General features: G+C 52.3%; 2 protein-coding genes across 4 annotated transcripts; one reads left to right on the top strand and one right to left on the bottom strand.

The window, feature by feature from the left end:
* Positions 1-69,018: 69,018 nt before the first annotated feature.
* On the top strand, positions 69,019-71,004 carry HES1 (hes family bHLH transcription factor 1). Of its 2 annotated transcripts, XM_073359006.2 has the most exons (4): positions 69,020-69,254; positions 69,424-69,519; positions 69,661-69,748; positions 70,293-71,004. In XM_073359006.2, the coding sequence occupies exons 1-4, from the start codon at positions 69,150-69,152 to the stop codon at positions 70,787-70,789; spliced, it is 786 nt and encodes a 261-aa protein (XP_073215107.1). In that variant the 5' UTR covers positions 69,020-69,149; the 3' UTR covers positions 70,790-71,004. The 2 variants fall into 2 exon arrangements, with proteins under 2 accessions (XP_073215108.1, XP_073215107.1); XM_073359007.2 differs by lacking the exon at positions 69,424-69,519 and having other exon boundaries at positions 69,019-69,254.
* Positions 71,005-83,535: 12,531 nt separating this feature from the next.
* Positions 83,536-136,228, bottom strand: LOC144930850 (uncharacterized). Of its 2 annotated transcripts, XM_078854310.1 has the most exons (5): positions 136,070-136,228; positions 121,439-121,528; positions 120,816-120,852; positions 94,911-95,068; positions 83,536-83,814 (listed from the first exon to the last, which is right to left on the bottom strand). In XM_078854310.1, the coding sequence occupies exons 2-5, from the start codon at positions 121,455-121,457 to the stop codon at positions 83,687-83,689; spliced, it is 342 nt and encodes a 113-aa protein (XP_078710436.1). In that variant the 5' UTR covers positions 121,458-121,528; positions 136,070-136,228; the 3' UTR covers positions 83,536-83,686. The 2 variants fall into 2 exon arrangements, with proteins under 2 accessions (XP_078710436.1, XP_078710437.1); XM_078854311.1 differs by lacking the exons at positions 120,816-120,852; positions 121,439-121,528; positions 136,070-136,228 and adding an exon at positions 95,772-95,910.
* Positions 136,229-141,891: the final 5,663 nt, after the last annotated feature.

Genomic DNA, 141,891 nt, shown 5'->3' with positions numbered 1-141,891 from the left:
GAGAGTGCAATCCACACCATCCTCCAGATCATTTATGAAGATATTGAACAAAACCGGCCCCAAAACCGGCCCCAGAATCTCTAAATGCTAAGCAGGAAAGGGGCAGCCTGTTTAATTTCAAAGCACTCCGTCTTGTGGGTATGAATGTCCAACTTGAACTCAAACTGAGGCTGGACTGTGAACACTGGAGCAGCAAGAAAACCCTTGAAGAAACCTCAGGGAGGAAATGCAACATAGAGAAGACAGGGTAAGAAATAAACAAAGGCCCTGATTTTGCTGTCTGTCCCATGTGTGAGCAGTCCCATGACAAGGTCGGGCCAATGCAGAGCCCGGGATAAGAGAGGCAGATAAGGAAAGAGATACTGTGTAGTCTTACCAAATACCATCCACCCAAGTGGACTTGCCTAGCTTGTGGCCTCTAGCAGAGGCCATGATCCGTTTAAGCACATGCATAACTTGAAGCACATTGGTTGTCCTATTGACTTCAGAATTGGGCTACTCGCACATGCTTAAAATTAAGCAAATAAGTACCTACGGCCATGCCTACATGAAAGTGGCACAGCTCCAGTGCACTGGAGTGTAGATCTTCCCCACATTGACAGAAAGGGTTTTCCCTTCCGTGCAGTTACTCCATTTCTCCCAGAGATGATAGCGAGGTGCCTAGGTCACTGGAAGAATCCTTCCCTCAACCTAGCTGCATCTCCAGCGGGGGTTAGGTCACCCTCGCTGCCTCGCACAGCCCTCAGTGATGTAGCGAGGTCGAGCCAATCTTTTTAGGTGTAGACCAGGCCTAAGTGCCTTCTGGGGCCAGGGCCATATAGCCCAAAGACGGGGGTCTTAGTAAACCTGCGGGAGGAAGGTATATAACTCAGGCTAGTTTACAAACCCTGTGAAATCCCCAAATTAGCTTGTGAGTTTTGCAAAACTTCCCAGCTGCAGGCCTTTCATCATCCATACATAAACCCCACCTAGCCTCGCAGGAGCTTTGAAATCAATGGGTTGCAAAATTCCAGTCAAAGTCCTGCCTAAAAGAACTGGGCAGTGCTTGAGGTGGCAGCTTGTGACAAGGAACTGTGACTTTTCCAGAAGGTTGTGTGCATGTTGCCAGTCATTATGAACTGATTGTTATTCTGGAGATAAGAATGTGTGTGTTAACAACACAATCCAGTTCCTGGGGGAAAATATCCAACCAATAGGATACTTCTCTCTTCACCCATTGGGCATCAAGAGGTGTTTGGAAGCTGTCTTCTGAAAAGACATTCCTGCTGCATTTGTCTGGTTTGTGGCTGTGCCTTGATGACCTAATACAGCTTCATATGTGTCCTTAATTGTCGGGACGAGTGGGTTCAGGGAATTGGAAAATTGGTCTCTGGGTGCAATTTTGGGTGAGCTTCCACTTCAGTGCCAAACCATAAGCGAGGCACCCCAAAATTGAGGCAGGTCCAACGCAATGTCACTTTGGAAAGTGCAGTTAAGATCTTGGATAAAAATAAGAACTGGCCTGTATCTTAAACCCAGCCCCAACCCAGAGCCTCTTCTGCAGTAAAAAGGGAAACTAACCACACTTTAGCTAATGTCTTTGTATTCACTTTTGTACCCTCATGAGACAGAGGATGCTCTCCCCCGGTCTTCAGGCCCTGGACTGGAACTCAGGAGATCTTGATTCAATTCCTGGCTCTTCTGCAGACTTCTTGTGTGACTTCAGGCAAGTCACATAAAGAATAGCAGGAAAAGGCTAGTCCCAGGGCAAATATGGGAAATCCATCAGGGAAGCCTGTTCCCCTGAGATTCTCAGACTGAACAAGCTCATAGTATGGTCTGAACTTTTTCTTACTGTACCCAGCCTGGCTCGCTCCTCCCCTAAGAAAGGGTTTGAAATGTGGCTCCCAGCTGTTCACATCATCAAAGGGATGTGCTGGAGCTGACAGCCCCCTGGCTTTGCTGGGAGGCAGCTGGCACCAGGGATCCTGGACTTTGGGATTCATTTCCAGTGATGGTTTGGCCCGAGCTTAGATCTGACAGCCTTCAGGACCTGCTGCAAGACTTGCCTGTGCTCCGAGGGTGCCCGTGTGGGGCTGGAGTGCAGAGAGGTTGGGGGAAGAGTTTGTCAGCTGTTATCTGATCCTTCGGCCTCGATCACCACCAGCTTTGCTCTGTGTCTGCGGCGGGGAGAAGCCTCCATCTCTAGAGGGTCTATTTGCTGGTTTTGCTTCATATTCAGGGGCTGTGTTTTGTGCCGAGCTGACCCTGCATCCGTAGAAGAATACGTCCCTTTAAATGACTGTCCACCACTGCCAGGGACACGGTGATTCTCTCTGATGCCCAGCAGGACTTAGGGAAGGTTTTGGGTGTTCCTTCCGAGGGAGCATATTGATGGGAAAGGGCCGCTGTCTGCGTGCCAGCAGACCCTGGACACCACGGGTAAAGTAACTAGTCGGAGAACAATGTCAGCCTAAAGAGCCACTTCTGTCCTGTCTCTCCTCACTTGAGGAGCTGTCCACACACTGATAAGGGGCTGCGGGCGGATGGCAGCAGCTCACACGCTGGCTGGCCTCTGGGGTATTTTTATGGCACGTCTGTCTTGCAAACTGCAGAGTGGTGGTGACAGACTGGGCTGTGCTAACCACTACTCTGCCCACGACTTCTGCTGTAAACACAGGAGGATCTGAAAACGCGACGGCCATTAAGCCCCTGGCAGCCCCTTTTATCTCTTAAGGCCGAGCGAGTGAGGGCACACCTGCCTCTCTTTCCTAAACAGGACAGTGTCTTCGGATCCAGAGGTCGCACCCACCGACACCAGGACTGCAGAAGAAGGCCCCTGAACTGACAGCATGCTTTAGCTGAGCGAAGCTGGGGTGACATCTGAAAACTGGGGGATGTTTAAAATACAGGGATCTTTAACCGTTCACTTCAGTGCAAGAGACTGAAATGGCCCTTGGTCTGGTCACCAGTGTGTGGGGTGTCTAACTTGACCTAGAAGCTCTCTAGAGCAATGCCTGCAGGTACATTTACACTGCAAAGAAAAACCCACCGCGCCGAGTCTCAGAGCCCAGGTCAATTGACTCAGGCTGCAGGGCTAAAAATACCAGTGTAGACGTTTGGGCATGGGCTGGAAGCCGTGCTCTGAATCCCCGGAAGGGGGGAGGCTCTCTGATCCCAGGCTCCAGCCCGAGTCTGAGTCTCTACACAGCTATTTTTAGCCCTGCAGCCCAAGCCCCCGAACCTGAGTCAACTGACCTGGGCTCTAAAACTGGGTGCTGCTGGTTTGTCTTTGCAGTGTAGACACACCCTGCACCTCCTTCGGGACTGTGCAGCGCTGCCCACACCATCACTGCTCTGCGAAAGAGGTGCCGCTAGGCTCCTGTTTCACGAGAACCCGCTCTCCGGGGCTGCGGAGGGCAAGAGATGCTGCATCTGTAATTCATCCGACGATGGTCAGTTGCTGTGTGTCCTCCACAGAAGCAGAACTGGGCTCCCAGCCTTGTGGTATCTGCCATCGTGTGTATGTTGCCCTCTCTATCAGCTACTAAGAGTCTAACCCCCCTCTTAAAGCTCCTCTCCTGGGACTGAAAATGCAGCAGGGGCACTTATTGAAATTATACATCTCCAGGAACCTTCAGCTCACACTTTCTTCTCTGCCGAATTCCAGTTCTACTGGGACGAATGAATGAACTTTAAGCGAGCTCTGCCTTCCATTCAGTAACAGTAACACCCTTCCCCCACTCCCGGCCTCCAGGCTGCGCAGCCGGGACACATGGGAACAGAATGCACACGTGCCTTGTGGTGCAATCAGACTGGGAGGCTTCAGGCTAGATCTTCTTTAAAAAGGGTTTTGCAAGCAATGTCCTGGAGTGGATTGAATTAGAGCCTAATAAACCAGTGGTAATTTGCAAACTGGAAATGCTCCAGAATGCCCAGCTCGAATTCATTCAACTCCTTCCCTTACCCTGGAGGTGTCTGGCTGCATTCAGCGGCCTAGATTTAGCTCGACTGGAGTGGGTGGGTTTCCTCCTTTACACTTCCTGTACTTTCTCTTGTTGTCACGTTTTCTATTTCGCACAGCTGTTTACTTGCCCAATCCTGCAACGTGCTCAACAGCACCAGAGCTGGGCACAAACTTTCTCTGAAACATTTTTTAGATGAAAAATGACCTTTTGATCCAAACAAAATTAATTAATGAGAAATGTTCATGCTGGGTGAAATCTTCTGGCAAAAGGTTCCAGGTTTTGGTAAAGTGTTTCGTTTTATGGTTCAGTTTTCAGTACACACAAGTTAGTTTTTCGATTTCGGAAAAACAATATTTTACTGAAAGTTTTCAAAACAAAAAAAAAAACAATTTTGATTTCATCAAAAAAATTTTAATGGACATTTTTTAAAAAATCAAAATTTCCTGCAAAAAATTATTGATATTTTTTTGGCCAGCTGCCCAGAGCACCTTCAACTCCCATTTATCCCCAGGGGAGCTGAGAGCTCGCCGCTCCTTGCACGATCAGGTCCTTATTACATGTGATTTTGTTATTTAAAATGCCAAGAGCCTGCTTGTTCCTAGTAAATTTATTAGAAGGCAAGGCCCTGCCCCAAATAACTTGCAGTCTCGCTCAAAAATAGATGCCAGACAAACTCTAAACACCAGGAGTGAAAAATTGCCCCTACTGAAATCGGTGGGCAAACTGCCAAGCCATTGACTTCCACAGAGCTGAGATTTCACCCCCAGATAGGGTGTGAAAACATCTGCTAGGAATCGTCCCAGAAATGCTTTGCAGAGGCTGGGAGCTTTGCACCAAGAAGGGGGAGATAGTTTTGGACAGGGAGTCATTTCCAAGCATGAAGAGCTGGTGTGGAAGAGACCACAAAGACAAGACTAGGAGAAGCTAGGCCGGCAAGGCATCTTCTGCAGGAAGTGCCATCCCTAATATGTCACAGACGGCCAAAGATGCAGGGTACGAGGACGCTCTGTAATACTGAGCAGCAGCCCTTCTTTTAGAACTGCCAGATCTCTGCTAGCTGCCCTGGTGCAAGGTTGCCCTCTCGTAGGAACTTTTCCCCAGAATGCCTTTCTGGGTCTGGCCCTGTACATTTGGCAGAGAGAGACACAGTGGCAGGCTTAGAGGGGCCATTTGGTAACTAGCTGCTGCTTGCTGCAGTTCTCCTGTCAGCTGGTGAGTATCCAGAGCTCCTGTTCTCCCTTTCAGGCTGTGCCTGAGTGCCTCGCACCGTCTTGCAAGCAGCCAGTGACACAGAGAGACACTCGGAGGCAAAGGACAAAGAGAAGGGAGATGTTATGAGCTGTGATTTGAAATGAGACGTGGTGAAAAGATGCAGGGGGGCTGTTCCAGGGGCAGGAGGAGAAGGCCCTTGCACAAACAGTGGTGTGTCTGGAGGAAGATACAGAAGGTCTTAGGGCAGAGAGAGACCCGAGAGCAGGAGGAGGAGATGGGGGGGAGGGCTTAAAACAATCATTTGTCTTGAGCAAGTGGTCAGTGTTTTAAAGTAGCAAAGGAACTGCAGGAACCGCTCACCTGTGTGCAAGAGGGCTCATCCCTGGGAGGTCCTAAGCACTTGGAGCCCCCATTGAAGCCAGGGGTAGCTGACGCAGCTTGTCACCTGCTTACAAAGCACTTTTCACCACAAAGATGTGAGCACAAAGGACTTGGGGCACCTGGCAGGATCAGACACTCTGTCCGTTTCCTTTCAGCGGGCTCAGCACCTGGCAGGATCTGGCCCTCACAGCTTGATTTTCAGCGATGCTGGACACCTGCAGCTTTCACTCACTGCAGCTGGAATCTGGGCGCCTGGGACCTCCGTGCCCGCTCCTTGCCTGAAAGGCAATTGGCCGCTTTCCGCTCTCTGGACTCGCTGATAGCTTCAATATGTCAGTTGCAGCCTTGGTTTAAGGCCTCTTAGTTGAGTTATTCAGTCAACTTGGTGTAGCAGGTGCCTTGAATTTGAGATGTGAGATGAGTCTGGTGTCCTCGGGTTTGGGTGGTTTTATCATCCCAACAATCTGCACCGCAAGCAGGGATCAGCAGCAAGGAGAAATACTATCCCATGTCGACCAACAAGGTATTAGCAGCTGATGTCAGGTCTAGTGCAGAGATCTCCCAGGGTGCTGTACAAAGCTGCAGGAGAGAGCAGCAGCCATGTACTGGAGTCCAATTCCACGTGTGATTCTCAGTCTGCCCGTCTCTTTAAATACCTCAGGTCTTGCTGCCAAGACTTCTCCCTCCCAGTTCATTTTCTTACCCTTCTATTTTAGGAACTTCCCTGAGATCTGCTCACTTCTAAGTTCAGCTGGGCTTTGAATGGACCCCTGCAGCTGAGGGACGGGGTTGCTCACATCAGGTTTGAAAGCTGGTAGCAGAAAGGGGCCACACAACTGGGCTCTAGATACAGATCTGTGCCTGGAATGCTCCCGAGCTCTGGGGTGTTTGGATCTGGAGTTATTGTCTGGCCACATCCTGGCTAGTACAACACGGCAGTCAGGGCTCCTGGGTTCTGTTCCAGACTCTGCTACAGACATGTGGTGTGGTCATGGGCAAGTCATTTAACATCACAGCTTCTCAAATACCGTAAAACAGAATTTGCAAACACTGATGTGGAGTTCAGTTCAAACATGTCTGTGCCCCCCGGGTATTTGTGTGAATGGCGTTTTGCTCACCCAAATGATTGAGAAATGGCTGCACTTCCCCGGTGAAATTCATGCTGGTGCAGAGGGGGCACAATGCCACACACCACTGAAACGGCACTTCAGACCTTCAAAGCACCTTTGTGCTGGCCCTCCACATGGGTGTCTCTGTTCCCACCACAACAAGGCTGTTTGTGTCTGATTGTGTGGGCTTGCTCTAGGCTGTTGTTCCTTTATTTGCTATTCTCCTGCTTCAAAAACTTCAATGAGCCAATCAGGGAGAAGAAACAATACCATGTGATTTAGACACACACACAATCACACACCATGAATGGTGAACAGTTAATAAGATACATTGAACAGTTCACACTCAAACCCATAGGCTGATAATGGTTTGTGCAAACCATGCAGGGAATAGTTAAGAATGATGAAAAATACATGGGAATCAGGACTGGTTTGTAAAAGGTTCCTGGGCAGAGAAAAGAACTAAGACATTTGCAATGAATAATTCCACCATTCTATGTAACTTAGCTGGGTCCCAGTTTGCATTTATGTAAATATGTATCATACACAATTTCTGACTTCCCAAGGGTTTTGGGGAGTTAGTTAATGTTTAGACAGAGCTCTGAGATCCTCTGATGACGAAATGCAAAGTGTAATCATTCATTCTGGAATAATGTGTCTAATTCATTCCTGTGCAGTGTCATTCACCTTAAGCAATCAAAAAATCAGGAATCAGGCCTCAGATCATGAGACTGGCTTGAGAAACATGAGATTTTTACAGCCCAATATACTTGGGTTCTTGTCCTCTGCCTCCTGGTTTCTCAGTCTTTAGGTCACATGCGGGTCACGTTTTCAAGCTTTTCTCTGCAAACATGAGGGCTGGAAAATTACCTTTTTTTTTTTTTTTAAGTGAAAGTTGAGATTCTCATGTAATGCCAAGTATCACAAGACTGTCAATAAAATCACAAGAGTTGGCAAACCTGCTTAGGACGTTTTGACAGTAGCTCTCATTACTGTATATTTTAATGGCTCTGCTAGGAACGTGGCTCCTAACAATTGATGTGCTTCTAAAAAGGAAAGTTAATTGATTGACTTAACGTGCAGTTGCACCCTGAAGAAACTAAAAATGCTTTGCAAATGTAACCACCCAGAATCTGTGTCATGTTGCCCATTGCTGCCGTGCAGCCAGCTCTGGGTTGCAACACACGGCAGCTTTGTATCAAGGCACAGCATTACTGCAAACAAGCTCATGATGGAAAGTGAAGAATACCATATTCATCTGAGACAGGGGAGAGCACTGGGTGAGGAAAGTGAATTTAGGACCCAGTCCTGCTCCTATTGGCATTGACAGTTGACTTGCTATTGGCATCCACAGAAGAAGGATCAGTGTCAGGACCTTAGGCAGACAAAATGCATCTTGCATCCAGAAGATCAGCGTTAGCCCCCTGCTCTTATGAAACATGCCACTGGATCATTACTGAACATACGTCCAGGACCCCGGCTTATTATTGCATCGAAAGGATGGTGACATCACAGAACCCATTCCTACGGCTCAATGGAGCGGTGCCCAACTACTTCCTGAGCATCCTCTCAGATCTTCCTTCCTCTGACAAACCAGCACTGATTTTGCTTAGCTGTAAAACCTGACCAGAGCAGGGGCCAGAGCGGCACGCGAAGATGAGGGGCTCTCTGAATGTGTACTGATGGCTTGCTGCCAGCACTGGTCAGCCCAGGGGACACAATCCAGTAATGTTTCAGTCAGATTAGCAGTTACATTTGCTCTCCTGCAGTCCCTGCGCACACTGTGTTAGACACAGTATTTCCGCCAGCGGATGCCGTTATTTACTGAATTCAGAAGGGCAGCCAGTGCCCCAAAGTGAAACTAATGTTCCTGGTCACGCAATACGCTTTGGCATCCAGAGGCCACTGTTAGCCAAGGAAGGCACGGTAACGTGGCTCCTACTTACAGACCACATCACCAGCTGTCACTGGCTTCAGAGGAGCTAGGCCAACTGACACCAGCAGGAACCTGGCCCCAGCAGTCCAGGTACCCACTAGAGATAAGACTAGTGGACAATGTTTGGGTCCATCTGCAAACTTCTCCAAAGCCTGCGGGTATGCAGAGGCGGAGCGCAGTTCAGAACCATCCCTAGGATGCCCATTAACTCTCCAGCTGTAGGAGTGTTCTGAAGGGCTATATAGGAAACAACAGGACTCCAGGGCTCTTATGCCTCATTGCTCAGTACAGAGACCAAGTGGAGGCAGCTTGTGCCTCCCGTATCCCAGGGCTGCCAGGAGTAGTATCCGGCCCCAGTGTAGGTTAGCGTAACCCTACATGCTACACTGGCTTGTGCCCTGGCTGCCCTGTCCCCGCTCAGTGCCCAGGCTTCACTTCTCAAAGCAAACCTTCCCAGTTTCTTCTGGCTTCATGCAGAACCTGCATACTTTGCTCAGCTGACACAAAGCCATAAACCACGTCTGCATTCACTTGACACTGGGCCCGGAGTCACTGGAAAGGCTTGGACAACCCTCAGCAAGCCTTTCACCTGACATGGTCGGGAAAGAGGACATGTAACAAAGCACGAAATTGGAAGAGGGCTCAGTGGGTTGACTTTATTATCATTATTAGTTATTAATTATGCTTGGTTTTGTTGTGAATAGAAATAGTTGATCCTGAGCCACCAAGTTCAGATCCATAATACCTGACCCTTCCCCAAGAGCCAAGCATTCATAGAATCATAGAATATCAGGGTTGGAAGGGACCTCAGGAGGTCATCTAGTCCCACCCTCTGCTCAAAGCAGGACCAATCCCCAATTAAATCATCCCAGCCAGGGCTTTGTCAAGCCTGACCTTAAAAACTTCTAAGGAAGGAGATTCTACCACCTCCCTAGGTAACGCATTCCAGTGTTTCACCACCCTCCTAGTGAAAAGGTTTTTCCTAATATCCAACCTAAACCTCCCCCACTGCAACTTGAGACCATTACTCCTTGTCCTGTCATCTTCTACCACTGAGAATAGTCTAGAACCATCCTCTCTGGAACCACCTCTCAGGTAGTTGAAAGCAGCTATCAAATCCCCTCTCATTCTTCTCTTCTGCAGACTAAACAATCCCAGTTACCTCAGCCTCTCCTCATAAGTCATGTGTTCCAGACCCCTAATCATTTTTGTTGCCCTTCGCTGGACTCTCTCCAATTTTTCCACATCCTTCTTGTAGTGTGGGGCCCAAAACTGGACACAGTACTCCAGATGAGGCCTCACCACTGTCGAATAGAGGGGAACGATCACGTCCCTCGATCTGCTGGCTATGCCCCTACTTATACATCCCAAAATGCCATTGGCCTTCTTGGCAACAAGGGCACACTGTTGACTCATATCCAGCTTCTCGTCCACTGTAACCCCTAGGTCTTTTTCAGCAGAACTTCTGCCTAGCCATTCGGTCCCTAGTCTGTAGCGGTGCATTGGGTTCTTCCGTCCTAAGTGCAGGACCCTGCACTTATCCTTATTGAACCTCATCAGATTTCTTTTGGCCCAATTCTCCAATTTGTCTAGGTCCCTCTGTATCCTATCCCTACCTGCCACCGTATCTACCACTCCTCCTAGTTTAGTATCATCTGCAAATTTGCTGAGAGTGCAATCCACACCATCCTCCAGATCATTTATGAAGATATTGAACAAAACCGGCCCCAGGACTGACCCTTGGGGCACTCCACTTGATACTGGCTGCCAACTAGACGTGGAGCCATTGATCACTACCTGTTGAGCCCGACAATCTAGCCAACTTCCTACCCACCTTATAGTGCATTCATCCAGCCCATACTTCTTTAACTTGCTGACAAGAATACTGTGGGAGACCGTGTCGAAAGCTTTGCTAAAGTCAAGAAACAATACATCCACTGCTTTCCCTTCATCCACAGAACCAGTAATCTCATCATAGAAGGCGATTAGATTAGTCAGGTATGACCTTCCCTTGGTGAATCCATGCTGACTGTTCCTGATCATTTCCCTCTCGTGTAAGTGCTTCAGGATAGATTCCTTGAGGACCTGCTCCATGATTTTTCCAGGGACTGAGGTGAGGCTGACTGGCCTGTAGTTCCCAGGATCCTCCTTCTTCCCTTTTTTAAAGATTGGCACTACATTAGCCTTTTTCCAGTCGTCCGGGACTTCCCCCGATCGCCATGAGTTTTCAAAGATAATGGCCAATGGCTCTGCAATCACAGCCGCCAACTCCTTTAGCACTCTCGGATGCAACGCATCCGGCCCCATGGACTTCTGCACATCCAGCTTTTCTAAATAGTCCCTAACCACCTCTTTCTCCACAGAGGGCTGGCCACCTACTCCCCATGCTGTGTTGCTCAGCGCAGCAGCCTGGGAGCTGACCTTGTTCGTGAAGACAGAGGCAAAGAAAGCATTGAGTACATTAGCTTTTTCCACATCCTCTGTCACTAGGTTGCCTCCCTCATTCAGTAAGGGGCCCACACTTTCCTTGGCTTTCTTCTTGTTCAGATCTGGGGCCTTGATCCATGCCCAATTTTAGCGGCCAATCTTCTGTACAGCTGTGGCCTTGTGGTGCTTTAAGGCACTGGATGTTCGCAGCGAAGAATCTGAGTGGCAAAATGCAGTTGTGAAGCAGAATCTCTGGCTTCTGGCCTAGATGAAGAGAGAGACTTTGATGACTGGCTTTCTAACTGACAATATTTACATCATCTTTGGATCTTCCCAGCAGTAAATCATTCAGCTGTTTGGAAACGTCAGGCTAAGCCCCGCTTACCTGCCAGTTAGCAGGATAGAAATGGAGCACGGGGAACCTTCCCAGAAAGGTGAGGCAGGTTTGTCAAGGAGTGTCGACTGTTTTGCTGCCCTGGGGTGACTTTTGAGTGCAACTTGGCCCTGGGCTAGTTTGTGGCTTGCACTGATTGCATCTGGCATTTTCACTTTGAGCTTCAGGTTCATCCAGATTCATTTCACAGTGAAACTCAGGGCGTGAGCCCCGATGAAGCAACACTGGATAAGAGGCTCCGTCTGACCCCCACAATCTGAGGCCTCAGCTTTTCACACCGCTCTGGTTCTGCTTGAACAGAGCCACATCACCTGAAGGCCAAAGGACATTTTATCTGGTGATGAGCCCAAGTCATGTCGTCCAGATCACTGGCCAAGTCAGAATTTCCCCCACGCGGGAGAAAGTTTGGATCCAAGGTTTGGTCAGCATTGGAGACGAAGGCCTTGAGTCTCCCCCTGTGCCATTATATATCCGGGGGGATGTCACTGACTTCAATGGAGTGGCTCCTGATCTGCACTGATGCAGGCAAGAGGAGAATCCAGCTACCTACAAAGTTTGGATCCAAATCCCAAATCTTGTTTTGGTTCTGGCCCATCTCCTGTATCTCCCGAACTAGCCTGTTCTTAATATTGTAACAGTGGGAGATTTCTTTCTTTCTTTCTTTTGTTAATTGTTTTAGGGTTTTTAGCTGATGGTTTTTAACTCCATTTCAGCCTGGCTCCAGGTTTGGGCAGCAGATAGGCAGTGCCAGGGATGTTTTCTCCACAAAGTAATGATTTCACTGCAGACGCTAACCCTTTCAGAAACCTAAAACCAGGGGAACAAAAGTTTATGAATGTTCTTAGCGCCTGTGAGACAGGAGGCATCTCTCCCCAGAGGCGTCTTAAATACCGAAGGATGCACCAGGGATAGAACCAAGTCAATCTGAGCTCCTGTTTCTCTGGCCACATGGATGAGCTGATGCAAGGCAGCTGCTCACAGGTCACAGACATTACACGTCTCTGCAAGCTGAGACTCCTTCGCCCAGCATTCTCTGGGAAAGTGAGACTTTCCCCCCTCTCGTGCACGCAACTTCTTTAAAGGGGCCTTGTCAATGGGCTTCAAAACCAACATTTCAGTTGTGTGACTAGATATGTGGAGCTCAGGGGGGTGACTCTTGTGGGTGAGAGCTGCAGGGCTGCTTCTTCACTGAATAACACACTCCGTATCCACATGCTCATACATGGAGCACTCCTGAAATGAGTCAAATCCTTCAGCTGTTACTAAGACAGCTATCGAATTTTATTTTTCATTGCACTTTAAAACTGCCGTTTCTGTTTTGTGGTTCTGCTGCATGGAAGTTATTTTGTTTGCGGGTGTCCTGCCCTGAAGTTATTCCACATCTTGGCAAAAGCCAGATAAAGACACTATCAGGCTGACTCTAATCTACGGCATTTTTAATGCACCCATCACCACAGTGTCTAGGCACCATCCAAACACACGGCATTTTAAAAGCATCTGCAAGGATTGTGCTCACTGAACTCTGAGGAGTTCTCTGCTGCTTTCCATGTTGGGGTGGGAGGGGGGTTGCTCTCACGCGCTGGCTTCCTTGGGAAAGCTTTGCCAGCGATTCTGCAGCCATTTCTATCACGGGAAAACCTTATGCAAACAAGTGAGGTTTTTGTGCTGGGTACTAAAGGTGGAAAGATTTGGGCTCATCTCCCCAGTCTCCCTCCCTGGGCTCCATCAGCTGTAGAGCCTCCAGTGATGGCAGCTGTCTAGGAGGCTCTTTTGGATACCTTTGATGACCACAGTGAGTTGAGGGCAGTGCGTGGGCCAGGCCTGGTATGAGGGTCAGTCGAGTGGGCCACCCGCCAGCAGGCACTGAGTGGGCTCCGAGAGTCACAACTATCCAAACTGGGTATAAGTGGCGCTGGGCTTTGGCCTGCACGGGGGTGAATTTCCCCCTGAGAGGACATCTCTGGAACACAAGTCCCAGATGTGTTTCCTGGGGGTGGACGAAAGACCCTCTGCATGTGACAGTTGTGTAATTGATTTGAGTGCTGTGGTTTCCGCTGTCCGAAGGGGTGGGAGGCTGGGGAACAATCTGGAGCAGGTGTAATGGGATAAGATTAAGGAATACCCCACATTGCTTCATTGCTTTGAATTCTCTGAGTTTGCCAGGCTTGTGGGTCCCAAGCAAACCGACTCTTGTCACAGGAACGGCGGGTTTAGATGAAGGAGGGAAAAGCAGAGGTAGAAATCATGGCTGGCCCTGGGAACCTGATCAGCTGAGACCTGGAAACTGAGGAGGAGGCAGTCCTCGTGGAGGGTGCAATGGAGGGTGCACAGGCCCACTCAGCTCCCTGCACAGAGCAGGAGGGAGGGAGCTTGAGAACCTGCTGGTTGTTACAGGAATGCCCAGAATGTGACCCCTGCCGAGTGCAGCTTGTATCCCCTTGGCCCCCAAGCCAGCTGCAACAATTCATCCTCTAGCAGAATGGGCTGGGCGGGTGCTTTGGAGGAGGAAGCGGGGGTGGGGCCTTCCCCCACTGGTTTTCATGCTTAGCCAGTTTGATTTGGCTTTTGAGTGAGGTTAGTGCTCGTGAGAGCTGCCTAATGAGCCCCTTGCCCACTGAACACCCTGACAGGCTTCCCCTGGCCCCTCTCCCTGCCCCAGAACGACTGGCCCAGCTAGGAGCCTGCCAGTGGGAACCAGAGGGAGATGCCCTCAGGTGTGAGCGGCACTCAGCGCCTGCTGACCGGGGGGCGCTGGACGTGCTCTACCCAAGGGGAATGGCTCCTTGCTGCACACCCAGCCGCCTGAGCCAGTGCCCCCAGGACACGCCCTGGCGCTGAGCACCAGCAGAAACTGGTGCGTTTTCTTGCTTGTACAGTGTATTGCCCTGGGTGGGGGGGGGGGTACGAGCATCTGTCAGCTCCTTGTGGCCCATTTTACCACCTTCAGGGGCCTTCATGGCTCACTGGGCTAAAGTCACCCCGGCTGCAGTGCCCCTGCAAGGAATCTGGCCCACTGCCTAGACTAGTACCGGGTGCTGCTCACACAGAAGGGGTGGCAGGTGGGCGGGTGCTTAAAAAACCCAGGGGCCCAGTTCTCCCCCTTACTAGACAGAGTAACTGACTCTTTGGGCTCAGTGACACCCGGAGAGCCAGAGCCTGGTCCAGGGAGGGAGGAGAGGTGCTGGCGGGAGCCTTGGAGCTGGCCTCCTGCCCCGGGTGACATGCTATGCCTTCGGGGAAGCTTTAGCATCTCACCTCCCCCCCACTCACCTCCATGCACTCCCAGCCAAGGGCAGTTGCAGCTGTAGCCCCCGTGCCTGGAGCAGACATCACCCACAGTGGGGTGGGGCTCCCATTGCATCTGCCTGTAAAGGCAGCTTTGCTGGGGCTGTCTGCACTGGGGGCCCTGCGTCAGCACCGTGCCCACGCACCCTCTCTCAGAGAAGCCTGCAAAGCTGCAGTTCTCCAGTGCAGCCGGAGTTGGGAGAGCTTCACCCCCACCCCCAGCCACCCTCCTCCCAGGCCACTGGCCCCCGCAGAGCCCAGTGCCACACAGACCTGCTGAATGGAGCCCATTGTTTGCAAAGCGCTTTGAAGATGAAGAGCCTTGTTACCAGGGCCAGGTGGTGTTGCCTGGGGCTGGCTTGTTTACTGTAGGGTAGCTCATGTAGGCAGGCAGTTGCTCCTTTTGTCAATAGGAGTTTCTCTCCCCCCCCCCTCATTGTTTCCCTTTTAAAAATGTAAAAATAAAGCTTGTCTTTAAAAGTCCCTCTTGTTACAATTGCCCCTCCCCCGACAGCCCCCTGGTCCTGCACAGGGCACGTGCGGGACCCCCGGGCCTGGGTCACTGGGGCAGCCTTTCAGAGCTTGCAGGGGCTGGCAGAAAAGCCACCCGGAAATGGCTGAGAGAAAATGTGGTAAAGCCAGGCTTCTCCGTCTCCCGTACACGGCCAGGCTGGGTCAAGGCAGCTGCTGGGAGTTCACCAGAGCAGCTCTTTCCCACAGTCTGGAGCTGGGACACACGGCTCACACACATTCCACAGCCGGCAGGCTCCGGCCGGCTTGGCCAGGAGTCAAGACAGCACAGAGAGCGGCTGCTGGGAGCTGCTGATTAGCAGGTTCCGACTTTGGCACCAGCCTGGACCTACGGCGGGGGAAGGAGCCAGAAGGGGCAGAGGAGAATTGGACTCTTTTTGGTGGTTTCTAAAAACTTCCTTAACCCTTTGACTGCCTGAAGGGAACGCAGTCTCCTTTCCTTTGCTTCTGCGTTTGTCAGCTGTGCATGTGTTTGCACGCCCGTGCCAGCCTGCACGCTCGGGTGTGTTTGCACAGACGCTGCGTTTACGGTCAGGTGCAGGCGTGCGTCTTTCTGGACAGAATTTGTACCTTTGGTTTGCGTGGACTGAGCCGTGACGCCTTGAGGGCCAGGTTGTGCAGCCCTTGCTCACACTGAGTAGTACCTACTCTGTCAAGAGCTCGGCTGATTTCAGCAAGGCTACTCGCGGAGTAAGGTACTACTCAGTGCGAGTAAGGAGGGCAAAGCCTGGCCCTTAGTGATTACAGCTAGGGCCACGAGGGGCGTCTCTCACGAACAGGCAATGGGCCTGATTCATCACTGTTCTACACCAGGGTCATGTCGGTGTAACTTCTCCTAAGCCATGGAGTTCCTCTCCTGGAAACCCGGAGTAACACAGTGGGTGATGGGCCCAGTTTGCCTGCCAGCGAATGCTCAGCTGCGGGGTCATGGAATGTTTAACGAGGCAAATTTGTCCCTTCCAAAGCCTCTGCACGGCCCCAGGGGAACTGCCACGTGACCGTGCTGGGTACTGCAGGGTGGAAGTTATTAGGAAGTGAAGCTTGTTCAGCACATCCTCCCCGGGCCAGGTTTGCACTGTGAATCCCGACGCCATTGTTTCTCCAAGAGAATAGCTTGCTTTTAACTGGCAAGCCTTCAAAGCAGGGGCTGAGACCAAACGGTAACTTGAGGTCATGTGAGCTTCCACTGACCCAAAATCCCATTGAGCTCCGTGGCCTCCAGGAAACTCAACAAGCTTCACTGTCTAGCAGCTGGCATCTGAGCTGCAACCTCGGAGAGGGAATACGAGGGAGCTGACTAGGGCGTCTCTGGGGGGAGGCACAGGTGGAAAACGCACAAGCAGCTCCTGTGAGGCGCTGACGGTTCTTGGCCCTGGCTGCTCTGGCCCTGCTTTTACCAATATATCCTTGGTATATTTCCCTCTATCCTCTGTATTGGTGCGTGGGCCTGTAGGGCGGTTGTGCCCATCTTCCTAGCTAGAGAATTGCTCCCACGCTGTCCCCTCCCTCCTGGGGCTTTCCTCTCTAGCCTGCAGAAAGGGGTGGACACAGGGTCCCAAGGGTAATACCACGGGAGAGCCCCTCAGGGGTTTGGCAACTCGGGTTGTTTCCGGCCCAGGCTGTGCTCGGAGAACTTCAAGGCAGGCGGGATGACACCTGTCGCTCACGTGCTGCTCGTGAAACCAAAACACACAGCGGGAGAATGTGCTAACCAACCTGAGTGCAGGGTTTGGTCAGATCTGGGGCAAAAGTTCTCATTTATCCAAGCTGGGGGCTTGCCCACGGCCAGGCCAGGTACTGGGGCCGGGGTGGGGCTGGGTGGGAGAGAGAGAGAGAGAGGAGGAGGGGGCAGGGACAGGAGTCGAAACTAGCAGATTTCGGACCAGCAGAGCACTAACAGCAGGTGCAGGGCAGGGCTCACTAGAGTGGCTGAGGCCTTTTTAAAATGATTATTGATTTGCCCTCATAACACCTAGGCCCCCCTGTTGTGGCCCAGACCCCCAGGGCGTTAGGCGCTGCACAGACACAGAACAGAAAGATGGTCCCTGCCCCGCAGACCTTACACTCTCAGTACGTGACAAGAGACAACAGCTGGATACAGACCGACGGGGGGCCACCAGGAAGCAACGAGACAATATTGGTCAGCATGAGAGGCTGCGGTCTCCCTGCACCAGCCACCTAACCGTTGTCGAGGTTTTTTGCCTCCCCCCACGGCTCCTGCTGCTGGAGTGTCCTCTGCCGGCTCCCATTCTGCGGAGTGTCGCTGTTCCCAGAGACAGGCTAAGGGCTTGTCTACACTGGCATGTTACAGCTGCAACTTTCTCGCTCGGGGTGTGAAAAAACAAAAAAACCCGCCCCCCTGAGCGCAGCCAGTTTCAGCACTGTACCATGCTCGTGTAGACAGCTCCGAGCGCTGGTGCACTAGTCCCCTTGTGGAGGTGGGTTTTTTATAGCGCTGGGAGAGCTCTCTCTCCCAGCGCTCTGCCGCGACCACACAAGCCACGTTAAAGTGCTGATGCTTTGCAACTCGACATCTTACTGGCCAAATTATGCGCTGGCTGATTCTCTGCAGGGCAGCTCGGGGAGGGAGCCAGGTCAGCATTTGGCCCTCTGTGTTGCTTCCAGAAATCTTCAGTGCCTTCTGCAATTACCTTGGTAGCCGAGGTGTGGGAGGCAGCAAACCCCTCGCTCTCTCATCGTGTGCACAGGGAAGGGGTAGCCAGGATTCCTCTAGCCAAACGTGGCAATGCATCTCCTCGCCCAGCCAGATTCCTCTTCAGCAGCCATTCTCTGCGTATTCATAATCACTCGGGCCGGGGGGTTCACAGGGCCCAGAAGCTCTGTTTGAATGAATGAAGACCCCAGAATCCTGGAGGTTCCCCTGACTCTCTCATGTCTGTGAAATGGGGCTGAGAACAGGTTCTCTGAGGGCGTTTCCTCACTTGTGGCCAGGCCAGGACTAGCAGGAGGTTCTGCCTCTTTCAGTGACCTTCAGCACAGCTGCTTCAGGTCCAGGCGTGGCCCAGGAAGGGCCAAGGCCATAGCAAGGGGGATGGAAGAGTGAAGCTGGGTTTTGGGTCCTGTCTTAGGTCTGGTTCTTGTTTCAGATGCTATTATTCCCTCTCTCCTTTACTGCCTCTTTGCACCTACCAGGGAGTGGCCTCTCTGCCCTGCTAAGGACCCACCTAACGGGGTGGGCCAGGATTTTCAAAAGGGATGTGGGATTTCGAGGGCCTCCATTTTTGGGTGCCCAATTTGAGCTCCCTTGAAGAGGCCTGATTCTCACAGGGCTGGTGCTGGGCAGTGTACTGTCTGAAATTCAGACTCCTCCAAGGGGCTCAGCTTGGGCCGCACAACCATGAGTCACTGGTCTTGGCTCTGTAGGACAGTTGTGCCCGTTTTCATAGTTACAGAATTGCTCCCACTCTGTCTCCTCCCTTCTGGGGATTTCCTGAAAGGGTGGAGAGGGTTGCTGGCGGTGGAGGGCCGAGGGCTGTGTGCTTGGCTATGTTTGGCCCTTGCTGGGTGTGTATCGTTATCCCCAGGGCCCAGCACACAGAAACCAAGTGGTCTGCTCCGGATCACGCAGGGAGCTGGGGCAGAGCCAGAACCTGGACCCAGATCTCATGAGTCCTAGGTCAGCTTTAACCACACGGCCATCTTATTGCTCATCTGAATCCGCCCCTCTGGCTGCCTCACAGACAAACTCACTCTCCCCAACCCTTAGGGTCGGTGGCAGTGTGGTCTAGTGGACAGGCCACTGGCCTGGGACTCAAGAGAATCTGGTTCTATTCCCAGCTCTGGTGCTGGGCGTCCTTGGGCTGGTCGCTCCCTGCCTCAGTTTCTCCTCCCACCTTTTGTCTTGTCTATTTAGATGGTAAGCTCTTTGGGGCAGGGACTGTCTCTGACAATCCGTCTCTGCAAATGGGGCACTGATCTCAGCTGATGGCTCCAGGTGCTACTGTAATGCCAAGAATCAATTGCAGGGAGTCACAAACAGCTGTGCTGAAAAGTTTTTCTATTTCTCAACACCTTCCTCCATCCCCACCTCCCCCCCCCAACTATGGGGTGTCCTTGACTTTTCCAAAAGTTGCAAAGAGCTGTTTGCCAAACAACTTCAGAAAGGGCCTGGGGCACTTGTGGGACATCAGACGATACATAAAGTTTCTTTGATCTTTCCCACAGGTTTCTGCCCCCGCCCTCCCTCCCCCGCACTACTCCAGGTTCCGCCACCTCTTTACGTCCCTCCCACTAGCCCTGGCCCAGAAGCTGATCACCCAACCCCCCTGCCCCATCCCATTAGTTCTTCCCACATGTTCTTAAAATTAAGTAAGTAATATTAGCCTGAAATATTAATGAAACTCAGCAATTTGGGGACCCAGGATGTGGGGGTCACAGAAGCAGGGGCTCAGAGCACCCTTTAAAGTGTGGGGGGCATAGATTTGCATCTCCCCCCCCCCACCTGACCATCCTCTTCCCCACTCAGGCACCCCTCCCCACCAGCAGTCTGACCATCCTGACCCACAACCCCCTACACCCTCCCGCTCCAAAGCTGAGTGGGTGGCGTTGTGATCTGATGCACGAAGTCTCGGCACCACTCAGGTTAGAAGCACCCTAAACTTTCGGCAGGACCTCCAAACCCAATGACTTTTCTCTGTCATGAGATTAGCTGGTTATCCAGTTCAGTTTCCTCCCGGAGCCTTGTTTCTTCCATGCATTGGCTCTCCACTGTTACTGCATCCCATGGAGGGGACCTGCAAAAACAAGAGAGAGAAAAAGGGGGCAAGAGGGTTTTGTGCCATTTTTAGCTTTTTTGCAAAGGGAAAAGGAGGCCTGGAAGCAGTGCCGGGTTTACAATGGCGCCAGTGGCTCCCGGGAGCCGGGCCCACGCTCAGAAGGGGCCCTGGCCTGCTCCGCTTGCCCTGCGCCCCAAGGCCCCGCTGGCTCCCCCCCACCCACCACTTACTCCCCTCGGCCTGCCTGCTGGTTGGCCGAGGGCTCCTCTCCACTAGCTGGCCTCACCCCCCTGCTCCTCTCTGGCCCCTGGCTGGACCCCAGCTCTGCTTCCCACCACCTGTGGGGCCCCACCTGTCTCCCCAGAGCTGAGCCACCTGGGACTGGGGCAGAAGCCTGGCCAGTCTCGGCCAGGTGGAGGGGGAGACAGCGTGCGGGACTTGGCTGGGCCCCTCCAGGCAAGGCGTCTTGAGGGACCCCGGCTGGGGCAGGTCCTGGCCGGGCTGATTGCGCCACTCCTGAGGGTGCGGAGCGATTCCCCGCCCTGGAATCAGCCCTGGCGGTGCTGCCGGCTCATCCTGGCAGACACAGTCGCCTCCCAGCGGGGCCGGTGAGTGCGGCTGGGAGGCAGGGCTTGGGGGAGTGGGTCTCTGGGAGGTCTGGGGGTGGTGTTGGGCAGTTGTGGTGGGGCTGTGGGCAGGGGGGCATTGGGCATGGGTGGTGTGCAAGGTGGTGGGCATTTGTGGGGGGGGGGAATCTGGGGGAGGCACTGGGCATAGTGGATCCAGGGGGGCTCTGGGCATAAGGAGTCAGAGGGTGTTGGGGGGGGGCTGTGTGGTGTGGCATGGGCTCACCCCAGAGGGGAAGGGGCATGTTGGCAGCACAGGGCCAGGTGGCTCACTGTGCCTCTGGCAACTGCCGGTTTGTGAATAATGCCCTTACACTGGGATGGGCAGAGCGGGCCTTCCCCTGCCATGCCATGCCCCATTGCCTCTGGCTGGCCCCTCACTCTGGGGACTGACCTCCCCGCGCCATGCGCCATTGCTCCCAAGGGGGCCCACTAATGTTTGACGCTGGGCCCACAAAACGTTCATGCCTGGAAGCGTTTTCTTCAATTTACCTTTTAGAAATATCAGGAGTGTCTAGTCGTGTGTCCCTGGCTTGCCTAAGGGACTCCTTGGGGGTCTCAGGCATGAGCTGTGACTGGCCTCAGCCCTTGAGCAGAAGGAGCCGGGGTGTTTACCTTTGGCAAGCCAGCTCCTCTCTTTAAAAATCATCTTTCAAAGACTCCCATTGACTTCACTAAGCTGTGGATTGGGCCCTTGATCAGGTTTCACTCGGATGCCCTCTCTGATCTGCAGCCATCCAGGAAAACCATGGCAGAAAGAGCCAGAATTTCTCATGTGAAAAAACAACACATTTTTCTGGCCTGTTCCATACATCATAAAGAAGAAAAACCGGGAATTGGAAACATTTTCATTGTTTTCCTTTTGCAAGTCACCAGATATTGTAGCTAACATGCCCAGTTAGCTGCATCTCTGTGACATAAGTTCTACGGATCCGGATCCAGTCCTTCCAGCATTTGTCACTTAAACTCTTATTTTTAGAAAATCCACCTCCAAAACCTATTGAATAGAAAGAGGAGGACTGGGCCCATTTGTAACTGTAGCCATTGCAAATTAGTACAAATTAGCAAGTAAGCAAAGAAATGCCATTAATGAAAAAGCAACCATAATGCCACCGTTAACATCCTGGGTTCATTTCTTTGTCTAGTGTAGTTAATTGTAAGTAGCCACTACAGGGATCACGAATGTAGGACACAAGACATGGGCAGCCAGGCTCCGGCGCTGCTAAGGACACACCTGAATGTTCTGTGCGTGACCCTCACCCCCTTGCTCTGTGCTGACCGCTCGTAAGTGGTCACTAGTATGTCTCCGTGGTCGTACCGGCACTGTGGTTATTAATGTTCTCAAAAACGAATCTTAGTGCCATAAAAACCACTCCTATTGACTCGTGGCTGGGACACCAGGGCCGGGAGGCAGCCACTGCTCTGTGCACAAGTGCTGGAGTGTGTGGATGGCAATAGTTCATTTCTACAGCAGAGCAGGACCGCCACCTGCTCGGAAAGAAAAGGGTCGGGAGCGCATGGGGGTCGCAGCTTGATTGTGGTTACACCAGTGTCAGTCTTACCAGGAACGACGTTCTTGTGGTTCGGGCACCGCACATGGACTCAGGAGAAGCAGATTCATTTCCTGGCTCTTCCACAGACTCGCTGTGTGACCTTGAGCAAGTCACTTAAGCTCCCAGCCTCGGTTTCCCCCTCTGGAAAATGTCAGTAACATGCCCCCGCCTTCCTCCCACGGTGCGTCTGGGTTGCCTATAACTACCTGTGTCAGTAAAGAGGTGCAACCACAATTACGCTGGTATAAAGCTGCTTATGCTGGTAGAGCTATTCCCGTAGGGGAAGGGGAATAAGCTGTACGGATGAAAGGCACCTTTATATCGCCACAGCCACATCTCTAACTCCGCCAGTAAAAAATAACCTGCCTCCCCAGCACGCTGGTACGGACAGTGTGTGTCTGCCCCATGCCTAGCCCAACTGGGCCTGGATCTTGCGTGAGGCTTAGGCACTACTGAAATGCAAAGAACCCTGGAATAAGCCCGCTAAAGTCTCTGCCCGGACTCCTGATTTACCCCGGTGTACCTGAGAGCAGCATCTGGCCTGCACTGCCCAAAGGTAGCCGGGTGGCTGATGTGTGGCGTTCTATGGCTGAGCGCTGTGGCATTTAATCACGGGTGTCTCGTTCCCTGTAGCTCCAAAGTGGCAATTAAGACCAGCCATCCAGTCAATAAACCTTTGTTTGGAAGCAGCCCCTGGGCTGCCAGACATGTCTTTTCACATTAAAAGTGGGGGAAACGTCTCCAAGGAGTGAAGGAGAAACAGCGTTGCCCTGATGCAGCGTGTGGCGGGATGTCAGTAGAGCGACCAGCCAAGCGCCACTGCGGCCCCCTTCTCAACACTGCCGCTTCCTGGCTAATTTATGAATTATTGAAGCTGCTCCAGTTCCCTGCCCCTGGCACTGCCTGAACAGAGACATTTAAAAACTAAATGCTGCAGCTGTGAGCGAGTTCTCTGCTGTGACAAGAGGCAGAGGTGGCTTGTTCAGGGGGCTGGGAAAGGACGGGTGAACCCTACCTTTCTCAGTGCAGCCGGTTTCTGACATGGGGAAATGGCACAGACAAGAATTGAGAGCTTGTGGCTGATTCCCCTGCCCTTGGCAGATGATCTGTGTGAATGCGCCATATTACGCAGGGTGGAAGAGGCAGATACCTTGAGAGCCGTAATAACCAAAGAGCAGTGATTTGCCGGCCTGCAGAGCAGACTCACTGCCCCACATTAGGGCTGCAGCCGTATGGCCCCTGGGTGCAACGGGAATGCAACTACTCAACAATAGCAGGGAATGAAAAGTTGGGCACACCAGGCCTTTAGCCTGAGCCCCCGACTCCAGCGCGGCCTGCCAGACACGCCGAGTGGTGCTGAGCTGATCACAGGTTTTCCAAATGATGCTGCCAGCTGGATTCCTGCAGCAGTTCCTTGCCCTGGGAATGCATCCCTTGCCCTCCGTGTGAGCAGGGCTGCAGTTAAGGACCATGTGAGGGAGCTAGGGCTGTAGGCTGACCCTGGGGTTCCTGGGAAAGGGGCCATATTGCCGGCCCTGGAGTCTGACCCTGCGATGCAGCTCCAGAACGGGGATGGCCTGGACAGTGACAGGGCACACGTCCCTACACCCCCCCTTGCTGGGGTGTCCCAGCCCTGTCGGGGAGGGTTCGCTTGTAGGGCGTGAGAGGGTGGGAGTCTCCATGGCCCACTCCGCCCTTAGCCCCTCTGGTGAGACTTCCAGCTGGAAGAGAGTGAGAGCTGGAGGGACAGTGCTGGGGGGGCGGGGGTCACTGGCAGCTGGGGGTGGCCCTCTCCTAGGGTGACCGGACAGCAAGTATGAAAAATCGGGACAGGGGTGGGGAGTAATAGGTACCTATATAACACACAGCCCCAAATATCGGGACTGTCCCTATAAAATCAGGACATCGGGTCACCCTACTCTCTGCTCACCTTCAAGAGTTATTTCGGCCCAGGGTGAGCGAACCCCTGGAGACTGTGCAGCGAGGATCCTGCACCAGGGGCTGCAAACTGGGACTTCTGCCTGGAAGCTGCCGTCTTGTGCTCCAGAATCTCTGCTCTCATTGCTAGCTCTCGCGGCTGCATAGAAATATTTAAAATTGCAAACCAAGGATACACACAAAGGGCAAACAGAAACCCTGCAGCACCAAGTGTCAGAGCCCAGGTCAACTGCTGCAGGCTTGCCGGGCTCATGCAATGGGGCTAAAACTAGCAGTGCGGCCATTCCCACTGGGGCAGGGACCCGGCTCTGAGACTCTCCCCTCCTTGCCAGGTTTCAGAGCCCAGGTCCCTGCCTGAGCAGGAAGGTCTGCACTGCTCTTTTCACCCCTGTAGCACAAGCACAAGCCAGTTAACCTGGGCTCTGAGACTCGTTGCCCCAGGGGTTTGTTTGGCTTGGCAGGGCAGACATACCCCCAGTGATGTCTGCCTGAGTCTGCAGCCAGCCTGAAACAATGGCTCTGAGAAGGGTGTGAAATTGCCCCTGTTCATTTCAGTGGGTGGGAACATTAATCTCACTGTCAATATTGATTATGTCACTGAGCAAATCACATAAGAAGGGAACAGGACACTCGGACTGTGGAGATCTCCTCCTTGTGGGATCTCATTTGGGCATCTCAAGCAGGTGGAGTTTGTTTTGGGGATGGTGTTTCAGAGCATACTGCTCAGTGCTTAATTTGTGCCAGGGCTTGCCAGGGCTGAGTCCCAGGACCTCTCGACTTGACAATACATAGCCCCGCCCCCCAGCACCTCTGGGCTTGCTGCATCAACTAGGAAAGTAAAAAAATTGCTTGAGCCCCGGCACCTCTTTCATTACAAATTAAGCTACTGGTACTGCTACTTTGTCCCCTTAATTCACCCCCTGCCCTCCGCTGGCCAGTGACCCGGGGTCCAAGTGACTGGTTCAACATCTCCTTTATAAAAACAAATTCTCCAAAATCATTTCCATTCCAAGTTAGAATTCCCAGGGGCCCAGTGTTGTCTAGTGGTAACAGAAGGCAGACTCGGGAGACCTGCCTTCTCTTCTTGCTTCTGCGACTGGCCTGCTGTGTGATCCTGAGCAGTGCACTAACTTTTCTGTGCCTGTCTGCCGCGCTGTGAAATGGGGGTGACAATACATCATCTGGCTTTGTGACATACCCAGAGAGCCTTGGACAAAAGGGCTCTTCAAGGTTCATGGTTTTCAGTGTGGTCATTTAACCTTTGAGCTGTGGCTTGTTGATTTTACAAATCTTATTGCAAGATTTAAAAATCGTTGTCCATTTATGTTTCATCAGCAACAAGCTAATTTAGTATGGTATGGTTCATAAGTGACGATTTCCCATGTGGTTCATATGCTGTGTCTGTACTGAGTAATCACACAGTGCACACATTATGTTTGTATGTCTTCTATCTAAACTTAATAAAAGTCCATTGTAAAGGGCGTGATTCAGTGGCAGGTCTGTGAGAACAGGACCTGAGAGCAGTGGTCCCTGACTCTAACCACTAGACATCATTCCTCCCAACTAACACAAGCAGTTGGGAATAGAATTCCTTACGTGACTCCCCGATCCATTTCTATAGTGAGGCTTGTGAGAAGTGGAATCTCTCAAAGCCTGGATTGACTGAAGTGATGCAGAGAATGACCGCAGATGCTAGTGCTACAGATGGGCAGTATTGAGGTATGCCAGAGCCACCCCTAAGCCAAATTTAGTGTGCACCTTTCCCCCACTGCCTCCTGTACCATGCCCGGGTAGGAGGGAGTCCAATTCCATTCTGGGGGTGGTGTGAGCAGTGGAGAAATCAGCCATGAGACCAGAGCTGACATGTCTGGCGAGACCGGAAGCTCAGGAACCAGTGGCTGTCCCCTTCCTGTGGAACACAATCTGAGGAGCTAGCTGGGAGGTGGCAGCCAAGGCTGCACACAAGGAGAAGGTGTCCTGCTTTCCCGGAGCATTCAAGTTACTCCTTGTAGAGCTCGAGCCAGCACAAAGCAGCTCATGCTCCATGTCACATGGGACTGGAGCAGCATTGGAACCTGCTTCCATGCCTTGGAGGCCCCATCTGGGAGCCGGTATGGCAGCATCGACTGACCGGACCTGGGTGTGTATAAAAGTCTGCAAGGGAACGCAGGCTATCCCACCTTGTGCTGATTAATCTTCTGGGCTCAGCCCGCATCTGTTTGAGCTGGTGTCAACGTAAAGCGGATGCAGCAAACACAGCTACAAGTGATCCTGTCCTGTAACCGCTGCACACACCCAGTAAGTAATGCACTCCCCTCGCGCTGGTGTGTTCCTCTAGGTGCTCAGTTTGTGACACCAAACAGGTCACTGAGCACCTGCCTGCCCCTGCATGGGGCCTCCACCGGGGCAGCTAAAGCTGAGGTACCCAAATCACTCGTCCGGTTTGAAAGCCTTGGCCACAGTGTTGTGGTGGCCACTCACACATTCCCAGAATACCAGCCATTTGGGTACTTCGGGGACCAGCGTGCACCCGCTCCCACGAGCATGACTTTGCACACACAGTGTGTGCAAGGTCCTGCTGGAGAGGGCAGAGCAGCACACTCCTGAAAATGGCATCCCTTGTCCTCCAATACCAGACAAAAACCATGCCTGGTTTTGGCCCAGCACCGGACGGGGGACAAACCTCCCCAAAAGAGTCTGTCCAGTTTAACACCAGATGAGTGGCCCCCCTCCACAGTGTTCAGCCCTAATGTACCCCAGTATCACCCTGCAACATCTCCATGTGTGCCCGGAGCTTGGCAGAGCAAACAGGAAGAGTTGGCATGGTGCCTGCCCTCACGGTCTAACCGGCCTTTGTGTGGTGGGTGAAAGGAGCCGCTGGCACAGAGGACAGGGTGAGGGAGGGTAAGGCTCACGGCATGCAGGCCTGCGGCTAACTCATGGAAAGTCAATCAGTGGCCCACTCCATGGACAGAATCCTCTGCTCCTCAGTATTCCAGGTGAGGCAATAGGGAGCAGCGCCCGAGGGCTTCGCGGTTGGGATTTATTATTTGAACTCTGATCTGGTTCCTGGCAGGTGGCCAGAGGAAGGAGCCACTTTGCTAAGTGCTATTTGTGGTCACTTGCTGTGTAATCTGAGTGTGAGGCTGGTCTCTCTACCAAACCTTCCAGGATACCCAGGCTCCCGAGGCCGCTGCCGTGACGCTGCCTTCGCCATGGCCCCGCAGCAGAGCCAATAGATTGTACAGGCCTGTACCGCAGCAAGCAAGGCCCAGCCGTGCTGTAACAGCTGCCGACTTGCAAGGGCGGGCCCGAGTCTTCCCGCGACTAGACTGTCTGCAGCAATCACGATGGTTTGAACAGTCCAGAGGGTTCAGTTCAGCTGCCATTACTGAAGTGCTGCGGGGGCTTTCGTTCTGAAACGAAATTTCATCCAAAGCGCCACGTTTCTCTGAGCGTTGGCTCATGGTGAAAAACAGCATTTTCTAAGGGACTGTTCTGATTAAAAGTTTCCGGCTTGCTCTTGTGAAGGGCCGGGCAGTAACACCAGTTGAAAAACCAACAAACCCTTCCAGCAATGGGTCCAAGCCACTGAGCTAAGGGGCCGTGGCTGGAACCAGCTCAGCCCCGTCTCGAATTAGTCACTGTCTGTCAATAATGTGGAAGTGACACAGGGCGAGTAAATGCTCAGAGCATTCGTGACAATTGTCATTTATTAGCCCAGCAGTGTGGCAGTAGCGGGCGTTATAGAGAAGCCTCAGCCAGGCTCCTTGTCTGTCCAGTGGCAGGATTAGCTCTCCTCGCTAACCGCGGGGCCAGAGTCAGGTCCAGGCAGTCAGTGGGGTTCCAGACAGCAGACAAGGCCCCTCCACACCTCAGCAAGGGGCAGGAAGGTGGGGAGGCCAGGGGCAGGGCAGAGCTGGAGAAGGAAGATTGCTGGGGCCCACTCTGTTGGCTGCAGGGAGGTCGCACCAGGACAAGGCCGGCTCTCCAGTGGGCACCACTGTGCCTAGCCCCAGCCCCACTTCCTGGAGGAGGAGGGGGACAGGGAGGATCTATCTGTCGGTAGCAGCAGCAGGAGGAAGGTGCTAGATGGGCCTGGAGGAAGTGCTCCCTTTGTTAGGCCCCCTGGGAGTCAAGCTCCAAAATGCCATCAGCAGTGCCCTTCAGAGTGGATTGCCCATGGCAACAAGAGGCCCTGCCTCCAGTTGTCCTCAGCATACACAGCCCCTGCCGCCCCAGACCCGGGCTCCCGTACCACCTGGGCACAGCACTCCCAGGCCAGGCTGGCGGTGGGAACCAAGTGTGATTAGCATGAGATGTGAGGGGCTGAAGTTCGGTTCCCAGACACGCACTGAAATCAGAGGGGTAAAAATAAAAATCCACTCAGAGCTGGTCCTGATGTAACAACAAATCTCTCAATAGGTGTTCATGTAACAATGCCTTGCAGATTACATGTAGGACCTGCCACTGGCATGCAGCCACCTCTGCGGTGGAATGAGGCAGCTGTTAAACAGCGACACTACACAGCAGCGCAGGACAGGGACCCAGCTAGGGGATGGATCTGCAGAAGGCAGCAATCCTACCAGGTCAAGGGGCTAGCTTAGTGAGTTACTCAGTACGCCATCTCCCAGCCGTGAGATTTAATGTCTGGCCGGCCAGCACTGAGAACTGCAGCCTCCTCTCTTGCCCCACAGACTGGTACAGCCCAGGCAGCATTGGCTCAAGCTTCCTCCACAGCAGCCTCTCCTGCCAGCCAGTCTCAGCCCAGCCTTAGATCCAGTGAGTGAGCCAGTCACTAAGGCCTGTGGCTTTCCTTCTGGGGAGAGGCTGACGGTGACCATAGTTTCTATGGCATGGCCACCCACCCACCAATAACTGCTCTGAGACACCGACTGAGTTCGCAAAGGCCACTGAGCCGCCATGGGGTGATCTCAACTTTCAGTCACCAGCAGCACAAGCCAGACTTGAGCTAACGCACTCAGTGCCCAAAGGCTTTGGAGCTAATGACCAATATCCTGAGCCACTCGTCGCTGCTTTAACCTCACCTGAGAGCTTCCTAGCTTTTATGGTTCTTTATGCTGCCCCTCACTGGCATTTGCACAGAGGCTTTGGTGGGTTTGGTGGCATCTTTTGTAGCGTCTCCGTTAAAGATGCATCTCATTTGCTACGGCCAAGTGCGTAAGCCAGGCAGTGTTTAGTCAGTAACTCCCGGCCAGGTCAGCTGCACTGAAGTGCTGTTCATGGGTCACGAACCAGCTGGGCTGGAGGATGGCAAGTGCAGATGCTACCTGTGGAGACCGGAGCTGGTAGGAACGTCCAGCGATGTTTATATCAGAAGTGGCTGTTTGTCAGAAAGCTCTGCTCTAGGAGTTACGTGGGGCAGGTCTCTGGTCTGTGCTCTGTGGGAGGTCAAACCAGATGATCACAATGGTCCCTGCTGGCCTGGGACTCTAAGAATCCAAATAGCCAGGTTGGGCATGTCTATTAGCCTATTTTGAAAAAAATGCAAATAACTGTTGTTAAAAAATGAAAACAAATAGCAAAAGCAATTATTCCCCATTATGCAGCAAATGTGGGGCCTGAGCCTGTTTCCTTGGATTTCACTAGAGCATATGGGGCCACTGACTCCAACTAAAACTGATGAAGGTAAAGATATGTTCACACAATATACAGTTAGCTTGTGGAACTCATTGCCCTGGGACAGCACTGAGACAAAGAGCATGGCAGGATCCCGGAACAAGACTACCCAGATTTACATGAGTAGGGATAAAAACCAACCAAACATAAAGCCGGAAAGTTCCACCTTCATGCCACAGGGTATGAGCTCACTGCTCACTAGCAAACGTTTCAGTTTTAGGAATGCTGTTTCCCCAAACACGGGAGCATTGGTGGTGGGCTGCTAAGCCGGCCTGTTGGAGGTTATGGGGCCAGGTCCTGCTCTCACATCGACATGAGTGAGGCGCCAGGGGAGTAACACAGAGGTAAACCCGGGTGAATGAGAGGAGCCTCAGGCTAATGGAGTTTACATGCAGCGTTTGGAACTGGGCTGGTAAATTGCTGCTAGAACAAGGCACCGGATGGAATGCCTTCTGCTGCGGCGATCACACCCCGCCTCACTCCTCGCCGTGCGTCACAGGCCTGCAGCCGTGCCGTACCCACGCCTACTAATTCGCTGACCCAGGTGCCTCCCGCTGCCCAGCACGGCTCTGCCAAGTGCGGAAGGTAGCCAGGGCGCAGCCTAAGCTGTGGGAAGTGTGTGGCTGTCTTTAAGACCACTTGTACACACCATTCCCTGAAAGCTGAGCCCTGCGCTATCCGGGGAGTGTGCGTGTGAGTGTGAGCGTGTGCGTGCGTACGTACCAGGGGAGGCCTGTTTGCATATGAAAGTGGCCGTGTGCTCTGGAGAGCTGGATCATTTATTGTATGATCTTATCTGGCGCGTGCCTCAGCGGCTCGTTCCCACACTCGGCATGCTCTGCTGCCAAGGCCTGGGGCTTAGCCTGTCAGCATTACCCGGCTCAGTGGGCAGGCAGGAATTCCCCGAAGAAAGAAAACATTTTAAGGTTTGACAAGTCCAGCATTTGCATGGCTGTTTTCAGAGCAATAACCATCTCAGCGGATTAAGCCCTTTTTTTTCCCATCCAGTCCAAAGTATGAAAACATTCTTGACATAGTTGCCTGAAAAAGGATTTCTATGGAGTAAAATACCGTGCGTCCCGTGTGAGTCCAGTGATTTGCTTTGAAAAGAAAGAAAGAAAGAAAGAAAGAAAGAAAGAAAGAAAGAAAGAAAGAAAGAAAGAAAGAAAGAAAGAAAGAAAGAAAGAAAGAAGAAAAGTGCCTCTCCAGTCAAATAGGTTGTTCGTTTTAAAGTGGAGAATGCATTAGCCAGCCCCTCCGAGCCCAGGGAATACACACATTGGGAGAGCGTTCCATTCCTCCCAGCGCCAGATCCCTTCCCGCGCACCTCATTGTCCTGGGGCTAGCGCCATGCAACACTCATCTGCCTCGCTCCCCATGGGGCTTGGGCCATGCTAGGTTCATGCTCCTGGAGCTTCCCTTTGAGCCATGGGCTGGGGAACGAATCCACAAGCTCAAAGGGAAGCTCAGTCACACCCACCCAGGTGCCTTTCATTTTTGCAGCCAGACTGCAAGATTTGCACGGTTGGGTGTGGCGCTTTCAAGGGACACCCAACTCATTATAGCGCAGGATGGGGGGTGGTGGATCCCACCAAAATGGTGATCAGGATGCTGTGGCTTGGGACTGTCTGGATAACAGGCTGGCTGGGAACATCCCGACATGCTGGGGGAGTTTGGGACCTCGTTCCCAGTGGCCGGTCTGGAACAAACACCCGCTGGCTCAGGAGCCAAACCTGCACGTCAGCTCCATAGCCCAGTTCACGCCGAAGGGCCATGAGCCTCAGCAAACCGTTCAGGAGCCCTGGGCCGAGCCTGGACTTGTCAGCAGGGCCCATAGTGCCCTGTAGCAGCGCACGGTACCGCGTCATGCTGCTGTGGGGGAGGACATTCTTCTGGTGTCGTTTCTGCTGCTGGAAACCTGCCTGTTCTCCTGCCAGCTCACCTGCCTTGTGGGCGACCACAGGGCTGGTTCCCAGGAAGCTCTGGCTCAAGCCAAGCCTCAAGACAGCCAGGCTCCCAGCTCCTTGGTCGCCCACCACATGGACAGCCTGAACGCCAGGAGCCGTGTCAGGTGTGGTTTGAAAAAGTCCAACTGGAATAGTGCTCTGCTTTTTCACAATGATAATTTTGGAACCACCCAGGCCACAGGGCATTTCCCAATGGTCAGTTTCCAGTCGGATGTGGAACTAAAGGGTTGGGGGCAGGGGTTAATTGCCACGGAAGAGGAGTGCCACGTTCTGGCCAGCCCGAGTCCCAACCCACCCACATACCATCCTTCCGTGCTGGATTTCCAGCTAAGCCCAGCCTGCGTAGGCAAGAAGGCTGAGCCAATGATAGGATGCCCTGGGACACAGGGTCCTCGGTTCAAAGCCCTGCTTGGCCATAAACAACATGTGTTACTGTAGCCTAAGCATACAGGCTCTCCGTGCCTCAGTTCCCCATCCCTACAACAGGGTGATACCACTGCCCTGCCGCACAGGGCCAGCATGAAGATCACTATGTTAAAGAGTGGCAGGTGCTGCTGAAACAGTGGTCGCAGCCATGGGCTTGCCATCTACACCCCCTCAGTTCTCTTCCTTCTGAACGCTTGCCTGGCCTGCACGCTGGATCCCCAGGTCTCCCCTCAGCAAGCTTTCCCCTCTCGTTTCTTGGCAAACGACCTGCCCCAAGCTTGCGGGCGTCTGAGCTTTGTCTGCTCCAGCTCCCTGCCTCGATTTTATGATCCCTGGTGAGGACTGCAGTATAATACCTAGCGAGGTCCATGTGTGGGGGAGGAGAGGAGGGCGCACCTGGGGTAGGGTGGACAGAAGGAGGAGCTCTAGTTGGGGAAAGGGAGCACACTTGGGAACTCCTGCATTTTGAGGGGTCCAGCCCACCTGGCCTTGTCTGACGCCACAAGGATGGGCTTGCGGTGACAGTCCATGCTGACAGCACTCTGTGGTGTAGCCTGCCTTCCCAGAGCCTCCTTTCAATGGGATAAACAAATATGTTTCAGTTTGTTAACTGTCAGTGAAAGAGTCTGGGAGCCAGGTCCCAAATGGGTTTGGGTTTCCTGCCGACGCAGTCAGCGATACCAGCTGAAAAAGAGCTATGGGACGTTTTTCTTCGCAGGCCTAGGCATGAAGGGTGGGCTTCATAAAGCTATTTAGGCACCTGATGCCCATTGATTTAATTGATTTCCCAAGTGCGTGGGTTAGTAGATACAGCGCTAGAACTTCGCCAGCTGCAAACCTCAGATGTCCAGATCAAGCGTCACGGGCACGTGGATAAAAGAGCCGTTATCAAACCAGTGCTCCGCAGGGCTGAGTTTTGAGCTGCTCTGTGCAAAGAAAGGGAGCTGGTTGGCTGGCACCATCCTGGCTCGAGCAATGGTAGGTTGGGTGCCTGGTTTGAGCAGTGCGTCCTGAATGCTGCAGTCAAACCACAGTGCTGCGCCTGCAGTCTGAACTTCACTTAACAGAGCTTTGGGGCCAGGCCTCAATATGGGTGGTTGGTTGCTTTTTCTCTACTAATAGTGAGGTGGTGCTAACTACTGGGTAGAAAAGGGAACTGGCACTTAACCACCTTGTGACTCGGCAAATTGTGTGGCCCTTTGTGCCTCAGTGTGCCCATCTGTGAAAAGGCTGCACTGCCTGTCTCATGTTAGAAGGCGTCATTCCACTAATAAAAGGAGCCTATGGAACTCACTGCCACAAGGTGTCATTAGCAGAATTCAAGAAGGGGCTGAACATTTCTCTGGAGAATGAGGGCATCTTGTGTTGTAACAGTAAACATTCCAAAACAGCCAAATTTGGCCAGGGCTATAAACCCTCCATTAACACCTGGGGTGGGGGCAGGCAGGAACTGCCACGGGAATAAGCCCAGCAGAATTCCTTGCCCCTTCTTCTAAAGAAGCTGGCGCTGGCCTGTGTCGGAGACAGGGGATAGGGCTGGTCTGACTCATTCTGGCAGAGCGGCTGGTGGCACACGAGCGTGGAGCCCTTCAGCTGACAGGTGTGAGCCCACGAGGCCACGACAGTATCATCCTTGCAGATAAAGCCTGCTCTCCCCCAGCAGCACCGCACAGCTCTGGTCCTTTGTGATGTGCTGCGATGTCCTCGCCACATGCTCCAGGCAGGTGTCCCTGGTGCTGTCTTGCGGAGTCGCCAGGCGGGACTCCGCCAGGCTCTGCTAGGAGTCCAGGGCCTACGCTGTGCTGGTCTTTACAGGGCCCGGGGCAGCAGCCTGCTGTAGCTGGTGGCAGAGCCGAGCCAGCGGCTGTGCGCAAGTTACTGGGGCGCTTTTTCCTTTCCTTTCCTTCCCACCCAGCCCCTCCCTGCCGCAGGTTTTCTTCACAGTTAAATGAGGCGCTAGTCTAGGGGCTAATGCGGCTTTAACGTGGAGAGGCTTAAAAAGAAAAAGTGAATCATTTCCCAGTTCTCCGGCCCGTAATCTGTCTCGGTAACATTAATTATGAGTTTGCGCAGAGTGCCCCAAGGCAAGTGCTACTTTCCCAGGACAATTAAAGTTGCTTAATTCTTCCACACTGCGTGTGCGGGTCTGTGGCGTTCCCAAGGCAGGCTGGCCGGCGTGCCGCACACGCCTTCTCAGAGCAGCGCCTGACCATTCTGTGGGAAAGTCTGCGCCTTTGTAAATCCTTCAGGGTAATCTCCGAAAGTCCCCCCCCTTCGCACCCGCAGGATGAATGAGTCAGTGGGCTGAGGACTCACTACATTCTGCCTCAGCTGGGGCAGCCGTTCCCGACAGGCCAGGATTCTGCATCTCGCTGTAGCAATGCTCAGGGCAACAAAGGAGCTGGGAAAAGGTCACAGTGTCTCTTGCAGGAAAATTCTTGCTCCAGCAGGTTCTCTTACTGCTGTGCCACGTGTTTTGCAGAGAAGGCACCTCCGAGCTGGCTCTATAAGCTCTGCCTCCTCTCTTCTGCCCCCGGCTCAGTATGTCCTTACTTGCTGCTCTAATGCCCCAGTGCCGGGTGCCGAAAGGGTCAGGCCCCGAGCATACAGCTCTGCTTGCCCGGCGGTTCTGCCTCCCTGTGTTCAACCCGTGCCAGCCCGCTCCGGGAGGGCGCGCGACCCTCCATGCTCGGGTTCAGTGGGGAAGGCAAGCCAGAGGGTGGCTTACACGTTTTCACATCATGTTCCAGCCTCTCTGCCTAGAAAGCTGACCCAGAGTGTGGGCTGGTGTTGGAGAAAACAGCACAAGCATGAACTGACTAAATGAGCCGTAACCGGGGTGATGTGCTGGGCTGTGGGACACTGCACGTAGTACGTTACGGACAGACCAGAGATGGGAGTGGCCGCACAGAAAGGATTCCCGTCCAGCCATTGAACCTGCAAGCAGGCCTCACTGACCCCAAGCCTTCCTGTGGTGCGGAGTTCCCCGCTGGGCCCTATTCCAGAGCTGCTGGCAAACCGGTGTCTGGAGCATTGGCATGGCTAGGCAGAGTCAGCCCGTCACACCTTCAACTAGCGCAGCAGGTCTCTGGGTTTCTGCTCATTGGTCCGGTTGTTCTTGAGGATGTTTTGGGGCTATTTCCCCACTGGATTCTTTGTTCTGAGGAGCCTCAGAAAGACGTAGGCCCCATTTTATTTTGTCTAGTGTCTTTTCCACCAATTAGCCTTCCCCCCACCCCACTTCTCCCCCATTGCAAGGCCTACCAATTCCTAGCTCATAGCTCTTAGCATGTGTGCGACAAGCACAGGGCATGTGTAGAATGGGCTCTGTTCACACATGAAGGTCTCCAGGTGCCGGGGCCTCACCAATGCCACCGGCTCACAGCTGCTCCAAGTCCTGCTTCTACTTGGCCCACGTCCCTTTGGGCACTACTCAAAGGTCATTTTGAAAGCGTTTTCAGCTGGAAGAGTTGCTGGCAATGCCCCCATCCATCCCATCCACCACAAAGCCGCCTCTAAAACCCAGTCCTGACGGACTTGCCGATCTGGGGGGGTGGGGGGGGGTGGGGAGGGCTGTTTCCTCTCTGGTGCCCCCATGCAATGCAATGCTAACCATGCTGGGGATGCTGTCAACAGCCCAGCTCTGCTCCCAGGGGAGTCGGTGATGAAACGCCCACTGACTCCAGTCGCATCAGAATTTAGGCCAGCCCTGAGCGTTTTCAAAACTCCCGCCTCTGCTGAGCAAAGGAAACATCCCGGTGCCCACTGATCTCCAATAACACATACCAGGGCTGAGCACAATGCGCCCAGGTGCCTTCACACAGTTCCTTACGAGCATATCATTCAGCATGGCTCTGGTGGGGTTGTTTCCCCCACAGGCAAGTTTGCCCACGAAAGGGAAAAGGATCTGCCCTGGCCGGGAGGTGCTGGGCACAGGAGATCACCGTGGGGCCAGGAGAGGCAGGTGCCCGGGGGCATGGCTATCTGCAGGCACAGAGCACAGGAGAGCGCTATGCATCCGTCCTTCGCCGTCCTCTGGCCCATGCTGGGTGGGTGACCCCGTCCATGCTTTGAATCTGGGAGCGAGACGATTACACGTGCACACACACACGCATACATCCAGCTCCCTTTGGTTCCATGAGCAAACTCCTTTCACGTCAGCTTCTGAGCACCTTCCTGGGCAGCGCTAGCTGGCCCCCTTCGTGGTAGTTTCAGCAGAAGGACTCAGGCTGGAGTGGGCCATGGAGACATGACGCTGCCCAAAGGTGGGGCCTGCAAACGAGTGGAGGGGCAATGTGGGGTCCAGGAGAGGGGGCTTGCCCTGATGCTGTCTGTGCTCTCTTCCTATCATGTGCATAGAGGACTTGGCTAGTTGATGCCTTTCACCAGCAAGAGCAGGTAGATTCTAGCAGGAAATCAAATAACAGGGCCTTGAACAAATGGATCAACCAATCCCACCCCTTCCCCTGCAAATGGCTCAGCCAGCCCCTGCAGTGCCTGCAAATGGATCATCCAAGCCCCACCAAACACATCATCCAGCTCCTCAACCCCTCCTAACGGCTCATCCAGCCCCCGCCCTCGACTTCCGCAAACCAATAAGTCAATCCTGCTGGAAATGGACGATCCACGTTCTTCTTCCCACTGCCCCTAAAAGGACCAAGAGTGAAAAGAACGTTTTTGTGCCCCGGCCGAGGTAAGCGGGGGCTGTGCTGCGGTCAGGCTGACGTCTAACAACAGGAGCCGTGCTACCCCTGGGCGGACCGGCCAGTGCTGCTACCTGGGGCTGTGACCCCAGTGAAGGGCCGCTGGGTGCCCCACCACTGCCGATTCCCCTGCACAGTGCGCGCGTAACGTCAAGAAGTACTAGCAATGACCCGACTGTTGCCAGATGTCTCAGAGGAGGCTGGCAGGGGAGGGGAGGACGCGAGGGTGACTCTTGGTCCATGCACCTTGTCGATTCTCCCACACAATAGCAGGTATTGCCTAGCTCCTAGCATGCACGGAGCCCAGGAGCTGCATGCAGCTGAACACTTAGGAGCTGAATTAGCTGCTTCCATGCGGAAGGAACCCAGGGGCTTGGCAAACGCTAACAGGCTGCAGGGCCACTCCACAGCTGACCAGGGGCCACTTCTGGGGTGCGCCCTGACAGCTGTTTCACAGGCACAGCAGCTCAGAACATGACATTTACAGCTGACGTTCAGTTTGGACAAGTTACCAGAGTTAACTTCGTACAGTCACAAGATTCCGGCTTCATGTAGAAAGTGGCCAGGGTGATGAATTCCTGGTTATAAACACGCAGTTTAAAACTGGTCCTGTTCGCGGGGTCTGAGTTCATTCACGAGTCATTACGGCTGCGAGTCTGTCACAGATTCCGTGACTTTCTGGGACCTCCGGGACTTCTGCAGCCGGCAGGTGCGACTGACCCCAGGGCCGCCCGAGCAGCCAGCCGCAGTGCCCCCGCCCCCCGCAGCGGCTGCGGTCCCAGGCCACCCCACCCCCCGGCCAGCAGCAGTGGGCACACCAGCAGGCACCCTGGAGCCCCCGCCCCTCCCAGTACCAGCGGGTGCCCCGGAGCCCCCAGTGCCAGCATGAGCCCCAGAGCCTCCCTTCCAGAGAGGCAGCTGTGTGCTGGAGCCCCCCCAGAGCACCCAAGATGTAGTCAGGGGGTATAAAGTACAAGTCATGGGCCCATGAATTTTTGTTTCTTGATCGTCACCTGTCCATGACTTTTACTAAACATACCCGCAACTAAAACGTAGCCTTAGCCATGAGCACGTGACACCAAGTTATTCAGCGGTGAATGGCAGAGCTGCTTTTAGGATTATGAGCTCTCTCAGGTGGAGGCGTCCTTGGACCCCTGGCTGATGATCAGGAAATGTTGCAGGGAAGCTTTCCAGGGGATTGCCCTGCTGTAAACCTGGGAGTGTGTTTCCTCACAGGGCTGTCCCATGAAATCGAGTTGGCAGGGTCTTGGATTTTCCAGACCAGCAATCTCAAAGCTGACATTCCCACATGTCAGGGTGATCTGCTCTCTGCTTCCCAGCCTAGGGCTGGCATCAAAGGCCCCCTACAGCGGTAGGCACTTGGCAGGAAACGCAGATCAGTCATCTTGGGTAGTCCCTTACCCTTACAAGTCATCCTATTGACTCCAATGGGGGGTAGGCAAGGAGGGAAGGTACTGCTCCATGTCAGGTAGCAGTGCAGGGAAGATATTGCTACATGACTCTGACCCTTTTTGCACTTCAGTAAGTTCTGCAAACAATTGCTGGCTCCAGACGCCACTGCTGCCAGTCACAGCGACATGTTTTCCATAGAGTATCCAAACAAAACCATTTATAAACAGAATCCTTTCACATTTGCACTAAAAAGCAAACTCTGGAGCAAAGCTGTTCTCTCTTAGGGATGCTGACATTTATTCCAGCATGTGGGCCCAAGCTAGAGCAGATTTTCCCCTTTCCTCAGAGGCTGGTCACTTTACAATCTAGCAACTTTAGGAAAAAATGAACCAGGAGCACAGAATTCCCTTCAGCAAAGCTTTGGTGGTGAAAAATCAGCTGGTCAATTGTCTGCTCCACCATGAAAGAAAAGAAAAGAAAAGAAAAGAAAAGAAAAGAAAAGAAAAGAAAAGAAAAGTGTCCCCCTTTTAAAGAGTTCTTCATCCCCGTACTCCATTCTTGTTGCTGAGAAAGGAATTTCACCCCTCTCCCTTTCTCTCTCTTGTGCAATTAGATAGTCCCCAATCTGCCTGGAGGTTAATTGAAACCATAAGCTGCTGTCACTGACAAGTGTTAGAGGCACAAGGACAATGAACAGTTTAGGTGTTTTGAAAAGGATGATGTAAGTAAGTTTTGTGATGAAAGCCTTGCTGACAGGAGATGCAAGCCGATACCATGAGAACAGCCACAGGTATGAGGTCATTCTCTTCAGCAGATACCACCAGCTTCTTTGGTTAATTAAGCCTGCCCATTTGATACGCTGTTTGTTATTTAATAGCCAGACGTGGGCGAACCTGCATGTTCCTGCTCCGGCACTACGAGGGGTCGGCCATCTTCGGCCCAGGCAGGGATTACTGAGAGCGAGCCCTTGGTAGACTGTAGACATCTGATGAGAGTAAAGAAAGAAATCCCGCCTGTGACTGGAGAAACGGGCTGTAGGTGATGGCAGAAAGGAGCAGGATTGGGATCATGTGCTGCCAGGGGGCTCAGCGCTACGGAGAGTTCCTGCCCCAGGAACAAAGGCCGGTAATGAGGCTGTGTAAGTACTTGGCTCTCTAGAAGAGAAACCACCCCTCACTGAAGCTACAACTACCCAGGGGCACCTGTAACCTGCGACGCCTGTGTCCCACGAAGAGCCTGCCGACGAGCCAGCCCAGGGAGGGCTAGATATGGCCTCCGAAGGATTGTTCCCTGCACTGTATTCCAAGGGTCTTGCCCAGTCCAGTTTTGAGCTATTTGAGCCATACACTTTGGGAAACAATCCCATGGGTCGAGGCCCCAGTCGCACAAAGACAATTACATGGGGAGGTCCCTGCACCCACAGTGAGCCCCTGTGAAGGGACAGGGCTGCCCTCACGGCTCGCATAGCAGGATCCCGGCCTATCACCCATCAGACCACACAGTTACGAAATTCCCCCTGCGCGCTCTCGTTACACTCGCTATTAGACTAGATCAGCAGCCACTGCCAGCAGAAGAATTTGATTTTCGTTCAGCTTTAAAAAAAAAAAACAACCAAAACCTCTTTTCATCATGATTAAATCCCAGAGTCAAATGGAATTGGCAGCTCCGCAACCTATAAGCAACAGAAAAAGAGCAGGTGACCATGTGAGCCAGGTTTTTCCTTTAAAAAAAAAAAAGGTCTAATCTCGTCTCAATAAAAGTGACTTCATGCCAGTGTAATGTGTGGGGGCAAAAGCGTTAATGTTGCTGGCAGTAGCTCAGCAAAGTTCAGGGGTCACCCTAGATTAATTAAATTCCCACGGGAAGGTAAATAGCAAGATCTCTCTCAGGTGTGCACCTGATGTCTGTCAGGTGTAACAAGGAGCACACAGGACTGATAACGTTTCCGTTGTGGGTTAGCTTTAATCTGGCGCATCACCGCCATGTTAATTCATTGCTACACCTTCCTCCCAGTCCCTCTGCAGCTCTGCCTCGCCCCTCCCATCCGCTGAGTGCTTTGCTCCATGCAGGACACTACGGCACTGCTGCACGGACTGACGGCACAGAGCACTCTCTGAGGTTGCTGGGGAATCTCTGAGGTTTCCCGCTGAACCCAACAGCCTGGCTGGACCAAGATCACTCTGCCAGGATGGAGACGGTTGAAATTTTTCAGAGCAAAATAGTTGGGGAGAATTCCATAAATGTTCCCCCCCATTCTTTTGACCAATTACAAAGCTGGTTTAAATGTTCTTCTAATTTTAACAACATTTTGATTTTCACCCAAAAAAGGAAAGCAAGAAAAACTATTTCTTTTTTAAAAACCCTCCTGTTTTTTACCCAGCTCCACTCCTGGAGTTGATCTAGGAATTGCAGAGTTGTCCATGTGTGGTCTGGTCTGTCCGTCTGTCCCCAGCCTCCAGGTCCATACACTCACAAAAAACAGACCTATCCCCCAAGTGACCCAAGCAAGAGGCTACATAACTGCATTTCTCCAAGCCCACAGCTTCCTTCCTTGCCCAATACAATGAAAACAGCTGCCTTGGAGGAGTAAGTGCTCATGGAGGCTGGTAATGAAGCCCTTCAGCTCTAGGTTGGTGGAATGAACGCAGCTTCGGCTGATAGTAGCTAAAAGTTTCTGCCACGTGACCACCCTGCTCACCTGGAGTTAGCTGGCGGCCACCTTTGGGGGCCATATCCGCCTTTGGTACTGGGCTCTGGGAATCGCATCTAATCATGAAAGAACAATTTTTTGTTCCTTGAGTTGTCACAGTGTCATTTAACAGATGCCATTGTTACCTCTCACACATCCCAGCGAAGTGAGAGAATAAACATTATTTTCTCATTTCACAGATGGAGAAACTGAGGCACAGAGATTAAAGCCAACATTTTCAAACCTGGGCACATGATGTTGAGCTCCTACATCCATACTGAGGCCCCTCAGTAAATGACCCACTTTGCAGAGGTGCTGGGCAGCCCTGGCACCTACTGAAGTCAATAGGAACAGTGGATACTCTCTCTTCAAATGCTCTCCTTAATTTGGGGCCCAAGTGACTCAAGATCAGAGGGAGTCAGTGTGGAAGCCAGGCTAAGACTTCAGTGAGCTCATTCCCCTCTCAGCCACACCAGGTTTATGCTGGGAGAACAAAAGAGAAATGGGTTCAGACCAGCCACGTGTGAAGGATTCTATGATCAGCACTCATTGCTAGTTTATACACAGTCCTGGGATGGGACTGTGTTTTCCAAGCCACAGAGTAAGGGCACATGTCTCCCTACAACGCAGTGTAAATCTCTGCTTCCCCAGCCAGTGAAGCTGTGTAAACTCCCAACATTTCCATGTTAGGTTTATATGATTATATTTACAATAAGTAAATTGACAGATTACATTGTGTACACAGATTATGTAAACTGATTCAAAAGCTTGATTTACATAGTGCTTGTTGAAGGAGTGTGATTTCTTAGTTAGGCCATGGGACTACGCATCAGGACTCCTGGGTTCTATTCTTGGCTCTGCTGATGACTCACTTTGAGCTCAGACAAGTCCCTTCCGGGAGCTCATCTTTTCCATCTGTAAAATGGATGCAAGTGATCATTCTTTTCCAGTTAAAAGGGGCTGTTGCCTGTCAGATAACCATCCAGTGATGTAGTCAGTACAGAGCCGAGGGATGCAGCCACACCAGCACCGTCAGCGTGGCACAAACCAACCCTAATGTAGGGCAGACTCTGACACCGGCTCTTTGCCCACAGGAATGTGGCCGTATGGGCAGCTTTCAGCTTCCCCACACAGTCCCTCCAATGCGCTTCACTGTTCACCTAAAGAGCTGGGTATATTGTTGGATCCCCAACAACAGCTTGCTCTCTGGTTGCTGTGCTGAGAGCGCCAAACAAAGGGCGACATATGAACACTCTGGCTTCTGGGAGGTGGATCTCTGTGCACCAGGAACTGAACTGAGACCAACAAATGGAGTTCAGGCAGCAGCTGGTAATGCCTCCAATCTGGGCTGGACTCGGGATGGTGACCTACGGGTGAGAGGCTGCACAGTACAGCCCTAGGACCAGAGCCACCTGGTCCTGCCAGGAGCTTTGGACGTAACACCCTGATGTCAATGAGGCTATGCCTGGGGCAGGAGGGCCTCTGTGATTTAAGACCTGAGAAGGTCAAAAGTTGTCTCAAGTCGCTATCAAGAAGTTGAGCACTCCACCCCCTGTATCTACCCCCACATTTATTGTCCATAAGCAAATACTTGTGTTTCATAAATTCCTCCAGAGTGACTCACCCTTCTCCTGCTTAAATCAACACAGACCACATCAAACACTATCACTCCATCGGGAATTAATCATTAATTTCAAGTATTTGATAATATTTTGCCAGCATTATTCCCCCCTCTGAATTAATAAAGGTTAAACCTTAAATCAGAACCTATGTGGAAAATTCAACACATCTTTTCGTCTTTAAAGCCTCTTGTCTGGGGGTTTGTAGGAAATATTCCAAAGAGGCCGCTGCTTTCCTTTCGCTCCCCTCCCCACACCTGTTATACAAACGTCTAGAGACGGGGTCAAAGCAGCACGCTGGATCCATGCTCCCAGACTTAGGCTAGGACCAGATCCAGATCCAGATCCAAACTCCATAGCCGCCCCTGTCTCTAAATGTGCCATCACGCACCCTGAACTCCAGGGGTCTGGATCCCAACGTTGCAGCTCAGACTCATCTCCACTAACTCGTCTCTCGGAACCGTGCTGGCAGCGAGCCGCTGAGCCACTGTGGAGTTAACTAGGAAACGTATCGAGCGATTCGTGCCTTGTGTCCTACACCCAGCAGGAGCGCACCAAGCAGAGGATGCAGAGCCTTGATGCTTCTGCAGTGACTGCTTCCTGCTCCTACGGAAGCTCAGAAATGCTACAGCTGGGCCTAGGAAATCACCAATGGGGAGACGGTCTCCAGGTGCATGTTCTTGTTGAATCCTTTGGGAACAAATTGCAAAACCAAGTCAAACGCTGATCTCAGATGCATGCAGGGGGCTCCTAGGCATTCCAGCAGCACTCAGCCTTTTAATGTCACACTTTGTACTTTTGCTCCCTTTCATGTCTCAGGCACGTGCTTTGGTGACATGCTGCATTTCATTCAAAATTATTTTTGACAAACATTTCATTCCAAAGTTCTGCAAACCAAGCCCTAAATCACTCACTTCAGATCTGCTGGGCTATTCATAGTCAATAATTTCATAAATGTCGGTGTTTTTGTTTCCTGTTCACAAACTATGCACCAACGGACTCAATTTTTTACAATGGCTTCGTTGTTCTAAATGGTTTGAACATTTTATGCCAGCATAGTTCAGCCTCTGAGTTGTTTACACACTATTTTACCTTGACTCTATTATTTGGAAGGTGTGATAGGTCACCTACATCACATGATATTGCCTCTTCTCCCTGATTAGATGGGTGAAACTTAAAACCATACACTGGTATATAATAAATGCAACACATGGTCAGCCATTAACAAATGATGCACAGGAGGAGGAAACATCTGAAAGATTGCAAGCGGGCCTGAGCCTAGCTAAGCAGTGAGCCTTTTGTTCCTCATGAACATTCTTGCAAATGTTCATGGAAGTTGTATAAAATGGGGGGTGAATGCTGTCAGCGTGAACTGGCATCTTTATAGAAGCGAATGCTTGGGGATATATTTTGGCAGGATTCCCCATGTCTAGAGCCCTGCAAATCTGCAGATATCCGTGTGTAAGCAGGGGAATAGTCCCGCTCTTGTGGGGAACTTTCCTGGCTTCTGCACAACCCCAGTGAAGTGGGCTAGCGAAAGGATCTGAGTCCTCGCTCCAGCTTCCTTTACCTAGTGGCCTCCCTGCCCTTGAGGACTCCCCTTCCACTCTCCTGTCTGGCAGAGTCCTCGTAACCCTGACAAGGCTGGGCCCAGGATTCATGGGGGCTCGACCCCCAACCCTGCTGTGGTCACCTAGGACAGGGGCTAGGGTGTCCCCAGTCCGGGGTGCTCTCTCTGCACTGGGCACTTCTCTGACCCACTGACCATTACATACAAGTTAAAGCAAATGCAAGTTATTTAATCAACAATTTATTTTAAAAAGAATAAGGGAAAATGGGAAAGGTGAAAGGAAACACATCACCCCGCTCTGTGGCAGGGAACATCACAAACTGTGTCTCTGGAACGTCCGGGCAGTTCACAGTCTGCTCCTTGTAAGTCCCAGGCCCCCTGCTCCGGCCCTGGCCGTGCTGCAGGGATGCTGCGGGTCGGACACTTGCTCTGGTGGTGGCCACACGCTCTCAGGCTCTAAGTGGCAGGACCCTTCTGCCCGGTGTCGCCCCCGCCCTGGCGGGGTTACGATCCAAGCCTGGCCTGCAGAGCCCCTTGGCTGAGGCGTCTCCCTGTGCCGGGCCCGCTGCCCAGGGTCCCCCTCGCTCTCCCCAGCGGCTCACCGCACCCAGCTCCGGACGGCTCCAGCCCCAGCTGCACCATTCGGTCTCTGCCGGGCTGCTGCTCTGCCCCCAGCTCCCAGGGCTGCTTCTCTGGCCCCTCTGGCTCTGGTTGCTGCAGCTCCGCTCCCAGGACAAGGTCTGCTCTCTCTGGGCTGCGCCTCTGGCTTTGGGGCTGCAGCTCTGCTGCCAGGACAGGATCTGGTCCCACTGAATCTGGCACAGCTCAGCTTGGCCTCCTGCTTTCCCCTTAGCTCGGCCCCACTCTGTCTGACCCAGGCAAATCCAGCTCACACGGAGGACGGGACCTCCCTGGCCTCCTGACTCCCCGATTAGCCGGCCCGCCCTGTCATGCAGGCTGACCTGGAGCATTGGCCTCTCCCCTTTGTTCCTGGGGGCTGTCAGTCTCGGGTCCTGATTCCCCATCGACCCTTCCCCCTTTTTAGTACAGGGAGCTCACAACTAAAACGCCCCCACTGAATGTTAGTAAGGGGGCAACAGTCCCCTTACATGTGGACCATGTTTGCGGATCACCGATCAGATACGAATACAAATTTTGTATCCACACAGGGCTCTAACCATGTTGTCCTGCATAGTTTCCACAGGTACCTCTCTAGCTCATTTTTAAATCAAACCATGTTCTGTGGGTGTGGATAGCGTCATAAAGGATCTATTTACTACCAATTCTTGCGCTGTAAAAGTCACAGGTACCATAAACTTTATTGAAAAGATGTTTACAAACTCCATATGTATTTAGTGCAAACAGGGTGGGCTTTTTTACCATTGCTAATCCTCTTCTGGGGCGTGACAAGCAGGGTACTGGCAGTAATTCACTGTCATGTGAAAAGACTGTTTTACCAGAGGTTGGAAAATTAGCAAGTCTGATATTTTCTGTTTTGTTCTGCTTTGGTGCATGCAGTAAGTTCTGACACACAGGAGATCTGGGGAGGGACCTTGGCATTGGCAGGGCTACAGATGTTGTACCCATCACATGGCAGGAGTCAGTATCCAGTGACTCCAGTGGCTAAGGTCACAGTAAACCTTTGTGGAAATCATTTGCCAAATTCTCCTCTTGTTTACACCAGAGCAATCCTATTATACTCAGGGGTTGTTACTGTCAGTGAAAGAAAGCTCTTCCCCACCATTGAAAATAATACAATAGCATTCTACAACAGACCAAAATGCAGCAGGAACATGACTGTAAAATATGTGCTGGGCCAAATTCTCTACTGGCATAACGCTGCTGGATTTATTCTCTCCTCTTTATCAGCTCCTTGAATAAAGCTTTTTTCTGTGGTGGAGATTTGGAAAGGCAATGGCATGGCACGGCAGAGTTTGCTGTGGACCATTTCTATATGCTGGCTCACATCCCATGTGTACATTTAAATCTGACTTGTGCACTTTAAAGACACATCAGACTTTGATTGCACTAGAATTGGTTGGGATCTCAGTATCTCCCTTATTCCCACGTACTTTCCCCTATAAATGCTTTGTAGTCACATTATTGCTGTTTGGAGGTTTGGCTTTAACAGCCTCCAATAAAGATATGAGCCTATGAAAGGACCAGGAGCAGCCCAAGATTATTCCAGCAGTAACAACCGAAGAGCAGGTGCCTATTATACTGGCACTGGGCAGTGGCATAGTTCATAGAGAACAGTGGCCTGAACTGATTTAGACAGGGTGAAAGTCCCCTACAATGTGGGAGGCCAATGCAAGGGTCTCCATACCCTCAGCGCTGAATGGAGGTTGTGCAGGGGGAAGGCCAGTAGACCACAGAGCAGGAAGACCTCCTCACCCCCACCACCTGAACGATGACATTTACGTCGGTCGTGTGGCCTCCAGCTCCCCACACAACTGACGCCAAGGGGCTGTGGGAGCTATTTCAGTCTGCGGGCTGGAACAGAAACAGCACAAGAGCTGCCAGCCCCAGGAGGAGACGTGAATTTCACTTCCTGTACTGCTTTGTACTCCTGCCAGAATACAGTGCATTTCAGCCCTAACTGGAGGGTGTGCGAGTGCAAAGGGGGAAGTCTTGGCCCTGCTGAAGTTAATGAGAGTTTTGTCGTTAACTTTGGTTGGGGCCAGGATTTTACTAAAAGAGTTTAAATTTGGCTTCCCCTCTTAAAAAGAGCGTACAATAGCCTATTCTTTACCTGCTGTGCATTGGGCACCTGATCATGGGGAAGGAATCAGTTACAATTGGCTCTAAGGTAGTTGCTGATCTACTGACTGGTTTATTTAGGCCTTGGGGAGTTTTTGCCTTTACATTCTCGGTTCTGTAACCGATAAATGTTTGGGCCCAATCCTGCACCCAAAGAAGTCAGTGAAAGTTTTGCCACTGACTGACTTCAAAGGCAGCTGGACTGGGTCCTTGAAATATTATTTTAGTTATAGGCTGTTTTTAATTGTTTTGGATCAATACAGAAATAAGTGCAATTTTTGACATAATTTCTCAGCTTTCTTACCAAATAAAAGTCTACTGTCAGAAAACTCGCATTCTATACCAATTAAATGTTGCATATGCAAATGAATTGAATCATTATAGTGAAGAATTAAAACCCGAGTCAAAGAATTAAAGATTTTTTTTTAATTTATTTACAGTAAAGGATCTTCCTATAAGGGGAGGGATCGTATTCTGTACTGCTGGGACCTGTGACATGCCGGTGCCTGACACTGGGTTGTAAAACAGAAGCACCTTTTTGGCTTTACTGAGGACTATGGAAAAAACAGACCCTCTTTCAAGTGTGAGCACAAAGACCAATGTGCACACACAACTTTGGACTTGCACATGTATGTCCAAGTCTGCAGATACACACATCAAGCAAATGCAAAAAAAGTACATGGCTTTTCAAACACTAGCCCAATGTATGGACCAGAACTTTGCTAAGTCACACTAATGCCTGGGAGATCTCTTATATTGTGAATTAGCAAGTGAGTGAACTAAAAAAAGGGCAAAATAATTCAAGGACACTGCATCATAAAATGTACGTTGCTCCCTGATTTTGTATGTCAGGGGTAGTTTAAATTTAACTATTTATGATACTTTGTAGTGTGCTCTGCGTATACCCATATAATCTGCAGCATTAAATAAGATCTCATGTGTAATCTGATACCACTGAACTCTAATATGTACATCTTTGGTAGTGAAGCGAGAGGAGACAGTCAGGACTGTTGTGAGAAATATTAGATTAAGCAAATGAACAAACAGAAAAGTTCTTCCTGCATGCGTGTGTGTACAATTTACATTATTGACAGATATAATTCACATTCTTTAGTGACTTAAATCTGGTGCAACTGGATTGACTCAAAAGGGACTGCAAATTATAAAAGCAGTGCAGAATTTGCCTTGTATGTTAAATAAAAATAATATCCCTATTGTCTGGAGCATTATTAATAATGATCTGTATAGCACCAACAGTATGCTTAAGTGTCCTACAAGCGTGTATGAAGACAAGGTCCCTACCCCAAGGAATTTACAATCTCTAGACCTATGTATTCTTTATAAACTAACTATGTAATAGCGGACAGGGTTCTCATTATATTGCTGTCTTGGGATACTAAATTAAAAATAAATGTCTGATTCTGGGAAACCTAGGATTAGAATAAGATCTACATGTAAACATTAATTAGTTAAGCTAACTGTATCACCAAATCATCCAGAAAACTGAAGATGCGATCAGGGTAAAATGCCAAGTATAAAATAACTGTATAATGTATTTACCAAAATACTTCTACGTACCACTTCAAGAAAGTAAGTTCAACATCTGGGTGTCAGAAGGTTATTTTCTATTGCAACCTCACACTGCATCATACATCCCTTGCTTACTGTAGTGTAGACGGTACAGAAGTCTTCTTTTCTCAAGTACAGTACAATCAATTTTAAACTAATTAACATAAAACAACATAAAACATAATGAGGAGGGTCTTAGTAACCATGATCACAGCTTCCCCACCTCCTCCACTGGTAGAAATGATCTCTAATGGAAAAATATAGTTCCCCTGCACAGACAGTGACAATACGTTTTCATGTAAAGTATTTGCCAGTCACAGCAGTGAATTCTTGTTGCACCTTTCTCTGAGAGATGCCATAAGCACCCATCCCACTCAGTCATTGGGACATACCACGGCACAAGCCAGACTAAGACGTAGCTGTGTTATCCCTGCCCTCTGACCTGGGGGGCCCATTACCTTGCCTTGCTGCTCACAACCAGCCTCCAGCATGGGAGTCACTCCAGCTATGTCTGTGTCTTGGCTCTTACCAGCTTTAAAGATTACAATAGGTCACCCCAGCACACTCCCCGCCCCAGTTTCCCCCAGAAATCATGTCCTGTACTGCCCAGCCCTCCGCTGGGCAGTACGAATGTATTGTCTGTTATTCCTGTAAGGGAACAATATGCACACAACTTGTTACCCCAAATGGAGTTACCCAGACACTTCAACTTGAACACACTGCATTAGATAAAACAGTAAAACAAGTTTATTAATTACAAAGAGAGATTTTTAGTGGGTACAAATAATGAGGCATAAAAGTCAGAAATGGTTACAAGAAAAATAAAAGTAAAATGCACCTGATACCTAACTTAACACGTAAGTTCGATGAAAGCAAAGCTTTCTCACCACATGCTTTCAGCAGTCGTACTGACTGGACTCTTTAGGTCAGCACCCCTCTGCCAGAGTCCAACAAATGCTTCCTTTGTCGCTTTAGGTGCAGTGAATGCAATGGGCAGGAAGAGAGAGCAGTGCCTTGGGGTGTTTGTCCCTCCGTTTTATAGTTTCAGTCCCTCTCTTGAAAAACCTTTCCAGCTGAGAACCAGGAGCCACACAGTGTACGTAGAAGGAAAACTCTGCTGGTTTTTTCACCCGTTAGAATGTCCTTTGTCATTCCGTCGTGCTTGATGACTCTGTTTACTGCTTAAATGCAAATGAAGCAGAGCACACATTCCTTTGTTTAGGTCAGACATGTTTGCCAACTTCCATTTGGGCAGGGCTGTGGGGTTGGAATATGTGTTAACATCCACACAGGGGGACTTGTAACTTCACATGCATTTTATCAGGACGATACCTGACAAGGCATTCTTTGTACAAAGATTATTACAATAGTGTGCAGGGTGTGACTGCAGGTGTGTGTTCTGTCACAGTCATGATTTACAAACCTTTGCAATTTCCTTACATTGCCAAGGTGTAATTCCCGTCTGTTGGTCTTGCCAGATGCTGATGGATGGCCCTATCAGGAGATCCTGGGACGATCATTAGACAGAAATGTGGGCAGGAGCCCAGAAGTACAGTGTATAATATTTGAGGTGGCCTGTCACGTTTTTATACAGGCAAAGTGTGAAAATGCACTTTTCTGTGAATGCTTTCACTGAATGGCTGCTCCCTTGGTGCTCTCCCAAGAGCTCAGAGCACACGTAGCCCCACACATGATTGAAAGAGAATGTGCCAGAAACCACCAGCCAAAAGTTTCAAACTTATTACCCTAAACCGAGGCACCTCAATAAAGTGGCCTCTACATCCGCCCAGCACCCAGCGACATCAATGCGAAAGGCAGGGCCACAGCATCTTTGCGACTCAGGCCTCTTATCCAGACGCCTAAATGTGGCTAAAGGTGGCACTTCACTTTAGGAATCTGAGCATGAAATTATTGGCCACGGCACCCTTTACATCACAAAGGAAGCAGATACTTCTTTACAAAATGCAGAATCCTCTCACCCCACACCCGGATCCCCCCCACACTGAGCCCCTCCACACTTGGATCCTGCCTGGTTGAGCCTGCCTGCCCCACACCCCGTGTGCCTGGTGCAGAGGGGCAGGGCCCCAGGGTGTTTCTGGGGCAGGCCCAGGCCTTGTGCTGTATCAGGGTTGGGTGCAGCCTCACCGCTGAGTCCGTGTCCCAGGAATGGGGGGGCTGCAGGATGATCTCTCACTTTCAGCAAGCTAGTGGCCTGTGCGCCCCACTGCCATGCTGGAGTCTCTGCATTTATTTATTGACAAATAAAACGTGCAGAATATTACAATATTGTGTGCAGAATTCGTAATGTTTTGGCGCAGAATGCCCGCAGGAATACTTATTGTAATGGGGAGATCTGCTTTATGAATCTCAAGTTTTTTCCAGATGCCTCTGTCTGCATTTACTCAGCAGTTTCTCCTTTAGCTTGTTGTTCCCAGGATAGAGATGACAACATGCAATTTACACATTTCTCTACCCTTGGTGACACAGTTTCATAAATAATATTTGATTACTCTGATCAGTTGGCATATTTTATAGAAAGCCAAAACGCACTAGGAATACCAATCACCTTTCTTCTCTTTATGAATGACCTGGAAATGTAAAAGTGACAGCAAATATTAGTTATTATTTGGATTGGGTAGGTAGGTCCTAGGTGGCACTCTCAGGATTGGGGCCCCATGCTGCTTGGTCCTGCACTAGTACATATTAAGAGAAGAACCTTTCCCCAAAGAGCTAACATGCAGATTCTCCTGTTGGATTTCTGAGAGACCTGGCTGTTGCATCTTGATCGCATGCTCAGGGTCAGATGCAAACTCCAGATCTGGAGCTGGGAAGGAATTCCCCCCCTGCTCAGATTGGCGGGGACCTTGAAGGTTTTTCACTTTCCTCCACAGCGTAGGGGTGTGGTTCACCTGCTGGCATCACCTGGGCATATCTCACATAATCAATTCCCTCCCATTGCAGGGGCCTCAGCCATTGATAGCACCTCTCCTGCTCTCTGCCTGTGGTACACTACAGGTTAGTCTCCTGAGCGTTGAAATGCTTTAGTCTAATCCACGTCGTTGGGCTCAATCTAGGGGTAACGGGATGAAATGTAATGGCCCGTGTTATACCGGAGGGTCAGAGTAGATGATCTAATGATCTCCTCTGGCTTTCAAGGCTATGAAATGTGTGCCAGGGCAGCGTATGCATCTGCCCACGTGAAACGTGTTCCAGGGCTGGGGCCCCACTGTTAGACAAGCTGCAACAAGTGGGTGAGAAAACCCAAAGAAGGGAGAGCAGACAAGGACAGCAATGGGAAGCGCATGGAATTGTGCACAGGGACTAGAGGTCATCACCGCCCAGACGCTCCAGGTGGTACGAGGCTTTCTTTGCTTTTAAAAAGTAAAATCAGCTTGCCCTGACGGAGAGCGTCCCACCCGCGTCGGGAAGGAAGGAAAATGACTGAATTTCTTTTTTCTCCTGCGTAGGGCACAGAAGAGAGATTTTTCTATATTGGAGGAACTGACATTCACACAAACGTTTGGGAGAATTGATGAGAGCAGCTCATAAGAGGTCTGCTGTGTCTGAATTGTTTCAATCCTAGTTCTGAAAATCATTTTGTTAAAAGAGAAGTAACAGGTACGTTTGAAAGAACCAAATCTAAAGATCAGGGCCACAAAATCTTCAAAACTGACAGCTGGTTTCGGGTGCTCGGCACGTTCTGGAAACCTGGCACCTGCAAGCTGTCTCAGATTTAGCACCCGAAGGTCAGTAGGCCCACGGTTCTTCCCTTAGTCCCAGCTCCCAGGCCTTGTTTCCTTTCAGAAAGGGAAATATTTTAGCTAAACACCTGAGTTCAATAGCCAGTAGCCCTCTTCTAATGCATTTCCAGACCAGGCTTCACCTTCAGGCCAGCTGCAGCCAGCCATATCAGCAGAAGACTAGACTGGAGCACTCACTGGGCAAGAGGAAGACTGTGTTACAGAAAAGATTGTATAATTTTATGGCCATTAATAATAGTCATATTTATTCCAGCGAAAGCTATGATCTAAGAACATAAGGCACCTGGTAAGAGTTTTGTCTGCATGAAATGCCGTCTGATAGAGCTGATGGAGGAAAAGATCAGAGGTTTGGAGATGCAGGTGGAAAGTCTGGTAGAGTTTAGGAAGGGGTTTGAGCAGATTATGGAGCAAAGACATGAGGTATCTGAAGGGAAAAGCTCAGACTTGCAGATGGAAGCAGGACTAGGGAATTCTGAGGGGAGACTGGGTGAGGAAAGTGGTCAGTGGAAGCATGTGACTAAAAGAACTAGGCAGAGGAAAAGACGGGCTAGTGAAGGAGATTACACCAAATATGAGCCCCAGGAGGATACAGGATGGGTTAAAAAGGATTACAAGGGAGAATGGGAATGGAAAAAACTTGCAGCCAGAGGGAACAGGGGATAGACTGGAGAATAGCACCGTCACTAGGAAAAGGCAGGTCTATGTGATTGGGGACTCTTTATTGAGAAGAATAGATAGGCCTGTAACCAGAGCTGATCCAGAAAATAGGAGGGTGTGCTGTCTTCCAGGTGCTAAGATACGGGATGTAGACCTGAGGTTAAAAAGGATTCTAAAGGGAGCGGGAAAGAATCCCCTAATTATCCTTCATGTGGGAACAAATGATACGGCTAGATTCTCACTGGAAAGTATTAAGGGAGACTATGTTAGGCTGGGGAGGACGCTTAAGGAAATTGAGGCTCAGGTGATCTTTAGTGGGATTCTGCCTGTTCCTAGAGAAGGGCAACAAAGGTGTGACAAGATTATGACTATCAATAGATGGCTTAGGCAGTGGTGCTATAAGGAGGGCTTTGGGATGTATGGCCATTGGGAGGCATTCATGGATAGAGGACAGTTCTCTCGGGATGGACTTCATCTGAGTAGGGAAGGAAATAGACTTCTAGGATGGAGGCTGGCACAACTGATTAAGAGAGCTTTAAACTAGGAATTTGGGGGAGATGGTTGGGAGATGTCCAGGTAATCTCCACGCCAGAATTTAGCATAGAGTGGAAAGAAAATGAAGTAAGAGTGGATACAGCTGTAGGTAGGAGGAAGGGCAGTGTAGATACAAGTCTAATAGGTTATACTGGTAGTAAAATAACCGTGCCTAATAGGGTACAGAATGTGAGTGAGGCCAAACAGCAAAAATTAAGATGTTTGTACACTAATGCAAGGAGCCTAGGTAACAAAATGGAGGAACTAGAGTTACTGGTGCAGGAAGTGAAACCAGATATTCTAGGTATAACAGAGACCTGGTGGAATAGTCGTCATGACTGGGCTACAGGTATTGAAGGGTCTGTGCTGTTTAGGAAAGACCGAAATAAAGGTAAAGGTGGTGGAGTAGCACTGTATATCAATGATGAGATAGAATGTAAAGAAATAAGAAGCGATGAAATGGATATGACTGAGTCTGTCTGGGCAATAATTAAATTGGGGAAGAAAACTATTAGAGCCTCCCCTGGGATAGTGCTGGGGGTGTGCTATAGACCGCCGGGATCTAATTTGGATATGGATAGAGCCCTTTTTAATGTTTTTAATAAAGTAAATACTAATGGAAACTGTGTGATCATGGGAGACTTTAACTTCCCAGATATAGACTGGAGGACGAGTGCTAGTAATAATAATAGGGCTCAGATTTTCCTAGATGCGATAGCTGATGGATTCCTTCAGCAAGTAGTTGCTGAACCGACTAGAGGGGATGCCATTTTAGATTTGGTCTTGGCGAGTAATGAGGACCTCATAGAGGAAATGGTTGTAGGGGATAATCTTGGCTCAAGTGATCATGAGCTAATTCAGTTCAAACTGAATGGAAGGATTAACAAAAATAAATCTGCAACTAGGGTTTTTGATTTCAAAAGGGCTGACTTTCAAAAATTAAGGAAATTAGTTAGGGAAGTGGATTGGACTGAAGAATTTATGGGTTTAAAGGTAGAGGAGGCCTGGGATTATTTTAAATTAAAGCTGCAGAAGCTATCGGAAGCCTGCATCCCAAGAAAGGGGAAAAAATTCATAGGCAGGAGTTGTAGACCAAGCTGGATGAGCAAGCATCTTAGAGAGGTAATTAAGAAAAAGCAGAAAGCATATAGGGAGTGGAAGAAGGGAGGGATCAGTAAGGAAAGCTACCTTATTGAGGTCAGAATATGTAGGGATAAAGTGAGACAGGCTAAAAGTCAAGTAGAGTTGGACCTTGCAAAGGGAATTAAAACCAATAGTAAAAGGTTCTATAGTCATATAAATAGGAAGAAAACAAAGAAAGAAGAAGTGGGACCGCTAAAAACTGAGGATGGAGTGGAGGTCAAGGATAATCTAGGCATGGCCCAATATCTAAACAAATACTTTGCCTCAGTCTTTAATAAGACTAAAGAGGATCTTAGGGATAATGGTAGCATGATAAATGGGAATGAGGATATGGAGGTAGACATCACCATATCTGAGGTAGAAGCGAAACTCAAACAGCTTAATGGGGCTAAATCGGGGGGCCCAGATAATCTTCATCCAAGAATATTAAAAGAATTGGCACAAGAAATTGCAAGCCCATTAGCAAGAATTTTTAATGAATCTGTAAATTCAGGGGTTGTACCATATGATTGGAGAATTGCTAACAAAGTTCCTATTTTTAAGAAAGGGAAAAAAAGTGATCCAAGTAATTATAGGCCTGTTAGTTTGACATCTGTAGTATGCAAGGTCTTGGAAAAAATTTTGAAGGAGAAGGTAGTTAAGGACATTGAAGTCAATGGTAAATGGGACAAAATACAACATGGTTTTACAAAAGGTAGATCGTGCCAAACCAACCTGATTTCCTTCTTTGAGAGAGTAACAGATTTTTTAGATAAAGGAAACGCAGTGGATCTAATTTATTTAGATTTTAGTAAGGCGTTTGATACTGTGCCACATGGGGAATTATTAGTTAAATTGGATAAGATGGGCATCAATAGGAAAATTGAAAGGTGGATAGGGAATTGGTTAAAGGGGAGACTACAACGGGTCCTACTGAAAGGTGAACTGTCAAGTTGGAGGGAGGTTACCAGTGGAGTTCCTCAAGGATCAGTTTTGGGACCAATCTTATTTAATCTTTTTATTACTGACCTGGGCACAAAAAGTGGGAGTGTGCTAATAAAGTTTGCAGATGATACAAAGCTGGGAGGTATTGCTAATTTAGAGAAGGACAGGGATACCCTACAGGAGGATCTGGATGACCTTGTAAACTGGAGTAATAGGAATAGGATGAAATTTAATAGTGAGAAGTGTAAGGTCATGCATTTAGGGATTAATAACAAGAATTTTAGTTATAAGCTAGGGACGCATCAACTAGAAGTAACGGAGGAGGAAAAGGACCTTGGAGTATTGGTTGATCATAGGTTGACTATGAGCTGCCAATGTGATATGGCTGTGAAAAAAGCTAATGTCGTCTTGGGATGCATCAGGAGAGGTATTTCCAGTAGGGATAAGGAGGTTTTAGTACCGTTATATAAGGCACTGGTGAGACCTCACCTGGAATACTGTGTGCAGTTCTGGTCTCCCATGTTTAAGAAGGATGAATTCAAACTGGAACAGGTACAGAGAAGGGCTACTAGGATGATCCGAGGAATGGAAAACTTGTCTTATGAAAGGAGACTCAGGGAGCTTGGCTTGTTTAGCCTAACTAAAAGAAGGTTGAGGGGAGATATGATTGCTCTCTATAAATATATCAGAGGGATAAATACCAGAGAGGGAGAGGAATTATTTAAACTCAATACCAATGTGGACACAAGAACAAATGGATATAAACTGGCCACTAGGAAATTTAGATTAGAAATTAGACGAAGGTTTCTAACCATCAGAGGAGTGAAGTTTTGGAATAGCCTTCCGAGGGAAGTAGTGGGGGCAAAAGATCTATCTTGCTTTAAGATTAAACTCGATAAGTTTATGGAGGAGATGGTATGATGGGATAACATGGTTTTGGTAATTAAATATTCATGGTAAATAGGCCCAATGGCCTGTGATGGGTTTTTAGATGGGGTAAGATCCAAGTTACCCGGGAAAGAATTTTCTGTAGTATCTGGCTGATGAATCTTGCCCATATGCTCAGGGTTTAGCTGATCGCCATATTTGGGGTCGGGAAGGAATTTTCCTCCAGGGCAGATTGGAAGGCCCTGGAGGTTTTTCGCCTTCCTCTGTAGCATGGGGCACGGGTCACTTGCTGGAGGATTCTCTGCTCCTTGGGGTCTTCAAACTACAATTTGAGGACTTCAATAGCACAGATATAGGTGTGAGGTCTTTTTTAGGAGTGGTGGGTGAAATTCTGTGGCCTGCATTGTGCAGGAGGTCAGACTAGATGATCATAATGGTCCCTTCTGACCTAAATATCTATGAATCTATAAGAGTGGCCAGACTGGGTCAGACCAATGGTCCATCTAGCCCAGTGTCCTGACTTTGAACAGTGGCCAATGCCAGGTGTGTCAGAGGGAATGAACTGAACAGAGCAAGTATCAGGTGATCCATCATCTGTTGTCCAGTCCCGGCTTCTGGCAGTCAGAGGTTTAGGGACACCAAGAACATTGGGTTGCGGCCAATGTTCCCTCTAATTTTTTATATCCAGGTGCAGAATGAATTTTTTTATGTGCACCAATATTGAGGTGATGTGTGGCGGGGGTGGTGCTGAGGGGTTCAGAGTGTGGGAGGGGTCTCAAGACTGGAGCAGAGGATTGGGGTGCGGGGGCGTGAGGACTCTGATCGGGAGTGCAGGCTCTGGGGTGGGCCAGGATGAAGGGTTTGGGGTGTGGGAGAGGGTCCAGGGCTAGGGCAGAGGGTCAGGCTTAGGGTGCAGGGGGTGAGGATTCTGGCTGGGAGTGCAGGCTTTGGAGTGGGGCTGGGGATGAGGGGTTGGGGTGTGGGAGGGGTTCAGGACTGGGGTAGAGGGTTGGGGTGCAGAGGTGAGGGCTCCGGCTGGGGGTGAGGGCTCTGGGGTAGGGCTGGGGATGAGGGCTTCAGGGTGTGGGAGGGGGGTCAGGACTGGGACAGAGCATTGGGGTGTTGGGGAGTGAGGGCTCCAGGTGGAGGTGCAGGCTCTGGGGTGGGGCTGGGAAGTTTGTCGTGCAGGCTGCCCCAGGGCTGGGGCCAGAGGACTCCACCCAGCCTTCTCCCCGCCGGCAGCAGCTCCGGGGGAGAGGCGTGTCTTCCCGCCGTCAGGAACTCTGGGACTATGGGAGAGGCCCGCAGCAGCCCTGCACACCCCAACTTCCTCCCTCCCCACCGGGCCCCAGTGGCTGTGTGCCTGTGTGGCTCTTTATAGCTTATTGTGCAGCCGCACAGCTGATAGGGAACTTAGGTTGTGGCCCTGACCATCCTGGCTAATAGCCATTGATGGACCTATCCTCCATTAATTTACCCAGTTGTTTTTTGAACCCAGTTCTACTTTTGGCCCTCACAACATCTCCTGGCAAGAAGTTCCACAGGTGGACTGTGCGTTGTGTGAAGAAATACTTCCTTCTGTTTGTTTTAAACCTGCTGCCTGTTAATTTCCTTGGGTAACCCCTGGTTCTTGTGTTATGTAAAGGGATGTAATTCAGGGTATAAACTGACCTCTACGAGATGGTCAGGAAGGAGTTTCCTGTCCCTCCTACATGTACAGCATCTCACAGCTGTCTGGGCACATCCCTTCTCTGCACCCCAAGGAGCGCTCACTGCTGAAGAGATGGATTCATTTACCACTTGCCATGTAAGGGTCAACTGTATGTTCTCATTCTAATTGCCTTCTATGAAGAGATAACTGGCTCTGTGGATGAGGGGAAAGCAGTGGACGTGTTGTTCCTTAACTTTAGCAAAGCTGTTGACATGGTCTCCCACAGTATTCTTGCCAGCAAGTTAAAGAAGTATGGGCTGGATGAATGCACTATAAGGTGGGTAGGAAGTTGGCTAGATTGTCAGGCTCAACGGGTAGTGATCAATGGCTCCACGTCTAGTTAGCAGCTGGTATCAAGTGGAGTGCCCCAGGGGTCGGTTTTGTTCAATATCTTCATTAATGATCTGGAGGATGGTGTGGATTGCACCCTCAGCCAGTTTGCAGATGACACTAAACTGGGAGGAGTGGTAGATACGCTGGAGGGTACGGATAGGATACAGAGGGACAAATTAGAGGATTGGGCCAAAAGAAATCTGATGAGGTTCAACAAGGACAAGTGCAGAATCCTGCACTTAGGACGGAAGAACCCAATGCACCGCTACAGACTAGGGACCGAATGGCTCGGCAGCAGTTCTGCAGAAAAGGACCTAGGGGTGACAGTGGACGAGAAGCTGGATATGAGTCAACAGTGTGCCCTTGTTGCCAAGAAGGCCAATGGCATTTTGGGGTGTATACGTAGGGGCATTGCCAGCAGATCGAGGGACGTGATCGTTTCCTTCTATTCGACATTGGTGAGGCCTCATCTGGAGTACTGTGTCCAGTTTTGGGCCCCACACTACAAGAAGGATGTGGAAAAATTGGAAAGCATCCAGCAGAGGGCAACAAAAATGATCAGGGGACTGGAACACATGAGTTATGAGGAGAGGCTGAGGGAACTGGGATCGTTTAGTCTGCGGAAGAGAAGAATGAGGGGGGATTTGATAGCTGCTTTCAACTACCTGAAAGGGGGTTCCAAAGAGGATGGATCTAGACTATTCTCAGTAATAGCAGATGACAGAACAAGGAGTAACGGTCTCAAGTTGCAGTGGGGGAGGTTTAGGTTGGATATTAGGAAAAACTTTTTCACTAGGAGGGTGGTGAAGCACTGGAATGCGTTACCTAGGGAGGTGGTTTAATCTCCTTCCCTTGAGGTTTTTAAGGTCAGGCTTGACAAAGCCCTGGCTGGGATGATTTAGTCGGGGATCGGTCCTGCTTTGAGCAGGGGGTTGGACTAGATGACCTCCTGAGGTCCCTTCCAACCCTGATATTCTATGATTCTATGATTCAGTATTTCCTGCTTCCTGCAGGCCAGGAGCTTGCAGACAGCCCACGGGAATTGAATCAAGCAGCTTGACAGAGATCTTTCTTTCCCTTACATCCAGATTTTCTGGCTCCTGGCTACCACGCTCTTCAGAGACACAAGACAGAGCAGCCCTCGGGGCTGAGAGGCAGCGCTCCTCCGTGTGAGGGAACGGCTGGCTCAGCACAATGCTTGTTGAGCTCCTGCCCTTGGTCACATCAGTGGTGCTACTTCGCTCCAGCACTGAAGTCTCTTCCCTGTCTACCAGACTAGGCACAAATAGACATTGTAAGGACCAGTCTGTGCCCTTACAATCGCCGTACAGTGATGCCCCTGCGTAAGGGTGACCAGAAAGCAAGTGTGAAAAGTAGGGACTAGGGGGCTGGGTGGGGGTTTGGTGGCCTATATAAGACAAAGCCCCTGATAACTGGGGCATCTGGTCACCCTATCCTGCACTCACAGTCCTCCTGCTCCTCACAGAAAGAGGGAGGCATCAGCGCGCGCCCCAGACAAGGACCCATGGACACACAAGAGAAAGGCTACTCGAAGGCTGAAGAGGTGAAGCTGGGGCACATGAGCATCAGTCCCCCTGTTCCTAGTGGAGGGAAGCTAATTACAGAGAGCCCAGCTGCAGCCGCAGTATCCAGCCATGTGCGTGTGGTAGGGGACTGCAGACCTGGTGAATTACCCCCCCCACCACCACCCCCTCGAAACATCTCGCCAGCCTCGTGTTCCACGGGTACGATTCCCAGCTCTCAGCCGCTGCTCTGCCATAGTCCCCATTCACAAGGGGCCCTGTCCTGCGCCCCGGGCCCAGAGAGGACTCTGTCCGCACTGCCCAGGCAGGCCCCTCTGTGGGGCTCTGTACAGCAGGGGCAGGCCAGGCAGGAACTGGTGGGGCAGGGTTGGCGGCCAGCTCAGCTTCTCCAGACTCTTCCTCCCCAAGCTGGGTTGGAAGCCGGTGCAAATGGCACCGCACAGAGCAGCGTGAAGGGGCACTGCTCCCCCTCGTGACATGGGGCTCAGGGAATAGCCACGGCGGCGGCAGGACGACGGCTCCCCAAAGGCCAGCGGCGGCCACTGAGACCAGGCGGCAGGGCTCCCTGCGGACCACCTCATGTCTGCCACAGCTTCCATAAGATCATGGATCTCCGTGGAAACACGAGCCCCGACGCCTCACACTAGGCTGACGGGGTGTCCGGTTTTCGACCGGAACACCCGGTCAAAAAGGGGATCCTGGCGGCTCCGGTCAGCACTGCTGACCGGGCTGTTGACTGTCCGGTTGGTGGAGCCGTGCAGCGGGGCTGGCAGGCACCCTGCTAGCCTCCACGCCGCGCAGCTCTTGGGAAGCAGCCGGCATGTCCGGCTCCTAGGGTTTGGGGCGGCCGGGGGGTCTGCGTGCTGCCCCACCCACAGGCGCGGCTCCCATTGGCTGGATCAGGGCAGGGGAGGAACTAGCGCGACTGGTGAGCGGTCAGCAGGTGGCTGTTGAGGGGTCGTGGCACGGGCCTCTCCCGCTGCTGCCCGGCCCTCTCGCACAGCTGGGTTCCAGCTGTGACGGGTGCCCTGCAGCAAACAGCGCCTGTCGCCCCATCACCAGCACCCAGGAGTTCGAGGTATGTATCCCCATCTCAGAGGGCTGGGAGTGGGGCTGCTGGCAGGGAGGAGAATGAGACCAACCCAGCACCCGGCCCAGCCACCTTGGCCCGGGACAGTCCTCCTGAGTCCGCCACCCACCCCAGCAACCTGGGCAACTCCTCCCGCACCAGCCCTGCACCCCCCTCACTGCATCCCTCCCCATCCCAACCCCCGCACCCCATCCCACCACTGCATCCCTCCCCATCCCAACCCCCACACCCCCTCCCACCACTGCATCCCTCCCCATCCCAACCCCCACACCCCCATCCTCCTCACTGCATCCCTCCCCATCCCAACCCAACCCCCACACCCCCATCCTCCTCACTGCATCCCTCCCCATCCCAACCCAACCCCCACACCCCCATCCTCCTCACTGCATCCCTCCCCATCCCAACCCAACCCCCACACCTCCATCCCCCTCACTGCATCCCTCCCCATCCCAACCCCCCCTGCATCCTTCCCTGTCCTGCACCCCCATTACTGCATCCCTCCTTCATCCCATCCCTGTACCCCTTACAGCGCTCTTCCACCCATCCTCTCCACCTCCCAGAGCCACCACCCCCATGTCCCTCACCCCCCACAGCCCTGCACCTGTAGCCTTCTGCCTCCCCCTGCATCCCCATCCACCCCACATACCCCCCTCCTCTCTCCTTCACTGCTTCCTCTGGCCACCCTGCTCTCGTCCTTGGCCTCTTTCCCTCCCCATCCTCTCTCCTCCACCCCCCCCCCCATCTTTTCCCTTCCAGCCCACCCTCCTCCCTTCCCGGCTGGGTGATTTAAGCAGCCCCTGGACAAGTGGAGTCCTCCTGGATACCAGAGAGAGAAAATAAAAAGGCAACAAAACCAGACAATGAAACTCAGCCAGCAGCCTGGGGCCCAGGCAGAGCAGAGCCCCCTCAGTGCCAGGCAGCCAGTCTCCGGCCCCTTCGCTCTCAGCCCAACCTTCACACCAGGCATGGCAGCGCTGCACCCCCGGGTGAGGGGCCCGCCGGCACGGGACGTCTCCTGCAGCGAGGGTGGCCAAGCGACAGAGGGAGGGGGGATGGAGTGAGCAGGGGGAGGGGCCTCAGGGAAGGGGTGGGGCAGGGGTGGGGCAACGTTCTTCGGGTTTCTGGAATTAGAAAGTTGGCAACCCTACCTCACAAGGATGGGCAAACAGACCCCGCTTCCCCTCTGGAAGAACAAGGGAATATGCTGCCAGGTCTGGCTCATGGACCAGTATCCTGCCCGAGTGGGTCATTCCCGCCAAGGGGAAATCAGGGCCTTGGGCACCTTCCTCCAGAACACAGCCTAAGGGTTGTCATGGTGACCACATCCCCGAACACTAACAGCATGAGTGGTGTGCTGGCTCAACAGAAGTTATGGGCTGGCTGCAGGAATTACTGGGGGTGGTTCTCTGGCCCCTGTTATGCAGCAGGTCAGACTAGCTCATCACAACGAACCTTTTTGGCCTTCAAATCTCTCTACCCCTGTGTCTCACCACAGGGCCTCACTGGTGATTTCTAAGGGGACACCTCTGTGGATAAGGGATAGCAAACCGCCAGGATGACCAAAGCCCCAGCCGGACAGTTACTGCTCTTCGGTGCACAGCAACGGAGATCGCATCCGCTCAGAGTTATCAAAGCACTTTGTGAATAATCTGCAAATGAGCACACCCCACATTTCAGGCTGAGTGAATGGTACTGGGCCTGCTCTTGCCCTCTGGGCAGAGGCTGCCAATAAGAGACAGCGGTGACGTGGACACTTCTCCACCAAAACAGAAGCGCAGTCACCTCGGCCCCACACCAGCCCGTGGAACAGTAACAGCTTCCAGTCGTGACCTGGGTAGGGTTTCCCGCCGTGACCCAGAGGTGAAAGGCTCGGTGTTCGATTACCAGTGCCCAGCCTGCATCAGCTTTGTTAGTAATTACCCTAGTTCGTAAAAGCAATTTGTTGTCTACATTCTGTTTAGATTCCTTAGGTCCCAAAGTCCCTGAACATGCTTGGGTCCCTAGAAATGAGATTGCCCAGAGTGACGTTTATTTGGTCCCCAGCTTCTCGCTCAAAGGTCTGCAGCAGAGACATAGCCATCTCCCTTTTTCCTCCCACACTCCCAGCAGGTGGCATCCTGTTTTACTCCACCTTTCCTCATTCAGCTCCGCGCCCAGCGGCGCTGTAAACAGTCCCGCAGACACATTAGAAGATAAGAGCTCGTGTGGTTCAGGGATGTACTGAATTCCACCACATCTCAAGCGTCATCAAAATCCCTGCTTCAGATTATCCTCAATTCATTCCTTGAACAGTTGATCTTGCACTGAAACATTCAGCCCACATGATAACTAAAAAGAAGAGCATTTACCTAGGAAGGCAGTATCCATCCCCTCCTTATCTATGATCACAATTATTACACAGAAGGCATTTTACAGTGCAAGATGGGTCAAAGTTTGAACCAAATCATTTACACCAGTGCATGCCTCCTCCCCAGATACTGTTTAAAACCCAATGGAACAAGTTATTTTTCATCCCTATGAAAAAAAAAATCCTACAAAATAATCCCATAAAAATAATGAAACTAATTGAGTTATACATAAACTACACTCCAAATATATAGAATTGAAGACTGATATCTTTTCTACAGAATTCTTAAATAATCCTATAAATAGAATAGAGAATTTTGTCCCTTGCATCCGATGAAGGGGGTATTCACCCACGAAAGTTTATGCTCCCATACGTCTGTTAGTCTATAAGGTGCTACAGGACTCTTTGCCGTCCCCACTATAGAATTCTATCGGCTAATTTAAAAAATTCCACATTGAGGTTATCCCTCACTGTTCCATTGTACAGGACATCTCCATAAGGAGTAGTAAGAAAAGAATCATGAGCAGTTACGCCTCTGGTTCATCCTCTCTATCTTTTCTTTATTAATTTGTCAAAAAGTCTCTAATTGAAGCTTATGTCAAATATTGACAGGTTTCAGAGTAACAGTCGTGTTAGTCTGAAGTGAGCTGCAGCTCACGAAAGCTTATGCTCAGATAAATTGGTTAGTCTCTAAGGTGCCACAAGTCCTCCTTTTCTTTTTGTCAAATATTGCTCATCTAGAATGAAAATTTAATACACTGAAGGATTCTATTTGTTTTTAAACCAGAAGACGTCTCACTGAAGCAAAGGATCAAAAAGAAAATCTAGATTTGTACTTTTCTGTAGTTTAAAACTTGGCACTTTTTTTTTTAAGCTGTGTACACAAGTCTCTGCAGGGATCAGAGCTTTTGCACTGGTGAGACTTGCAAACATGTCTCTTCTTTCCTGAACTTTATTTTTCTCACGCTCTCTGAAAAGACAAGATCAGGTGATATGTGTGGGATCAGCCCTGTACAGGTGCGGATCAGGTACTGGAGGAGTAGGAAAAACATTGCTGTGTGCATTTTTTTTTTTTTAAAAGAAGTCTCTGAATAGGCCAAGTCTCGCTCTTGGCAGGGTGACTCAGGCTTAGCTGGCAGACTATGGGAATCAGAGTGTGAGAAAGTCAGTCAAGCGGAGGGGGTTAAAGGCAAGTCCTTCAACAATTTTTTTTAAACTAACCCCACAAAACATCCCAGCTAGATCTAGGTACTGCAAGGGGACAACAGCCCAATCAAGGCAGAGGGACAGACGTCTCCCAGAGTGTGTCTCTGCATTTGCTAGTTTTATTATTTGAAAGTAAACCTTAAAGCATTTGAAGTAGCAAAGCTGCCAAAACGAGCATTAGTTGTGAGAGGAAAATGCACGATAGCGATTGGCCTTATTCACCGCTGCCTGTCAGGAGAGCCAGTTCTCAGAGTCTTCCCAGTGCCAAAAAAGGACCACACCAGTTCACCACAAAAGGATCCATTTCTCCTTCTTGACATTAACTAGCCCTTCTAGCTCCAAACACTCAAGGCCCGATTCTCCTCCGAGTTACACCTGTGTAAAGCTTGAAGTTATCAGAGTAATGCCAGGGTCTATGTGGCATTTATTTCCCGGTCTGAGATCGCTTCACCCCCCTTCAAATATATGAGCAACAAGAAGCACAAGCAACATAGATGAGGGGACCCCTCCTGGATTCAGCTGCTCACAAATCTTTACCCAATCAGGCCAGCATTTAGGTGATCTTTTTCACCACCAGTATCCAAGTCCTCTGCCGTTCACAATTTGCGTCTGTGTGTGCCAGCCTGTCCTCCACATCAACAAAAGACGCATTGTTCATTATTGCTTGAAAACATGCTCGGGCCCAGTCTGCTCGCAGTGTGTGAAGATGTTTCCCGCAGACTAGCCTCAGGGCAGACATTAGTAAACTCAGCCCTCATTTTAAATGACAGAAAGCTTTGGCTACCCACCTAGTCTGCACTCGCTTCTTCAGGGCAGATGAGCCTTGAACGGGTAAATATTGCGATGCACATAATAGCATCGTTCCTTTATTACTGCATGCCATTTCGATAAGCTAATTACCTGAAAAGTAAGAATTTGTCCACAGCACCTAGGCCGCCCCTGAAGGCGAACAGCATTTATCTTTTGATAGCCCAGTTTCTTGCCCCTACAGAAGTTGTTTTACGTTCATTGCTATGGTGTTACAGCTCTGTCTGTATGCAACAAACAGTGCTGGGTCTGTTGGGGGAAAAGGCGATGGGGTTACAGACAGCAGCGACCCTTCCCAGGGCCGGCGCTGTGAGGCACACAGCACTTTCCTCTGCACAGGGACTGACAGGGCCCCGCACTTTGAGCGTCCAAGGGCCAAAATGCGAAAAGTTTACACCAAAGAAATGAGACCCCACCGTTAGATGAAACGTTCTGCAAACGCACCGGTGTCTGAGAGACTCAGCCAGTGAGGGGTTGATCCATTTTTAAAGCTAATTTCAATCGATAACACTCCATTAGAAACTCGGGCGCGGGGAGGACCAAACAGCCAGCGTTGGGAAAGGGGACTTGCTGGGAAGCTTTACCCCTTCCTGCTCTTTCCCGCAAAGCGAACAGCCCAGCGCTACCCCGGTCTAGTCCGCACGGATTCCTCGGCCACCTGCCTGGGCACCTGGCCCCGCCTGCGCCCACGGGCTGACCCCGGGGTGCTCGGACACCGCAGCCCCGCCGGGGCGGAACCCGGCGCAGCGGAGAGGAGACCTGGCTCCAATTCACAGCCCGTCGAAACGGAGGGAGTGGAGTGTCCTGCCCCCAACACAGCCGCTGTCTGGTTCCACGGGGACCCGGCGGCGAGTGGGGCAGCCAAGGGGCCCGGCGGGGAGCGGAGCCGCTCCCACGCGGCGGGAGGCAGCCCGGGGCCCCCCGGGCAGCCCGGCCGCTCGCCACGCGCCCGCCCCGCACGCCCAAGGGGTGTTATGCCCAAGGGGCCCCCCCAGCCCGCGCCCCGCCCCGCCCCGCCCCGCGCGAGGGGCGCGCCGCCCGCTCCGGGGCGCTGGGCTTGGGGCGGCCCCCGGCGCGGGACCTGGCCCCTGCAGGCCGGGGGCGGGAGGAACCCGGCCCCGGCCCCGGCGCGAACCCGCCTCCCGCCCCCGGATTCCTGCCGGCCGCGCTCGCCAAGGCGCCCGACCCGGCGCGCAGGGGGAGGGGTTTTCCCAGGCTCGCACGCAGCAGCTGCTGTTTACCCCCCAGGCGCGGCCCGCCGGCCTCGCCTCCGCCGCGGCTGCCATAAAACACCCCGGCACGTGCTCCGGCTCCGGCCCCGCCGCCCGCCTGCCTCCCCCGCCGGGCGAGCCTCGGGCCGCCGCGTTGTCTCTCTCCGCCCAGCTCCGGGCACGGTATCTGGCGGCCACCACCGACGGTGCCCGGGCCCCCTGGCAGGGCTTAGACCAACAAACGCTGGCGCAGGGGCAGGCCTGGGGTGACCCCCCCCCCCGCGGGGGTTTCTCGGGGAAGATCGCGCAGCTTGGGGCTGTCCCCACTTTCCCGCAGAGCGCCGGCAGCAGCGGCCTCGGAGGCTCGGCTGTGTGGCCCGGGGGCGGGGGAGCTAGGTTCAGGGGGCCCTCCCAGAGGTTTCCCCTCTCCCGGCCTCATGCAACCCAAACGAAGAAAGAGGATTGCAAGGGATGCCCTTGGGAGTGTGCTTTTCGCTTTCAGTTGGGCGAACACGTCCCTCCCGCCCTAGAAAGTCAGGCACAGAGGAACAGGGCGCTTCTGCTGTCCCACCAGGCAGTCAGTCCAGGGTTCCTCATACTTGCGGCTCCGTGTGCCCGTTCGGCGTCAAAGCGGAGACTCTTTGCGGATCAGCAACATCCCCCCAGTGTTTTTATCGTAGGCGTAGCCTCCCACGACAAGGTGCAGGGGCCCGGCGTGTGAACGCCGACACGTGATGCTACCCTAACTGGGGACAGTTTGCAGATTAGGCAAAAATCGAAGGAGTGGTCACTAATGAGGAGGACTGGTCACTGAGCTGGACGCAAGCAAACAATAGGCATTTGAGTATGACTCAGTGTAAATGTGTCCATCTGGGAACCAAGAAAGCCGGCCGCACTTACAGGATGGGGGACTCTGCCCTGGGAGATCTGGGGACCGCGGTGGATAAGCTGCGGGGGGTCACGGTGGATAACCCGCTGAACATGAGCTCCCCCCCGCAGCGCTGTGGGCAAAACACCAAATGTGATGGTTGGGTCCCCTGCACAAACAGGGGAATCTCAAGTCGCTGCAGGGAGGTCATTTGCCCTCTGTATTTGGCACTGGTGTGACCACTGTTGGAAAATTGTGTCCAAAGCTGGTGTCCGCAGTTCTAGAAGGATGCTGAAAAAGGGGAGGGGGTTCAAAGCAGAGCTGCAAGAAGGATGAAAGGACTGGAAAACCTGCCTTAGCGTGATAGACTCAGAGAGAGCAATCAGCTGATCTTAAAGAGAACACAGAGGGATGACTTGGTTACAGTCATTAAGTGCCTACATGGGGGAACAAATATTTAATAATGGGATTTTCAATCTAGGTCAGATAAATCTAAGACAACCCAATGGCGGAAGCTGAAACTAGACTAATTCAGACTGAATATAAGGTGTAAATTAACCACTGGAACAAGGTACCGAGGGCTGAGGTGGATTCTCTGCCACAGACAACTTTTAAATCGGGGTTGGATGCTTTTCTAACAGATCTGCTGTGGGGATTATTGGGGGGGGGGGTCCTATGGCGTGTGCTGTACAGGAGGCCAGACGTGGCCTTGCGATCTGTCACACAGTAGTGACCCCCGTCACCCTCTCAGCTTTTCTCACAAGTTCCCAGAGAAATCCAGGTGGTGCCGAGCTGTGTTTTCTGTGTTTTGTCGTCTCCAACTTTTAAAAATTAAACAAAGAACGACCATCAAAATACTTAGCATTTAGTTTAAAACCTAGGGCCAATTAAAAGGGACATTTTTTAAAATAAGGAATTTGCTGTCTTCTGCTCTCTCTCTCTCTCTCTCTCTCCAAAAAAGAAAGGGCTCTCAAGTCTGGTATCTTTCAGTGGCACTAAATGCGGGGTCTTTGTTTTTCCTGGTCAAAGCCCGCGGCAGGGCCGGCAGGAAAGGCCCGGCAGGACCTTTGCATGACGGCTCTGAGCACGGATCAGCCCAGGCACCGCATCGACGCGCCGCTGGACCCGGCTCCGCGAAGGAAAACCATGACTTGCCCGGGGGTGTCATTTTGCAGGTTGCTAATTAACGGGGCATGCATGCAACTCCTTCTCGGACACCGGGCAGGAAGGGGCCCCCGCGCTCTCTGCCACCGCAGCACCAGGGACACAGACCCCCAGGGCGCTCCCAGGCCCCGGCTGAACGTAAAATACCAGAAGCAGCGGGGCACAGAAAGGGTTAAACGCCTTTGATTGACACTGTAGCCTCCGGTGCCCCGGGCCCAGGCGTGCGCCATTGGCCGCCGGTCGCTGCGCCTGGCAACCAATGGGTGGGCGCCGTCCACGAGCGGGGCCGCGTGTCCCCGGCTCCCATTGGCTGAAAGTTACTGTGGGAAAGAAAGTTTGGGAAGTTTCACACGAGCCGCTCGCGTGCGGCCCCGGCTATAAAGAGCGGCGGCCAGGGACGCCGGGGGACTCGCTCCGCCGGCAGCCGCCTCGCCCTGGCCCCGCGGCTGGAGCCCGAGCGCCGCAGGGTCGCGCCCCGGGGAGGGGCCCGCTTGCAGCCGGCAGAGCCCGGTGCGCGGCGCTGCGGGAAGATGCCCGCGGACGTGATGGAGAAAAACGCGTCGCCGGTGGCGGCCACCCCGGCCAGCGTCAGCGCGACGCCGGACAAGCCCAAGACCGCGTCCGAGCACCGCAAGGTAAAGGCGGGCGGGGCGGGGCGGGGCGGGTCCCTGTGGGGCTCGGCCCGGGGAGCCGCTGGTGGGGACTGCCCGCGGGGCTGGGGAGGGGGTCCCTGTGGGGCGGGCGGGCGGGCTGGGGCCGCTGCGGGGGTCGAGCCTGGGCACTCACCGCTCGCCCTCTCCGCAGTCCTCCAAGCCCATCATGGAGAAGAGGCGACGGGCGAGAATCAACGAGAGCCTGAGCCAGCTGAAAACCCTCATCCTGGACGCCCTCAAGAAAGACGTGAGTGGGTCTGCGCCCCGCGGGGCGGCTCCTCGGGGGCCGCGTGCGCGCGGGAGCCGGGGGGCGCCTGGCCCGGAGAGGCCCGAGCCCCCCCCGGGAGCCAGGCTCGCCAGCGGGCTCACGTCTCCTCTCCCCCCGCAGAGCTCGCGGCACTCCAAGCTGGAGAAGGCCGACATCCTGGAGATGACCGTGAAGCATCTCCGGAACCTGCAGCGCGCCCAGATGACGGGTGAGTGGCCGGTGCCCGCTCCCGGGCGAGGCGGGTCCTCCCAGGCGTCCGCCCGCGGCGCTCAGGGGCCTCGCTGCCTCCGTTCCCACGCTCCGCGCTTGTGTACCGCCCAGCGCCGAGTCCCGCCGGGCCGGGGGCTGCCGGGGGGTGAGGGGAAGTCGGTGGATCCGGGCCAAGGCAGTGTCTTGCACAAGTCACAGCACTGCGGGGGAGGGGAGGGGGGTTAACTCACTTTCAAGGAAACTGGGAGAGGAAAAGGAAAACCCAGTTCTGAAGCCCTTTGCAGGTGTAAGCCTCAGGCGATGGGATGCAGGGTCTGGGGTGGGAGTGAGTCGGGCAAAGCAGCAAAGCCCGCTGAAGGGGACAGGAGGAAGCGGTGGGATATAGGACCCTGTGTGCCCCCGGGGGAAGGGGGTGCAGGTTATAGCGTGAGATACGGTGTCATGGGGAGGGGAAGGAGCCAGGCTGGAATTGGAGAGGGGAGGGCATGCCTTGCTCCACTTGCCCCACAGGCTCTGATCTACGTCTCCCTCCTGCCCCACAGCTGCTCTCAGCACGGACCCCACAGTGCTGGGCAAGTACCGGGCCGGCTTCAGCGAGTGCATGAATGAGGTGACCCGCTTCCTCTCCACCTGCGAGGGGGTGAACACCGAGGTGCGCACCCGGCTCCTGGGGCACCTGGCCAGCTGCATGACCCAGATCAACGCCATGAACTACCCAGCACAGCCACCGCCCCTGCCCCCGCCCGGGGCTCCGCACGCCTCCTTCGGGCAGCCACTGGTGCAGATCCCCGCGGGGGCAGCACCCCCAGGCGGTGGAGTGGTGCCGCTCAGCGGGATGCCTTGCAAGTTGGGGAGCCCGGCGGGGGAGGCCACCAAGGTGTACGGCGGCTTCCAGCTGGTGCCTGCCTCCGACGGCCAGTTCGCCTTTCTCATCCCCAACACCTTTGCGCCTGGCGGGGCCATGGTGCCACTGTATCCCAGCGGGGGCCCTGCCGGCGGGCCTTCGCTCACAGCGGACTCTGTGTGGCGGCCCTGGTGAGCCGGTAGCGGGACTCTGGACTATCATTACCTGTTCATATTGGATTGTGCCTCTGTACTATAGCCCCTCCGTGGGGTGGGCCACTCGTGTTTTCCATGAGAGCTCCCTTGCGCCCTCCCCCCCTTTTTTAATGTGACACCAAAGATCCTGTCTGAATGCTCTTCCGATACAATAAATGCCTCGCTTCCTTGGGGAAGTTATTTGACAATAATAAACTGTCTGACTTGCATCTGGGAGCCCCTGCCTGCTGTGCGAGCCCAGGGGTTGCCCTGCAGACAATGCTGAGGCAGGCACTGTCTAGCTGGAGCTGCCCCTAGATGTTCTCTGCCTGGTCAGACAGGACAGTCTGTACAGATCTGACCCGAAAGCAGCCTGTGCACAAAGATCTCACTTCATTAGCAGCAGTTTAGTTCCTTTTAATGAATCTGATCAGGCGCCTATGGGAAGCGCTATGTTGTTCTGTTACAAAATTACAGTCACTGAGCCAAGTGGAGAGTGAGGGGAGATGGATTGATCCTGCCAATGAAGTCTAAATTCCAAGTTGAAATTGCAAGCACAGATGTGAGGAGAGCATTACATGCAATTAGGCCTGCTTCTTCAGGGTCTTAACCCGCTGTAAGTCAGATGTAGCTCTCCACTGAAATAAAGCAAGCTACAGAATCAGATTCATAACATTAAGAAAAGTTTACAAAAACACCCACTCTCTTCCACCGCCCCAAGAGCCGGCTGAGGGGTTTTGTTCCCTGGCATTACTCAGCAGGAGCTTGGAAAGCCATAGCGCACCGATTGAATTAAACTAGATCCATGCTTTCCTTTCAGGAGAGCTGAAAGGTGCAGTCCTTTCCCCTTGGCTAACAAGCCAGAACCGAGTCCGGCTGAGCTCCCTGATTAACACAGGGCATGCGGTTTTGATTAGGCTGTGCTTTGCCTGAGCCCTAACGCAGAAAACATGTGGGTAGGGGAGCAGCGCTGGTGCTGGGCAGATGATCTTCCCTTATAAATACCAGCAGCAAGCGCCCCCTTTGACTTGGTCATGCCCCATTTCCCGGCAAGATGTGAGCCCCAGAGAGAGGCAAATGGCAGGCTCGGATTTCAGCTCACATAACCCTCCTTAACAAGTCCTAACTCAAAGCGGACAGCTTTAAACCATGCCAGGATCTGCAGGGAATTCCTTCCAAATCCCACCACAAAGACACGTCGGATTTTGTCTGGATTGGCCAGGTGCTTGACTGCATCCAGGTGTCGGGGAAATGAAAGCCAGAAGGACTGCGAGACCAGACAGATCATACCTGTAGCCCCCCTTGCACTCACCCACCTCTGTTCCCCCCTCAGAGAGAGCTCCTTGGAGCTGCTGCCGGGGAAGGGGGAGGGCTAGTGTCCAGGGTCAATCTCTGCAGGGCTTCCTGCACTGCTTTTCTGTCTCCTTTCCAAGGACTATGAAGACAAAGCCCTTAGACCCCTTGAGCTGTTCTCAGTCACCACAACTCAACATCCCCACTAACACACAAGTTCTAAGTGCAGTCGTTTCCCCTTCTGTCTAGGGGGGAGGGGTGCCCCATGAAAGCCTGAGGAAGAGCTCTGTAGAGCTGGAAAGCCTCTTCCTTCCACCAACAGAAGATGGTCCAATAAAAGATATACCCTCCCCCACCTTGTCTCTCTGCAATACTAATAACCTGTCTGGCTCTCTACACATTTTTCCTGTGCACACTTCACTGAAGCAGCTAAGTGCCAAATTTGTACGATACAAACACAGTGCTCCTCTCCTCTCCTGTGGGATCTGGGCTGTTGCCCCATTTCCTCATCTGGCTGCTAGTCACTTCCTCAAGTGCACCATAGAAAGCGATAGTGGGGTACTGGCGGGAGGGGTCAGTTCTGCATTCCCCGTCAGGCACAACTCCAGGCCTTCACGTACCCCAGTTCGATACAGCAGAGCTCCCTGACGCCCAGGGCAGTTCTGCCAAAGTGCAGTGCCCTGAGGGGACATGCAGGCCCCTGCTGTAGGCTTCAGCCCTGGATGAGTTACTGTTTTCAAATAGAAATTCTTCCCCCATTTACATCCCTTGCTACCTCACAGACAGCAAATGGGGTTTCATTGGGAGAAAACTGGGACAGAATTCAGCCCTTAAGTTTCAGTTTAAAAAATACTTTATAGGGAAGAGTAAAATATCTATATTAGGCTCTTTTTAATGCACATTTCCTATTTATCCTTGCTAGCAATTTATTGTAGTGTGTATATTGAAGGCCTGTTATCTGCTGCCTTGCTCAGTTTTAACTGGCTCTACCTTCTTGTTTAAACCACGGAAAAAAAAATATCACTTAACAGGGGTGTTGGAATCACATGTATTTAGTAACACAGAGCACCAGAAAGGAACAGCTTATTTGGGTAACTGACAAGGCTACAAACTGTTCTGTGTCTGGCTCTTAAGACATCAGTATTTGGTTTCCAAAGACAGATGTTTAAACACATTGGATTAATTCTGTTCTCACTAACAGTGGTGTAACTCCACTGACTTCTGTGGGATGTCGCCTTATTTACACTGATGTCAACGAGAAAGGAATCTAATCCATTTTAACTTTTATAAACTGTTCACAGATACATGCGTTCCTCACCCCGTCCCTTATCTGAGAACCACGTCGCACCAGCTCTGGCTCCAGCTGGCCTGGAACTGAATTTATGCAAATCCAATGACGGATCATCATTAATAGTTCTGTCCTCTTCCACTGAGCAGTTCCCATCCCCTCTGTGGAAATATTTAGTTAAATGACGAAATCTATTTGAAAAAGACTGTGATGGGCTATGGGAGATCATGTAGCACATCTAGTCCTGAAGTTAAAGACCAGGAAAACTCAATCAGGACGGTGTTTAAATATTCCAACAGAGAGAATTTGGGCCAGATCTTGGAAACCCTCCCTTGCCAGAGCTGTCCTTGGGACTAGTGACCGAGCAAGGTCTGTTTTGGGTTTGCAAGATCAGGCCCCTAAAAAAAAAAAAAAAAATGTGACGGGCCAAATTCATGCCCAGGGAACTATACTGATGGCAGCTGAGTTACACTAGGGTTGACGTTGGCCCAGCAAACTGAGGGTCTGGTCCCAGAAACTTTTACTCTAGTGAGTAATCCGTACAAATACGCCAGGCCCACTGCACTGGATGGCCCTAATCTCATGCCGAAGCGCATGGAGAATCAGCCTTTAGTTTGAAGGAGAGGGTCGGTCTATTTCGGTGTGCTGCGCCTACGTTCATCCTGCCCAGTTATGAATTAAAGCCCAAAGTTTGAAGAGTGGCCTGTCATTGGGGGTGACCGTTATTAGGCACCTTGATGTGATTTCCACAGGTGCTGAGCGCCCACAACATCATCCGAGACGCGGAGTGACTGGGAAAATCAGGGCTTAAGCTGGGCACCCAAAAAATCACTCCCTGCTTTGAAGATGTTGAGCTCGGTGGCCAGGAGAGGAAAGAAGGCCTCCATGATAACACCCACCTGCCCCAACTCACCTGGATTTCACTCCCCTCGTCTGTGACTCCACATGAGCCATAGGAACCCAGGCCAGGGTCCCCATTAGTGCTTCAACAAGAGGTGATCCTAGCCAGCGTGTGACAGCAGCTGCCAGACCCGGCTGGGATTTCCTCAGGTGTCTCGGACATTCCGGGGGATCGGGCAGCCAGAGCCAGCTCCTGCAGTAAACTCAGCCAGCAAGTAGGACAGGCCTCAGCCCAGCCAGCGGCGTGAGGATAAGCCTCAGGAGGAGGCTGAGGAGGGGCCCTTCCCCGCCGAGCTGGTGATTAGGGTTATTAAATTGGTAGGCAGCAGCTGCAAACCGGGACCAAAGTTTGCTTCTCGGCGGCACATGTAGGGCCGCCCCCTGGCTGGGATGCTGAGGAGAGCACATTGGGCAGGGGGCCCAGGGGAGCTGCTCCCCCATGCAACTGCACCACCCCTGCGGGATCCACGCACGCCCACTGCCCGGGGACCTGCCGCCGCGGCCGGCTCACTCTCCACATGCTCCCTGCCCAGGGCGGAACCGCCCCTTGCTCCCCGGGGCTGCTGGGCTCACAGCCCAAGGTCTGAGAGCCGCACGAGCCTGGTGCCAGACCAGGCACTGGGAGCACTGGTGGGCTGGACTCACTCCTGCCAGCTCCAGAACCCGAGGTCAGGAGAACAGAGCGACCCCCCTGCCATGCCGTGGGGGGATCCAGGAGCGTGGGGGAGGCCACGGGGGGCATGTCTGACACCCACCTTTGCTCGGGCCTGCGAGCGGGCAGCACCCAGCACCCTGCCTGTCCGCCACTGCTGCGGTCCTAGCACCTGGCAGCCTCTGAAGGGGGAGCCTGCTCCAGCCGGTCACTGGGCCCGATCCTGGGAGGAGACGGGGCAGGGCTGAGCAACCTGGGCCCTGGCTGATGCTGCTGGGCCTGGTTCTGCAGGGGGCTGAGCACCCTCTGCTCCGGCTGACCACACTGGGCGCTGGACCCTGCTCAGAATTGGGCCCCCAAAGAGCTGGTCTTTGCGGGGTGTTCGCTGAGCTCCTGGTGTCTGCAGCTCATGTGGCCTGCAGCCCAGGCCCTGGTTTAAGGGCTGAGGGGAGGGTGGGGCTGGTGAAAGGTACCAGCCTGGCAGTGCCTGGCTCTGCTTGCCCCAATCCAGGGCACAGAGGGGCTTCCACTGCCGCCAGGGGCATAATCCCATAGGGTGAGAGCAGGCCCTGACTCCCAGCCCAGCTACAGCCCACACCACCTGCTGATGCCCTAGAATGTCCCCCCAGGTGAGAGCCCAGTGTCGCACTCCTGCAAGGAGCACCCTGGCCAGCATGAGAGCAGGATGCTGCCCAGTGGCTATGCAGGAGGGCAGCTCAGGGAACGTGCAATCTCAGCACCCAGGGTGAGCTGAGGAAGCAGCTGGAGGCTCTGCCCCTCCACTCCCAGGGCAGAGGGGAGAAGTGTTGACTGCCAAACCTGTTTGAAGAACTACCCAGTGAAGCGTTGGGGTGAAGGACAGCCCAGGGGGCAGGCCTTCTGGCACTGCAGAGGGCAGCCCACTGGGGCCCAGCTGAGCTTTGGGCTGGGGCACCAGTCCTAAACAATGGGAAGCCAAGTCGTCAGTTCTTTGCAAGTCACATTTGCTGCAGGACCCTGGGATTTCACTCGGCTGCTGGCCCGAGTGGGACTGGGGAAAGGGGCTTATGATTCCCAAGGGTGACGTGTGTGTGAGTGAAACACGTTCGAGGCAGGACCAGCCCGGCAAAGGGCTCCACTCCATTCCTTGCTGGTTGCACCATAAACTGGTGTTTGGGACAGTTCCCCAAAGCGTACAGCGGAGCTGCAGACGGGTGGGAAAACCCTCTGCTTCTGCAAACGGAGGAGACAAGCCCAGGGCTGATCTCCCACTGGGGACGTGGATGTGGGGAGAGCCAGCTCCTTGGCATTGTCCCCTCACCCAACCCCTTCCTCAGAGCTGCTCCCCTTCTAGTGCTCCTCAGGGTTGAGGCTGGGGTGCGGCCCGGGGGATGGGCGGCTCTCCATGGCACCCTCTCTCAAGGGAGAAGGGCGACTCCCTTGGAGAGGGCTCTGGCATGGCTGGGAAAGGGGATGGGTGCAGCTCAGGGTGCTGAGGAAAGGTAGCACAGGCCAGTGAGGAGGGTGGCCAGAGAAGCCATGCAGGGGGGCCTGTTCTCCCCAGAACTAGAGCTTGGTTCCCTGTGGATCCAACCTGGGACCTGCAGCAAGAGGCTGACCCAGCTGAGCTACACGGCGTGCGACCTGCATTCCCACCCCCTAAGATCAGAAGGAAACTCCCAGCCTTGCAGAGATCCTGGTCTCCACCCTCTCCAGCAGCCCCTTCTGTTGACACACACCTGGCGCTCCTTTGCGCCTAGAGATGCACACATGAGCCTGAGCCTTGCCAAGAAGTCACCCATCCCACCCCCTCTCAGAGCAGTGATACAAGGAACCCAGTCACCATGCTATGAGTGCAGGGAGCACAAAGCTGAATCTGGGTGAGATCAATCCTGCCTGCAGGCAAACAAACTGCACCGGGAGAGCAGCAGTGAAGCTGGAGCCCCTGGCTGCCAGCTGCACGGCAAAGCAGGGAGAGCCCGTTTCTGGGCCCCGCTCAGGGGGAGCAGCCCACTTGGGCAGCACAGTCTCAAATCGAAGGGCACCTCTTGCCCAGCAGGGATAGTCCCACACCAGGGACAGGACACTCCAGGAGCTTCCTCTGAACCTCTCCCTAGCAGAGAGCAGGCAGGGTTGTCTCCCCAGAGAGGGCTTGAGCCCTAAACCGGAGATCCAGGGCAGAACTACCCCCCGTGCACTGCCTCGTCTGCCCCCGCCAGCTCACGGCCCCTGCGGCTGGGGTCTTCCTTCCCACTGGCCTAGGAGGGGAAGTTTCAAATGCATCAGTATTGGGCCTAAACTGAGTGAGACATAAGGACCCCGAGCTTCTCTTTCACCTCGGAGAGCACAGCAGGTGCGAACATTGACTGGTCCTTTCTGCCAGCCCAGAGCCCAGTGGAAGCCTCTCCACGGGTGAGCCCACGGGCAGGGATCCCCCGGGGTTTCACTGAGGTGAGGGTCTGGGCGGAGGGCCCCTGAAACAGCACGCGCCACTGCGAGGCCAACAGCCACACATACGCTAATGCTGCTCTTGCCTGGACAGATTTTCTGCACCTGCAGCCCTGTGGGGAGGGTTACACAGGGTTGAAATCTCACCTGACAGTGCCCCTGTAAGTGACATGCCCACAATTACCCAGCTCCACGACTAGAATCCAGCATCCACTGCCCTGCACCTTGTGTCACCAGTAACACCGGGGCAACAGGAACCCAGAGTGGGGGTAGAACACTGCCCAGCTGCTCTGTACCCACTTTGCTCTGGTATAAATGACTCCACGTGGTGAGAGGCAATGGGGAAATCGGGCTCCAGCAATCCTCACGCCCCGTCATCTGCTCTGTCAGCTGTGCTGGGGCTGGAGGGAGGCTGACAATCGCATCACACATGTCAGTGAACAGCCACCGGCTGGCAGGCTCTGCCCACCCAGTCTGGAGCCACGCTGGGATGCAGGTTGGAACTTCCCTCAGAGGTCAGGAGCGGGGAGGCTGGGCCTGGTGATCCACTTCAGGACCCTTCGTAATTCAAGCCACTGATCTAAGGGTTAAACTGTCTATTCCCTCCCCCCCCGGCCAAATGCCAGTCCTGTAAGCAAGCGCACCCCTACGCTCAGAGGTGTGCCAGGCCTGGCTCCAATACAGCTGACCAAGTGCGTGCTCCGGGAGCAGCAGGAAGGCAGAACCCCCACGGCACATCTTGTAACCATCGATCACGGTTTGTCATTAGCTCCTCTGTGCGGAACTGGGCTCTCTTCCTAAATTCCTGTGACTACATTGTTCATGTGATAAGTAGACACGTTAAGTATTAACAGAGTTTATGTAAGAAAATGATTCCGCACCTGATCCTTCACAGGAAGTTAATATAATTGAAGTAGTTCAGACAGGCTGGATTGGCTGGTGTATGAATCATGCAGTCAAAGCTTGTCTCAAGCCTTCATCTCTACTTGTCAGGGACTGTTCTTCTAGGAAGAAGGAACGCCCTCTCTGGATACTGAATATACAGATCTGTGTGTTACAAACCGCAGTCACACACATGAGTATCAACAGGACCAAACCCACCAGTGAGTAGCAGACCGTTACAGCAGCAAGGACCAGCCATTCAAGAGAAACGTGATCAAGTACAGGAGGCCAATGTGCCAACTACTCTTCCGTCAGACAACAGCACTGGAGTGTCTGAGGAGTCTGGACAGGCCAGAAGCCAACAGGAAGGATGGAACTCGAGACCTTCACTAGCAGGAGTCTGAGTTAACTGTGAACTAAGCAGCAGGTCTTTATCTCAGCCCCTGGAGGGACACCTGATCCCCACAGGCACTAAGATAGCATATTGCATATAAAGTCCGTTCAAGTGACAAGGGTCAAACCCAGAGATGGGCCCAAACTGAAACTTCAGATCCAAACCTGTAGCCAGGCCAACTACGAGGAACTCTTTCCTGGGCTTTTCCAGACACAAAATGTGAGCCATACACTTGCAGCCAGGATGACTTTCACTTTAGGTCAAGGAAAGCAACACAGCAAGAAAGAAAGAACAAAAGTAAAGTCTCCAGCAAAAGAAAACAAAGTGCGTACATCTCCCCTGTAATACGCTGCATCAATGCTGTCTTCTAAAACAGCAGCGCTGCCCGGAGGTGGGCAAACTGCATCAAATGGAAAGGCGCAGTGCAGAGAAACACACACATAACAGGGACAGGGCAGCAGAGCTCACTGAACTCCTTTGGAATTTGGATTCCAATCCTCATACCCAAACCCACAGCTTTGACTCCAGGTCAGATCCAAAACCAGGAGGAGCTGGTTTCCTGGTCCTGGTCTGGATAGACCAGAAATCTTCTAACAATGAACTAAGGCCGAAATATAACCAGACCAAATCACAAGATTTCTGCTTCTTCTAATCCAAACACACAGCGTAGCCCTTGGACCCAAGCCCCAAACTGTAACCTACACCTAATCCAGACACTACTTCCTTGGGCCATCTAGATACAGGAGAGCAGGAGTTCCCCTGTATTAATGTCTCTTTTATACAGAGCAGCTTGCTGTCTGGCGTGTCGGACAGATGCTGCTTTCATTCGCTGTCATTATCTTTCACCTGGAGATAACTCCTGGCTCAGCTCCAGGACGACTACAGCTCCCCACTCCAGCACTGGGGTTATTGGCTCAAGCCTGGGAGGCAGTGCTCCAAGGACTCCACCCTGCTTGGTGCTCAGCTCCCACTGCAGTCTGGTTCTGAGCGCACACAAGGGCAGGATCCATGCAGAGAAGGGAGGAGCCTCGGGGCAGGGCACTGAATGAGCACACCCCAGAGATGGAGGAGAGGGTTCCATGCGGTATCTCCAGACTCCTCTGCCCACTCCCTGCAGCTGCTGGCTGTTACTGGCTGGAGCTGGGGAGAGAGAGAGAGACAAGGTCCCTGCCCACAGTCTGGCGGGTGACCAGAGGTCGCATTTAGTGGAGATCAGTAGGAGTCTTTCAGGGCAGAGAGACGTCACGGCTTGGGGCGCTCTCAGCTTCACTTTTGCACCTGTTTGCTTTAGCTTGGAGGGGGCCACTGGGTGTCTGTCCAGCATCCCTCCGTGATCCCAGCCAGGTGGAGCGGGGGTACGGGCCGGCCCAGTCTGCCCGGGGGATCTCTGCAGGAGAGGCTGACTTAGCAGCACCAGGCACTGGGCCAGGCAGAACATTCCCTCATTTCCCTTCAGGAGGCTCCCTAGGTTCCTGTCCCCGTGCCCTGCTGCAGTCTCCCTAGGGCCCTGCTCACCCTGTTCTCACAGATCTTGATCTCTCCCCCCTGCCCGCCCCCACCCCAACCCCACCGCTTCCTGCAGTTGCTCAGGACAGATCTCAAAACCTTCTGCTTTAAAGGGCCTGGCCCCTCCGGCCCGATGTCAAGGAGAATCCCCATCAGCAGGGGGAAGAGCTAGAGCTATGTCCCACTGTGGTGGGGTGGGGGGGCACTCACCTCTCAAGCTCCTCCTTCCAGCTGGGGCGGGGATATTGCACTCCTCATCCGGCTCCTGACGCCCCTGCAGGCCGTCTCCCTGCCTCGGCTGGTCTTCTGTGGCTCAGCCCTCAGCCAGATCGCAGGGCCAAGGGAAACCCCTTTCAGGGTAACGGAGTCCAACAAAGAAACAGTCTCTCTACCCTCAACAGGGTGTTCAGACCTGGCTCTAGGCCATTTAAACACAGCCCTTCGCTCTGGCTTCCAAACAAGCCCTGTCCCCTACCTGGGGCTTAGGATGGTTGAGCCTAACCTTTCTGGGGTTTGTGCCACCATGCTGCTGCCAGGGGAACCCAGGCCCACCCACTACTGCGGGTTCCAACCCACAGACCCCTGAACCACAGCCCTGTACTGCGTCCTTCACTTCATTACTGCTGCATGCCTGGGGCTCTTCCCACCTGGCCCCTTCTCTTCACCCATAGCTCAGGGCCAGAGCTCTCAGCTCCTCGCTCCCTGCAAACCCCACTATGCCCATTGCCAGAGCCCTGCAAACCCCAACTAATCCCAGGTACCTATGGCCAGAGCTGCACCCCGCCATGCCTACACCAACACTCCTCTGATCCCAACCAGGGACTGCCCTGCCCAGGGCTCTGCCGCACCTTTTATCTGAGCCAGCTGGGCTGTGATTGGCCGTCAATAGCCCTTCTAGCCCTTGGAGGACCAGGCCTCGGTAGTTTCCAAGTGGCTGCTCTGGAGAGGCCTCTCTAGGCAGGCCTGGAGGACCCACCTTCACAGCTCCATTCCTCCCACAGGATTGATTCCTGGGATAGGGTGTAGTAGGACACCACCAAGGCTGGGTACAGCCCACCACACTCACACATGGGAATGGGTCTGACTCTGTGCAGCAGGAGATAGTGGTCTCATCCCTACCAGCTGGTTCGTCACAGGATTCCCCAGTCCCACCACACACAGTGACTTCAGTCTGCAGCTTCCAGACCATGGGGTGCCCCCTCCCACCTCAGGAAGTGGGAGGAGATGGAGCCCTGATTCCGCTGAAATCCTGGGGCTTTGAGAGGCTTTTGCTGGGATAAAAGCAGCAAACATTGCAGGGACCTTAGCAAACACATAGGGACTGAGTAATGAGCCTCTTCTGCAGAGACACCTACTCTCCGCCTAGTTCTGACCAATCTCAGCCATAGCACATCCAGCAGGGTGGTATTGGGGCCATAGCAGCCTCTCCAGAACCCAAGGAGCTGGAAGGTCTGATGGTGAGGAGCAGACTGCAGCCGCCCTCTCCCGAATCTGCAGGTGAATCCGAGCAGGCCACCTGCTATGTCCACGTGACTGCATTTGTCACCTATGAGATGCAATAAGAAATGAGGGCCCAGTCCTGCAGAGAAGTCACTCGCCAGCTTGCAGGAGCTGGCCCCTAAGCGGGAAAGGTCCTGCTGAATGTCTCCGGGCATCCTGCCATCACTCCTGCTCTTCACGACATCTCTGAGCCGGAGCCAGAGCTGAAGCAAAGGGAGCTTTGTTCTGTTAGGGCTGCAGGACTTGGCCCTCTGCTTTGCAATTCAGGGAGTGAGTGTGAGGGGGGGCGGGAAGGAATTCAGTGCACACATCCCGGTCTGTAAATAGCCCACCCCTGGCCTTTGGGGAGTAGAGCAGAAATCTCACAAACTCTCAGGTTCCTGCCCTGGCCGCAGTCTGATCAGAAGGTAACAAAGTGATTGCACCGGAGAGACCAAGGCCACCAAGTGCCGTGCGGAGCTGCCAGGCCTGTCTGCCCTGGGGCAGCTTCCGGCCCCTGGGACCAGCATGCAGGCCCTTGGGAAGCCTCTCCCTGCTCCGGTGGAGGTGGGCACTGCTCCTCATTCACACACTCACATCTCCACCCTCTCCCTGCAGCACTTGTCAACAGCACGCAGGCCACCTGGAGAGACAGGCCTGAACTCAGCCCCCAGGGCCCAACTCCACTGGGAAGGGTAGATGGGATCAGCTGACCCATGTCATCCTGATGGGCCGAATCAGAACCTGGCTCGGAACCCTGCAAATGCCGGGAAGAGTCAGACCAGGCTGCACTGGGTCTCTCTGAAGAGCCAGCTCTAAATGCTGGCCCTGAAGCCCGCGGAGCCTGGGGAAGCCCACAACCCCTGCAGACACAGGCAGAGAAGTCACTCACGCTGCATACAGCGGGAGAAAGATCACAGAGCAGGAGCTGTATGGGAGCGTCAGGCTGGTAACATACCGCAGCAGATGCAGCGTTGCCTTTGCTCCTAGCAGCTCTGCCGAACCCTGGCAGTGGGTGGGACGAGCGCTGGCCCACGTGCGGAGCCCTCAAGACTCCTGCTTGGATTCCTTTTGAACTTTGGGATCCCTGGCCCTCAGCCAGGAGATATTCCAGTGGGTGACTTTAAAAATCCCTCTCCGCGCTCCCTGACTCTCCCCATTAAAGTTTATCAGGCGATCGGTCAGGCTGCAGCAGAGACCGATCCACGGGATGTTTACCAAGGGGTTGCAGTCGGAGAGAGGAGGGAACGCCTGGAGCAGCAGATGCTATTTCTGAAGGGCCTGAGGTTTTGCCCCAACACTTTTCTCAGGCCTGGCTGAGCTGTGTTTTGCACCGGAGTTTTTAGCCCCCCTTGCACCTCCCTGATCCCTGGGGCTGCCGGGGGTGGGGGTTCAACCCTGGCACACTGTAGAGCAGTCTCAGGCCTATTCTAGCTCAGGGCAGCCTGTGATCAAGCAAGGATCTCTGGCGTACAGTTCATTCCTGAGCCATGCCCCACCCACCCCCCAGCAGGGCTCCTAAAGCCAGGGACTGTGTGGGGTTGGCCTAGAGTTGACGATGCCGTCTCTCTCACCCCAGGTTTTGCCCTGTGCAAGGGGACTCCCCAGTTGGCTGCCAGTTTAAGGGGGCTTTGCACCTCCTCTCACCCTCCATCCTCTCCACACACAACAGCATCCCCTGTTTGAGTTCTCTGCTCAGGAGAAGAGATCAATGTCCCATCAGCTCCCATGGGGCAGCCAGGCTGATGTTTCAGAATTAAAACACGTATTACAACAGATCTCTGGAAAGAAAAGAAAGAAAAGGAAGGACAGGTGTCACCATTTTTAAAGGGAAGTGCTGTTCTCTCCATGAACAGTTGCATGATTTTTTATTACATTCCCAAACTGACTTCATAATGGAGAGAAGTAAAGAATCTGTCATCCCAGCTCGATCTTTATTGCCCTTCAAGACAAGAGCTGTCACTGTAATGAATCTGAATGAACAAGGACCATCTTCCACCCATTAATAATTGTTCACTACTCATCTTTTTTGTCGCTTTCCGTGCTGATGCTGAGTAAGGACGGGGGGACTCAGTGGCTAAAAGGACTTGAAGGGCAGCTTCTCCTCTAGGAAGCCAAAGTGCGTGTGCTGGAGGTGACCCAGCGGAACAATGAACGATAAGGCAAAGAGCCATTTTATTAACCAAATCAACTTTGGGTCACAGCCTGGAAAAAGAGACAAAGAGACAATTCCGATTGTTTCTCAAGCTGCAGTCGCATGATAATTACAGTAAAATAACAGCTGAGCAAAGAGCAGGGCACTGTAAACCGGGCTGTCTCCTGGCCCTGCCCTGCTGGGCACTGGCGTGGGAGAAATCAATGCGCAGACAGCCACCAGGGTTCCTGCAGGCTTTCTGCTCCTCACCCAAACTTCAGCTCATGTTTGCTGTCAAAAGCAACACAGCCCTTAATTGAAAACAGACCCACCCTGTACCCAGGAACGGGCCTAACCCTGCTGTCCTCACTCACTCAGGCAAAACGGAGCGACACAGAAAAGGCCAGACAAACTGAGTTTTGGCTGAGGGCTGGGCTGCGTGGTTGGAACATTTGCCGAGGAACACCTGGGGCTGGAGAGGGTGTCCCTGCCAGTGCAGTTCCTGCCATCTGCCGCTGGGTGGCAGTATCATCGAACCGTTTCCCACTGCCAAGGCAAGGCAACGGGCTGAGACCCGCACCCTGGCAGGCCCTTAGGTGCCAGGGCCCCTGGGGTGGGGGGCTGCCTGGCTGCTCCCTCGGCTCTGCACGCTGTGGGGCCCCAGCACTGGGTCAGGGAGGAGGCAATGCAGGGGAGCGTGTCCTGGGTAACACTGGGACTCTGACTGGTGGGAATTTGCACATGGCCATCCCCGTGACATCTCATTGGAGCACATCTCCCTGCAAACCCCCGTGCATCACCCAGGGGTGCATGCCACCCGGTCAGCACGGAGCGACCGTGTGCAGTACAAAGGAGTGCCCCCCCCCGTCGTTCCTTCGCGTGCACCTCCCCACCAGCGATCACCCCGACCCCATGGGATCCCCGGGAAACAGCAGTTTTTGCTCTAAATCTGGAGTAAGTGGAGTCAGTGGGTCAGTTTATGCCCCAAGGCCCCAACCCCACAGTGACTCCAGGCCCACTGTGGCTGCCCTGGGCAGATTGGAGCAGGCTCCTCGGCATGTCTCTGCCTGGAGGCCACGCTGAGGATGGGGGATGGGAGCATTGGGGCAGACCCAATGGTCCATCCACTGCACTGATCCACTGGCCGAAGACCCAGCTGAGGGCAGCAGGGAGCAGTGCTCACCGGGCCCTGGCGCAGTGCTCCTGGCCCTGCCCACACCAGCGAGCGCAGCCTCAGCCTGAGGTTTCCATCCTAGCCTGTGGGAGCATCTTGCTGAGCTCGCGGCCTGTCCCTTGCTGGCTCCGCACCCTGCTCCAGGGCTGGGGCCGTCTGGGATCTCCTGAGCCTGCTCACCCCTGGCCCAGTTCCACCCTGTGGGCTCAGATCACAAGAGCCCAGCAGTGAGAGATGGAAGCGGCCTGTAGGAGCGGGCCCCGCAGCGTAGGGCAGAGCCTGCTCCCTCAGGCAGGGCGCACCAGGAATTAAATTGGCACTACCAACGAGGACGAAGTGACAGCTTTCTCCGGGCTGGGCCATGCACTTCGCACTTGTGGCGAGCCCATGGCAGGCCCACGGGACCCGTGGCCATGGCGCAGTCCCCCTCCCTCGGCCCCCGCTAGAGTGCCATGCTCAGCCATCTCGGGCGCCTCAGAGACCAGCGTGACCCCAAAGAGGGAGCGTGCTCACTCCAGCCCCCGCTGCTGTTGGCAGGGGGGTTACGCACCTGGGGGCCAATCCCAAAGGGATAAATACCCAGTGCTGCCAGCACCCCAGCGTACAAAAGCCAGGCAGAAGAGGTGCGTCTTGTGCCCTCTAAGGGGTGAGATTCAGGAGCGGTCGATGCCCAGTTCGGGGGGTGGGGTGGGGGGGCAGAACTGGCCCCTGCGCGCCCCAGGAGTTCCAGCCTGGAGACTGACAGCTGCAATATCCTTCCCCGGGGGGACCTGCCTGCAGAGGATGCAGGAAGAGGCAGCCTCTGGGATCATGAGCATTTAGGGCTTTCGGGAGAAAAGGGAACACCGTGTACAACCCCCGACCAGCACAGAGCCCTGTGCAAGGGGCCAGCCCCAGTCTGCCCTCCTGGGCCCCTGCTGCAGAGCGCACAGACGTAGGGAGCAGCTCGGGTCATTCCTTGGCCTTTCTTCTGCCTCCAAAGCTGGGCACCACATCCCCCCCCTGCCCCCCCAGTGTTTCTCTCTGACACTGGCTAGCAGAAACTCATGCTTCAAATAGTCTCCGTTCTCCAGGCACGTCTGCCAGGCCCTGTTCCTTCACCCGGCTCGCATGTCAGGCTCCAGGAAGCCAGCTTGGACCACACGTGGGCAGCAGTGCAGGGCAGCGGCGGGTGGTGCTGAACGTGGAAGCCAGCTTTGGTTCTGGGTGAGCCCAGCTGCCCATTTAATGAGCTGATAAACAATGAGCCTGACCCAGAACCCATGAGATCTCCCCAGACTTTAGGAACATTTGGATTCGGATGGAAATCTAGGACCAAATTTTGGCATTCGTCCTCACCTCTGTTAGGACCAGTCTTCTGCAGGGGTGGCTGAACGCTGCAAAAACAGCCTTTGTCAAAACACGTCCAGCTGGGCCGGGGGAATGGCCCATTGCGCTCACTTTCCGCAACCTCCGGGCTAGTCTACCCCAGAAATGCTCTCGCGGTGCCGACGCCGTGCGTCTGGGGAAGATGCTCTATACCGAGGGGAGAGAGCTCTTCCGTCAGCATGACAGCTCCACCCCCACGAGCCGCGGGAGCGAGGTCGTCAGGAGAGCGTCTCCCACCGACCTCGCCCTGTCCACACTGGCGCTGAGGTCGCTGTAACTTACGTCGCTCGGGGCGGTGGCCTAGTCACACCCCGAGCGGTGCAGGTTAGTCGGTGGCAGTGTAGACCTGGCCTCAGTTATAACCGTGTCAGTCAGGAGCAACTTCAGATTTCCTGCAGTGCCCCTGCCAGGAGCGTCGAGTAGCGTAACTTTAAGAAGGGCTCTTCTTCCCGTGTCCACACTGCTCCCCACCACATCTGTGCACACGTGACTGCCCCATCGCTGCACTCCGCCGGGGCACTGGACGAGCATTCGCACTCAGGCAGCTGCCATCCCACGAGCGGCTTCATATTCTGAGGCCCTCTGCCGCCGTCACAGGTGTGGAGCTGAAGCCATTTGCCACATTGCAGAATTTGGCCCTGCGGCTATCTCTGGCTAAGCCAGGCTGAAGATCCCCTTTACCGACAGGAGGCAGCCCAGCCGGCGCCGACCCGCGTGGACAGAGTGGCCGTGTGTTTGTGGAACGTGACTTGTTCCGGGGCACGACGACTGCTCAGAGGCACCCGGGCTACATCTGCCCCGGGGAGAACGCTGGGCTCGGCCCCGAGAGGAGCCCTTTGGGGCCCAGCTGATACCTGCGTTTCAGCTCCGTTCTGCGGCACCACGCATCTCGTGGAAAGGGGGCCCATTGCTCCCGTTTGCGGGGTCTCAAGGATGTGACCATTCGTTGTCCGGGGCCCGAGTGGCTTCTCATGTACCGCAGCACAAGTCCACATCTGTCTGCGGAGCTACTGCTGATTTACATTCCCTGGTGCCGACTCTCATCCTTCCAGCATTTCCTGGGTTTGTAAATATGGGGCTGGCGGTTACACAGCCAGGGCTGATGGTTTTGATCAGGCTCCAAGCAGCTGTTGATGCTTGTGGACAGCAGTGGAGTTTGTCTGCTTCCCCGCTGTGCTCAGCTGCTAGCAGGGCCAGGCTGAAGCCAGGGGCTGCAGGGAGTTCGGCTCCTTGCAGCCTAGAAGGTATGAAAGGAGCAGGACTCTGGGCAGCCTGGCACGGGCGCGTCCTGCTGCGTTGTTGGCTATGGAGTGCCTGCTGCCTGTGGGCAGCCCCGGCAGCTCTCTGAGCTGACGCCATGCTCAGGAGCTGCTGAGCAAACGTCACTGATCCCAGGCCCTCTGCCTTTCAGCATCCCCAAATCAATCAGGAGATTTGTACCAGGGACACTCCATTGATGACCCGCACAGCTGTAACCCTCTACTCAAGAGAAGCCCCTAAACAGAGATGGTCACAAGGGGGTGGGGAGGGGAGCCGTGGTAGCCGTGCGTCCAGCCCTGAAGCCATCCTGCCAGCACGGGTCAGGGCAGCTCAAGATGTGCTAGGAGAGGAGATGCTGCCTGCTCCTGCCCCCAGTGAGCCAGTGGGAGATTTGCTACTTAATTCACTGGGAGTAGGTTACAGCCGATCCCAGCAGAAGCAGCCTACACCCTGGCCAGTGCATTCTGCCTACCACAGCGTGCCAACTAGCTGGGGGCCTGGCATCCCTTTCTAGCCAAAAGTCCATAGCCACATGCCTTCCTTCTAGGCAGGATTCCTCCCTCTTTGGGGCTCCCTGTATCCCCCCTGTACCCACCCAAACCAGAGCAGGACTTTGGCCTTCACCTCCTAAGAATTTTCCTGCTAAGTGTTTAATTTCTGAAAAGGTTTAGGAATGTCTGAGGCTTTTTTCTACAGATATGTTAGGAGAGTAGCAGCCATGAGCCAAGAAGCAGAAAGTCACATCCTCTCATTCCATCTAAATTACTTTAAGATAATGTAATATCCGGCTGTTAAGAAGAAGACCCAGTCCTAATGGTACCCACCATCACCAGATAAACCGATCTTAAGATGTTTAATGAAAACTTTGTTTGACGGCATCTGTCTGGCAAGGAATCACCTATCAACAGCTGTGGGCATGAGATCTTCTTCTACTTCTTCATTGTTTTGCTTTTATGGTCCCCACTTCTCTCCGGTTTATCTATCTGGTTTCTGTCTGGTTCTTGGATTGTTTCTGTCTGTTGCATAATTAATTTTACAAGATTTAAATCAACTAAGGTGGCGGGGTATGACTGGGTAAAGAATGATGTCGCAATACGTTAGGATTGGTCAAAGAATCATTCTGTAATATTGTAGTAAAATGATTGGTTAAGGTACAGCTAAGCAAGTCTCAAGTTTCACTATATAAACTGGGATCCAAGAAGGAGAGCAGCTGGGAAGGAAAAAAGAAAGGGAAAGGGAGAGGTAAAGGAAGAGGAGGAGGAAGAAGAACTCACCTCCAAGACACAGCCTGAGATCAGAGCTGCTAGACTCCTGTGCATGACTGTGATGTGCAGCAATGAGGACCCAGAGGAGACTGACCTTGCCTGGCCAGCAGGGAAAGTCCCGCCTGCATGATCAGGATTGGTGAGCATAGCATTGTATGGCTTGGTGACTGTTAATAAACAGAGGTCAAGGATATTACTGGGTAAGGCTCTTTCACTAGTAAAAGGTCCTGCAAACCCACAGAAGGTTACGCCTTGAGCCCATGCAAGGGTAAGGGTGGGTGCCCTGGAGTGTAGGGTCACGCCTTAAGCCCTAGGAACAGGGTAAAGGTGGGTACCCCGAGGTGTGCAGGTAACAGTTTGACAAGCCGGGTGAAACACTGGGCTGCATGCAAGGGCAGGGAGAGGACAGACCCCCGCCTTTCTAGGGCTTTGGGTGCCATCCAGGACCAGCTCTAGGCACCAGCAAAGCACAATTCCAGGGGCGGTGTTCCGGCCATCCCTTTTTTTTGGCTTGGATAGTTGCGCTCTCGGAACTTGGAGCGGCAAAAAACCTAGAGCTGGCCCTGGTGCCATCAAACCTGGGGCACCACCTGGGGCATCACGTTACCAGAAAGCCATGGATGGACAGAAGGGGGCAGCTAAGCAGGAGCAATGAAAAGAAGCAGTGGGATGGAGCAACCCAGGAATGAGAAACAAATATAGGAGCCACATGGGTGTGCAGCTTGGCGAGGCAACGACCGCAGGGACTGGGGCAGCAGGCTACACAGGTCTGAAGGGTGTCAGCACCAAGGAAGGAGAGGAGGGATGGAGCATGGCACAGGAGCATGACCAGAACAGTTTGCATTCATTACAGGAGTCCCATAACACGGGACCATGGGTGGAAAATAAGAAGATTTTTAGACTGAGTCAGGAACAACTTGCTGTAAGTGGTAGCTGCAGAGTCTTCTGCAAAGGCAAGTGGCAGAAGGCCCAGTCTAGGCCGGGCGAAACCCCAGGAAAAACGCTGTAGGGAAGAAACCCACACTGGCCCCCGGGCGACATGGCTTGGCCACCTCTCCTTTCTCAGGTTCAGCAAGTGCTGTTTCATCGTGGGGCATCCCTGGTATGTCACGAGGCCGTTCAGCTCGGGACACCGTGAGCATGCACTGGGAGAGGTGGAGGAGCTATTTTGATGTTAAGTCCCAACAAGCAGCTGGGTATTGCTCCTGCAAGATATTATTGCCTGTTCTTTCAGTAGCACAAGCGTTTATACTCAGCTGCTGGGCCTGCTCCCCAGCATCCTGGGCACACTGAACGCCATTGGGTTTGTTCAGCCAGCTTCAAAGTAATAATAAGGCTGTATGAATCGTAAACAAAACTCCCTGTGAAGTTTCCGAGGAATCTAGTGAGCAGTGAGTTCAAAGGCAATTTCTCCTGCAGAGCTGCTGGGTCTTAGGAAGTCAGGCTTCTGAATAAGTGATGACGCTTTAGCACTGTGCGAGCTACATTGGCATCTTTGCCCTGCTCCACTTACAGAAGATTAAACACACCTGCTTTGGAAGGCTGGGAGCCCTGAACCCAATCCCACAAACCACCTGCACTCCAAACTCACCTGGTGGGAGCCTCCAGCTGTGCTGGCCCTGCCAGCAAGCCAGATAACCATGCTCACAGCACAATGGCATCTCAGCTGTGCCAGAATGGATTCTGCCTCGGATCTCTTTGCCCATGCTCATGGGGTCAAAAGAGTTAGAATATTCTGGGCCCAAGTTGCTAAGTTTGGATCCGGATGGGGATGTGAATCCAAACTTCATACATTTGAGGAGTGTTCAGATCAGGGGCTTGAGGCCTGTCTCTAGTCCTTCTCTGGAGCCCATCATCACAAAGGTTAGTCTCAGGCCTGCCCTCTACACAGTGCTTATGGGTACAAAGAGCTAGTGCTGTATGGAGCTTATCATTCATAAATATTCAGGGTTTGTTTGTATGGTTTTTGATCGGAACACCCAGTCAAAAAGGGATCCTGGCGGCTCCAGTCAGCACTGCTGACCGGGCCGTTGACTGTCCGGTTGGCGGCACCATACAGCGGGACTGGCAGGCTCCCTGCTAGCCTCCACGCCGCACAACTCCTGGAAAGCAACCAGCATGTCCCCCTCCAGCTCCTACACCTAGGAGCAGCTGGGGGCTCCACACACTGCCCCTGCCCAAAGCACCGCTCCCACAGTTCCCATTGGCCACGGTTCCCAGCCAATGGGAGCCGTGGGGGCAGCACCTGCAGACAGGGCAGCGCGCAGAGCCGTCTGGCCTTGCCTCTGCATAGGAGCCAGATGGGAGGCATGCCGCTGCTTCCGGGAGCCGCTTGAGGTAAGCACTGCCTGGCACCTGCACCCTTGACCCCTTCCCCAGGCCCCAACCCCTTGCCCCAACTCCAGCCCTGTTCCTTCTCCCACCCTCCGAACCCCTCAGTCCCAGCCCGGAGCACCCTCCTACACTCCAAATCCCTCATCCCCAGCCCCACCCCAGAGCCCGCACCCCAGCCAGAGCCCTCACTCCCGCCCCCACACCCCAACGTCCTGCCCTAGCCCTGATCCCCCTCCCACCCTCCGAATCCCTCAGTCCCAGCCTGGAGCACCCTTCTGCACCCCAAACACCTCATCCCCAGCCCCACCCCAGAGCCCACACCCCCTCTTGCATCCCAACCCACTGCCTCAGCCTGGAGCCCCCTCCCGCACTCTGAACTCCTCATTTCTGGATCCACCCCAGAGCCTGCACCCCCAGCCGTAGGCCGCACCCCCTCCCACACCCCAGCCCCCTGAGTCAGCCCGGTGAAAATGAGCAAGTGAGTGAGAGTGGGGAGAGCCTCAGAGGAGGGGTGCGGGAGGGGTGGGGCAAGGGCGTTTGGTTTTGTGTGAGTAGAAAGTTGGCAGCCCTGTTTGTTTGCAGGTGAGGAAAAGGCAGGGCACAAAAATAAACAGCCAGCCAGCCCAGAGCCAAGACACACTCCGGGGCACAGGGTGGCTCAAAGGGGGGCAGGGTGTTGGTGGTCAATGGGATGCCCTCTCCCCTCTCGAGGGTGGGACCAAATGTAATGCACTTTGATATCGCGAGGAGGCAACAGAAGTACTATAAAAATACTAGTATCATTTAAAAATCTAGTTGCTCTCAAGGCTCTGCGGGTAAGTGTCCCAGCAGGAGAGAGCACTGGGTCATCCCCTGTCCAGTGCACTCCTGCTGGGGCCCCGGCCCTGGCCACTGTCGGCAGACAGGACACTTGGCTGGACAGACCTTTGCTCTGGCCCAGTCTGGCTGCTCTTATGTTCTAGCACTCTGATACATAGCATAGAAATGCCTTTTTTGCCTTTCCACCCCCGCAAAAAAAGTTTAATTAAAGTAGGTCAGTTGCACAGATCAGAAATGTATTTCTTCTCTGTGGGAATTAATTCGGCACTTCATTTCTTTAATTCTCTTTATAGGATTACATCGTTGGGAAACGATTTACAAACCCCTCCCGCTTTGGCTGTCAGTTTACAGTCGTGGCTCTTTCCACTCCTGCAGGATTTGTGGTTGCTGCGGGGTCTCGCAGATTTCTGTGCTGCATCCTACGGGCACTGTGTTACAGCGACTGGGTCTATAGTTGCGGATGGCCACAAAGTGGGACTTTTTTTGAATAGATAACTTTTTTTCCTTGTTTCCCCTTTTCTCATAAACTGTGGTCTGCTACAAAGGTCATCGTATCAGGGGGTGTGCTGTCCTTCCTTTCCTGCTGTCAGAAGGATCTTATCGCTGTGGCTCTGCATGGCTGGTATGTAATCCTGGAAATTGATAAATAAAAGGGTGTGAAGATAAAAAGCACCCTCTGGAACCTAGACCATGATGTGGTTTTCAGGTTCAGATTCACAGCTCCCTGCATTTTCTTGGTGAAGTCTAAATGTTACCGCCATTAAAGCCAGTAGGGAAAACCCCCCTCACAAAGGAAGTGGCAGACATTCGATTCCTTGCTAGCTAAAGTCATTTACAGCGGAGGTCAGGAAGGCCCTTGCTGGGGCCTGTTACAGCTGGCTAAGCTCTACTAAGCCACGGTATTATGAGATTCTTCATCTGAACATTGAGCACCAGAGAAGCAGCAGCATGTTTAGCCCTGGTGACGACCTGAGGCCTAGTGTAAATCTCGGGACAAAGTCTTGTTTGTCTTCCCTTTCTATTCAGGTTGCCCATGCTCTTGGCTTTCCCTGCCCCACTGCTCACTGTTTGTTTATGGCACTGACGCAGGAAATTATAACCTCTGCAATTGTTCCTAGTTTGCTGATTATGTGACCACCTGGTTTGCTGGACCAGGGACAAAAGCCCTAAATCCTCCTTCAAGGTCTGAACTCATCTCATTTTGGAGAGTGGAGTGTGTGTTTTATTTTAAGTGTGATTTGTGTGTGACATTATTTGAATTTAAAACAAACAACCTGGTTCTCCCTCCCACGAGGGCATTTGCTCCAGGTGACCCTGCTCCATCACGGCACCTGCCTTGAGGGCAATCCATGCTCATCACTTTCCAGATCTCTTCTAAAGAAGCTGTGTCCGAAAGCACATTTGTGGTTACAAAGCTGGGCCCCTCTGTGCTGTGAACTCAATAGGTAAGTCTTCATTTCACAGGGGGCCCTTTTCTTTTCCTTTCCTTTCTTAATTTTTAAAAAAGTTATGGTCGTGATACGTCTTTTTCTCTTAACACAATTAATAAGACTGGGATGTTTCAGCTTGGAAAAGAGATGACTAAGGGGGATATGATAGAGGCCTATAAAATCATGACTGGTGTGAAGAAAGTGAATCAGGAAGTGTTATTTACTCCTTCTCATAACACAAGAACTAGGGGTCACCCAATGAAATTAAACAGGCAACAGGTTTAAAACAAACAGAAGGAATCATTTCTTCACACAATGCACAGTCAACCTGTGGAACTCTTTGCCAGAGGATGTTGTGAAGGCCAAGACTATAACAGGGTTCAAAAAAGAACTAGATACGTTCACGGAGGATAGGTCCATCAATGGCTATTAGCCAGGATGGGCAGGGATGGTGTCCCTAGCCTCTGTTTGCCAGGGGCTGGGAATGGGCGACAGGGGATGGAAAAATTGATAATTACCTGTTCTGTTCATTCCCTCTGGGGCACCTGGCATTGGCCACTCTTGGAAGACCGGATACTGAGCTAGATGGATCTTTGGTCTGACCCAGTCTGGCCCTTCTTATGTCCCATGGAGACTGGATGCTGCTTCTTGGGCACTGCCCCTGCACCCCCACAGCGAGGGGCTGGGGGTCCCAGCATGCTGCTGACCCCATGTGAATAACACATCATAGCAGCCTTGGCATAAAAGTGTGATGGGCGTCACCAGGGTGATTTAACACACACTGACTGGTTTGCGAGGTTTTACCCCAGGGGTATTAGAGCTCTCTTGGCAAGGAAAGGGAGACAAACCCCTGAGCCTTGAGCCTTGCTCTTTGCCAGAGCGCCATTAGCTGCCAGAGCACTCTGCGTGGGAATAGGGCCAACGTGAGTGCCTTTGCGGCCATGGTATGTACTTGCATCCTTGCCCATTTGGTCCATACAATGGTGCCCTTAACTGGGCGTGCCAGGCCAATGGAAAGGAGACAGGCTGCTGGGTCACGCTTTACCTGGACCATGTTGCATAATGACTGAGAAAACAATTCTAATGTTATTTCTAGTCATTACAGAGAGTCCATCAGACCCATTCCTGGCTGGCGAGGGCTGGGAAGTGCGTTACTCTGATGAAATTGAATCTTCTGGCCAGCCGCCTTCCCATCCCCATGAACACTGGGAGCAAGAAGCAAGGCAAACAGCCAGAGATGCAATCCAAGCAGAAGGACTTGTCGGTGTCATGGCCATATGCCTCAGTGAGTAATTAACCATTAACCACCTAGCCGATCAATCTAACAAACTGCTTGTTCAGGGACTGTCCCTGCCACAGACTTCTACAGGGTGGTTAAAATCCTCTGTTAAGAACATCACCCTCAATTACATTCTATAGCCTTTCCGAGTAGCTTCTCTAGCCCGCTAGGAGTTTCACCCCCAGTAAATATTACTGGACTTTTCGGTCAGGCTGAATTAGAAGGAACCCGCTGGTACCTTCGCTGCACGGGACCCTCAGCCGTAGCAGCACCGCTCTCCGATACGCCCTGGAAGGGAGCAGAGTTCCCCTCACAGGCCGTGCTCCAGCTGCATCCTTCTGCCCCCATCCTGCCGGGCCAGGGAGGGGAGCTACTCCGGGTCCCCACCTCCCGAATCTGCAGAGAGAGAAGAGGATTTAAAGGCAAGTGAACTGACCTCAGCGTGGGGGAGCTGACTCTTCCCTGACACCAGCTTTTCCCCAGTCTAACCCCACTGACGCTGCTCTCCAACTACACGGGGGTAAGAGGAAGGCGGGTCAGGCCCACAGACTCTAAACCTGCCTCCGCCCAACCCCCAGCCTCCCGCAGCCAGAGCTGCCAATGCTGGCCCTGACCTGCAAACGGTCACACCCGCAGGAAGCTGCTCCCTGCCAAGTCCTGCCGAAGTCAGCCAGAGGCACTGAGGGGCTGCTAGCTTGTGGGACCTGCCCTGTCACACTGCCCGTCTCTCTCCCCTTTTCTAAGTTATTGCGGAGGGGGGTTGTTTCCTTCAACGCGTGGTTCTGGATCCCTGAAGCCGGCAGGGCTCTGTGCTTCCCCCTCCCCCCCAGCTCTGTCACCCTCCACGTCCTGGAGCAAACGACTTGGGGCCCGTCTCCCCATGCTGATGACCCAGGTCCTTCTATCTGCCCAAAGGGCGGCAGGAATGTCTGGGTAGTTGGTTGTTGCTGCGTGTGCTGGTCTGGCCCCCAGCGTATGCGTCTGGAGTGCTCGAGCCTCTGGACACGCACTGCTCAGCTGGGACAAGTGCCTACCAGTCAGCGTTCAGCTGCTTTGTTCCCTGACAGCTCCGGGGCTCTACTGTGCCCCTTCTCCTCACCTCCCAGGGGTCTCCGTGCGCATGACGCTGCGCTCCACACCTCACGCTGATTGTTTTCCAGACACATTCCTGCATTTCGACGTCGGGTCATTTTTCATCCAGAGAAAAACAGGCACGTGGGTGTTTCACCACAGTACAGGACGTGCTGCACCAGGGTCACCAATGGCCAGCTGGGCTTTAGGAGAGAGTCTGGGGCTGGCCCAGCCTGAGGTGGGGAAGGTCTCTGATCTTCCAAGCCTGAGAGCCGGCTCGAACCTCAGCACTTGGCTTGCACTCCCTGAGATGGGACACGGCTCACGCGCAACGTTCCCTCTAATTTTTGACAGGCCGTGTGCGAAAAAATTTCTTCTGTGCAAATTGTTGTGCTTCTGTGCGCGTGGTGTTTTGCGTGTGCGCAGGGTTTAGGATCTGTGTGCACATGCACACGCGCACAGCTTAGAGGGAACAGTGCTCACACGGCCCCTGGAGAAGCCAGGGAGGGTGAGTTTTCATTTCCAATAGCCCCCAGCTAGTGGACTGAGCACAGGACTGGGAGCCAGAAGACTCAGTCTCTCTTCCTAAAACTGACTCGCTGTGCAATTCTGGGAAAGCCGTTTAGGCCAAATTCTCCAGAGCGTCCATTAATTCAGGGGACCCAGGTTTGGCACCTGCCCCCTTGGCTCTAGCTGCAGCCTGCTGGAAGTTGTTGCACGGAAATACAAAAGAGGTCTGGTGCTGCACAGACACCTAACAGGAAAAATCACACAAGGCTGCAACATCCAACAGAGAGCTTGGCAGCTGCTGTGGAAAGCCTGAGCCAAGCCATACAAGATGTCTCAGGATTGTAGGCCACCTGCAGCAGCGTGTGAGAGGAACTGCCAAGCCCTGGGCTCCAGCTAGCACAAAGCAGATAGGGGGCTGGATCTCATGATTCCTGCTTGGCAGCCATGGAGTGTCCGGCCAGGAGTCTGGTTTGTATCTTATCCAGAGAATCGAGAGGCGGTGCTGAGCCCTCCAGCCCATTGCCTGGAGCCAGAGCAGGATTGTGCCCTATGCCACATTCTCTAGTGCTTTGTCCAGCCCAGTTTTAAATGTTCCCAGCAGTGGGGCTCCCACCCCTTGCCTTGGGCGGCTGCTCCACTCCCCACCAGGTGTCCCCTAGTAGTCAGCCTCAGCGTTCTCTCTCTCCGTGTCCCCCCTTCGCTCCTCCTCGGGCCACACTCCAAGATTCTCAGAGCCAGCCAGCTAGGGACAAACCAGCCAACACTGCTTTGCAGGCAAGCACACAGACCCTGTGGAGGCACGCAAGAGCAGAAGAGCTCTCCCCTGCCTGTGCAGGGCCAGGCACAGCTGATCTGATACCAGTCAGCTCTGTGTTCTTGGGGAACAAGGGTGCAGTATCCAGCCTGTCTGACTCATGAAAGACACCCCACCCCCCCAGCCTCTGCCTAAACAAAAACCAATCCGAGAAAAGGCTTGCAGAGAGCCAGGGGAGACACACCTAGACCCCTCCTGACAAGGGTGACAAGATTAAGGCAACTCCTCTAGCCTCATCTGCATGGAAGATGGGACAGGGAGGCATCTGCATTAGCATACAGAATGGAGAACAGAGAACCGCACTGAACTCTGGGACCAGAAAAGCAGTGAAGCACTGCATCATGGAGGATCTCTGCTCCAGATGTTAATGAACCTACGCCTGCACACACCCAGCTCAGCAGTTATCAGACCAATTCTAGTAAGGAATCCTTGATTGACATCCAAAATACTGAAGCAGCCTAACTGCATTGTGAGCTCCCCAGAAGGAACATCATCCATAGCCAAGAGTGATCAGCTCCTACTGACTAGCCTAAAGAAAACCCTTGAGTCATCAGTTTACCCATAAACGAATCTAGTGTTCTCCCTTGAACCACTGTATTTCCCCTATAAAAAACCCTACTCACCCTCCAGTCAGTGTTCTGATGCTTGGATCCAAACTCTGCATCAGTTGCACTGGTCTCCATCTTCTCCTGACTGACCGTGCTGTGGGCTCTGCCTGTCTCCTGCCCTCAGGACCCTGAGCTACCCCATCCCCTGGGAACCCCGACCAGTTCAAGCTTCATGGAGCTGTGGAGATCCCTCCCTCCCTCTCTCTGTTTTCTTTTCTACCTCAGGTATTAACCTTTAATAATGTAACTGTTATGTTGGTTTAGGCTCTCCTTGGGTAGTTATCACTATTATTCAATAAATAACTTTTGTGGTTAAGCTGGTTGCTTCTCTCCCTCTCTCTCAACTTTACTCTTTTGTGTTTTTAGCTTCCCCCATTTACTCTGCAGGAACGCTTCTTTTACCGAAGCTAAAGATCCCTGTAGAGCCCAAAATCCTGTGGGGTTTGCTCATCCAGTGGGTTACTACCCGTACAATTGTGACGTGGAAGTGGGATAGGGACGTGCTGAACCTGGGACATACGAGGGTGGCAGCCTGGAAGTGCTCTTCGACCCCGCCTGCTCAGGCTTGCTCTGTTCCGGTGCGGTACCTTTGGCACTTACGGGTGGCAGCTTGAACGTGCTGCTTGGCCCAGCCCATTGGGTCCAGGGCGACCAAGGGGGTCAGCTGGAGAGAGCTGATTGACCCAGTCCGCTCAGGCTTGCTCTGTTAGTGTGTGTGTGTGTTCATCTGATTCTGGGGCTGACGGAACCCACCCTAGGGAACCTAGGTCCTGCAGGACAGCTCCATGGGGAGGGGACTTGCAGAAGGGACAAATAGAGCTCCATATGAGAACCCAAGTGACAGAAGCAGTACATCGATAGACTTACAGAACCCCCCTCCCCGCTCCCAAAGTGTAACCCTAATAAATGAGCATACCCCAAAGTAACAGGTACATAAGGTAACACAGCGTGGCCCATAGCTGGCCCTGCCCTGACACAGTGGGTGGTGGGTGGGATGCTGTGGGAGGCCATGTGGGCTAAGCAGGGTAGCGGAGAGGGTATCTGATTAGGGCCAGGATTCCTGTTCAAGGCCCTCTCAGAAAAGAGAGCTTTGAACAAAACTTGGAGGAGGCGAGAATGGGGGCCGACCAAGCCTGGCAGGGGTTCCCAGTGCTGGAGCTGGGTGGAAGAAGGGCATGCCGTCAATGGGGAGACCTGTAGGAGATGGGACATCACGATGTGTATATGTCAGTCCTGTGGACTCCAGGACACAGAAAGCTTCCATATTAATTCCAGCACCCAGCTGTATGAGAATGGGCCATTTTACAACTCACCCTTCACAGACACTAGCATGGGGATTGAGTACGATCCTGTTCCAGGTCTAGGGACCCAGTGGCCAGGACCATCTGCATGGGAGTAGGTTACAATCTAGGAGAGCAGCCCCAGGGGGACTGAACCCCCACAGTCTGTCCCATGGAGGTGGGCTGCAACCCCAGGCCTCTGGTCTATAAAACTATGATGGGTGTGGAGAAAGTAAATAAGTTATTTACTCCTTCTAATAACACAAGAACCAGGGGTCACCCAATGAAATTAATAGGCAGCAGGTTTAAAACAAACAAAGGAAGTGTTTCTTCACTCAACGCACAGTCAACCTGTAGAACTGTCTGTCAGAGGAGGTTGTGAAGGTCAAGACGAAAACAGGGTTCAAAAAACAACTAGATAAGTTCATGGAGGATAGGTCCATCAATGGTTATTAGCCAGGATGGACAGGGATGATGTCCCTAACCTCTGTCTGCCAGAAGCTGAGAATGAGTGACAGGGGATGGATCACTTGATGATTCCCTGTTCTGTTCATTCCTCTGGGGCACCTGGCACTGGTCACTGTGAGAAGGCAGGATACTGGGCTGGATGGACCTTTGGTCTGACCCAGTCTGGCCATTCTTATATTCTGATGCTGAGTTTCCTGCACTCACGCTGGGTGTGAGTGTCTCACTTCCTGATCTGGTTTATTCAGGAAAACTCCAAGATGCTAGCTGGCCTCCTGCCCTCATTTCAGACTCGGTCTCTAAGAGGTTCTTGAGGGGAAGATTCCAATGGAATCCGTTTCACAGCTGTGACTGACAGCACTTAAAATTGTATTTGCACATACAGGATAAAGCTGCAGATGCTGCTTGCAATCTCACCCCCCGAGCTCCTACAAAAGAGGGTCACCCTTCCTGAGCTTCCCAAGAATGAATGTAGCAACCTCAGCACTTCAGTGCTAGCTTGCTGCTTCTGAGCTCAAGCTGAATAGGTGAAGAATTCATTATACCCTTGGTTCATTTGTGCCTCCAATTATCTCCTTGGGACAATAGGAAGGGAGTGCAGCTGAAGGTTCCATTCATAACAGCACAAGCGGAGGAGGAAATTCTGTTCATAACTTTGCAGTGAGCCTGTTTGCTAAAGTGCAGTGACCTGAGTCCAGAAAAAGCCACTTTTCCAGCCGTGTGAGAAGAATGTAAAGGGATCAGCAGGGCAGCAAGCAGCACAAATCTCCAAAAAGAACAGGAAGATCAGAGAACAAAATTAGAACTCCCTCCTGGACAAAAGTAGAGTACAGGGAGCCAGAGGGAATTCTACTGCACAGCAAAAAATGCCCTTTCACAGGAATGGAGCCACAGTGGGCAGACCTGGAGCCAAAGCCCCCCTGTATTATGGGGGTGCTTGAGATTTTTGTTCAGACTCTCACAGAGGTAGGACCCAAGTTCAATGTTTGCCAGCGAGCAGCGGCCTTCACACAGAGGTCTCTGGCTGCCTGCACACTTCCCTGGCGCATAGAGAAAGAAAAGAGCACCACAAAATGTTCCATGGCCGGAGTGAAACTCGGACAGATTCACATTTCATTCCAAACTCAGTATTCTACCCTGCCCAGCGAACGGCACCTAGATAAACTCCTCCAGCCAACCTGGGCAGGGGATGGCTGGCCACCGGCACAGGGCACCCCAGACAGACCTGTTCTCTGATCCAGAGCGCCTCCATCTCCAACCCCACTCCTTCTGCTGCTGGCCACTACCCTGACTGGCTGCTCCTACACCTGGGCCTGCCAGTAACCCAGCTTGTCTCTGGTGCCAGCAGGCAGGCTCGGCCCGCAGGGAGTGGAAGATGTTCTTTAAGGACTTGCTGACACTGGGTTTTTAGCCGCCGCTGTAGTTTCAAGCTGCGGGGGAAGCTGCACTAGTGCAAATCATCTCTGTCAGTGCAAATTGTGTTTCCACTAGGGGGTCTGCGCCAGTGTCTAGAAACCCAATGCAGACAGAAACCCTTAAGGAAGCCAGGAGAGCCACAGACCAGCCAGGATTCTTTCGGGATCCCAGACACCCTGCATCAGCCCACCCCAAGCCCAGAGTGGCCTTGTGTTTTGACCCCTACCCACCCCATGCTGCCAGTTTGCCCTGAGTCTCACTTGGGGTTTGGGGATTGTTTGTGCTTGAAGCTCAAAGCAAAACTCAAGATGGGGAGCATGAGCCCAAAGTTGACAGAGAGTGCAGGAAGTGTTTGCGGGACCCCAGGAAGGACGGAGTTGGGTGGTTTGCACGGCTCCAATGGAGACACTGGCCATCCGGTGCAGGAAAGTCACATTGCCCATTGATACTGGTCACGGGGGACATGAGTCTCCCAATGCTGGCCTTGAAGGGCGTCACTCTCCATCCCCTGGCTGTGTGAAAACAGGAAGTAATGAGCAGAAGCAGAGAGGAGATCGCACCTCTACGTATGGCATTGGTGAGACCGATACTGTGCTCCTGCAGCCAGGGCTCCCCATTTTAAAAAGGGCATTGAAACATTAGAGTGGGTGTAAAACAGATGATGCCACAAAAAAAGATTTGAGACTGGAGAAAATTCTGCACAGTGAGGGCCTTAGAGAGCTCGATGTGCTCAGCTTTGCACAGAGACGACGGAGAGGCGGCTTGATTCCTGTGTCTAAGGACCTTCGGGGGCGGGGGGGATACCAGGTCTTGCAGAGTTCTTTAACTTAGCAGAGAAAGACAGAACAGCTTCCTGTTCCCACCACAGGTCGTGAACAGTCAGAGACGCCAGATGTGCACCTCAACCTATTAGGAGGCACCGGTGACAATAGTTCTGGTCAGTGGAGATCGAGCAAAGGGAACGCCCTTTCCCACATTGGCCTTCCACCCGGAACCTTCTGCCAGGATCGGCAGAGGAAGACAGGCCAGTTTGTCCAAGGGATGACGTATGCTAGACAGACTTCAACACATTTGAAGAGGACGAAGGCCCCGCCTGGCACATTGGACTACACGTTCACAGGCAGCCAGATGGGCTAGCAACCTCAGACATACTCAGGTTGTGGCTGAGGGTTGGGACTGCAGCTTCAGCTATACGCAGCGAATCTCCTGGAATCAGTCGGTCGGCAGAAATGCTCTCAAACTCGAAGAGTCTATCAGGGCCCCAGTGAGCTCGATTCTTCAAGTTGGAAACAGTGTCGACGTCCCGCCTTTCAGGATGGGACTCGTATGATCGAGTAGATGTAGTGTGAACTAGACATGATAGAGAATGTCCTCTCTGGACTTGCCCCTCAGTAACCAGTCATCCAGATACGGGAAGATATTAATTCCCCTCTTCCTGAAGTAAGCTGTCATCACGACCATGCTTTTGGTAAAGACCCAGGTGTGGAGAGTCCAGGACTGAGGCAAAACAGGCCTGATGCTGCCTGGCATGCCGTTGGCGTGGAGACAATTGGTGCTGGTACCGGCCTCAGTGGACTCCCATAGCTGGAACCAGAGCCAATGGTATGGGCCCTCGCTGTTCTTGGCGCAGCACTGGGGAGCGGTCGGATGGACCTGCTCCATCCCCTGTGCCAGAGGGAGCATAGTACTGGTCAGCTCGCCTCTTACAGGAAGGGGAGGAGTCTCCCCAAGCCCTGGAAGGGGCCCGGTTTATTTTATGGGATCCTGTCCTGGCCACACCAGAGGACGATGAACGACTCTTTTTCCTCCTGAGGGAAACGCCAGAGCCTGAACGCAGAGCAGGTCCGGAGGCGACGGCTGATCAGACCAGGGCCTTGGTGCCAACGCGGGTCTCCTGGCTTGCTCCGGCAGGTGCTGCTTCAACCGCATGTCTCTCGCCCCCGGGTTCCTTGGGGAGCGACGGGCAAACGGAGCACCGCTCTTGACCGTGTCCTTCGCCAAGACACAACAAGCACCTCATGTGGGGGTCGCTCTTGCGGATGGCCCCCTTTATGACAATGCTTGGACCCTGGAGAGGGCATCACATGGGCAGCCAACAACTCTAACACTAACCTAGAGCTTAACTAAACCTAAGGTACTGCTCCTAAGGTACTCATGGCGATCGGGGAAGGTCCCGGACGACTGGAAAAAGGCTAATGTAGTGCCCATCTTTAAAAAAGGGAAGAAGGAGGATCCTGGGAACTACAGACCAGTCAGCCTCACCTCAGTCCCTGGAAAAATCATGGAGCAGTTCCTCAAGGAATCAATTCTGAAGCACTTAGAGGAGAGGAAAGTGATCAGGAACAGTCAGCATGGATTCACCAAGGGCAAGTCATGCCTGACTAATCTAATTGCCTTCTATGACGAGATAACTGGTTCTGTGGATGAAAGGAAAGCAGTGGACGTGTTGTTCCTTGACTTTAGCGAAGCTTTTGACAAGGTCTCCCACAGTATTCTTGCCAGCAAGTTAAAGAAGTATGGGCTGGATGAATGCACTATAAAGTGGGTAGAAAGTTGGCTAGATTGTCGGGCTCAACGGGTAGTGATCAATGGCTCCATGTCTAGTTGGCAGCCGGTATCAAGCGGAGTGCCCCAAGGGTCGGTCCTGGGGCCGGTTTTGTTCAATATCTTCATAAATGATCTGGAGGATGGTGTGGATTGCACCCTCAGCAAGTTTGCAGATGACACTAAACTGGGAGGAGTGGTAGATACGCTGGAGGGTAGGGATAGGATACAGAGGGCCCTAGACAAATTGGAGGATTGGGCCAAGAGAAATCTGATGAGGTTCAACAAGGATACGTGCAGGGTCCTGCACTTAGGACAGAAGAACCCAATGCACCGCTACAGACTGGGGACCGAATGGCTAGGCAGCAGTTCTGCGGAAAAGGACTTAGGGGTGACAGTGGACGAGAAGCTGGATATGAGTCAACAGCGTGCCCTTGTTGCCAAGAAGACCAATGGCATTTTGGGCTGTATAAGTAGTCCTCCAGCTCTGGTGCATAGGACATGCACCCCCCCACATAGAATACACAGCTGCATCTACTTGAAGAAGAAAAAGTAAGTTTCCAGCCCTTGTGGTGGTGAAGAAAAGCTGGTAAGCGACGCCCAGCAGGGACCCACATGGATTATTTTTTAAGCAGTCTTGTGATTTCGGGGGCCTGACTTGTGATTTTTAGTGCTTGGGGCTGGCCGTACTGTTCTGGATTATCTTTACACCTCTCAACCTCTTTTAACCTCAACCACGACTCTGCTCTTGGCCCCACAGAGAACCCCTTTTACTGGAGGATCTCGGAGTGTGTTGCCCCCTCTCCCCCTCACAGCGCCCTACTGAGCAGGCAAAGTGTTTCGGCCCAGTCAGTGACAGAGCTGGGAGACCTGACCCCCAGGGCCCTGCTCTAACTTGTAGACACTGTTCCTGCACCAGGGAGTAGTTCAGGGGAAGCAGGAATGGGCATCTCCCAGCAGCAAGTACTTTGACTGGGGTGGCCCAAGTGGTTTCCTCCAGCTGCCTGCTACCCATCTCCCCACCAGGGTAAGGGATCCATCAACCCCAGCGCTATCCCGTGGGGTGGAGCAGCTTGTCCCTCTCTCCCTTCTCAAGGTCCCTGTTAATGAGCCCCCAGCTCTGTTTCTCTCACTCCATTTCCAGGGCTGGTTATTAGCTCTGTTCCCTTCCGAGTGGCTCTAATCAGTTAGTTCTGCTTAGGAGGTGTTACTAACCCTCAATGGGGAGGCAATCAGGCAAAAGCAGTTCCAAAATGTTTAGGCTTTTGGGGGGCACATCTCTTATTCTTGGCAGATGAAATGGCCACCCCAAGCCCCTTGGAACAAGGCCTGCCTTGTTATTCTCTGAGGCCCTTTTTCATCTGTGGAGAAGGCAGGCCTGGGGACTCAGGCTCCATTGTAGTGGAGCAGCAGGTAGCCGTGGCAGGCAAAGTCCTTGGTCCGTCCGGCTCCGGAGCCCCTTTGTGCTGACAGCTCACTGCGGGTTTGCTTGCAGCTCTGAAAGGTCATCCCCCGCCGAGGCTCCATACCTGAGCTTTTGTCGCCCGGTGCCAAGGAATCCGCAAAATTAAATTTATTTTCAGATTACAGCTGGAAGCTCTTTGTGCCGAGGAATCTTTAACTGTTGAGATTCCAGCACGCAATGCGGCGGGATGCCTTTTTTACACAAACGAAGAGCTGCAGTCTCTCCCTCCCACCCCCCCGCCACCCCCAGCCCCTCCTCTCAGCCTTTAAAGGCTTTGTGGGAACTTGCACTGAGAGCCCTTCTCTCAATCAAAAGCTAACAAGTAGGGAGACAATTTGTTCCCCCTCTTTGGAAGCTCACAAATCAATATCAGTTTCAGATCCCATTTCCTGACTCACAAGAATAACCTGCACATGGGGTATTTTTTCTCTTCAAACCCACTTCTAACGAGCCCCAATGATTATTCATTAATTTAGGAAGCGGAGCCCAGTACAAGCCATTTCAAAGCCCAGCTACGATAAGAGGGCTCCAGCCAAACCACTTCTTACCAAACGTCTTTTTTATTAATTATTAAATATATGAAATTCTGAAAGGTGAATTATAAATGACAGGGGGAAATCCTGAAGATTTGACTCAGTGATGAATCCCAGGGGAGTTTGCCTGAAATAAAGTTGGAGTTTTAGAATGTCCCTCTTGACTGAAGGACTAAAGGCCTGGCCCAAAGCCCTGTGCAGAACAATGAAAAGACTCTGTTGAATCTTGTGGCATTGAGTCAGGCCCCCAAGATCTCGGTGGGACTTGCAAGTGCCCGACAGGGCCCTCTGGGAATAGAGGCTTCAGGGTTAGTACTCAGTCACTTCTTTTAAAGTGGATGACAAGGTAATAAAGAAAAACTATTGTGAAAAGAGCCAAAATGCAGACATATGACTGGAGAACTGTCGGTCCCAGCACTTGTAAGCTGGGGAGGGGGACTGTGCCTGCATACAGGTCTGCTGGCCAGAACGGACTAGATTAAAATAATCCGTTACTGCTGAGATTTCTTAAACACCCAAATAGTATAGCAGTATAATAGTAATGGCATCATCGAGCAGAACAAACCACAAAGTAGATAGGCTGAGTCTTTTTCTCTCTGCCAGTCCCCCTTTGCCATTGACTGTTAGGGAGTTCTGGTGAAAAACCAATATTATGAGCTGCCCTCGTTACAAAATATAAGGAAGAGACTCTACAGCAATGCGAGCAATTCAGTTGCTAAGCTCTCGCCCTAATCGAAGTACGTATCCTGTATCTGCAATGTCCCACTTGCCATCAGCGGGGTCTAACACAAGGCTAGCGCTTTGCAGGAAGCGCTGGGAGTGTTAGTGAATGGACCTGCCTACACAGCTGAAGGCATGAGAGGCGTAATCAAATAAGGGAAGCAGCATGGTGCTAACTTGAAGCGATCTCTCAGCATGAGAGAGCGGGGAGGCCGTGCAGAGGTTACAGGTACTTTTCATCCAGCCAGGCAGGAGAGCTCCAACTTCCTGCTGCTAGAAATTTGTCTGCAAATTTTTCTCATTGAAAAGACTGACGGGGCCCGGGAGGCGTCGGTTGATATGATAACTTGATTAAGGACAGGGGCAGATGACATGGAGTTGCAGAGCCAGCTCAAAGGAAGCTGTGCTCCCAGCCCTTAACCTCTCCTCAGGAGCCTACAAATTATATCTGCTAATGTACAGCCCCTGGTATCGTTCAAACAAGTTGTCTGGTTAAGTGAATGTCAATCATTCACAGAGGGCCTTTGTTACATTCTTGCCACATATAATTTCTCCTTGCAATAAAGCTTTAACCCAGTGAATCCTGGGGAATGAAAGTAAAGAGCCGTATTTTCCTCTGTTCTAACACTCAGATCTGTCTGAATGGGGACAGAGTAGAAATACGTCCGCAAAGGGCTTTTGGAGACCAGGAAGAATGATGGTTTTCTACATAGCCCCTTGGAGCAGAACGATCTGATGCCATAATGCACAAGACACCACACTAGGGAAGTACCAATACCCCCAGAGAGAAACGACCCCAAGAGGGGGCGATTTGAAAAAGCCTGGTTTGGTTGGGTTTTGTGGTACCAACCAAAAGCAGGGGTGGGTCCAGATCTCGACCCTTGGAAGTTGGAGCTTTTGGAAAATTGACTGCCGTTTTGACCCACCTCGATTTGAACTAAATGTAGCAACCTGCTCAAATCTCATACAGAAGGAGAGGCAGATCTCACACCTAAACACCACTTTCAATGGTAAAGCCACCAGGTGTTTGACTGTCTCCGGTGAAAGAAATCCTCGTACCATGCGGCCTGGCTCATTTCTTGCTCATGTCCTCCAGCTGCCAGCCCACTGGCTCAGCTCCTGGGCATTACACTGCCATTCGGAGACCAGGCTCTCAACCCCACACGCCCACGCCAGCTTATGCTGACCAGAGAGAAGGTGGCTCTGTCTTCCTGACTTAATGATTGGAGCAGTGACGGCTGCCATCGCTCATGGGGACACGGCGCAGGGAAGGGGCTGGGGCAGGAATGGAGGGGAGGGAGCCCCCAAACTGCTTAACGTCCCCCCTCTTTCTGTTAGGGGGAGCGTAACAGGTCACAGCTCCCCGAGCAGCCCTCATGGCCACAGCCCTCGGGTCACCCTGCAGGCACCTGCCCTCAATCCCTCTCCTCAGGACCCTTCAGTAAACGCCCCACAGGCTTGTCCCTGGCTGAGGATCACAGACCCCTTCAAGTAGGGTCCTGTCAGTCCCTGTATGCCCTGCTCTTCATCAAGCCCCTCCCAGGCCCTCCAGCCGGCAGCCTTGCCCAGCTGTGGCAGGCGGCTCCCAGCCCTACCTGGCTGGCCCATTGCTCCCCTGGTGCCTCAGAGTCACCTCGGCAGCTGCCCTGCTCTCCCCTGCTGACACATCTCTCGCTCTCTTCCCCCAGGCCTCTCCCTTCTCCGTCCCACAGGACCCATTTCCCCACCCTGGGGAGGCAAGTAAAGTGTGTCCCAGGTGGGGCTGAGCCCCGTCTCCCCTTAAATTTGTTAGCCTTAAAGCAGTGGCTCTCAAACTTTTTTTACTGGTGACCCCTTTCACACAGCAAGCCTCTGAGTGCGACCCCACCCCGCTTATAAATTAAAAACACTTTTTTATATATTTAACACCATTATAAATGCTGGATGCAAAGCGGGGTTTGGGGTGGAGGTTGACAGCTCATGACTCCCCATGTAATAACCTCGCGACCCCCTGAGGGGTCCCAAACCCCAGTTTGAGAAGCCCTGCCTTAAAGGGCCAGCCACCCCGTAACAAGCGGCCATCACTCATAACCCAACCGTGGAAAATACAGCACCTGGGAAGGGAGGCTGAAAAACACCCGCGTTGGTTACACCAAGAGGTATCCGGCCCCCCGCAGAAATCCCCAAACCACAGCCAGGGCTGGAGCATCAGCGTTCACAACCAGAGCTGAGCTTTCTCAGAGCCCAGGAGTGTTAGGATCAGGATTTGGAGTCCCGGCCCAGACATCCGCAGCCTGATCCTCCTTGGAGCCACAGGATTCCCATGCAAGTCAGTGGAACTGCGTCTGGACCTCTGGGAACATGGCCCGGGGGGGGGGGGCGGCGGCGAGGAAGGGGTTTCCTTTCTCTCCCCTGGGCAGCAAGCTGTAATTTTTGCACCTAGATGCCTGCAAGTACCATACAGTGCAATTAAGCCCTGCAGCACCATGTAGCGTTGCTGTGAGAGAGGATAGCTTCCTGCAGGTGAGCTGGCATGTGAAGCCTAACACAGTTCCCCGTGCACGCACACACGCACATCTGCTGTAGCACCAGGCTCCTGTCTTTCCCTGCTCACAATCTGGTCACTATTGATGCTGTCACCTTATCTTCTTCAGCCCTTCCTGCCACCTGAAATATCCTCCAAGTATCTCTTTGCTTCACTTCAAAACAAAGCAGGAAACACATCCCCCCCTCCTCTCCGGATTTCCAATTTATCTCTCCCGCCATCACAGGACAGGATCCAGGAGACATGGGCCCTGTTCCCAGCTCTGCACCACTCTTACCATGTGACCTCAGGCAACCCACCTGACTGCTCTGTGCCTCAGTTTCCCCAGCTGTAAACTGGGAGTAATATTCTGTAACTCTCTCACGGGGATTTAATTCTTCAGTGTTTGTAAAGGCATCAAGAGCCCGCGAAATTGGGTGCTATGGAGGTGCAAAGTATTGTCTACCTCTGTGATGCCTTTCTGAGATATGTTCTATATGACAGACCCCGTGTTTAATAAAAGTCCTTTCACATCCTACTGTATTTCTCAGCTGCTTGGATGGACCTGCCAGAGAACTGTAAAGAAATGACTCTACCTAGATTTACCAAAGCCAAGTTTTATTTCACCAAATTCCACTCTGGGCCAGGAATGATTTACAAAGTTCACTCAGGAGTAGAGTCAATTAAGGTCACATTTCTGTGTTGCTAAACAACAGGCAATTCTGGGTTCAGTACCGCTGAAAAGCCCACAAAGGACACCCCTTGAAATAGGCTCTTTGAGAAGGTTCAAAGGAACACAAAACAAAAGTCGGTCTTTGTGGTGTTTTCACTCTCCCCCCATTGTCCTCTTTCAGCCTCCAAGTGCCTTCCTGGAAAGAAAGAGCCCGCTAATGTGGCAAGGGGGAGTTTTTAATTGTCCTGGACAAACAATGTGGGCATATTTAGGCTGGCCTCATTACAGAATCATCTGCGATGCTTGAGAAGCGTTCCCACTGCTTAGCCTAAATAGCAGAAAAACTCTTTCACAAACAGAGCAGGTTCCATCTGCCCGCAGCATGTCCTCACCTTGACTTCAAACGGAGAGTCACTCCTCTCACACAATGGGGGTAACTGGGGCATCTCAACCCCCTCAGCAAGGCATTCACCCAAATACCAACACAGGAACCTGCATGTTTATTCATGGCACAGCCTATTCCTTTAGACCAAGTTCCTTTTCCATTGTACGCACTTCATTCTTCTGCACGCTTAAAAACCCGAGGGAAGAGGGCTGCGTGGCCACGGCGCCGGTCGGAGCAGCCGCAGCCCACACCTTTGCAAGGGGGCTGATCGGACTAATGCGGTTTGTTGTGCTGCGGGGCTCCAGCGTGTTTGGTCAGATATTCCGAGCGGGATTAGAGGGTCATTAATCACCAGCTCCTGACACTGATGAGGCGCTCTCACACTCAACGCCGCTTTTACTTGGCATTTATTAGACACTCACCATTCTGCTTTGCAGGAGATTCTTAAGGCTGAGACAGCTGGAGACAGCCCCTTTGAGCTGTGCCAAGCCTAACCAGGAGTATGTCAGACATTTGCTGGTTTCTACAGAGATGGACTCAAGCTGCAGTGTTCAGATCTGAATGTGAATCTGGACTCTCTCCAAACTCAGGGCATTCTCCAGCCTGCTGTAGATTGAAACTCACGTCGTCACATTTGGACTCAGAGCTCAGAGCCAGTGGCACGGTCTGGGCCCGTCGCTGATACCTGCTGGGATTTAACCCCACCAGCAGAAATTAACCCTTGGGCCCGATTCTTGCTCCTGCAGATTTTACAACAGTGCAACTTTGCTGACTTCAGCAGAGCTGCTCCTGCTTCACACCGGGGATAAATAAGAGCAGAATCAGACCCACTGTTTGTGCCAAATTCCACCCCATGACCCCTGTGCAGTCTCCTAGTCTCAGGGTGGAATCTCTGGCCCATTTACACACACAGCTACGCCAGGAATGTTTCAATTAACGGTCCAGCATTGAGCTTAGCTCAGCACACACCTCCCCCTCCCGGTGTCCTCCCCATGCTTGCCCCACCGGCTGGAGAGCTGCCTGCTACTGCTCAGAGGGACTCCTGTGCCCGTCATTCTCCTGACATAGGCCAGAAGCTGCCCTCCAGCCCTAGACATGTGGCTCAGAGATGCCCTAGCCAGAGATGCCGCCTATACCTCCTCCAAACAAGGGGAGGCCCTAGCAGCTCTTCTCTCTGTTGTCTGCTTCCTTTTGTGCCCTGTGGCGGAGCCTGGCTACTTCAGCAGTGGCATCCCCTAAACCTGCAGCAGGTGGGCAGGGAAGCACATGGCTCCCAGGGGACCTTAATATGGAGGTGGCAGTAAATGGGAATGGGAAGCCCCCGGCTGCTGAAGCAGGAGCCCATTTCTCTGGGCTGGCCACATGCCCAGGCCCCGCTGCCCGCAGAGATGAACAACGCTGGCAAGTTCCTGGGGGCTGGCCAGGCGAGGGCTGATGGTGCCCCGGCAGAGCCCTGTGTTGGGATGGGCAGTGCTGCGCTCCCAGGCTGGAGCTCCTCTTGCTCAGTGCAGGAGCGTGCAGTGCCTCACTCCTTTCCCAAGGAGTTTTCTCCCTCGCCAGCCAAGCCAGACACAATCCTGACCTACGCACACAAAGGCTGGGACCTGAGGGGAGCTCGCAGACTGCCCCATGCCCACACACCTTAGGGGTGGGCTCTGTGGCTCAGGACAGACGCATACTCATGGGCTGTGTGGCGAAGAGGCTGCAGCAGCTGCCTGTGCTGGGATTGCCCTGGGGTTCAGTGGGGATGTCAGTCCTTCCCCACGGCTCTAGATCCCGGCTTTGGATCACATGAGCTGCACCCCCCCACACACGTTTGCGTTCTTGGTTCCCCAGAATGAGCTAGTCCTTGGTGTTCCACAGCCCTCTCCTCTTTTGTGTTGAGGGGGTGGCTCCTTGTGTCTGTGGGTGGACCCTCCCTGGGGCCCTCACACATCCCTGTGAGGACCAAACAAGGGGGCAGCGGCCCGAAAGAGAGGAACTCAAAGGTGACCATACCCTCATGTCACAGCAGACCCCTGGCACCCCGTCCTAAGAACCGTAGGCTACTGGTTACCCCCTGAGTCACCCTGGCACCGAAAGCATCCCTATCACACACACTCCCCTACTACTGTAGAGTCTACTCCGCTAGGATTTTAGCCACTGATTTCCCCCTTTCCCCATTTTGGAGGTTACACGTCACTACCAGTTTACTAAAAAAACAGGGCACCTTGAAAGAAACATAACAATAGTGTGCTTGTTACAGATGCCTTCTATTAATGGATGGTCCCTTTTGATTTCAGCATGGAAATGTTGGCAGAAAACCAGCATCAAAAAGGGAAACCTGTTGTGAAACTAAGCGAAAGAAAAGGGAAGCCCTCAGCTTTGACCAGAAGGGTTTGAAGATGAATGGTGGTGCCCAGGCACCTTTGCTAAAGGTTAAGATCATTTTTAAACAAGGGACGGGGCAGGGGAGTGGTGGGAGGGGGGCAGAACTAAGAACCAACATGTTTTCTAATGGAACAGAGCCATCGAACTGAGAGGTTCAAAGACTTTTGAGATGAGGAGCAGAACTGAAGGATTATTCACTTTCTATATTTTCACTCCTGCAGCACACATGGGAACCTAATTGGTCAGGATGAGAAATACAACCAGACGTCTTACAAGTGGGCCAGGGAAGACAGAAAAATATTTGCAGCTGCAAGCCATTAAAGGTAAACCCAGCATTGCTCTTACACTTTAATTACCCTTCTGTATGTTTTCCTTAGTGTACCAGAGCTAAAGTCAATTAAAAAACCCTTCTGATCTTAAAAGGACAAGCCCCGTGTTTCCTTGTACCCAGGGTCTTGTTCTCTCACTAGGACAATCCCAGCAGAGCTGCACCAGATCAGTGGTTTATTTAAAGAAAAGATGGTTTTCAGTCTGTTGTAACTGTATTTCTTCCTTTCCTGCTCTCTCCCAATCAAAGTGACATTAACACATACAATTAGCACATGTAACTGCAAGGCACATTTACCACATGCTGAGTTTTGATCAAAATCCAAACTGTCCCAAAACTGGCCTTCACCTCTGTGTGTTTGGTTTGGCCTAACACAGAGATAGAGGCATCCGAACACTTGACAGGCACTTACCTGGCTTTGTGTCACCTGCTGGAGATCTTGCCTATAAGATTGTGAGGTTCCCATTGTGAGTTTTGGCTACATGAACACACATGAGATGAACACACAGTGACCCCCTGTCACTGGAGGGGGACTCCTCCAATAGGGTAAGTTCTCTCTAGGGTCCAGTCCAAACCCGTCAATTTGCCTTCCAGAAATGGACAGATGAACCAATTAACTCTCTATGTCTGTGGCCACAGGGTTTACCTCCTTCTACAGTTTCCACCAAGTACAGCTACAGAGACAGTTAACATTCTGCCTTTCAGTACTGCCGTTTGGATCTCAATGCACTCTGATGATAAAATGGGCCAAGTTGTTGAAGTCTGCATATGGTTCAGATTCAGGCTAAGCTGCAGGCCACAGACCAGATCATGCCTGTAGTTTGGATAGTGCTGAAATGTCACAAGTTGTTTGGAGATCTCATCCCCAAATGGGAGACATTTTAGTGGATCAATCAGCTGTTCTTGAGAGATTATGGCAGCATCTCAACCAGAAATGGAAAATGTATCTCTCTCTTTTGACTCTGGATCCAAGCAATCTGTCAGAGGCCAAACTGGAGGGACAAGAAGGGTTACAAAGGAATCCAGAACTCCCTGAAATTACTTTGCCTTTGGTAGCAAGATTGCAGTTTTGGACCAACTATTTACAAACACAATACTGGGAAAGTAGGATTGCATCGCCCACTATTGAAATGCAGCCACCTGTAAAGTGGAATGTGGTGTCTGCTAATAGCACACAACAATAATATGCAATAATTTAGGACAGGGAAGTCAAGTAGATTCCTGTATCCAATTGAAACTGTATGGGGAATTTTAGTCAGGTAGAATGTAATCACCAGGTTCTGGATTTGCCCGGTATGAAGGGATCTTTAGTGCCAAAAAACCCAGCACCCTCACCCCACAGACAGCAGTGAGCCTCCAATAGTTAATCACATACACAGGATATGTTGCAGGGGGAGTTCCTCCTCTAAAATTACTTGGCAAAATAATCATTAACAAAATCCCCTTCTAGCCAGGTCAGTGGGGAGGGAATTCAGTCCTCTTGCTGAGTTTTCCCTTCCACTTTGCTACTCCCAGCTCCTTTACTCCTCATTTCCTTTTCCGGTCCTGCATTATCTGCCATCAGCACACTGACTTGAAAGATGTTATTGCAGGTGCTGGCTCACCCAGGCTGCACTCGCTCTTGGAGACTCCTGGCCCATTGAGCCTGACCCTCCTGAAACTGGAGAAGAATTGTATTCGTCTGAGGCAATTTTATTTCAATACCATGAGAGCTGACTTTGCGTCAGGGTTTCCATTCAGAACTCAGCTATTCAGGCATTTCTAACCCAGCCATAAAACAATGTGAGAGCGGCTGAAACTGTGCACTGTGGGTCAAGTATTTTATTTTTTGAAGATTAAAAACGAACGAGAGGCACGACTACGTTCAAGTTGCATGAACACAGAGGGGCAAAGCATTAGCAGTGTCAACAGCTGAGTATGACGGAGTGGTGCCTCGTGGGAGGAATGGGTGAGGAGACCCAGGACCCCAGTGTACTCTCCCTCACATCCCCTGAGTGACCGTGAGCAACTCCTGGAACTGCTCCGTGCCTCAGTCATGTTTAAAATAGGCATAATGGTGCTTGTCTGTGTTATAAGGGGGGTTAATTAATGGTCCCAAAGCACATAGAGATCCTCAGAGGGAAAAGCTTGTGTCAATATAAAATATTAATGTCCCTATTTAACTGAACACAAAGGCTGGATCAGAGAAACCCCACTGTGCCCCAGGATTGTGGGGAAGTACATTAGCATAATGGTCAGTGACACTGCTCCTTCCTTCTGTTATTGCCCGTGCACAGACGAGGGTGTTTGTCGAAATATACACCTCCACAATGGGACCTGCTCCCAGTGCCAGAGTGCCAAACGCCCATGGCCTTCCATGGATGCAGGATCAGGCTCACAGATCGTGATGGCCTCCAGCCTATGGCACAATCATCCCTTAGCTTGAGCACTCACATGATCCTGTCCCACATGGACCTGCCCCTGTTCAAGCAGACACTGGTATTCCTCCTAAAAGGTTAAACAAAAGTGTGTAGTCATAAGACCATAAGAACAGCCATACTGGGTCAGACCAAAGGTCCATTTAGCCCATTATCTTCTGACAGTGGCCAATGCCAGGTGCCCCAGAGGGAAGGAACAGAACAGGGAATCATCAAGTGATCCATCCCCTGTCGCCCATTTCCAGCTTCTGGCAAACAGAGGCTAGGGACACCATCCCTGCCCATCCTGGCTAATAGCCTTTGATGGACCTATCCTCCATGAACTTATCTAGTTCTTTTTTGAACCCTGTTATAGTCTTGGCCTTCACAACATCCTCTGGCAAGGAGTTCCACAGATTGACTGTGTGTTATGTGAAGAAATACTTCCCTTTGTTTGTTTTAAACCTGTTGCCTATTAATTTCATTGGGTGACCCCTAGTTCTTGTGTTATGAGAAGGAGTAAATAACTCTTCCTTATTTACTTTCTCCACACCAGTCATGATTTTATAGGCCTCTATCATATTCCATCTTAGTCCTGTTGCCTTGAGAGCCCCAAGCCATGTAAACCCACTGCTAGGCCCTACAGCTCACAAGCCAGGTGCTCAGACATCGGGTGATGGGGGTTTTTTTGTTCAAGGATTCCTGGGCAGTTCTTAGTGCTTTGGTCCCCCGTTGTGAGTCTCTGTGACACCCTATCTCACACAGTGGGCATGCAGCTGCAGCAGCACTGGGAGGAAGGGGCTCTGACCCCCCGTGGAATGGCAGGAGGGGACCCGAGTAGTGGCCAAACCGTTCGTTAAATGACAGTTGTCCAGAGGAGCTGGGTTCATTAGAGGGATCCTGGTGAAGGCTAACACATACACAGAACCTTACAGATAAGCACCGGTTGTCACAATGGACACTGGCAGAGATAGGGAAGATCATCCCCTTTCCAGGAGTGTAGCCACACCAAAATTTGCCTTAGCCCCCTTACAGCCACCTCTCCCAGAGCAAAGGACAAACATTGCTTCTCCGCTGCTACAGGCGGCCCCTAGCCTGTGTCCCCACCCGCCGGGGGGCACCGGTTCCCCCAGCAGCCTGAACGGACTCCCTCTGGCCCTGGCTCCTGGGCCCCAGCCCCGCGGTCACTGCTCCCTGAGCGCTCTGCCAGCCCCAGAGCCGGGTCCCCCGGCCTGGGCAGCTCTTATGGGCTGTGAGCCATCGAAGGGCAATGGGGAACTGAGGAGCAACTGCGGCCCCGGGCACCAGCAGCAGCGAAAGGAGGAGATGGGAGAGCCGCAGCCGCAGCCGCCCGCACCACGGCACCAGCCAGCCCAGCAGCCGCCCCATATTGCCCAGCTCCAGCTCCGACCTGCCCAGGGGGCAGGGCCTCAGGGAAGGAGGAGGGGCCAGCACTTAACTGAGGAGGAGCAGGGAGCGGGACCACAGAGAGACACGGGGCCTTGTGGCAAGGGGGGGGCACAGCTCCCCCCCGATTTTCGGTTGAGCCCACCTCAGCCTCCCCAGCAGGAAGAGGCTGGAGCCGCCCCGGCCCTCTCCCTGACAAGCCTCAGGTAGCGAGTGACGCGTGTGCGGCAGTCTCTTGTCGGAGGAGATCAGAGCACAGGAGCCCCATCCTCCCTGCTCTGCGCTTTGCCTGTTGCCTGGACTGAGGCACGCTGCTGGGCCACCCTTGCTGGTGGTCGGAGGCCACGCAGCCCGTGGGCCGGGAGAACGTGGCATCCTCAGCATCTTTGGCCGAAGCTCCTGCAGCTGCAAATTCATCTGGAGTCCCCCCAGATCCGGTAGCCGGGTCCATCCGCTCCTAAGGCCAGCCCTGGGTGAGGTGGCTGGCTCCCTGGGCGTCGCCATCTCGATCTAGCCACCCAGGTGTTTATACCAGGGGCAGACCCTCGTGTCCGAGCACTTGGCTTGTGAGCCACAGGCAAATCCCTGCTGCGAGCAGGCGGGGCCAGCGGTGGGCTTACGTGGGCTGCCATTTCCAAGGTGCTCTCAAGGCAAAAAGGCTACAGGCTGCTATTTTGTGTTTTAAATGAAAATTTATTTGTAGGGCCCTCTGAAGCCCAGGGCCCCTCAGGCAGTGGTTACCTGCACCCCAAAACCTGTGATCATCTGCTCGGGTCAGTTCACTTGGACAAGGCTTGACTCTGTATCCGAACCTCCTGAGACAGCAAATCTGGGCTAGAAACCGCACCAGAGATCTGGCTCTTGCTGCTTCCAGTTGGGTTGGAAATAGCGTGAGAAGCGTCTCTCCTGGAGCACAGACCTCAACACAAGTGTGCAAAGGGGGTGCCCAAGTGTGTTCATCTCATGTGCCCATTACAGCCCCTGGACTCCAGTTTCAACACCTTCCAGCTGGAAGCTTAGCCACTCTGACCGAAGCACAAACCAGGGAGCGGCCGCTCAGCCAATTCAAACCACCCAACTTGGGACATCAGCACCTTCAGGATAACAGTGCAGGAGAAGTCCCTCGACAAAGGCACTCACTGCCTCTGCCCCAACACCGCGAGCTGTTCAGAGCTGAGCGGTCCAGCTGACTCCAGCTTTCTGCTTCAGGGGTAGCTAGGTCCCAAGCCACCCAGCGCTACGCAGACCACACTGGGGAAAAGCTCCCCAGACTTCTCCAGCTCCCCAGATAGGTCTAATCTAAGATTTTGGTTTGAATAGTTCTGCAGAAAGGGGGAGGCTCTATTCTATCTGAGTTACTCTGCCCAACCTTGCTGCTAAAGATCACAGAAAGCAGCAAACCACAACACCTTGTGCATTTGGCTGTGTGAATTAAGGAGTCAGGTGTCATCACATACATTGCAACCCTGTATCTCCCCCGTTATTGTGACAGTCTGCATTGTCTCATGGCACAGCCTCACAAACTGTGCTTTAGATAGATAGATAGCCAGTCCACCCAGTGGAAATGATTTTTCACTCCTTTAAATGCAGAATCAAAACACTGCACCGGCGCAGGAGAAGAGAGTATGTTTGCAAAACAAGAAGCAGCCTTCTGCCAGTTCAGCGCCATCTTTTACCTTGCTGCCTAGTGAGCTGTAAATAGGTAGCCTGCCTCCACACGTGTAGGGCGTGAGCACAAGGGACACGGACCCTGAATTCTCCCCCCATATATCACCATTATTCAATTATCTCACGCTACATCCCTTTGAGTCACCTAGATCATGGTCAGAGTATTCAAGAGGCCTCTGTGCTGTTTGCTTGTCCCTGACACACACCCCTCCTGCCCCAGAGCACAGAGAAGCAGCACGTTGCAGGCCAGGCGCTCTGAAGCACAGGGGACACTAATTCATGACGCCACCTCAGACAAGTCTGCTGAGCTTTAACAGTGAACACGGTGCAATACTTACATTTAGCCAAGGCCAGGTGGACGGAAACGGGGGCTGGAAGTGCTTAGAGCTCAGGACTGGGATGCAAGAGACTATTAGTTACATGATGGTAGTGCCTCGAGGCCCTGGCTGAAACCAGTCACCAGAGCAGGCTGCATCCCAGCTTTGGCACTGATTCGCTTGGGTACATCATGCCCCTCTATGCGCCTTGGTTTTCCCATCTCTGAAATGGGGATGAGAAGAATGCCCTGCCTGGCCTGGGTCCATTCAGGGCACATCCTGCCTGGATCAGTGTAGTGAGAGGGATCAGGAACCCCCCTCCCCACTAGTATGCCATAAGCTAGCATCGGGCTCCAGGGAATGCAGGGGCTGCCCCAGCCCTGCTCGCCTGGGGGCGCACAGTGCCCCAAAGGGAGCAGAGAGCAGGCAGGGAAAGGGTTCCAGCCTCAGCCCCCCATTGAACCGGCCAGCGTGGCTAGCTCGACACACAGCAGGGGAAGGAGAATCAGCTGCACCCAGGAAGGTGCAGCCTCCACCCACCAACCTGCCTGGGAGCTATGGGAGGCAGAACGGGCTGTGCCCGACTGGCATAATGCAAAGTGGTTAGAGGTCTTCAGTCCCATTTTACAGGAGGGGAAACTGAGGCACAGAGCAATTAAGCACAATAAGAACTCTGCAGCTCCTGGCTCCCAGTCCTGTGTTCACCGTACTAGTCATGCAAATAAAGGACAAAATCATGGGAAGAGTATGCCTCATGTCTGAGCTAGAATTAGAGCTGGCCATTATTTGAATAGCACCAGCAGTCCACTAGGATCTTTACAGCCTGCCACAAAGAGTTTACCATGAAAGGCCCTGATACGCTCAAGGGAGCTGATAAGAGTTGAGGGGGCTCAAAGTCTCACAGGCTTGGGCCCTGTGGATGTTCAAATCAGGACACATGCTTAGAGGTGCCCTGTCCTTCTGGTAACAAGCAGCATGCAGTAGGAGCTGTCATTTCCTGTCTGGAGATGGCCCCCAGGTCACCGGTTTGAGCTGTGTGAGCACTGAGGATTTATTGGTCCTGGTCCACACACCATCCCCCGTCAGCTGAAATGTGAGGCCGCCCTGCAGTCTGACAGCACACTGGCGACTGCAGCCCTCTCCCAGAGCCAAGGGAGGGGAGGGAGGTACAAATTAGAACCACATTTGAAGAACATTTGCAGTGAATTAGGCTGGGAGCCAGCAGCTCTTGCTTGGCTGTATGTGCAGCCAATCCTTAGGGATTGTCAGCTCCTCCTCGATTTCCACAGTGGATGCTCCCCAGCCAGAAGGCAGCTGGGTTTTGCTCATCGAGCCTGCAGCCAAGACATCGGAGAAGGAGACGTGCACACACCCTAGTGCACGCACCCCTGCCCACACACACACACCAGGCCGGCAACCAGCAGCCAAGGGACATTCAGCCAGCCCCACTACTCGTGCAAAGTCCAGTGTCAGTGGGGCAGGCCTGTCCCTCTGACCTGCTCCAGGACTTTGTTCTCCCTCGCTGTATGCCTCTGTCCGGTACGTGGGCCTCAGCTGACTGAGCAGTAGGAACCAAACCACAGGACAAGCCCCAGCAATGGACTCTGCTGGCCGTGCTGCAAGTGGAGATGAAAACCCAGTGGATTTCTGCCGGGGAGTGACACTGCCATAGCATCATACCCGCCTTCCCCAGGCTGTGCAGAGACCCCTCTGTGACCTTGTCAGCATGAGGGAGCTCCCTGCTGCCATGGATCTGTAGGGGTCCTGAGGGGCTGGTAGCCAACGTGGAGGAGCAAGGTCGCTGCCCAGATGGGTCTCTATCTCCACTGGGCTCACAGGATCTGCTAGGTTATGAGCAAGACATCCCACCCTGCCCCCTACAAGGGACTGAGGAATCACTGTGGGGGCCCAGAGACTGTGGGCACTCAGCCTGAAAGTGCAGGCCCCTCCCGATTCCTGAGCATCACGCCGTGCCCGATAACCAGGCCGCAGCCACTGACGATCGGGTTGGTCCTAGTGAATCTCAGCTCCTTTGGAATCCTGGTGCCCCTTGCAGGGTCTCATCAGGACTCTAGTTCCTGTGAACCAGTCTGGTGCTTGGTAACGGCCCTGCAGTACATAGGCGCCATGTTAGGAGCCTGCAGTCAGAGCGACTTTCCCAACACCGTGGTGCTTAGATCACAAAACTCTCCAAGATACTGCCGGACAACTGAGCCAGCCCCAGAGCATCTCCCCCAAACTACGGGCCACTGGGAAATCCCAGCTCAGCCACGTGACATGCACGGGGTGAAATGGAGTCCTAGGAATCTATGAGAAAACCCGCTGAGAGGAGATGCAGGGACGAAATAACGAATGGTGACATCGTCCCAGGGGGCGAGTCTCAGGATTAAATCCATGGTGTAGAAAGGTTTCAAATTTTAATGTCAGAGAAAGACAGTAACAGCTAATGTGACAACTTGCCAGGAGAACTTATCAGATCATAATTCGAAGAGCATCGATATCATATTCCTTTCCTGTTTAAAAACGTGAAGTGGAAACCTTACAAGAGGTTATTTGTTGGTCAAATCCTTATGCGCTCTGTTCTCAACATGTCTTTAAAACCGATCGCACAGCAACCCAAGCCATTACAACCCCCCTATTACTAACAATAAAGCCATCCCACAGACTAACCTGTGGTAGTCTCCAGTAAAGCTTGTCCTGGTGATACCTGGATAATGAAGAAATAATTAATAACGGTTAGAGGCGTGAACACTGCAAATAGGAACAGGTCACACAGAAAGTCTGTGGCAGAGCAGGGAATTGACCCCTAAACGCCAGGCCAGCCCCTTAACACCACCCTTTCTGCTGTCGCTTTTAAAACCACATGGTTTAAACATGGTTCTTTAGCCCCTGGCCAAAGGGAAGAGTCAGGAGCCGAGTGACTTCCCGGTAAACCTGTGCCTGTTACAAAGTTACTTTTTATTTAGCAATGATAGTAATTAAAAAATGACAGAGTCCCCCAGGTCAGCCTCTTGTTTGGGAGCTAGGAGTTTAGGTGGAATTCAGCAGCGCTCGGTCGATTTCATGCGCTTAGTGGGGACATATGCAATCGACTGTATACAGTCTCTGGGGAATTATCTGAAGGCAGCACAGAAGCTTAGCACATGTTATTAAAGTCTTAATTACATCCATCATTGGTCGGCAGTGCTGACACTTTTGGGAGATCATGGAAGCCAAGATTTCATTTGCTGGTTATTGAAATAATGGATTCTTTTTTTTCAAATGTGAAACCTGTGAGTAAGCTAGTGACTCACCTTCCATGCAGCCCAACATACTCTTGGGTCAGGCAAATACCGGTTCCTCTGAGGGCTCCTGGAGCATTCCAGAGCAGTGGGGTCCAATCACTAAAGATCAGGAAGGAAACAAAGTCACCAGTCCAGCCCTCTGTTGTGTAGTATTACAAGAGGCAGTGTTGTCTAATGGTCAGAGCAGGGAACTCTTGGATTCTATTCCTAGCTCTGCCACTGAGTTCCCGTGTGGCCTTGGTCAAGCCACTTTCTAGTATCCATTTAACTAACCTTAGAAATGGGTATAGCTCTCACCTGCCTCACAGAGGCATTGCATGACGATTAAGGTATTCGTTACTTAATGTTTGTGAAGTGCTCTGAGTTTCCCCAGGAGAGAAGCTGCAAAATACAAAGGATTATCCTTACAGAAGGTTCCTAAATCTCACGGGCTGCACCAGACTGCGGTGGAGTCGCCACCTAAGGGTAACGCTTAGAACTGCAAGTGTATTCATGTTGCACTGCCACGGATGTGAGTTCCTGAGCCTGGCAGAGTGGGAGCAGTGCCTGGAAAACCCTGGGGTTAATACACCCTCCGAGAGAGAAAGAAATGCCCTCTTCTGCCTCTCTTCTCTTCTGACTTCTCCCCACATCCAGCCCATTGGCCTGAACTTCTTTGCTGGTGCCCCACGCTGCAAGTTCAGATGTGGGTGACGAGGGGGCCCAGCGTTTGAGAGAGACTCTAAGCCTGTCTGTGGCGAGGGAAGTAAAGTGCGCAGCAATGCAAACATTTTAAAAGGCACTTCCTCTTGTCTTTTTCTCACATGGTACAGTCTTTACGAAGGATGGGAGGCCACCAAACGGGAACATCTGGGTTCCATTGCTCATTGTCTGGCAATTAATAAGTCAGCACTACAGACAGAAGGGACATCACATATTAAATACACATGACTGTTCTCTGCAAACCAAAACAATCACACACACACCCCCCCCAAGTTCATTGAGCCAATAGATGGGAAATGGTGGTTTCGACCTGGCAGATTCAGGATTGCTTGGGTTTGGGATTTTGACCCATTACAGAGATGCAGGAGCCGTTTTTGGAAGGACGGCTTCCCTTCTTCTGAGTGCAAACTGCACCTGCAAAAATAGTGGATCCAAGTGCAAAGTCTTTGGGTGTGGTTCACACCCACATTTAAAAAAGAGAGTGGGCAGAAGCTCCTTTAAAAATCTGGTCTATGAAGTTCAGCTTGATATAAAGAGTTCCAGTTAGGGAATCAGATTTGGAATGTAGGCTCTAGGTCATTAGACCAGGGTAGATTAGATAGACACTGTGTATCAGACCATAGTTTGTACTTGTATTTTTAAATATTTCAATAAACAATTCACAGATTCATAGATACTAAGGTCAGAAGGGACCATTATGATCATCTAGTCTGACCTCCTGCACAACGCAGGCCACGGAATCTCACTCACCCACTCCTGCGATAAACCTCTCACCTATGTCTGAGCTATTGAAGTCCTCAAATCATGGTTTAAAGACTTCAAGGTGCAGAGAATCCTCCAGCAAGTGACCCATGCCCCATGCTGCAGAGGAAGGCGAAAAACCTCCAGGGCCTCTTCCAATCTGCCCTGGAAGAAAATTCCTTCTCGACCCCAAATATGGCGATCAGCTGAACCCTGAGCATATGGGCAAGATTCACCAGCCAGATACGCAGGAAAAAATTCTCTGTAGTAACTCAGATCCCACCCCATCTAACATCCCATCACAGGCCATTGGGCCTATTTACCATGAATATTCAAAGATCAATTAATTGCCAAAATCATGTTATCCCATCATACCATCTCCTCCATAAATTTATCGAGTTTAATCTTGAAGCCAGATAGGTCTTTTACCCCCACTGCTTCCCTTGGAAGGCTATTCCAGAACTTCACTCCTCTGATGGTTAGAAACCTTAGTCTAATTTCAAGTCTAAACTTCCCGATGGCCAGTTTATATCCATTTGTTCTTGTGTCCACATTGGTACTGAGCTTAAATAATTCCTCTCCCTGAAGACCTTGCCTTGTAGATATTCTTTAATTACTCAGAATTGTATAAAGATGCCACAAAATAACTCTCCCTCCAGCAATGCCACGTGCCCGGAGTCTAGCTCTCTTACACAGAACTGGTCCTATGAAATACAGAACTTCCTCCCCTCCCATCGGCTTGGGCCCTGATCCCACTCTGAAGGCAATGGGATTTTTTTTCACTGACTGCAGCAGAAGCAAGTTCAGTAATGGCGTTGGTGGTGTGAGAACCACACAGGATCGGCCGCTAATGCAATGTTGGTTAATTATAAGGCAGAAGCTGGTGAGATGCCAGGCTACATTGAGTCAAACACACACACAGCGCTGGCAGACTGTGCTCTGCTTGACACTCACTAGACTGTTGTGTTTGGGTCCCACCTGTCTGAGCCCTGTGTGCTTTAAGCCTCCGGAGGGGGATCCTGGACTCCCCATAGCTTAAACTTCTCCCAGAACTACAACCATGCGGATGCTCTGGGCTCACAGTTTAACTCTTCAAAAGCATGAGCTAGTGAAGGCAACAGGCAGACACACAGAGGATGCACAGGACTCTACACACTGCTGTTCATCACTTAGCTTGAGCAATGCACAGAGCTAGACACAATAATAAACACACCTGTACGCATCTCTCTGACTCAGGTTCTCACCTCGCTGGAGCATTCTCTGGGCTTGGGCCAAGCCCCTGCAAGGCACCCAGGACCCCCTTTTCTCTTGCACACAGCTTCTCCTCCAGAACATGCAGTCTCTGCTCTCTCCTCCCTCTCTCTCTCTCTAAGATGGCAGCTGAGAGGCCTTCTTTTGTAAAACCTCCAGCCCCCTCTGTCAGGTGCCCCCGGATCAGCCTCATCAGGAGAGCCCAGTCCCTCACCAGATGATCCGTTACCTAGTTACCAGCCCACCAGGGCAGACTGGCTCTTCTGAGTGGCAGCCAACTCTGCCCCAGGTGCTCCTATGTGAACAGAGTGCCATCCCGATGTAACGACCCTCTGTTGCTAGCCTCATGCCCCTACCCTTGGAATTCCAACCCAGCGGGGAGGCACCAGGGCAGCAGCAAAGGCAGCAAGGCCCACGGCCCAAATGGAGTCCAAGTCTGACGCAGATACACACTACCAAACCGAATTCATAAGCTGCACCCAACCATCACTCACGGGCTCGAGGGATGGCAAGAGATCCATTAGGTCCCATCTAGTCCATGCCCCAGAGACCAAGGCAGGACTGAGCCCTACAGACCAGTTTCCAGAGCTTTGGCCAGCCCAGTGTTAAATGCGTCAAGTGCTGGAGCTTCCCTTTGGGCGGGGGGGCCAGTCAACAAGGAGGGAGGAATGGCCCTGACCCACACCTGACAAACCCCACAGATGCTGCACACACACACCCCCCTGTGACGTGCCTCAGGGCTCTGAAGTGCTGTAGCCTGCCCTCTTCAACAACCACCATCCTCTCAGCTCTAGCCGGCACCATGTTCCAATCATGCAGTGCTGCAGCGTTTTAGAGGCATGTGCCTAAGCTGGCCCCTGAGCTGGAGGGAGTGACAGCCAAGGAAAGCGAGCACCTGGCCTCATGGTCTCTCACAGTCCCTGTCAGGAAACACAGCAGGTACAAGCCATCTCTGAACCCCTCTGTTGCCAGGCCACTTTCTGCCTGCTGATCTCTGTAAGCACAGCGCGCGCTGGGAGGCGAGTGCTCTCCCCAGTGGGCACTGCTTCCTCACAGCACATACCTGAACGCACACTCACCTGCTTCTCTCCTCCCATCCAGGCTCCCCGCCCCAGATGGTTCCCACAACCATTCCCACTGCCAGCACCCTGGTTCTCTCTCCCCTGGACTCCTGCTCCCTCCACGCCTTCCCCCATTTCAATCCCTCCTGCATCCCCCAATCCTGCCGCCCTATGCACCTCCTCCCTTCCCTGCCTCCCGATCAGCTTCAAACCCCTTTTCCTCCTGGTCAGGGGTCTGACCCCTGCCTCGCCACCTGTGCTTGTCCCACCTTGCTGCTCCTGCCCGTCTCCTCCTCAGGCTCCCCTTCACACCAGGCTGCTTCCTTCCCCAGGAGCCTGTGCACCTCACTCTCCCTCCTGCACCTCCTCCCGTAAACCCTCACTCCTTTCCCCTTGCTCCCCACCGCGAGCTGCCCCTCCCCACTTGCCCTTCCATGGCTTTGGCTCCCAGGGTGCAGCCACACTGGGGAAGGGGTGTACTTTCCAGCTCCAGGAGACATACTGGTACTAGCTCTGATCCAGCTCGTGTGCTAAAAACAGCAGCAGAGCAAAGGGAGGGGCTTGCCACGCCCAGGTACACACCTAAGGTTTCAGACCGGATTGTACTCATCCCAGGGCTTGTGCCACCACGGCTTCGCTCCTATTTTCAGCATACTAGCTGGATCAGAGCTAGCATAAGTAGGTCTGCTCAAGCTGAGAACTCCCCCTCCAGTGTAGACAGACCCCTCCAGCTCTAGTGTAGACGTGCCCAAACACATTCAGTGCGTGCCAGAACCAATTGCAATACCATGATTTCTGGTTGTTGTAACACGCACCCCTCCTTTGCCTCTCCACCTCCCCTGCTGTGAGCTCCATTGCCCTGTGGTCTGTTGCAGACGGTACATTCTCCGAGGCGAGGCCTGGAGCTTTTTAATCACTGCAAAATGCTTCACGTAAAAACAGGATATTTCTCTGCCTGTTGGTTCCCCGTCTTGCCGCCCTGGCCTGTGCCTCTCCCTTTGCTGGCGTTTGTTATTTGACCCAGCAGCTACATTCTTGAACTGTCGAGTGTGTTGAGGTGCAGCCACTGGCGGTACCAACGGCGATGAACCACTGGAACAAATTACCAAGGCAAGTGGTGGATTTGTCAACTCCTGATGTCTTCAGATCAAAACCTGGAGGCCTTTCTGGAAGATACGTGTGAGCCAAACACAAGTTACTGGGCTCAGTACAGGGGTAGCTGGGCAAAATGTGATGGGCTGTGATATCTAGGAGGTCAGACTAGACAATCTAATGATCTCTTCTGGCCTTAACCTCTATGACTGCTGTAAAGCATTTTGGCTGTCAGAGACCACAGTGATCAGCGCCATAGAAACAGACAGAGAGTGCACCTGGCAGACAGTCAGTATGAAAGGGCCTATATTAACTATATTTTAACATCAAAGAGGTGTTCTTTAGCAGGGCGATTCAAAGTCAATGGGTAGCATATTATTTCCTGATTTCATACAAACGGAGAAATCACTTTATTGTCATTAGTTCAAAGTTGTTCTCACTGTTTTGCAATTTGGAACTTTCTAGTTCCTTTCAGGAAATTCCATCTCTCTCCCTTTTAATGTTAAGTTCAATAGGTTGTTGATTAAGCAGGAAAAGAGCATGAAGAATCAACCAAATTAAATCTTGTGTGCAAACAGGTGGGCGTGAAATTTCAATCAATGGCTGGCGTTAGTATAAACTCCCAGGATTGTCCTTCCCAAGGGAAGTCTCAGTAGCCTGAGGGGATTTAGGAATAAACCTCCAGACACGGTTAAAAAAAAGAGTCTTCTTAAAAACCAATATTGACGGGCTCCCTGTGTTTGCACTGGGGCTTTCCCTCCAGCACAATGAGAGAGATGATTATCCCGGAACTGCGAGCAGGGGCTATGAGGGGAAGCAACAATGGAAGCTCCAGGGTGATCTGTGCCCATTCCCGGTTTCTCCAGCCGGAGTCTCTCCGCTCAGTTCCCAACTCACTGGGGCTCAGGGGCTTTGAAGTTGTCAGAGGTCGAATACGAGATGTAAATCACATTAGACTCACTGCATGATCACAACACTGCCTGTGAGACAATGCCATGTTTTACACCAGCATCCAGCTCCCCCTGCGGGGCAGGGAACAGCAAAGGCCATGAGCCCGGTGCGCTACATGCCTGAGGAGCAACTTACTGAAAGGCAGAGCGCCTTCTCCAAGGTGGACGGCAGGCTGAATCCTGCTGTACCCACTAACCTACCCCCTCGTCCCCCAGCACATTCCCAGTGTTCCAGGCACTAACACCGAGACATGCTGGCCCAGAAACACAGCCATATTCCTCTGCTAGTGCATTGCTTGAGACAGTCAGAACACCAGGAGCAGGCTCCTCTGCTGTGAATGGCCAGCAGCTCTGTCAGCGACAGGTCTTCCAACCATGTGACCAAGCCAGTAAATCTATAATGAGGGCAATGGATGGGAAAGAGGGAGTGGTGGCTCTCTGGAGCTCAGAGACGGGGAGGGATCGAGCTGCCAGGGAAACCAACGCCCAAAGGGTAGCTGTAGCCAAGGGGGATGCAGGGCCTGGCGAGGAGAGCACGGACTCACCCTGCCTGCACTGTGCACGCTCGCAGGCCTGGCGAGTGTGGTGCTGCTCCACGGGAGCCGAACTGCTGCTGAGGGAGGTGGCGGTGGGAGAAGCAGGTTGGGTGGGAGAGGAGTCTCATGGTCTAGGGGTGCTTGGCTTGATTTGGTTTTGCAGCTTCTGACAGAGTCACCTCAGACAGGCCTTGTTATCTGATCGGTCTAACCAGGTACATACAGGAGTGAGGTCGCTAGAGCTGGGCCCCTCACGCTGGCTCTGAAACGGGTCCATTATCACTTCCCTCCAATGGAAAAGAGAAAATAAAATAAATAATATTACTTTGCCCTTCAGGAGCCATTAAAGCACTTCAAGGGCCTGACCCAACCCGTGCTGACCTCGTTGAGAGCCTTTTCATTGACCTCCGCAGGAGCTGGGCCTAAGGCCGTACATAAAACCCGAGACCATGTAGAACACAGCTCCCCGCGCCCCGTCGGTAAGCACTATGATCTCCACTGGGCAGATGAAGAAGCAGACACAGGCCTGGTCTGCACTAGTAACAAGGGTGGGCTCCTACCTGATGCGGGCTAACTCCAGGTAAGAACACACCTTTTTTTGCATAAGCCAGGACAACTCCACTGACACAGTCTGCGAATGCCAGAGTCTATAGGGACCCACTTTAACTCAGTGGAAAGATTCCTGTTGGCTGCAATGGGAGATGGATCAGGCCCCTTCTCCTCTCTGGGTCTAACCACCACAAACACAAGCAGGCGGCATTCCTGGGCAAATGGCTTGCCCCAGGGGAGACAGGAAGCCTGTAGCAGAGCGGGGAACACAGGTGAGGTTTCCAGGGCCCAGGCCTGTGCTTTAGCTGCACACACGGCCATTTTTCCCTGAGACCTCGGTGATGAGGAGGGGGAATTCCCTTTGAAGTGATACATTGCTCTCGGATTTCCTTGTGCCGCAGTGAAGCAAGTTTAATCGCTAGCTATATCAGAGGGCTCCTGAAGTGCCAGCCATTTGTAAAGGTTCTTAGGCCCTGCCTTGCTTAGAGAGAGAGAAGTCTGGAAAACGAGGCAGCTGGTGCAAGCTGAGGAACTGACACAGGTACATAAGAACGGCCATACTGGGTCAGGCCCATGGTCCATCTAGCCCAGTACACAGGAAACGCCAGCCTCGATCAGACCTCAGGGACATCCAGCCCAGTGGCCAGCACCAGCTGCTTCAGAGGAAGGTGCAAGAACCCCAGAAACAGGCATTATGAGACAACCTGCCTGTGACGGTATAAGGGATACCATTCTTCTGGGGGGTCAAAGGTCTGCAGCTGGCTGGCTAGCGGATTAGCTCCCCCTCCCCACACCTGAGAAAGATCTGGAACTTAATTAGCTGACCCCTATAAAAGAGGGCAGCAGGAAATGGAGGGAGGAATTGCAACACCCTCCCGAAAGCTGAGGGGCCAGGTGCTGTGCTCCCCATGGACGGCTACTGGAGCTACTGTGGAGAGGAATCAGGTTTCCGAGGGGTAGCCATGTTAGTCTGTATTAGCAAAAACAATGAGGAGTCCTTGTGGCTCCTTAGAGATGAACACATTTATTTGGGCATAAGCTTTCGTGGGCTAGAACCTACTTCATTGGATGCATGGAGTGGAAAATACAGAAGGGCAGGTATAGATACACAGCACATGAAAAGATGGGAGTTGCCTTACCGAGTGGGGGGTCAGTGCTAACGAGGCCAACGCAGTCAAGGTGGATGTGGCCTATTCCCAGCAGTTGACAAGAAGGGGTGAGTATCAACAGTCGCTCCCAGGAATGGTTTAAGAAACCAAATGGACAGAAGGGGAGACCGTGTGGAGTCCTTTACTGACGGGGCTGTGAGCGTTCCTGGAGTTACGGGGGTGCGGGGCAGATCTGGGGAAGGGATTGCTCGGCCTGCACAGGCTTTGGAGGGAAGAAGTCTGCAGAAGAGAAGAATGAGGGGGGATTTGATAGCTGCTTTCAACTACCTGAGAGGTGGTTCCAGAGAGGATGGTTCTAGACTATTCTCAGTGGTAGAAGAGGGCAGGACAAGGAGTAATGGTCTCAAGTTGCAGTGGGGGAGGTTTAGGTTGGATATTAGGAAAAACTTTTTCACTAGGAGGGTGGTGAAACACTGGAATGCGTTACCTAGGGAGGTGGTTGAATCTCCTTCCTTAGAAGTTTTTAAGGTCAGGCTTGACAAAGCCCTGGCTGGGATGATTTAATTGGGGATTGGTCCTGCTTCGAGCAGGGGGTTGGACTAGATGACCTCCTGAGGTCCCTTCCAACCCTGATATTCTATGATTCTATGAAGCTGCAAGGTTTTGATTGTGTTCGTTAAGAAGGCTTGAATGAAAGAACTAACCCTGCTGGTAACTGCTCCCCGGGGCGGGACTCCTTGAGAGAGCTCGGACAGAATTAACCTGCGGGGTGAGTGACTCACCTGGGGGGTGAGTAACCTAGCGCAAAGCCAGGGCTGGGCGGAGGAGGCCACTACAGGGTAGGCCCTAATCCTTCTACACTGCCCAGGGAAGTCTGCACCTAGCTCCCAATAGCTGGAGATCCTTGAAAGCCCTGAAGCAGGAAGTTTTATCTCCCTTCCGGGACTTTTTGTAGTAAGTACTGGTCGAAGTCTGGCCGTTCTTGTTCCCCAAGGAAAGGTCCATTCTCTGAGAGATGCTGAGCACCCACGACTCCCACTAAGATCAATGGAAATTGTGGGAGCGCCGCACCTCTCTGTATCAGGCCCTCACAGTGCCTCTAAGCCAACCCAGCACAGACTTGGGCTTGCCCAGGGCTGCCACCACAGTCGGACAGCTGGGGAAGAGACGTCTCTGGGATGCGGGACACCTGCTAGAGACGTCAGCAGGAGTCACACCAGGAAAGTATGCGTTCACTCAGTGGACAAGCAAGTCCTGCCCCTACCCTGCCCTTCTCACTGGCCAGGTGGCTGCCTCCCAGAGGACTGGTACACCCCCTGGAGGGACAGGTGCGGCAGGGAGGGAGAGAAGTGACCGGGGAGGAAGACGTTGCCTGCTGCTAGCCCTTGCTGCAGTGCGAGAGAGGTGTAGCGACATTCCTATACAGGGATCCTCAGCAAGGACAGAACCAGTCATTGGAGTAAACCCTGGGTCTGCAAACTACCAGCCACATGACACTACACAGCACGGGGCAGGTATAGGGCCCCCCAGTGGGTACAATAACCCACTGTCTACATACAGTTACTGCAGGCTATGGGACGTGCTGAATGACTGTTGGGACTACCTACTCAGCACCTTCCTCCCCACCCCCGCCCCCCAACTCAAACAGGAAGAAAGGTCAAAAAGTGAAGCAGGACCCCGGCCCATAATACTCTGAGTCACTTGGTTAACCCTTTAATAACCACTTTACTACATCCCTCCTCTCTTAATTGACGGCCTGAATCTGCTCCTTTAAATAACCTAGGCACTTCTTTCTCTTGCTGGATTGCAGCCCTCCTCGGCTGCTGATGAAACCTCAGGTGTTGGGGAAACTCTTCCCCCAGTCTCTGAGTTTGGCGATTCGGTAGATACCCCCGACTTGGGCATTCTGGGCAATTCTTCATCCCCTACTGGCCTTTGCTTCTAGCAGTATTCCTCACCCAAAAGCTCAGGGTCAGGCATGTCACTCCATAAGCGGACCCTGATCCAGATGTCGTCGTACCCCTTGACCATCACTTAAACATATTTGAAAAGACAAAGATCCAGTTTATTCTAGGATAGTACCCAGAATCCATGTTAACATTTTTGGTATAGACTTGATCCTTCAAACCCAACTCTCTATCTTCAGCATGATACTCATGTTTGTTTGATCAGCCTGTTTTCCTTAAACCGCCCCCTCCATGCTGTGATGAATTAAATCCAAATTAGTTTTTATCCTTTTTCCCATCAACAGCTGGTCCAGGCTCACCCCCATTATTCTGAGGCGTGGTTTGTGACGTCAAAAGAAATCAAGACAGCTTTGTTTCCAAGCTCCTATTCATCATCTTCTTCATTTCTTCTTTGAAAGTTGGAGCCCCTCTTTCTGCTAGTCGGTGTTTCTCAATGAGCAGCCAGTTTAGGAAGGCAGCAAGCTGGTCTCTGGTATCAAAGAGATTGAGAAACACCGTGCTAGACCATTTGAAGCTGGATGCGAAGTCTGAATATATTTAATCCTATTTCTTCTCAGAAAATCTTTCAACTTCAGACTGGTGAAAACTGGGGGTACAAGTACGACTGGTAATCCATGTGTGGGAAAGGACTGTCCGAGCTTCTCACAGGTAACCAAGGCTGTTGTTGAGGTCATCACGTGCACGTCTAACCATTTAGAATGAGGATCCACTATAACTAAAAACGTCTTCCCTGCGTATAGGCCTGCAAAATCGATATATATTCAGAACCACGTGTGGCCTGGACATTCCCAGGGATGAAGGGTGCCGTGCAGGGGTCTGCTGATAGCCCTGACATCAGTGACATCCTTCACGACTTTGTCTAAGTCCTCATCCGACCACCATACTCAGCTCCCAGCCACAGATTTCATGCGTGAAATGCCAGGGTGTGCGTCACGTCCTTCGGTCAGGCTTGATCTCATCCTTGTGGGGGAATCACAGTGCCTGTGCCCCACGGTACACATTCATTCTCTATATTTCGTTCCGTACTCGTGGTCCTAAATGGTTGAAATTCTTTTCCCTTACTCTGATTGGCCATCTGTGCAATGTGTGCTGCATTACCTGGGAGAAGACAGGACCCTGTCTAGACCGTTTTCTGGCCTGGAAAGCCTTTCCTGGGTCTGGTCTGTGGGTGTTCCAGGAGCAGCAAAATCTCTCCATAGAACCAGCTGGTTCTACTAACAGTAACTGACTGAGGGCATCGCTGTTGGCACTACTATAAACTATTGTATAGGCAGCTCATGTCAAAGCCCAACGCTGTAGTCGGGCAGCTGTCATGATCGGCTCCTCTGATTTTCACTGAAGAGTCCCACCAGTGGTCTGTGATTTGCCAAAATGGTAAAAGATTTCCCATAGAGGTACTGGTGGAAATTTTTATTCCAAAAACAATAGCAAGGCTTTCTCTCTCTAGCTGGGAGTAACCCATTCAGCTTCATTCAGGGTCTGGGAGACATAGCCAATTGGTCTCTCTCTAAAATCTTTCATTTTATGCCATGAAACTGCCCCTGCGCCATTTGCAGGATAGGATTAATTCTTTGCCCAGGTCAAAAGGAACAAGGCGATCGGAGGATCTGAGTAGCTTTTTAGACTCCTGGAGCGCTTTCTCTGCTTTCTTTCCCAGTGTGAAGGCGTCTCATTCCTCAAAAGGTGGGGTAAAGGCTCTAAAAGGGCTGAAACTTTTGGAAGAAATCTGCAATAGTAATTTAACATACATATGCCAGCTTTTAGCTCACTGGTATTCTGACCTACTGGCACTTGTTCAATTGCTGTGACCTTGTCAGCCATAGGGTGAACTCCCTCCTGCTCTATCCTGGACCCCAGGGACATCGCTTCTGGGCTCATAAAAAAGCAGTTATTTTGTTTCAAGTGAAGTCCCACCACTTCTGATCTTTTAAGAACCTTTTCCGAGGTTGAAAGATGTTCAGGGTCACTTCTGCCGCTGATGAGAATAACCTCAATCCTCACTACAACCCCTAACACTTTTCAAAAAACTTCCCATGGCACCCTGGAAAATCCCAGGGGCTGACAGTACTCCGTATGGCAATCTATTGCATTGATACAAACCCTTGAGGGTGTTCCCAGTGGTGAATTTCTTACCCTCATCCTCCAGTCTCATCTGTGGTACACCTGAGACAAGTCCAGTTTTCTGAATTTTTGACTTCTACCTAGCACTGCAAGATAAGCAAGTCTTCTGTGCGCAGAATGGGGTAAGTGTCTAGTTTAGAGACTTGATTAACTGTTCCTTTATAATCCCCATAGATGCGGCTGGTTTTGTTGGGTTTAACCACTGGTACTACAGGGGTAGCCCATTCCAAAAACTGCACTGGTGAAATGATGCCCTGCTATTCCAACCTGTCCCACTCAGTCTGGATTTTTTTAAATCTGAGAACATAAAGAACTAGTCTTGCTTTAAAATGTTTTGACTGGCCCCCATCCTGAATATAAACCCTGGCTGTTACCTCCTCCATGGTCCCTAATGCTTCTTGGAAAATTGTGGGATGAACATCTTGAACTTCCTGGAGTGTGAGTATTTTACCCTTGTAACAATGCTGGTTCTGGTGGGACCCAACTAAGAGTGCCAATTTAGGACACATTGCTTAAAGCAGGGCAGTTACAGCCCAAGGCTGGGGTTTTTCCACCTCTAAGGCAAACCAAACCAGCCAAACAGAGCAGACTTTGCTCTCACCCCACTGGCTAACCACAAGTCACACAAGCAATTCCCTTAGACACTCCAGTTTCCCAGTATCTCCACCAGTGCCACTCGTTATGCGGACAAAGGGTTATGAAAACCAATACCCCAGTAAAAGAAAAAAGGTTCTCTTGATCCCAAAGGATCAAGCCCCAGACTCAGGTCAATTTGTGTGGGAGGGATAGCTCAGTGGTTTGAGCATTGGCCTGCTAAACCCAGGGTTGTGAGTTCAATCCTTGAGGGGGCCGTTTAGGGTAGCGAAGTCCCTCCAGAGGGCAGAAGCAGAATTGAAAACAAGATGGAGGAGCTGCAGCAGCTATTTATAGTCTCTTGCCGTGTGGTCTCTGCTTTCTTTGTCCCAAAGACAAGCTGCCCACCCCATGGCCTGGAAACACCTCAGAGTTCTGTCCATAGGCAGGTCCCTGTATGCCTGGCTGAGTCCCCAGGCGTGTCTGCCTTCTCTCAGTGGGTCACTTGTGTCGCTGATGGTCCTTAATGGGCCACCCAGCAGGCTAGGCAGAGCTGACCCCAACCTGTCTGGGGTGTCCCCCTGAAGCACAGCACAAGCTTGAGACAGTACAGAGCCAACATTCATAACTTCAACTACAAAAACGACACACACACACACACAGCACAATCACAACCAGCAAACCACAACCCTGTCCTAGACACCTCATTTGACCCCCTTTATACAAGATTTGGTGCCACCATAGGGCCTTGGTTGCAACAATGTTCTATATGGTCCCAGTTCAAGTCAATAACATCACAACCCTGTTCTACTTTAAATATTTCTTCCCAATTCCATTTTAGTTCTTTCATCCAATCTCTGCCTGACAAATTTTGCCTTTTTCCTCAGATCACTAAGACTGGTAAGTTTTTTGTTTTGCTTTTTGTCCTTTTGGCTTTTATATTTTACAGGGATAGATTTATTTGGTTTCTCACGAGTCATGACCAATTATGAAGCTTAAAATGTTCCACAGTAATGCTGGGCTATGCAGTATAGTGCTCAGTTAACATCCTTTGCGGTTCAGTTCTTCTAAACGTTTCTCTCCTGTAACAAACTCCTTAAAAGGCAGTACGATTTACTGCCACAGTCACTGAGAAATATTGCTTTCTGGTTTTCCTCATCTCTAACCTCGTTTGCCAGAATATAGTGGCCCAATCTTTCAGCATACTGCTGACAATCCTCATTTTCTGCAGTAAACTCTGTAATTTTCCCACAAGATGCCATTCACTATTTTCTCTTCATTGCCAGTTTTGTGTCTCTTACAGCAATGAAACAAGATGTGGGCATCATACCGGTGCGGCCACGCAGCTGTTCTGGTGGGCTTGGCAGGGCCTGTTGGCATGGGTGCACAAATGCACTTGTTCAGAAGCAGCTGCAGGTGAATTGAGCCAGTGTACACCGTGCCATGTAGACAGACTGCAGGAGCAAATGGCTCGAGAGAGAGGCCGGTTTGCAGCTTAAACGGTGCCACGGTCAAGTCTAGAAGGGTCTATGCAGCCTGCCCTTCTTGGCAATGTACCCTAGAATTTGGATGAGAAGGGGTCACCACACCCCGAGTTGGATGAAGGCAGCATCCATGAATTCACAGATCTGGCCCCTGGAGCGCTGACAGGGAAGGGAGCTAGACATGTCATGAGTAGGTCAGTTTATTGGCTTGTTGGGGCCCCTTTGGCTGGACTGGATCTAAGCCCCAGTCAGCCTGACTCCCCCCACACCACACCCGACCCCTGGGGAGCTGGAGCTGGGAAGGGGAGTCTGGCCAAGAAGCACACAGAGCACAGGCAATGAGCCCTGAATCTTCTGGGATCCTGCAAGCAGGGCCTGGCAATTCCCAAACACAAGCAAGCTAGAGGGAAGACCCTTCAGGCAGCTCTGGCAGCCGGGAGGCACTGCAAACCTACGAGGGAGCAGGAGGATCCTGGGAGGAAAGAGAGAGAAGCTGCCACTCACCAGCGCTTGGAGGAGAGGAAACGCTGCGGTCCCAAATGGCAAACAGCACCTCTGTACACATCTTCTATCGCTGCACAATGCACACAAAGGGAGGCACCGAGACAGCCATGAGGCCTGACAGGAGAGTAAATAACCGCCCCACTTAGGTGGGCTAATGGCTCTTCCCTGAGGACAATGCCTTCTCAAGCCAGGCTGTACATTCCTGGGGAGAGGAGCTGGGTGTTTCCCTGGTGACCAAGCCTGCTATGGGGTGGGGGAGGCTGTATTTACACCAAGAGCGAGGTTGCAAATACTCTTCTCCTGTAACACAAAAGGGGTCTTTGCTCGTAGTGTGGCCAGCTGGCAAAGCAAGCAGCAGGGCCCTTCTCCTTCCCCAGCCTTACGACAGCTTCTCCTCTCTTAGCCGTGATGTGTGTTGCCTGGGGTTTGATAGCCCTGGGGTGTGATAGCCCTTGGACCCCTTCCCGTCAGTGCAACAGCAACCCAGCACAAGCTGCTTCAAACTCTGCCTCCACTCACTCAGCGCTGAGCAAGTCAGGACTCACGCTCCCCTGCCCGTGCGAGCCTTTGCACCAGCAGCCCTGCGTCCAGGCGGGAGAGTTTCAGTGGTGCTTCGTCCGACGAGTGGGATAGGGCGATCCAGATCATGTTGCCCTGGCACTGTCCAGCTGGTATCAGGCTCTGGAAGGGGGAGTGCACGGCTCACAGCTGCTGCCTAACACCCTCTCTGAGTGCACCCCAGCTACAGTGAGCAAGCCACTAATGCAATGGAGGGCTCATTCTGCACTGGTCACCAGGCCAAAAGGTGCTTTTCTCCCCGGTACCTCCCCAGCCCCCCCCCCTCCCCCCCCGGCCAGCATTCCCTCGTTAGCTCCTCTTTCCTCAGAGTTCACAGCGGCCTTCCCATCACTGGGAGAGGGAGCCCCTCTCTAATTGACCCACACAGGTTCCCTCAAGGGCCTGGCAGTGGCCCTCCAGGCATCCCCCGGAGGGGTGACTAGAGGGGACACAGAGCTCTCCTTCCACTGCCTCTATTCGCACAGCACTCCCCAGCTCTGCGAGTGGGGAGACGAGGTGTCCAAGGCCCACGCCTAGCTTCAGGTCTCTCCGTGGCCTCCCAGCTCCCACACGGGGTGTCTGGGCCCAGGGGCCTGGGCTGACCATTGTGGAGAGAGGGGTCTAGCCCCACAGCCCAGCCTGGGGTCAGACCTAACTTTGGCCTGAGCCTTGTTGATGAGGTTCAACAAGGACAAGTACAGAGTCCTGCACTGAGGACAGAAGAATCCCATGCACCGCTACAGGCTGGGGACCAACTGGCTAGGCAGCAGTTCTGCAGAAAAGGACCTGGAGATTGCAGTGGATGAGAAGCTGGATAGGAGTCAACAGTGTGCCTTTGTTGCCAAGAAGGCTAAGGGCATATTGGGCTGCATTTGTAGGAGCATTGCCAGCAGATTGAGGTAAGTGATTATTCCCCTCTATTCGGCACTGGTGAGACCACACCTGGAGTATTGTGTCCAGTTTTGGTCCCCCCACTACAGCAGGGATGTGGACAAATTGGAGAGAGTCCAGCAGAGGGCAACGAAAATTATTAGGGGGCTGGGGCACATGACTTACAAGGAGGGGCTGAGGGACTGGGCTTATTTAGTCTGCAGAAGAGAAGAGTGAGGGGGGATTTGATAGCAGCCTTCAACTACTTGAAGGGGGGTTCCAAAGAGGATGGAGCTCGGCTGTTCTCAGTGGTGGCAGATGACAGAACAAGGAGCAATGGTCTCAAGTTGCAGTGGGGGAGGTCTAGGTTGGATATTAGGAAAAACTATTTCATGAGGAGGGTGGTGAAGCACTGGAATGGGTTACCTAGGGAGGTGGTGGAATCTCCTTCCTTAGAGGTTTTTAAGGCCTGGCTTGACAAAGCCCTGGTTGGGATGATTTAATTGGGGATTGGTCCTGCTTTGAGCAGGGGGTTGGACTAGATGACCTCCTGAGGTCTCTTCCATCCCTAATCTTCTATGATTCTATGAGCCTAATACAAGATCCAAATCTAATTGCTGCTTCCTTGGCCCATCTCTCGGTCACAGTAACAGCCATTCAGTATGATCGTGCTGGATTGTCAGATTTAATCAGATGTTTTCAGAAAGCAAATCCCAGCTTCTTGAAAAACAAGGTTTTTATCTGATTGTAAAATCAGCCTTTCTAAGTCTCTGAGACCACTCAGCCCAGCTAGATATCCACCAAACAGCCATTGGAGATCAGACAGGTAGATTTGATACCTGTGTTTGCTTACAGAAGTCAGTGAAAGATCTCCACCACAGTTCAGCTGCATTGACAATGAGCTGGGTTTTGTAACATTAAACATAGTTTTTGTGCAGTAAACTTGTTAATTTCTTTATGGAAGGAAAGAGGGGGAGAGTGAGAGAGAGAGAGAGAACTACAGCTATGTATTTAGGGATCTTTTAAACCCTGATTTTGGGCCCAGCAGATGGTCAGAGCTCTTCATATTACACAGATTATTGTAACTTCAGTTCTCCAGACATACAAGCTAGCAACATTGTATTGGCAATGAGATTCTTTAAGAAATTGCATTGCTTCCTTGAAGTAATAAACCTGCCAATCCAGGGGCTGGTCCCAGGTATTAATTAGCAAAGGACACAGAACTTCATTTATATAAAACATGAGTTATTTGTTGGTCCTGCCCTGAAACAATGCACATATTGTAAGCATTATCATCGAAGGATGCAAGGGCTTATTGGATTGTACACTGGGTTGTTCCCTTGTCAAATACTGATGCTGTTTGTGCAAAACATGTGCCTTTTACACAAAGACCTTGGGAAGAACATCATCAGCTAGGAAGCCAAAGGGCTCACTTCAGCCTGCTGTCACATTTAGAAAATCCTACAAAAAACCCAACATGTGGAAGAGAAACAGGGGAAAAGGCTCCTATTGTCTTAAGAGCTGCGACGTTTCCTCAGCCCCTCTTGAGCAAACTGAGCCGGCACATCACCAACAGCTGAACTCTCCGCCTCGTCCACCTTCCACCTGTGTCCTCTCACACTTGGGCTCGTTTTAAGATGTGCCCTGGACGTACAGCTTGGCTGAGTGGGGAAAAATAGCAACTGTCAACAAAATCTCAGTCTTCTCTTCTGTTTGGTTAGCTCTCAGTGTCTGCCTTGCTCGAGCAACTTCATTGACTTACTGTGACGGCTGGAAATATGTGACAAACCAATTTTGCTTTATGCTGAAGAACAATGGCCCTGTCGCTAACCCGAGTAGATCTCAAATTCCCATTCAGAGCAATACGAAGCCAGAAGTGCTCCACTGATCTCCAGAAAAGTAGATGTGATTTGCTGGGAATAAACCTTCTTTGTTTAGTTTTTCACTTAGTGGGGAAAGGGGCCTTTAAGGTCTGGAGGAGGCGATGACAGACCCGGAGAATAACTCCACTTCTCCTCCTCTCACAACTGGTGATTCAGTGTCTTCTGCTGGTGGCAAATTGGTTTTTCACTTTTAACAACAAAACAGCGACTTGCTGGCACAGGGCCAGCTGCACCATAGACCCCGTGAGGGCAAGGCAGTTGCCTAGGGCCGTCAACTAAAAACCATTACAATTTGTCTTTGTAGAGCTCACTCCTGCACCGCTACACGCAGTGGAAGCCTCGTAACTGACCTGGCTGGGCCAGGATCTGGTCCATGCAGCCCACCCCCTCTGAACAGCAGCACGCGCTGTGAATGGTCTTGCTTCACCCCTCTGCGCGGCACCGACGGTAACAGACGCGCGGCCCCTTGGATTGTCAGTATGCCACACGCTCTAGCCACTGGGAACTTCCCGGAGACAGTGGGACCAGAACCCAGACTCCTCGTGCTCCCACGGCAGGGGCCCAGAGCCTTTGAGCTGTTATGTTAGCGAGACCCAGCTCCCACTCTGTCCAGCAGAGGGCACTGGTGCACATCACATGAGCCAACACAGACAATCATAAGAGACTTGCCCAAGTCCACCCACAGCCAAGCCAGAAATCCAAATCTCCTCCCTTCCAGTCCTGATCCCTAACCACCAGCCCAGCCTTTGCTCTGAAACCCAGACTCAGCAGAGACTTGCCAAAGCAGGCAGGGTCAGCAGCAGGTACAAACAGGTCTTTACCCACTGCTGTAAGGGCTCTGAATGCACCTTCATCACGTATATACCGGCAGGACACGGCGTCCTTAAGCAGCCAATCCACTGAGCCAGAGCTGCTGCCCGCAGCACAGACACTGACCAGAGCACACTGCACTACAATAGGAGCAGTGACTGTTTCAACACGCAGTCAGCACAGGGCTCTAGGCTTCCCACAGGATTTCCAGCCAGCCCAGGAGAAAGCTCACGAGAAAGCCCATTCTTGCGAGATTCCCACGCCCAATCTTGCAGTGTAGACAGTTTAGTGCATGCATGCAGAAGCCTTCAAACGTCTGGGGTGCATATCCCAACAGAACCTTGGGAGGCTGACAAGCACCGTGATGCTGCCATGCATGTAACAGCTGTAATTTTATGTGCACCTGTCAACGAAACTTCAGAAAACATCTCTGCATCTCACCAGAGCTGGTCACAATTTAAAAAAATGGATTCACAAATACTTTTGCAAACCAGAGCACTGAGTTCTGCTCAATGTGAATATAGTTTGCTGCTTCAAATCCAGATTGAGGTGTCAGTAGAGGTTTTGGAACAAACTGATAAATTAAACAGTAATAAGTCACCGGGACCAGATGGCATTCACCCAAGAGTTCTGAAGGAACTCAGATAAGATATTGGAGAACTACCAACTGTGGTATGTAACCTATCGCTTAAATCAGCATCTGTACCAGATGACTGGAGGATAGCTAATGTAATGCTTATTTTAAAAAAAGACTCCAGAGGCAATCCTGGCAATTACAGGCTGGTAGATCTAACTTCAGTACCAGGCAAACTGGTTGAACCTATAGTAAAGAGCAGAATTATCAGACACAAAAACACAATATGTTGGGGAAGAGTCTGCATGGCTGTTGTAAAGGGAAATCATGCCTCATCAATCTCTTAGAATTCTTTGAGGGGGTCAACAAGCATGTGGACAAGGGGGATCCAGTGGATACAGTGTACTTGAACTTTCAGAAAGCCTTTGACAAGGTCCCCTGCCAAAAGCTGTTAAGCAAAGTAAGCAGTCATGGAATAAGAGGGAAAATCCTCATGAATCAGTAACTAGTTAAAAGTAGGAAACAAAGGGTAGGCATAAACAGTCAGTTTTCACAATGGAGACAGGTAAATAGGGGTCCCCCAAAGATTTGTACTGGGACCAGTGTTGGTCAACCTATTCATAAATGATCTGGCAAAGGGGAAGAACAGTGATGTGGCAAAGTTTGCAGATGATACAAAATTACTCAAGCTAGTTAAGTCCAAAACTGACTGCCAAGAATTGCAAAAGGATCTCACTAAACTGGGAGACTGGGAAACAAAATGGCAGATGAAATTCAATGTTGATAAACACAAAGTAGTGCACACTGGAAAACATAATCCCAACTATACATATAAAATGATGGGGTCTAAATTAGCTGTTACCACTCAAGAAAAGAAAAGGAGGACTTGTGGCACCTTAGAGACTAACAAATTTATTTGAGCAGAAGCTTTCGTGAGCTAGAGCTCACTTCATCGGATACTGAAAGAAAGAGTCATTGTAGATAGTTCTCTGCAGCAGCAGCCAAAAAAGGTAACAATGTTAGGACCCCTTAGGAAAGGGATAGATAATAAGACAATAAATATCATAATACCACTATATAAATCCATGGTACAGCCTCACCTTGAATACTGCATGCAGTTCTAGTCA

The sequence above is a fragment of the Lepidochelys kempii genome, chromosome 9 (assembly GCF_965140285.1).
Source record: "Lepidochelys kempii isolate rLepKem1 chromosome 9, rLepKem1.hap1, whole genome shotgun sequence".
Taxonomy (NCBI): Eukaryota; Metazoa; Chordata; order Testudines; family Cheloniidae; genus Lepidochelys; species Lepidochelys kempii.
Note: the sequence above shows the minus strand (reverse complement) of the source record. Positions and strands in the feature narration are given on the sequence as shown.

Excerpts from the sequence above, each read along its gene's own strand:
- HES1 (XM_073359006.2), top strand. The coding sequence starts at position 69,150 with ATGCCCGCGGACGTGATGGAGAAAAACGCGTCGCCGGTGGCGGCCACC. Across the intron at positions 69,255-69,423 it reads CCGCGTCCGAGCACCGCAAG|TCCTCCAAGCCCATCATGGA; the intron begins GTAAAGGCGGGC and ends CCCTCTCCGCAG. Across the intron at positions 69,520-69,660 it reads TGGACGCCCTCAAGAAAGAC|AGCTCGCGGCACTCCAAGCT; the intron begins GTGAGTGGGTCT and ends CTCCCCCCGCAG.
- LOC144930850 (XM_078854310.1), bottom strand. Across the intron at positions 95,069-120,815 it reads TTTACTGGAGACTACCACAG|ATTCGGGAGGTGGGGACCCG; the intron begins GTTAGTCTGTGG and ends CTCTCTCTGCAG. Across the intron at positions 83,815-94,910 it reads GAGGGTCCCGTGCAGCGAAG|GCTGTGACCCAAAGTTGATT; the intron begins GTACCAGCGGGT and ends CTCTTTTTCCAG.